This window comes from Macrotis lagotis, chromosome 2 (assembly GCF_037893015.1).
Source record: "Macrotis lagotis isolate mMagLag1 chromosome 2, bilby.v1.9.chrom.fasta, whole genome shotgun sequence".
Classification (NCBI taxonomy): Eukaryota; Metazoa; Chordata; class Mammalia; order Peramelemorphia; family Peramelidae; genus Macrotis; species Macrotis lagotis.
The window spans coordinates 308,830,861-308,975,039 of record NC_133659.1 but is presented as its reverse complement, the minus strand read 5'-3'; the positions used below and the strand labels follow the sequence as shown (position 1 = coordinate 308,975,039).

The 144,179-nt window shown below is 34.9% G+C and overlaps 2 protein-coding genes across 2 annotated transcripts; one reads left to right on the top strand and one right to left on the bottom strand.

The window, feature by feature from the left end:
- Positions 1-21,186: 21,186 nt before the first annotated feature.
- On the bottom strand, positions 21,187-23,199 carry LOC141511768 (dynein axonemal assembly factor 6-like). The gene has a single exon (XM_074220816.1). It carries the CDS (start codon positions 23,071-23,073, stop codon positions 22,483-22,485), a length of 591 nt encoding a protein of 196 aa, XP_074076917.1. The 5' UTR covers positions 23,074-23,199; the 3' UTR covers positions 21,187-22,482.
- A 48,350-nt stretch (positions 23,200-71,549) lies between these two features.
- Positions 71,550-120,448, top strand: DCN (decorin). The gene is made up of 8 exons (XM_074226568.1): positions 71,550-71,961; positions 80,911-81,152; positions 98,590-98,702; positions 107,104-107,317; positions 108,927-109,040; positions 111,601-111,694; positions 115,849-115,987; positions 119,598-120,448. The coding sequence occupies exons 2-8, from the start codon at positions 80,945-80,947 to the stop codon at positions 119,790-119,792; spliced, it is 1,077 nt and encodes a 358-aa protein (XP_074082669.1). The 5' UTR covers positions 71,550-71,961; positions 80,911-80,944; the 3' UTR covers positions 119,793-120,448.
- Positions 120,449-144,179: the final 23,731 nt, after the last annotated feature.

Below are 144,179 nucleotides of genomic sequence, written 5' to 3'. Positions count from 1 at the left end.
ATTGTGGGTGAGTAAGGACAAATAAAGCAGTTACATTATTCCCTCTAAGGTGAGGAAGGGAATAATGGGTAAGAAGACTGGGGAGGAATCAATTGTAAAGAACTTGAAATGCCATATAGAGGAGTTTATATTTGATTAAATAAACATTAAATAAACAAGATTTAATGTCACTCATGCAGTAATGTTTATTTGGCTTTTAATCTTGTACGAACTAAATGTAATAGAAGACAGGGAGGGAAGGCGAGGGCATTGATGCTTCTGGGAAGGGGAGGGCCTGCAGCATCCTTTCTAATATTGACATTCTATGGTTGTGTGAAATCTTATGAATCCAGATGGGAAACTAGAAAATGGGACGACTGGGATGCTATTAGATTAGGGAGCCAGGAAGAATCACCGTAACAGTCACCTAATTTATAGAAATTTAGGATGTTTAGAAAATTTCCTACCCTATTGAGTCATAGATTTGTAGCTTCAAAGAGGGAAAAAGGAAAAAGGAAAAGGAGAAAAGTCAATGGAAAAAAGAGGAGGCAAAGGGGAAGGAGAAGGACTGGGGAAAAGGGAAAGAAAAGGAGAAAGGGAAGGGAATAAGCATTTATTCATCATTGTAGATATTTTTAAGCAATTTATAAATAATATCTTCCAATCATCATGACCACCATGGGAGATAGATACTGATAGCATCTTCATTTTATAGTTGAGAGGAAACTGAGACAAATAGTGATTACTTGACGTACCCAGGGTCATACAACTAGTAAGTGTCTGAGGCTAGATTTAAATTAAAGCCTACTGTACCTATTAGCTGTTTAAGGAACCTCAGAGATCTGGTACCATCTTCTCTCATTTCATGGAAGGGGAAACTAGGCCCAGGACAGTGAAGTGAACTGTACAAGATATGGGAACATAGTTCTAGAGTTAGGGGAGATTCCAAGCCCCTCGTTTTATAGATGGGGTAATGGAAATCCAAGGACTTGGTGAAATCACTTGTTCTAGCATACAATAAGCAGTAGGTAGCAGAGGTGGAATTGTGTATGATGCTGGGTCTTCTTGCTCCAGTTTCTTTGAACTACCCTATTGTCTCATGATAGGGAGGGTCTTTTTGGAGTCCTCTACCCCACCCAAAATGATGTTGGCAGCATGTAAATACATTTCTCTGCCAATATGGTCATAAGTCCCCTCTTTCTTATCAGTCATTAAGAAAGACAACTAAAATATCAAAATATCATTAGACAACTTTCCAAAGGAGCTTCATAACTTTATTTTGGGAAAATATTTGTGGTAATCCATGTCTGCATTCTCAGTTATTTCTATGAGGCAGATAATTAGCTTACAGTCTCAACTAGTTGTCATAGAAATAATCTATTATTTCAGATTTGAGTCTTTGACAATTCTCTATAGATTTAATAATGGATTATAAATGGGAGAGCCCTCCTTGAGTTCTGCAAAATAAGTCAAGCAACAAGCAAAAGTCACTTCTGGGTAATGGGATGGGGAGGTGCCTTACGTGCTGTTCTGTGATGAGTCTCTGAGACACACTGGCTCTTGGAATTACACTCCATAGTAGTCATCAGGAATTACACTCACTGTTCCAGATGTGTGGTCCTTCTCCTAGATGAAAATAAAGTGTCCATAAAATCTGCAGTAGTAAAGCAAATGAAAAAAAATGTGAAAGCCTAATTGATTCACCTAAATAAATATGATTTATCTCAAAAAAATGAAAGTGAGATTTACCTAAAAAATTTAAAATGAATCCCAAACTTGCCAGCATATTGGTTTCTTGAACCCTCATCAAAGAAGCTTGAAACTTTAAGAAATCATCTTTTTTTTTCAGGTTTTTGCAAGGCAAATGGGGTCAAGTGGCTTGCCCAAGTCCACACAGCTAGGTAATTATTATGTCTGAGGTGGGATTTGAACTCAGGTACTCCTGACTCCAGGGTCGGTGCTCTATCCACTGCACCACCTAGCTATCCCACTAAAAATTATCTTGTGGAAAAGCAAATTACCCCCATTACCTTGATTTCATTGTGTATTTTATTAGAAAATTCATTAGTGCATTTTGTTTATTTTTAGATTGAATGTCTTTTTTTACAATTTTATATTTTCAATGAATGATATTTTTTTTCTCCTTCTTTATCTTCACAACACTCCCAAAAGGAAGAAAAACAACAGTGATCAACAACACAGCACACTGGTAATAAATATGAATAGTCAAGTAAAACATATCCCCTCCCCTCCCTCCCCCTCAAAATTATTTCGTTCCACATCCTGAGACTATCCATCCTTTTTAGCCCTCTGGAATTGTAGTTGGTCATTGTATTGATCAGAGTTCTTAAGTCTTTCAAAGCTGGTTTTATTGAAGAGTACTATTGTGATTTTATGAATTGTTCTTCTAATTCGGTCTTCTTTCACCCAGTTGCCTTGAAACCACCTCTCTCAACCTATTTCAGTGAGGAATAATATTCCACTTCATTCTTATGGTATAATTTGTTCAATCAGGTTAGGGGATGGTATAGTGTACAGAGTCCTAGGCTAGGAGTCAGGAAGACCTCAGTTCAAATTTTGCTTCAGGTGTGAACCCTTCTTGCCTCATTGTCCTCATCTGTGAAATATGAATAATAAAAGCACTTGCTTCCCAGGATTGTTGTGAAGATCAAATGAAAGAATAATTTTAAAATGTTTAGTGCAGCATAGCGAGTATCTTTTACAGATTAGTTGCTATTATTATTATCTCTACCAAAAATCATAATTGATCTGGGAAGGATATGAGAAAAATATGAAATAATACATATATAGCACTTTACATTTTACAACACATTTTACAAATTTTAATTTTCATCTTACAACCACTCTAGGAAGTGGGAGTTGTTATTCCCAATTTAATGACAGGGAAACTGAGGCATACAAAAAGGGTCAATGACTTGCTTAGTTCCCAGAGACCTAATTTCTCAGACTGTATGTGCAATGAGGTCTTCCTGGTGACAAGTTCAGTGTTCTATCCATTGTGCATCCCAGGTACCTCCTTAAAAACTTTCTCTGAAAATAAATAAGAGATCACTGAGAGAATTTAGTTGACTTTGATGAAGTCAGGTCTTTTGGTCCAGATGAAATAAATTTAAACCAACTGAAAAAAAAAAACCTGGTATTTCTGTATCTCTGCATGAAAATATAAGTCCAATATATTATCAATTCATATAGCAATACATTGTGCTATTGCTAAATAATATAAATTTTTTATATAATATAAATTGCCACATCAAGAACAATAATTATAACATGCAATAAGAGATGCATTAGTTAATACACACACACACACACACACACATATATATATATGTATTTATTAATATTGATACATATGTTTTTCTTTTGGGGGCATAATAGATATGCAAATTCTTTAAAGAACTAGCAATTAAAAAATCTGTTTAGAAGTAAATTGAATTCAGTGTGGTTTGATTCCAGAGAATCCCTTGAATTACTATAGCAATTTTTGTCTCTAAGCAACATTTATTTACCATTTTGTGGAATTTACAGTGTGGAACAAGAGAAGGGTCACTGGACAAAGAGATTAGTTCTGGTCCTGGTTTTGCTACTAACTAGATATGTTAACTTGGGTAAATCATTTTTCTTGTCCTTGGTTTCCCCATCTATAAAATAAAAATAAGATAGGGATACTTGATTTCTAAGATCCTCATCTAGTTTTAAACTGTCATCCTTCCTTACTGTCACCCACTGACCTAGATGCTGAGTCACCAATAAAATCTTTCTTTCTCAAAGGGCATTGTCACAGAACCCACCTCTACCATAATGCCAAAATTATAATTTTGTGAAGAAATAGACCTTGCAAAAGAATAGCTTTTTAGACCACAACTATGTAGCCACGGACAAGTCTAAGAACTGCTGACGTTGAAAGAGGAAAGTCCTGGCTTTGAGTTTGTATCAACATAGGGTGTGAAATCATCGCCAAGCTGCCCACAGCCCATCATAAGAGAATTTTGAAAGCCAAGCAATCTAAACTTCAAAGATGTCATTTCAATGAGACCCAAAATGGCACAAGAGTCTGGACACGTCAGACCTTGAAAGATGGGCAGAATATTTTAAAATGTGCCTTAACAGGATGAGTTTATTTGTGATTAGTCTGACAGCTAAAGTGGATTACAAGATTGAATAAATGCAAAGATATGATCAGGGAAATGCAACTAGTCAAATTTCAGGAACTGCCATGGATGTCATTGCTTTTAAAAATGAAGATAATGGTCCTGAGATTGATATAAATGATAAAATGAATTGAATATAGATTTCCTTTCCTCTCTGTTTATAGCTATAGTATATATATATATATATATATATATATATATATATATATATATATAGAGAGAGAGAGAGAGAGAGAGAGAGAGAGAGACAGAGACAGAGACAGAGACAGAGATAGATAGAGACAAAGAGAGAGACGAATGCACGTATCTACTTGTAGACTTCTTCATATCCATACCCATTTCTTTGAATGTGTTGATGGAAAAAATGTTCCTGATGGTGTACAAGCAATAGACTAGATCTATGAGTTTTGAAAGATCAGAGGAAAAAAACAAACAAAAACAAAGAGTCCAGCTCATCCAGCAACAAATATCCCTAAAAGAAACTGCTGATAGCCTCAACCTTCAAGCCAGCCCTAAGGAGTGACCTTGGTGACAGTGAATGAAACTAGCCTTTGAGATAATGTATCTACCATGTAAGACACTGTTCACTGGTTATGTTGCTTCCAGAAGTGAATCTGGTGTAAGGAATGTTCAGTAGAACTGGATGAAATGTACTTTTGGGGTATATTGCTCCAATTTCATTTCACTCTCCCTAGGACTCTAAGTAATAGAGGAGGGTATCCTCCAAATGTTGTAGACTTGTATATTTTGGATCTTCTCTATATCTTATCAACAAATGTCTTTTTTGTAAAAGTTAATGTATATTTAGTGGTTATTAACAATAATTAATTTAGTGGTATATTTAGTGGTTATTCATATTAAAGTGATATCAACTGATCAGAATGATATTGGAACAATAATCATTAGCAATTGATGTTAAGGAGAATGGACTAGATAGGGGTCTTAGAAAAACTCCACAGCCATTCAAGAATAACCCTAGAACCTTGAGGAGAGATGAAGTAGATGTACTATGGGAGTATGAATTAAAAGTACTATTGGTGGGTAGGAGCGTTAGCTCCAGAGAAAATATATGCTACATATAGTAAGGGAAATTTGATCATATTTATGGAGAGTCTCAAAGAACTGAAGATGAGAAAGGAAAATGAGAGAGCAATTGAGAGAGAACAAGAGACGGTAATCCATTATATAAACACAATTAATTGATTGTAAGTTGCATTTATAGTAAAAACTTGCTTTACAAAAGTTTAGATTTCAATTATTCATATCGAATGTTCCAATGAATCACTTAAGCAATCAATCAACAATTATTCAGTTAGGCATTGAGTACATGAAGAGAGAAAAAATTCCCTGCCCTCAAGGAGTTTACATTCTATCAATTCCAAAATATTTACAGAGACCACAACAACTAACACACATACAAAAAAGAAAAAAAAAGAAATAAAAAACTCTGACAATACGTCCTATTTAGAGAAAAAGTAGGCAATGTCCAAACAATGGCAAAATGGAAACCAAAACTGAAGGTGGTCACCATAGTCAAAGTCTTTGATCTTACTTTTAACATTCCAGAAACAGAGTTATATAGCATCTTGACTTTAGGTTTTGCCCGTCCCTCTGATATTCATAACCTTGAACTTTTCTTTCCTCTCTTAACTTTTGTTTGTGACTATCAGAGACAGAGACACATAGAGAAAACTCTGGTTTCAAAAGACTTACTGCTTTAGTCAAAGTTGAGAGTTTTGAAGGAGTGAAGAAAGGATGGCCCATTCCTCCCCTTCAAAAAATGAAGGGGGAAGAATGTGTTTAAGACATATGACTCAGATTTTAGATGATCAAAATTATTATGGGGTTTAAATCATTGTAGAGGAACGTTTGGTGCAATTTGGAAGATGATGAGGGATGAGAGGGAAATGTATGGAAAGAGAAGCACAATGTCCAAGGGGGAAAAAAAAAAAAAAAAGATGTTCTTTGGCATTAGAAAGAACTGGGCTCAATTTTCATTGTGGTTTCTTACTATCTGTGTGATTGTGGGCAAGTCTCTTAATCTCTTTAGGCCTCAGTTTACTCCTCTTTAAAGAGAGAGTATTGGAAAAAAATCATCTTTAAGTTTCCTTCCAGCTCTAAATCCTGTGATCCAAAGTCTGGCAGAGGGCCTGATAAGTTGGAAATGCAGAAGTCCAGACCCACAAAATCCAACTTACCCCAGCAATTTTCTGTTGTCACACAGCTGAATTTGCTCATCACCTCCTTGTCTATTTCCATATGGTGTATAGTTCTCGGGATAACTAGTGTTCTGTGAAAAAATTCTGAAGCAAAGGAGCCTTAGACACATTTTCCTATGATAATCAAGAGTAGCTAAAGACCTCTACTCAAAACTGTTCGAAGTCTGAAAGCCATTGGTCATTAAACATGGAAGATATTGGCTGAACCCACATCATTTATATCAGTTCATAAAACATTTGTGTATATAAACACATGCTTGAGAAATATAGCTGTGGATGGATATTTACCTACTAATGTATTTCAAGAAATCAATAATAAAAAATTAATAATAGTCTTGATCCATAAAGCATTTATATTGCTACATATACAAAACAGTAATATTTTGTACATACTATGTATTATATAAATAATAATATATAGTATAAATCTATGCATTTATACTTAAATTATATATTATATGTATATATATATATATATAATATTCACATATCTACATACCTCTATCTATCTATCTATGAGAGAAAGGGAGAGAGAGGAGCAAGAATTTGGATTTGTGATTTTATTGTTATAGGAAAGTTTTAATGTAGACATTCCCTCCACCAATACAGATCAGTTCCTCATCTTGGAACTTAGATAGTCTCAGATAGTTGCCTGGGCCAACAAGCCCTTAACTGACATGCTCAAAGGCACACAAGGAGCTTTTTAAGAGAAACTCAGATTTTCCTGACTGTGGAGCCTACTAGATAAAGGATTGGTTTTGAATCTGGAAGGTCTGGTATAAGTCTTCTCTCTGACTTTTACTGCTTTGAGATCTTGGGAAATTGACTTAAACTCTGACTATCCCAGATAACTTTCTCAGACTGTCAATATCAGGAATGTTCTGGTTAGCCTTGATAAAGGTAATTTCCATACCAAGAGTTCTTTGCATTGATAAAATAGCGGGTTTGTATCATATATAAGAACATGCATGTACACATGTATATATGCATATATATTATACATGTGCATTATGAGTAAATGTATTATGTATATTATACAAGTATATACATAATAGAAACAAAAAATATAAATTACTACTACTACTATGATGATGACGACTACTACTACTACTACTACTACTACTACTACTACTACTACTACTACTACTACTGATATTTGTCCTTTATTCTATAAGAAGACCATGGCATCAGAGAGGTGATGCCATGACAAGCACGTGAAATGGATGTGAGGAAAGGATGTTGTATTAAATCACCAGCCTCATCTGGGCTCAGTGGCCAGATAGGAATCAGGATGACTGGAGATGGCTCTGGATGTGAGGCAATTAGGGTAAATTGAGTCGCCCAAGGTCACATAGCTAGTAAGTGTCAAGTATCAGAAACTGGATTCGAACTCCCATCTTACTGATTCCCAAACCAGTGCTTTATCCACTGTGCCATCAAACTGCCACACACACACAGACACACACATACACACACACACACAAACACATTTTTTTCTGTTCTATCATTTAGTGGTATCTAACTGTTCAAGATCATGGCATGTCAATATTGTTCATGGTGTTTTCTTGGCAAAAATACTGGAGTGGTTTACCATTTCTTTCTCCAGTGGATCACCTCTAGTCAGATCTTTTCAATACTCCCTACCTGCCTTGGGTAACTTGTATGCCATAGGTTATAGCTTCACTGAGCTACACAAGTCCTTTTGCCATGATAAGAGAGCAATCTACAGGGGATATGTATATATGTATGTATACACAAACACACACACACACACACACACACACACACACATATATATATATTATATATATTTGCCACAATAATAGAGCAATCTACAGGGGATATGTATGTATGTATGTACACACATACACACAGATATATATACACACACACATACACACACACACAGATATAAATATAAACAACATTAAATATATTCTTTGTAAGTCCAGAGCTTTATTAAGAATAAAATTACATATAAGAAATTAGTAAAATGACCAATTTAGTTTAACAGCTTGATGTCATCTCCCTTTTCAGTGTTATTATTATAAACTCTATGTTCATTGCTGTTACAGTCATCTTGAACTTCAACCATGGTGAGTCACACAATCCAAGCATAAGTCTGAGGTATTGAAATGTTGACAATTTGCATAAATAAAGAGTAAAATGCATTGTTTATTTCCATTTGACATTTGGACTTCATTAAAATACTAGCCAAAAAAATTCAGGGGATTAAGGCATGCTCAGAATACATTTTCTTTGGCAACAGATATTCATAAAATATGCACACGTAGGCAAATTCATCAAGCATATACTAAGTACCAACTATATGCAATGTAAGGAGCTCTCCTAATCCCAGGAGAGATGAAAAATTATTAATCACTTGACCTAGAAAGGAAATAAACAGGCAATGGGAATATGAGTCAATGAATATGTGAGCCTGGGTGTAGAGTGAAGCTGTCTATAGCTGAGACCTCCAGAAGTAGGGGATTGGTACCTAGATTTCTGGAGGCATGAAAAACTATGACTGGTAGGATCTAGGACATGCCAATAGGTCCTCCCACCTTGACAGTATGAGTAGACTTTGTATTCCAGTGTTCTTCCAAGGTTCAAGATTAGAATTCTGGGAATGATCAACCCTTAAAGTTGATGTAGAAAGCTTGTTGAAAATTCTTAGCTCTGAGGATTCTTCTCATTAAAAAAAGAGCACTAGAAGAGAAACCAGTGGGGCAAAGTCAAGATATAAGTTGTAGTAATAATAAACAATCATTAAGTGCCTAATATGAATCTAGTGCTATTCTAAGAGCTGGAGAAGCAGAATAATGAGCATGATGTATAACTATGATTTAAAACTCATTGGGAGAGGGAACATCTTTGATTTATCCCTGTGTGAAGGGAGGATTGTAGTTTTTCAGCTGACTTTCCTCAGTCTCAGTTTCCTTATCGAAAAAAATGAAGGAGATGGACCGGATGACTTCTCTGTTCTGTTTAAGCTCAAATTTGTGTTTATTACCAAAGAAAAACCATGTGGTAAATGTTTGTTTGTAGGTTTCTACCACTACCATATTTCATGATATTATAATTCCTAAAAGAATATCTTTTCTAACAAAAATTAAGTTATTTTCTATCAAAGTAGAGAAAACACACATATTTTGGAACTTTAAAAGATCATGCCAATTGAGGTCTTCTTATGGAAAATAAACTTAAAGCAAAAGATTTTAGAATGCAGAAAATATTATTTATCCCTATTTGCTTTTTTTTAACTGAATGATTGAATAGCAATAGCAAGTAATTATCTCTACATATAAAGATCTGTGTTTGTTATGTGAAATTCAATTTTATAAAATTGCTTAGGAATCAGTGAAAGGTTAAAGTGATTGACCAATGGTCACATAATCAACATATGCCAGAAGAGGTGGGCAAATTGTCCCTGTCTAAAAATCCAGCTTTTTGTGTTGAACCAGAATTCCACATTACTACAGGATTTGTCTAGTCTTCCCCTCCCTTCTGTTCCTTTCTCCTCTTCCATATACATCTTTTTTTTTAGGTTTTTGCAAGGCAATGGGGTTAAGTGGCTTGCCCAAGGCCACACAGCTAGGTAATTATTAAGTGTCTGAGATCGGATTTGAACCCAGGTACTCCTGACTCCAAGGCCAGTGCTTTATCCACTACACCACCTAGCTGCCCCATTATGCCACCTAGCCGCCCCCATATACATCTTTAGATACACATGCATTGATGATGTGGACTCTAGAGCTGTCTCGTCTGTCTAATCAGCTAACTTAATCCTGACAATAGATACTTTAATATTTACTTGTTTTTTTTCTTGCATGAATGTTTAGAACAAATTTTTCTTCAAAGATCTCTTGTTAATTGTTTTTTTTCCAATATTCACATTCAAACAATTCTATTTGTATGAACAGGAGTCAACTAATTCTAGATTAAATGAATATTACATAAAGGAAAATGGAAAATTATATGATGAGTGAACAGGTAGAATCATATAATTAATAAAATGTTCTGGTGAAGTGGATGAATTCATAGAAATGTATGGCCAAAAAAGAAAAAGAAAATGAATGATAATGTGAAAACAAAAGTAACATATTCATACTCCTACCCCCATCCCCACCCCTGTATCCTTTTTTGAGTCAAAAAAATGGAAGGTCATAGAGGGGACCCTTGTGGTAAAAAGATGAAAGGATATAGACAAATATTGAACAGAATGAACAGGCCCGAATGGTTTGGGATCTGCCTTGTTGGAAGAAGCTTTTACATCGATGAGATCACAGAGACATGTGAGAATTGCATAGGCAGAGAAGAATTATTGTTTGATCCACTTTCTGGCTCTTTTGAGTCCTTGGGAGGCAGAACTAAAAAAAGTGATGCCAGATGTCTATAGAGGAGAGGTTTCTATTGATTATCCTGTTGTCAAGTGAATTTGGGATGCACGCTTTCGTAACTAATTCCACGGTGATCAGGTCCCATCATCTCTTGGGGACTGTACCTTTTTCATCCTGCATTTCTTATGATCATCATTATTGTGGCGAGAACAAAATTGTATCAAGTTACGTTCCATCATTTCTTGAAAAGATTGATGGGGGAAATGAGTAAAGATTATAATTGATGAAGAATCAATCAATAAATCAATTTAAATTATCTGTCATGTGTTGGTTACTTAAGATAAAAAGAAAATAGAAATAAAATCTCTTCTTCCTCCTCCAGTTATTAAAAATGTTATACTTATAAATCTACTTTAAAATTAATTTTTCAATAATCAAGAATTTTTCTTTTTTTTCAACCCCCGGGGGGGGAAACAACAAACCAAACTTTTATAACTTATATGCACACACCAGCAAAATTAATTCTTATGATTAGCTATGTCCAAAAATGTATCTCATTCTTCACATTAGCCCATTGTCTTTCTATTAGAAAAAGGATAACAGATCTCTGGAATCACATTGTTGATAACTTCAAATATTAGCATTATTATCTTGTTTCAGAAATTTTTATTTTTATGGGGTGACAATACAAACAATATAGCTATATGAAAATCACATGCAAAAAAGTAGAATTCAGAATAATGTTTTTCACTGGTCCTTAACTAACTATGAATAGAGGAGGTTAAGATATGACCTAAAGGATCACCATTTTTAGCACTGCAGAAGACTTAGTGTCTCCTTTCATTAAGCCGTTTCATATTGAGTGATTCCTGTAACTGAATGGACCTCTCATAGCTCCAGTTAATATAATGTAAAGATATTAGAAGGATTTTTGTTGTTGCTGTTGTTCAGTATCAATTTCAGCATATACAAATTTAACCATTGTTTCAGGTATAAACCATACCTCTGCCTGAAGAAATACTTCATGGAAGTGACCCTTTTCCTCTTAAAATGCTAGTTCCACACTAATTATGTAAATCAATGTAGGATTCATTTTAGTGATGATTAATAATAATATTTTTTCCAACATTCACTCCTCCAACTTCATTTTTCAATTTTTGGACCTATTATAGATCTATGTCACTCAAAAAGAAAAGCATTAGGGTAGGTTTTATTTGCATATGTACTCCACATATGACCTCTATCACCCATACTTACCTTTTAAATATCCTTTTATATTTAAATTATATTTAGCATAAATGAAAATTTATATTTTATTTTGTGATTCTGAATTATTCTAGAAGAGTTCAGGTGAAAATAACCTGGGATTATCTATCTATCCATCCATCTCTCTATCTCTATCTGTCTATCTATCTATCTATCTATCTATCTCTCTGATTAAGATTATTCTAAAGGTCTTAGGTTGCCCAGTTATTTTGTTCTATACATGCAGAATCATGAAGGATACTGAGTTTATCAATGTATGTGGGATCTGTGGTCATTGCTAAGGTACTACCACAGTTTAATGAGTGATTATGAGAGTATATTCATTATTTTTACTCCTGATTTTCCCTTAGAGTTATATCTAGTAAAAGAAGAATCTATCTATGAGAAATATAGTACCTTCATAGTTAATCTCTTTCCAACAAACCAGTCCAAGAAATCCTGAACAGTATCAGAAAGTATGATGGTAATATTCTGATCCAAAGTTCGGATAATCTTTTCATACAAACAGATCCCTAAACTTTTGCAAGCATTATCCTCAAAAAAATACAATAACCTTCCTTAAATAATAATAATAATCACAATAATATCCATTTTAATAATATATTTTTATTATTTAAAGCATTCCTTTTTGGAAGATTTTATCAGTTTGTAAATACCTTGTTTTATATCCAGTTTCTTTGCTGGACACCCCTACCACATCAAGTTTGAGAAGGATTAATCTGTATTCCCAAACCATTAATGGAATAAAGTGATTTGTTAAGTCTTGAGTGGTGGATCATGGAGGTCTTGAAGTATCCAAATATTCAGTGGAAATGGCATATTTCTAATTATGGATAGCTCCGTATACGGCTACACATTATTGTTCTGCTCTATAAGGAAAAAACGTATATAGAGAAATCCTAAAGAAAAGTTCCAGTGTTGTAAATATGATAACATGTTTGTTCAGGCATTTTTGAGTCATATCTTACTGTGATACCAGTTGGAATTTTCTTGGCAAAGATACTGGAGTTATTTACCATTTTCTTCTCTGACTCATTTGATAGCTGAGGAAACTGAGGTACATAAGATTAAATGACTTGTTCTGAGTCACACAGCTAGCAAATGTCTAAAGCCATATTTGAATTCAGGTCTTCTTGACCCAAGGCCTGGGATGCTATCCGCCATGTTACCTAGAAGCAAGCTGATCTCTAGGAAAGAGTCCCAAAAGAGTCTTTGTGATCAACACAAATGTTAATGAAAGAACCATCGAAGATATTATGGATCTCCTTGCTTTCTACTTTTAGAGTATTTTTGCTCATCCATGTGCAATCTGGAATAATTAGTGACTTTGATTTTAGGCATGTCAGGGCTTCTGGAAAACCAAGGGTCATGAACTTTTAAAAATTTTACTAAATATATTTCCCTATAACTAGCTTTCTTTTTAACCCTAGATATTAATTTTTTGTGTTTACAACATGATTCAGAGAAAGGGTCTATTGACTTCAAAAGATGACCAAAGATAATCAAAACAATAATAAAATAATAATCCATAATAATAATATTTATATCAAGCAACTAGGTGGCACAGTGAAGAGATCAATGGATCTGGAGTTGGAAAGATCTAAGTTCAAATTTGGTCTCAGCTATTTACTATCTGTATGATCTTGGGCAAATTAATTAATCCTGTTTGTCTCAGTTTTCTCATCTGCAAAATGAGTTTGAGATAGAAATAGCAAACAATTCCCATATCTTTGCCAAGAAAACTCTAAAGAAATCAAAGTCAGATATGTATTAGCACTATGCTAAATGCTTTGTAAATATCCTGTTGGATCCTCACAATGATCCTGGGAGATAGGTGCTATTATTATTTCCATTTTACAGATGAGGAAATTGAGGCCAACAGAGGCAAACTGACTTGTACAAGTTTCCACAACTGGTAAATGTCTGGGCTCAAGTGTGTACTCTGGTCTTCCTGACACAAGACTCGGTGCTCTGCACACTGTGCCACCCAATTGCTCTCTACATCTCATCTTCCTCACTGAACATCAACTCTGTTTCCTTAGCTACAAAATGAAATAATATCCCATGACATCTAAGGTTCCAGCTTAGCTCTCGATCAGATGACTACTTATGAAAGCTATTGGCAATCCATCTTTCATGGTTGCTTTGTATGAGTTGTCTGTCTATGACCCAAGCTTAAGGTTTTAGTTACTAGACAAGAATTAGATTAAAATGTCCCATTGTGAAACCTTTGCTTAAAATGATGGCCTTTGTGGGAAATCTTGTGTTAGTAAGAATCAAATTCTTCAAGTCATCCATGATGAGCATCAGCTCCCACACCGAGAAAAAATTAATTGGAAACAACCATGTCTCACAGCAAGGGAGTGTTATAAGAATGGGGAACCATGAGCAATTGATGGCACCGTGCTGAGTGATATTTCGTGTAGCTAAAGTGTTTGATTTGATCAAGATGGTAGATGGGTGTAGATATGCTGGTGTGATCCCTAGTAAATCCCTTAGGCTCTCAGTTCTCCTCAAATAAGTCTCCAACACTATAAAGGAGTTGGTTATTATTTGTATAAAGATTTTCCCATTTTTGAAAAAACTTAAACCAATAAAATAAACTGAGTTCCAGTTTATCTAAATCACACATTGGCTGCATAATCCTGGGTAAATCACAATTTCTCATGGACTCAAATAAATCTATATAACACCATAAATTATGGAGGTGGTGAGAGTCTGGGTAAAGGGTAAAGGGCATTTTTTCCCTCCATCAGAAGTTCCCTAAATCAATAATATCACAAATCCATTTCATTGTTCATAACATTAATAACAAAACCAATCATTAGCAAGGGATTGTAATGACATTCCAGACTGAGGGGTGAATTTGTTTTTTGTTTGTTTGTCTTTTTAGGTTTTAGGCAAACAGGGATTAAGTGGCTTGCCCAAGGCTACACAGCTAGGTAATTATTAAGCCTCTGAGACTGGATTTGAACCCAGGTACTCCTGACTCCAGGGCAGCTGCTTTATCCACTATGCCACCTAACAGCCCCTGAGGGGTGACTTTGAATGAAGAAGAGTTAGGTTCAAACCTTATCTTGATATCCATCAGCTGGGACATGAGATTCTCACAGGATTACAGATTTAGACCTGGAGTTTAGAAGCCACGTGGCCAAACTTCTTTATTTTGAAATTGAGGGATCTGAGGTCAAGTGGCATGTCCAAGGAAAACAGGTGAAAAATGTCATGCGTGGGATTTGAATCCAGTATCAATGGGCAAATCAGTCAAATTCTCAGCACCCTAAGTAACTTTCTAAGTCCATTAAATTCACTTCCCAAAAAGAGGTTGGGCTAGATGGTTTTAGCTCTAAAGTTATAGACCTCATTTACAGATGAGTTGACAATACTGGTGGGTGAAATTTTCACACTGGGATTCCTCCTCATCAAATAACAGGGATATAACAACACCAGACAGACAGACACACTCCCAAAATAACATTTTCGTATTGTTTTGGTTTGCTTTGTCACCCAGATGTTTTCCTTCATTATCACTATAATTCTTAATCAACTCTCCCTTGTTCAGATATTGGAGAGGTTAAAGGTTGGATGTCAGAATGTTCTTCCAGCTCTTTAAGGAGGGGTGCCAGGGCACTATTTTAGCACTGACCATCTGGTTTCAGATATTAACTGTGCTCCTCCTCCACTTTTCTTGGAGTTCAGCTTCTTTCTGTGTTGTGTTTCATTATTAAAATGTTACCTCCTTAAGAGCAAGCATTATCTTTTCTCTTCTCCCTTCCTTCCCTCTTTGCTTCCTTTCTCCCTTCCTCCTTTCCTCCCTTCCTCCCTCCCTTCTTCCTTTCCTTGCTCCCTTCTTTCTTTCTTTCTTTCTTTCTTTCTTTCTTTCTTTCTTTCTTTCTTTCTTTCTTTCTTTCTTTCTTTCTTTCTTTCTTTCTTTCTTTCTTTCTTTCTTTCCTTCCTTCCTTCCTTCTTCCCTTTTCCTGTACTCAACATAGAGTCTGAAACATAGTGGAGATTTATTAAATGTTTGTTGACTGATTGCAAAATAGATTACATAAGTTAATTCTCTAGGTCTCTTTTGTGAAAGAAAAACATAGAAATTAGTTAGCTCCAGAGATTTTATTTAATGTATTCCTATATGTATTAAGCAAATCCCTATACATTCTGCAAGGATGCACAAATGAAAAAATGAGATGCTAACTTTTTTCCTAAGATGTTCATAATTCAATAGTATGAATGAACATAAGCCAAATTAAAATGAGAAACGAAATACAGAGGTCAATGAGTTATGAGGAACTGAGGGTTGAGGGGTCCTAATTCTCAAACCTATGATCCTAGAATCTTCTCTAATTGGCAGCAAAGACCTGGAACTTTGTTTTATATATTTTGGCATGGAATTAAAAAAAAAACTTCTATTAAAGTTTGAGATTCAAAATAAAAACAGAAAGTTCTTTTCCAAAAGAAACTCACATTTTAGCTGAAAGAGACAGCATAAAAAGAATCTTTATGTTCTTTTCTTAGCTGAGGAAACGATGAAATAGTAGTTGATCAGGGAAAGTAGCAGGGGAAATGGTGAAGACTTGCCTTCAAAATATATTCATCAGCGGGTCACCTAGGTGGTGTAGTGGATAAAGCACCGGCCTTGGAGTCAGGAGTACCTGGGTTCAAATCCGGTCTCAGACACTTAATAATTACCTAGCTGTGTGGCCTTGGGCAAACCACTTAACCCCATTTGCCTTGCAAAAACTAAAAGAAACAAACAAAAAAATATATATTCATCAGGATATGACCTATTGGGGAACAAATAGTTGGATAGTTGTAGCATTAAGAACGTGAGGTAAAAAATTCTTATATCCTGCATCTCTGCCTCTCCCTTCTTTCTTTCTTTAATTTTTTTAAAATTTACTTAAGGTAGTGGGGTTAAGTGACTTGCCCAAGGTCACACAAGCTAGGCAATTATTAAGTATCTGAGGCCGGAGGTGAACTCAGGACCTCCTGACTCCAGGGCCGGTGCTCTATCCACTGTAACACCTAGCTGCCTCCTCTGCCTTCTTTCTTAACCTCTCTTTGTTGATCTCTGTCTCTCTCTGTCTATCTCTTTCTCTGTTTCTTTCTTACTCCTATCTTCCCTCTTTCTCTTATTTTCCTCTTTCTTACCCTCTTCTTTCTCTTCTCTCTTTCTCCCCTCTGTAGGGCATTCAAAACTATATTTGTCTGATTAGCCACAGTTAGACATGGTGTAATTCATCTGTAACATAGTGATGTTTTGGTCTTCTTCCATAACAAAGGATGAGAACTAACCAACCATCTTTCTCTCCATCTTTCTCTCTTCCTTTCTCTTCCTTTCGGTTTTGTCTTTGTTTCATTCTATCCATCCAGCTATTTAAATGTCTCTCTCTCTTTGATGTTTTTTCAGTGAAAAATTAAAGCAAAAAAAAGACAAAGAAAAAAATCTATTTTAAAAAAACAGAATACAAGAAGTTAAAAGAAATAAAACAATAACAAAAATCAAAACCTTAATACAGACCCTTTACCTAGCCATCTATGTGACATTCTTTTGCTATAAAACCATCTTCTGTTGGGAGTTAGGGTGGGGATAGTTTCACTAGGACATAAGGATTTGCAGGAAAGAGGACAATAAGAAGAAAAGAAGAGAAGATAACAAAGCTGATATCTAGTACTTAAAGTTTGCAAATTCATTAATTCATTCATTAACTCAACTGATCATTCCAACAATCCTAGGAGAAATTTGCTATTTAGAGTTGCTGACTTGTCTATAACCAGACAAAGAAGAGGTGAGAGAAGAAAGGACAAAAGGAAGGGAAAATAGAGGTTGCAAAAGGAGTTAAGAACTGGAAAATTCAGGGATAAAACTATTAAGATGATACAGATTCATAGAATTCTCTCATCTTGAAAAGATGTAGTTGGCACAATGGCATTGGGTTCTTGGTTTATTACATAAGGAAAGAATGCTGGGATAGGGAAAGGGATCCAGATTTAACTTTATTAATTGCACTCCTGGGATTGTCCTTCATTGTTCTTCATTTCTCATGTTTTTCCATATATGTGATTATTTGTTTATATATGATTAATCCTACTGCTCTGGGGGACAGGATCAGTTTTCCAGGACATATTTTCTGTCTGAATTTGAAGAAGAGCAGACTGTTTTAAAACTATAATAGACAAACTATGATATGAGAAGGAGAAAAAGATCTGAGATTTCCGCAGCATGGCATGGAAACAGAATGATGTACCATTGCACATCACAAAACTCATCTATGAGTTTATGGCTAAGTCTCACTTAGGAAGTTTCAAAATCTACTTTAAAATTAAGTGACTTGCCCAGAGTCACATAACTGATAAAGCATTTGTTTTGTTTTGTTTTTATCTTTCACTGAACAAATACCAAAGAGAGAAAGAATATACCTAGAAGGATGGACAGACTGAAACAAAGAAAGAAAGAAAGAAAAATCAGAGGGCAAGAGAAAGGAAGAGAGAAAGACTGAGAGAAAGATTGCTTGATTCTTGTCCTTTTTTTTTATCAAAGAAGACCAAAACAATAATACTGTGTTAAAGATGAATTACAGTGTGTCTGTCCGTAGTTGATCAGACAAATAGAAGCTTGGTATGCCCTACACAGGGTACAAAGATAGAATAGAAAGAAGGTAATGTGAGAGAGAGGAAAAAAGAGAGAGAGAGAGAGAGAGGGGGAGAGAGAGAGAGAGAGAGAGAGAGAGAGAGAGAGAGAGAGAGAGAGAGAGAGAGAGAGAGAGAGAAGAGAAAGGAGTAAGAAAGAGATAGAGAAAGAGAGAGGTAAATGTTTGAATACACATTTTTCTGACCCCACATTTTCTACTACACTAAGTTGTCTCTGTGGTTATATACAATAACTAAGCATGATTTTTTCTAACATAATGTTTTCCTTTTGAAGTATGTCTTTCTTTTTCTAATATAATCATCTGGATATGTTTTGCTTTCTCTTCATTTGCTCCCCCACAAATCCCCTGCCTTTATTCTCTGGAAGCTCAGGATTTGTCTTTGTGAAGAATGCCAGTGGTGTCATTAGACAACAACCTTTAAACATATAGTTGTGAATCATACTGAGATGTCAAATATGCGTATTCAGGATGCTCCAAAAGTCTTAGGGAAGTTTTAAGTTTATAAAATGAAGTAGCTTAAAATGGCCTTGAGACATTTGGGACATTCCATGTCTTTATTGTATGTATTTGTGCAAATATGTATGTATTTTGTATGTAGTATGCATATGCACATTTATGGATAGATATTTTATATATTCTTATGCCATATCCTTGAAAAAATGAGGGAGTATAGAAGCAGAGAAAAAAATCCTCATGAATCATATGTAGACATCTGTAGACGTCAGGGCAAACTAGCCCAACCCTCCCATCATGAGACACTTGAGACTAAAGAGCTCTGCAGATGTCCTTTATCTTGGGACAATAATTGGCCAGACAAGCTCGTATTTCTTTTCCAACCATCTGTAGCCACAGCACCAGGAGGTCTTTGCAGACCCAGGATTATTTCACGATGAAGAAATTGAATTACAACTTGCTGATCCAACCTGAAATGTAATGTTCAAAAAATAATATTTTTTTTTCAAAATTGTTGGAGAATCATTATTTAGGGCAGTAATAGTAAAATATAAATATCTGGGTTGGTTGGAAAGTAGCATGAATATCTTCATATATTCACACACACATATTCAAATATACATACAAACTATATTAGCTTGCTGCCTCATACAGTTATTAAATTTTAAAACTGACTTCAAAGTTTGAATTCATGACATAGACAGACACACAGACACAGAGACACAGAAATACCAAGATCGATAGATAGATTAAATAGATATGATAGATTTGCATATATATCTGTAAGTATATAATATATAAAGGGTAAATAAAAATTGTGAAATATGACTATATGACTGTATTTGTATTTATAAATAAAATTATGTCTATATATTTAGTGAAAATATAAACAAATATGCATGTACATATGTGTATGTGTATACATATGTATCAATATAATAGTTACAATATATGTAAGATATATGTCTATCCATCCATATCTATATTCACTAAATTTCATGATTGGCATTTAAGTCTTAAGTATAGGATAGAAGTAAGACACAGAGAAATTCCTGAGATGCTTTGGAAGAAACCTTCCTCCAAGGATAATTTGATAATTGGTCACTGGACTGAAGTTGAATGCTCCTAGACTTAGTATTGTTGAGTCTAAGTCTCTCCATCTTATTCCTAAGGATGTCATATGAGACTATGCAATACTATACTGAAATCCAGGTGGCAGAGCTATCAGAAGAGAAGCAAGAAGTAGACCCTCAATGGATAAAAAGTAATTCTCCCTTCATGAGAATCAATCCACAAAACCAAAATGTTGACACCAAATAGGAAGATCCACACACTGATTCTAGAATAATCAAATCAGAATGCATTAAAATAGAGCAAAGCAAACCCTGGGGAGTAGAGTGGCATTTAATATGCTAATGAACCCAATTAATATCTCATTAATATCTTGGAGAGAATACAAGTCATGAGAATTGACAATAGTTATTTTTTATGCATCGTGAGGTTCTGTAATTAACATGAGATTTTATAATAGCACAGATTCTAAGGACTACATAAATCAAAGGCCAAGTTGATCTGTTTCTCTGCATAAATTTTCCTATAGATTGCTATGATGCTTTAGGATAGGTAGCCAGACCTAAAACTCTAGCTGAGATTTATTTCAGAACTTAGTTAATGCCTCTTTTTTAAAATCTCCAATGGTTCCTTACTATCTACTGAGCAAAATTTAAATTTATTTGGTTGGCGATCAAGATCCTCCACAATAGGAAAATCCATTTCACTTTTCCTGATCATTCTCTTTTTTCATGTCCTTACACATTCTATTCTCTCTGATTCTCCTTTGTGAGTCTAGGTTTTAGATCTATCTATTACCATAGTGCATACATTTTACTGATGAAGGGTGGTTGGTGAATTTGTACAGCTCCCTCTCATTTATATCCAATTCACTTGCATATCATGGTATCAGCTCTCTGATGTCATGATTATCTTTGAGAACAAAGTACAAACAACAATGAATAAGACTTAGGAAAACAGGGAATCAAAACTAGGACTTGTGTCTCTAAATCAAATGTTTATTAATTGTATCACTTCTTCATCCATTAATTCCTATCATTTAGAGTTCAAGTGAAATGTCACCTTCATCATGATGACATTCTTGTTTTGATTGTGCCTTGCATTCCATAATAAACTTTACACATCGAACCTCACAATGTGAGATTTATTGTATACCTCTGGAAAATGCTACTTTTACTGTCACATATATTTATATACAGATATGTATCTATAGTTATAATCTAAAAATAGCCATCCCCCATAAGTAGAATAGTAAAAATAGCCTATCCTCCACAGTAGATTATCAGATTTTTTTTTGAAAAATAGAGATAATGCAGACCCAGAACAAGTCAATCCTTTGTACTAAGGGCAATGGGGAATTCAGACTGTCCATCCTTTGCTTCTTATCACTCCAATCGATTCTCCATTCTGATGACATAGTGATATTCTTCTTTTTTTTTTAAGACAAAATTTATTTTATTGCCAACTTGTAAATGGAGGAACTGGTTGAGGGTGGTACATTTTTAATTATGGGTAGACTATACTGGAACAGTTAACAAGAGCAGGAACAAAAGATTATCACTTATTACCAATTAAGAAGAAAGATTGGAAATGAGGTAGACCTAGCCAATTAGGAAAAAATATCATCTATTTCTGTAAATGCCTTTCACAATCTAAGGTTTTAAGTTGTAACAATAAAACTCTGAGTACCCCCCAAAAAGGGGCATTGATAATAAATATAAGACTACATAGGGTAAAAAGTTCTAAAAATATGTTTAAATGTAACTAATAACAAAGACTTCAAACAGGCCTGAACTGCCCAAAGAATACCGCATCCCCTCATTTCCTTTTCCACTCAAACATGTATGATGAAAACACTAATACCTATGGAGTGCTCCCAAAGATCTACTGAACTTATAAATATTTAAGTTGAATCTACACTATGACTTTGGGAACAAGCTGCATTCTAACTATAAGGATATTTCAACTACTTCATCTTAAGTCAAATCTACATAATTTAACCAAAATTAATCAAATAAGAGAGGAAAATAGGTTTTTTGGCTTGGTTTTGCCATTCCAATGGCCGATTGTGAGCAATAGATTATATCACTGCATCTTTCATTAGTTTGACTCTTTAAGAAGGTTTGACACAAAAGGACTAACTATTCTAAGGTCTAAATATTTCCATTTTTCTACCTACCAAATTGAGTGTGCAGACATTTAATCAATTCTTTAGTAATAACCCTATAAATGGATGAACCATTCAGCATCCAGAAGTTTCCCTTAGACTCTGATGATGTTTCTAGTCTTACCAGACAATATCTTATCTTACCCCTATTATTAAATTTCAGAAAAAATTAATGAAATCAAACTCTCTTTTCATGTTCAAGATGACTTCAAGGATCTCCGTTTCGGTGATAAAACTTGCTTTTCCAGTCTTGCTGTCCACGGGATGGGGAAGGTGCAGAAGCAGCTTATGCTTGGGGGTTCGAAGATCAAGAACTTTCTCATGGATATCCAAAGCGATGTCAGAAGACTTGATACCTGGCAATTTAATTTTAACCAAGAGATCCTCACAACAGGCTGTGGAAGGGTCTTTTCTGGTCATTCCCAGGAAAACATCCTCAGGTCCCATTTGCTGTTTGAATATAATGTCATATTCTGGCTGCTCCCGGGGGTCCCACATGTCATCAAACTCCGATCCTTCTGGTACTTCCTCAGGATCCCAGATGTCCTTTCTATTTCCAGTGTTGTTTGGAGGGTTGACTTTGGATCCTTCTTTCTTTGCTGGTCCAATAGTCCCAGGGCTCAGGGCTCCAACAGCGGATGATGGGCATAACCCTCGCTCCACATCCTCGTTCTCTTCCTCTTCTGGAAAGCTCAGCAGCTTGGAGAGAGCCTGCAGAGCACAAGCTGAATTCATATTCTCTAGATCCATGTCTCTTGATTTCTTGCCGTCCGCAACTTTATGTGATCGCCTCCCTCGCCTTTTCCGAAGGGTCTCCCCTGAAGTCGCTTCGCGGGATGCGGGATCCCGAACCCTTCCAGAGCCTTCGAATGGGTCCTCAAGCGAAGAAGTCCGAGAGAGCAGTTTCTGCTGGTTGTCAAGGCAACTGCCAGGCTCTTTTTTTCCCGCGCAGTCACCAACTTTTTTTTTTTTTAACCAATGCAAGGAGAGCATCCTCTAAGAGTGACGCAATAGGATGCCGGGGCCAATCAGAAGCCTTCCCCGCTCCCCCTCTCCACTGAGCTGCCTCAGCTTCCCTCTGATTTTCTTCTTTTTTTTAAGAAAGATTTTAATTATTTTGAATTTTACAGTTTTTTTCCCCTAATCTTGCTTCCCTCCCCCAACCCCCACAGAAGGCAATCTATTAGTCTTTACTGATTTTCTTAATAGCAGAAATCTGAAGATGGCACTCTCCTACTCAAAACTTCAGTGGCTCCTGATTGCCTCTAGGTTTGGTTTTCTAAAGTCCTGCCTAAATGTGGTTGCAACCATCTTTCAAGTTTCATGGTACATTCCTGCCCATCTCACACTTTGTGGATTCAGTCAACCTGACTCTGTCTGTTAATCAAAAGATGTGCTGCTCCGTCTCCTGTATTCATGTCTTTGCATGACCTCCTCCACTCAGATTTGTAAGATCTTTATTCCTTCAGAATTCAATGAAAACAGTATTTTCTGTATGAAATCCTTCAAATTTATTTCCAAAAAATTTTATTCTTATGTGTATTTATTCTCTTTATATCCTGCACATAATTATATTTGTTTGTATGAATATATATATATGAATACATTTATTTGTTTACATTTATGTGTATATGCATATTGTGTAGACAAGACAAATACCCTATTCTCTATATCTCTTTGTCTCTATCTATGTCTATACTTTCATTTTCATCTATAGATAGGTCGATGTCTATCTATATAAATAATTATATCCTTGTCTATATCTATATCCATATCTATCTACCTTTATATCTATTTTCTCATTTTCTCCACCTTTAAAAAATAAGAGTAGTGATTGCTTCTCTACTCTTTTCCTTCCAGCATCTTGCAGAATGCCTCATATATATTTTGGATCAATATTTTTGGCTTATTAATCTTTCCCACTTGATAGCGTTCAAGATATAACTTTTTTCCAGTCTTTCTGATTACTAATAAGCTCCTGAACACCTATTTATTTCTTCATCTATTTACTTATCCATTGATTTGTTCATTCATTCATATATTATTTTTTGTCATTTATTCATCTAGTTACTTGTTGTTTATTTCCATGATTTGTAGTCTTACTGAAACACTATAAGAATATTGCTGTTTTAAAAATGCATCTATAGGGGCAGCTAAGTGGCATAGTGGATGGAGCACCAGCCCTGGAGTCAGGAGGACTTGATTTCAAATCCGGCCTCAGGTACTTAATCATTACCTAGCTGTTTGGCCTTGGGAAAGCCACTTAACCCCATTGCCTTGGGAAAAAAAAGTAAAAAAATGCATCTATGGGTCACTTTGAAACTTTGAAGCCATTTCAAGCGCAGCACAGTTTCCCAAAGGTAAACATATATACCCCCATTAAATTATAGGTCTAGTTCATCACCCATATCTAATGTTTTGTCAAAGTATATGCAGTAGTGAGCCAGTTTTATGGGTTGTATATATAACTGTGTAACTTGATCTATGCAATGGACATTTTTCATCCACTTCTATTTTCCTCTTTGGATAGTTAGACAAACATGTTTTAAGCGACTCATGGGGTCTTGACAAAATCTTGCCAGACTAGAAATATCAAACAGCATCAGGAAAACAAGTTTCTTAGTCAAATGTTTTCAAGAGTGCAATAGAGTCCATAACTGAGAAGAAAAGATGCCTTAAATATTTCAAAGCAATATAAATAAACATTTTGTAGATAGCCCTATTAACGTTAATGAACTTTGACATTTATTAATATGGTATTCCACCTTTAAAACAAGCTTTTCCATTTAGGAAGAGTGGATTAAATATTGCTCCCAGGAAAGGGTTGTGTTTAAATATACTATTGGGATATAAAAGGTGAGATGATTATTTTTTTTAAAAAGCAGACTGTTAAGATTTATTAAGCATATGCTATTTACTAGAAATGAAAAGAAAGGCAAAACAAATCTTTAAAAAATAGTTCCTGCTGTCAGAAATACAATCTAAGGTGGGGGGGAAGACAACATAGAAACAACTATGCAAAAATTGGAGATAACAAATGAGATAATTAGTTTGCATATATAAATCAGTTAAAACTTATAAATCCATTTATAATTAGCAGTTCTATAATCTTCCTCTCCCAACATACACACACAAATACATAGTTATAGATCTATATATCTATGTGTAGCTACATAGATATAGTCATGATTTATACAGACTTGAGATTTTATTACTGATAGAAATTCCCTTTACTGATGCAGATGAGCAATTCACCAAGAATTTATAATCCTTATAATCTTAAAAATTTCCCTAGGGCATCGAGAGGTTAAGTGAGTTGTCCTAACTCCTAGTTGTTGGAGACTGGACTTTATATGTTCTCTACTTTAAGGTCAACCCCTTGTCCATCACAATTCAGTGACTCTCTCTTAAATTCCTTTAAACAAATGCTTCATGGAAATGAGGGAAGACACTGTTTAATTTTTGTCTTTATGTGTCTCTCCACAGACAGAGTCTGACTCATAGGCATTTCATAAATTCTCTTTGAGTTGGATCTTTGGAGGTTCATGTCCCAAAAACATCTCAATGGAGTGAATTCCACAATAAGAAAATTAAAATTAATTTAGGGGTTAAAACAAGCAGAAAATTTCAGTGATCTAAAATAATGAACAGGGTCAAAAATAGGTCTCTGAGGCTAGGAGACCAAGTATGAATATTTATTTTTTGCTTATTGAGTTGTTTTCAAATGTGTTTGACTTTTTATGACCCCATTTGGGGTTTTCTTGAAGTCATTTACCATTTCCTTCTTCCATTCATTTTACACATGAAGAAACTCAGGCTAACAGGGTTAAATGATTTACCCTGAGTAACACAGGATGTGTCTGTGTCACATTTGAAAAACAATCAAATCCTTATATTCTACCATATGTATACTACTGTGAAAGACATTTCTATAATTCATTTCATTATTTTTAATTGCTTATTGTGAGAAGGAAATAGATCAGATACTGCTAAAGATTTCATTTCTTTGCATGTGAGTTAGAACTTAAATGAATTTATTGGGGGGGAAGCAAAGAGAAAAAAAATCAAACAAAACTTGATAGGATTTTAGGGCTTAGCCTGGTTTGTTTGTTTGGCTGACAAATTGGAGAGTGATACTTGGTTTTTCTGCTTACCAGACTTGAGTTTTCCCTAACTTGTACAATTCCTGTTTTTAAGGCTGAAATCTATCTTGTGGATGACTTTTGGTAACTTCTGCACATATGGTCTCTCTGCTAAACAGCCAGGCCAGAGAAATGCAGTACAAAAACCCCTGTTTGCATACCATTGAAACCAGGGCCTTTGCTAACCACAGAAAGCCAGCTGAACTGTGTTATGTGACGTGACTATGTTATTTCCATTCCTGACTCCTGGGGAATGAGCTATTCCTCATACTATCTAAACCATATATAGGCTTTTGAAATGTGTTTTTAATTTTTTAATTAGCAAATTCATTTACTTTTATAATAGAACATTCTAGTTTATCAGTCCAACAAAAACTTATTGATGTTCAACAAGTCTAAATTTTGTTCAATTCAACAAGCAAATTATTATTAATTAGGCACTCGGGAGATTCAAAGACAGAATGGGAAATGGTTCTTGCTCTCAAGGAGGTAATATTTTCATGGAGAAGATAATAAATTAATATGTCAATATAAAGTTATTTGAGGAAGGCAAAAACACTAAAAACTAGGAGGAGGAAGAGGATGAAGCAGGAACCTGAATTGAATCTTGAGGGGAAGCAGCGATTCTAAGAGGTCAAATGAGGAAGACGAATACACTTCAGGAATGGGGGATGGAGTAAGGACATGGAATTTGGTTGGAATGTAGTGCTGAAGAGGAGACATAAGTAAATCAGGGAAGGTGGATTCACATAATGAATGAGGTTTCTTTTATGTTTTTTTTGATTTTATTTTTTGCAAGGCAGATGGTGTTAAGTGGCTTGCCCAAGGCCACACAGCTAGGTAATTATTAAGTGTCTGAGACTGGATTTGAACCCAGGTACTCCTGACTCCAGGGCCGGTGCTTTATCCACTGCACCACCTAGCTGCCCTGAGTTTTTTTTTTTTTAAACTAATGGCAACAGGATGACATTGAAGTCTTTTTAGCAAGGAAGTGATGGGTCAGAACTGTGCTTTAAGATTAGTTACCAATAATGCAGAAGATAGTTTGGAAAAGAAATAGACTGTTTATAAGAACACCAGTTCGGAGCCTATTGCAGAAGTGATGAGGGTCTGGTTATTTTGGAAATTGCATAAATGCAGATGAAGGAAGAGATGTGTCAGATTTCTTGGAAATTCAATAATCTCTTTTCTATGTTTCAGGCTTGTTGATTTATTAGACATGTCCTCTAGAATTCCCCATCATCATATCAAATTTAGAATTTCCAAAAATACAGTATAGCTCCTTTTATTTCTATCACCTTAATTCATAATTGTACTAGAGTATTAACATCTTCCAGTGACAAGATTCTCAATTTTGGGTCTCATCTTCAACTTTTCTTTCTCCTTCAGCTCGCTCCAAAATCATTTGCTACACACATATTTTCATTACATTTCCCTTATTCTTGCTATTTAAAGAGTAACTACTTTTTTTAATGCCCTTATCACATTCCTTTCCTCTAATAATAGAATTCTCATTTGAATCTCTGCCTCAATTCTCTACCCACTTTAATCCACTTCTTTTTCTTGCCAATGAAAAGATAAAGAAATAAAAGAGGGGCAAAGATAGAGTACTTTGGTAGATATTCAAAGTTAGGTAAGAGGAAATGGATGGTAATCCAGTAATGAACAATGAGAAAGAATCATCAAATAGGTGGGAAACCAGAACAGGATTTCCAGGAAAATTAAAGGAAAGGAGCAACCAGGAAGAGAGTTCTAATATAGCAAAAAAAATAAAAAAACTTAGGAAAGAACTGCTGATTGTCATTGGTACAGATCATTGGTAAGCTTGGAGTAAGATCTAGCTGTACTTGTGATGTCCTCGGGATGGAAAACTCCCAAGATGAGGAAGTTCCAATTAGTGAAACAGGTCAATACCTTCTCTATAACTCAAAGCCTTAGAGAACTATCTGGAAAAATACTGAGAGACTGAGATTTTCCTAGAGTTACACAGACATGAGCATCAATCAGCACCAGAACCCAGATCTTCCTAACTTCAAAATCAGCCTTTCCTCTACCTGCTAAGCCATGCTGCATTTCTCAGCATTAACAACAATAATCATAATATGAGTGGTTGAATCAGAAGTCTAATAAAAAAGATTTGAAAATTAATTGAGAGGTGAGAATTCTGAGGCAGTGATTGTACATGATTCCCCTCCTAACTTCTCCACCTCTCAGAGTTTAACTATGAAACAAAGGCAAAAATGAGGCAATAAGAGCATAAAGGGAGGACAGGATTAAGTTAAAGATGTTTTCTATGTTTGCTTTGGGATGGGAAAGCACTGGATTATGTTTGTAGATAGCAAAAGAGTCACTAGATAGAGAGCAGATTACAAAGAAAGATATATGTCAGATAAATATTTAGATAGATATGCATATGTGTGTTTATGCTCGTGTGTGTGTTTGGATTTATGTGTGCATTGTTGCATGTGTGCATGTTTGTTCTGGGATCTGGAAGAAATCTGATTATGTTTCTATGTAACAAAAGATCCATTATATCAAGAGGAAAATAGACAGACAGACAGATAGATAGAGATACATAGATAGATACATAGATAAAGAGACAGGATAGATAGACAAGATAGATAGATAGATAGACAAGATAGATAGATACATAGATAGATAGATGATAGATAAAAGAGACAAGATAGATAGATAGATAGATAGATAGATAGATAGATAGATAGATAGATGGATAGATAGATAGATAGATAGATAGATAGATAGATAGATAAAGAGACAGGATAGATAGATAGATAGATAGATAGATAAAGAGACAAGATAGATAGATATACATATAAATGTATTGTTTTTCATTTAAATGTGTTTGTGTGTTTATATGTGTATTATCTCATACACAATCTCATTTTATTCAATTTCCTGCAACAAATTGCTCCTCTGTCATACCTACTCTAATTTAATTTCAATATCTCCCTTTTTATTGATTCATTCCCTATTCCCTTGTTAAGATGCCTCTACCCCCTTTATCATTCTAAATATCTTCTCATCTTTGTTGTTAAACTCCTTGTAAAAGCTGCCTATAATGCATGCCTCCACTTTCTCTCCTCTTCAGTTCTTACAATTTGAATTCTCACCTTATATTACAGGGAAACAGTTTATCCAAAGTTACTATTAGTCTCTTATTTGCCAAATGCAATGACTTTTTCTCACTCCTCAGTCTCCTTAACCTCTCTGAAGGTGGTGATCACTGTCTCCTCCTTCACACTCTTTTCTCTATAGATATTTGGGTTCAACATTCTCTCCTGGTTCTCCTTCTACCTATCTGATTGTTCTCACCCCCCTTTACTGGATCCTCTTCCAGATCACTTTTTGTAATTACAGGGATTCCCCAAGGATTCTGTTTTAGACCCTCTTCTCTTCTTCCTCTACACTGCTTCCCTTGTTGATATCATCTCCCATGGATTTTAGGACCATTTCTATGCTGACGATTCTCAAATTTACTTTTTCTGACACATCCTCTCTATTGACCTCTAATCTTGTATCTCCAACTACCTTTCAAACATCTCAAATTGCATGTATTGGTAGACATCTTTAAGCTTAATATGTCTGAAACATAATTCATTATGTTTCTACCTAAACCTTCCCGCTCCCTTACCTTACATATTATTGTCAAATGAGACATCATCCTCCCAGTACTTCAAGTTTGCTATCTAAAGACATCTTTGAGTCCTCATTTCCTCTCACCTCCCATATCCAATTTCATCCTAAGGGCTATTGATTTTACAAAGTAATATCTCTCCAACTTATCTCCTCTCCTCTGACACTTTCAAGACTCTGGTGAAGGACTTCGCCCCATGCCTAAACTCACAATAACCTGCTTGTGGGTTTGCCTACTTAATTCTCCCCCCACTCCTATCCCTTCTCTATTTTGTTACCAAAGTGATTTTTCCTAAAACACAGATCTGTTCTTATCACCTTTCAACTCAATAAATTCTAGTAGCTCCCTATTGCCACTAGGATCAAATATAAAATTCTCTGACATTCACAAGTATTTATAATAAGGATGATGATTATAATAATGACAGTAGTAGTAATAATAATATCCTTTATTTTCAGTCTTCTTAGATTTTGCTTTCTGATACATATATATATATATATATATATATATAAATATATATATTTATATATATATATATATATGTTTTGATCCAGGGACACTGGACTCCAGGTAATTTCATCTCTCATCTCAAGGCATTTTCTCTAACTCTATGTACTTCCTTCCTGGAATACTCTCCTTCATCTCTGCATACTAATCTCACTGACTTCCATTAAGTTCCAACTAAAATTCCACTTTCTAAAAGTCTTCCCCAACCCTTCTTCATCTCAGTGCCTTTCTTCTCTTCATTACTTCATTATTTATCCTGTATATAGCATATTGGTACATAATTGTTTACTTTTTATCTCCTCCTTTTGATTGTGAGCTCATTGGGAATTTTCTTATTTCTTTTTACATCAAAGAATTTACTCAATGTTTGGAATATAGTAAGAGCTTAATAAATTATATTGACAGACTGATAAAAGTATATGCACATATGTGTAATATACACATGTCCATACATATATATGCTATCTATCTATCTATCTATCTATCTATCTATCTATCTATCTATATATTTATATATACCCTATGTATATACTGCACATACAATTTCTCTAACACATCTAGATATGGGTATGTGTCTATGTCTCACAACTATCCTTTGACTTAAGTGCGATGATTATCTCCATTTGACAGTTGAAGAAACTATATTTGATCCTAGAGGCAATAGGGAGCTCTTGGAGTTTATAAAATTGGGGAGATGGGGGGGCATAGTCAAGATGGCTCCAAGAAAGGATTGAGTCTTAGGTGCTCTCTGATAAAACTTATAAGCTAAGGACTGTAACTAAACTTTCGAGAGACAGAACCCCCAAAGGTACGCAGCTAGGCAGTTCTCCTACCCAAGGTAACCTGGAAAAGAGCAGAAAGGCTATGCTCCCTGGGGTCAGAGGGGCAGCCACCCAGAGCCGCCAGAGCAAAAGAACTTCAGCCTCCTAGAGGCAGCCCCAGGGTGCTGGGAGCCCCAGCTCACAGCAGCGGGGGAGTGTCCTGAGCTGCACCCCAGGGAGCACCGGCACAAAGTGCGGGAACAGCAGGGGACCTCTGCCAGAGCGAGCACGTGGAGCCCAGCCCTCAGGGCACACAGGGAGCAGCATGGTCTTTCCCCAGCCCAGACCAGGAAACAGAAGCAGGCAGAGCCAGTAAGCAGGAGCCCCCAGGGCATGAGCCCATTGAGCTGAGGGAGGGGAGTGAAGAGAGAGAGACTGCAGAGCTCTGTCCTCTGCCCCTGAAACAGGACTCTGGGGCTCTGACCACATTCAGATCCTGATCCCAGTCTAGGGCCCCCCATAGAATAGCAGGGCCCCCTGACCTCAGCCCCGGGGCAGAGGGGGCACATATGGTCATTCACAGACCAGGAGGGAGGACAGAGCCTCACACACTAAGACCCTTGTGGGAGTGTCCCAAAAGCTCAGGAAGCACCCCAAAACCAGGCCCAGGCTGGGAAAATGAGCAAGCAGAGAAATAAGAGGAACACCATTGAGAAATATTTTTCAAATGAACATAAGGAAGATCAAAACACTCAGTCTGAAGATGAGGAAGCACAAGCTCCTGCATCTAAAGACTCCAAGAAAAAACAGAAATTGGGCTCAGGCTATGACAGAGCTCAAAAAAGACTTTGAAAATCAAATGAAGGAGTTAGAAGAAAAACTGGGAAAAGAAAGGAGAGAGATGCAGGAAAGACATGAAAATGAAGTCAGCAGCTTAGTCAAGGAAATCCAAAAAAAATGCTGAAGAAAATAGCATGCTAAAAACCAGCTTAAGTCAAATGGATAAAACAGTTCTAAAAGTTATTGAGGAGAAGAATGCTTTAAAAAGCAAAATGGGCCAGATGGAAAAAGAGATAAGAAAACTCTCTGAGGAGAACAAATCCTTCAGACAAAGAATAGAATTCAGGGAGATTGATGAATTTACCAGAAATCAGGAATCAATACTTCAAAAGCAAAAAAATGAAAAATTAGAAGAAAATGTGAAATATCTCATCGAAAAAACAACTGATATGGAAAACAGACTTAGGAAAGATAATTTAAAAATTATTGGAATACCTGAAAGTCATGATCAAGAAAAGAGCCTTGACATCATTTTCAAAGAATTACTACAGGAAAATTGCCCTGATATTCTAGAAACAGAGGGCAAAATAGAAATGGAGAGAATCCACAGATGTTCCCGAGAAAGAGATCCCAAAAACCCAACCCCTAGGAATATTATAGCCAAGTTCCAGAGCTCCCAAGTCAAAGAGAAAATATTACAAGCAGCCAGAAGGACACAGTTCAAATATCGTGGAGCTGCAATCAGGATCACACAGGACTTAGCAGCAACTACATTGGAAGCTCATAGGGCTTGGAATATAATATACCAGAAGGCAAAAGAGCTTAGAATGCAGCCAAGAATCAACTACCCAGCAAACCTGAATGTCCTCTTCCAGGGAAAAAGATGGACTTTCAATGAACAAGGGGAATTTCAAATGTTCCTTTTGGAATGGCCAGAGCTGAACAGAAGGTTTGATCTTCAGATACAGGACTCAGGTGAAGCATGGAGATTGGAGGAGAGGGGGGAAATATGAGGGACTTAATGATGATGAACTGCATGTATTCCTGCATAGAAAAATGACACTGATAATACTCATATGAACCTTCTCAGCTAATAGAGCAGGTAGAAGGAGCTTTTATAGATGAAGCACAGGAGAAAGCTGAATTTGAAGATAAAATATGGTGTAAAAATGGAGTCAATAGAAAAAAGGGAAAATGTAATGGGAGAAAGAAAAAGGAGAGGGGGAATAGGCCAAGATATTTTATATAATAAGATTTTTCTTTATTACAATGAGCTATTGCAATGTTATGGAAGGGGGCAAGGCAAGGGGGAATCAGGGAACCTTTGCTCTCATCAGAGGTGGCTAGGAGAGGAAACAGCATATATGCTCAATGGGGTATAGGCATCTGGAGTAAGAAGGAGGAGGGAGCAGAGGGAAGGGGTGGGGATGTGAATAAAGGAGGAGAGGATGGACCATGGGGGAAGAGTGGTCAGATATAACACATTTTCTTTTTTACTTCTTGCAAGGGGCTGGGATTGGAAGGCCTGTCCATGACCATAGGGCCAAGTAGATGTTAGGCCTAGTTGTATGGGGGCTCAGGGCCTCTTGGTCCTAGGACCAGGGATCTGTCTGCTGCACCACTCAGCTACCCTACAGCAGAGTCGGACTGAAAGGAGAGAGAAAATGTAGTACATGGTAGTGGAGAAATAAGAAAGGAGGGAGTTGTGATCAACTATGGCAACATTGGAAAAATATGGAAGTAACTTTTTTGATGGACTTATCATAAAGAATGTGATCCACCCATGACAGAGTTGTTGGTGTTGGAACAAAGTCTGAAGCACATTTTTTATTATTATTATTATTATTATTTGGGGGAGGGTGCAGGGCAAATGGGGCTGGGTGGCCTGCCTGGAGACGCATAGCAGGTTGATCATTGGTTGTCTGAGGCCGGATTTGGACCCGGGTGCTCCTGACTCAAGGGCCACCCAGACACCCCTACTATTATTACTATTCTATTTTATTTTGAGTCTTTTTTTTTTCTTCTTTTTGGTTTTTGCAGGGCAGTGGGGATCCAGTGGCTTGCATGTCACACGGCTGGGTGATTGTTGGGTCTATGGGGCTGGATATGAACTCTGGTGCTCGTGACTCCAGGGCTGGTGCTTCATCCATTGCGCCACCTGGCCATACCTACAATTATTACTATTATTTTTTTTATTTTAATTTTTTTCTCTCTCCTGTACTTTATCGCTCAAGCAAGTCTTATATTTATGGGGGAGGGGTATTTTGTTTTCTCTTAAACAAGAATATTTTATTAATGTAAAAAAAACATTTGTACAAAATGAGAATAAAAAAATAAAATAAAATTGGGGAGATGGCATAACATGATTAGACTTGTGCTTAAGGAAAATCACTTTGGTGTCTAAGTGGAAGATGGATTCAAATGGAGAGATAGTTATCAATAGACCTATCATTAGAGATTAAGTCACTAGTCCTGGCTCACACATCTAAAATCCGAGCCTGGATTTGAAATCAAGTCCTTCTGTTAGTTGTACTTGAGTTGGTTCCCTTGTACCATCAGATGCCTTAAATGAGTAACCTGAGACACCAAATGTTGGGGGAATCTCCTGAATATCTTAGCTCATGAGGTCAGAACAAAAAAACAGAACTAGCAAAAATAAACTTTCTTGTCTCACCATTTCATAATCTTTTCATAATATCATACTGCCTCTTGGAAGAAATATATTTCTACCAGTAATTAATTTATAAACTGAAGTGTCTTTCTTCCCCAAAGTATGAATAAGCAGCATACTGTGGTCTGTATTAAATTAGATAACCCTAGATGAAGTATGACACCATAACAACTGTACCCTGGATCTTCACAATGATTGTTTATACTTTCAACAGAAAATTCTGAGAAGGAACATTTTATTAAAGGAAGGGAGAAAATGACAAAAGTATAGAATTTCCAACCTCAGGGCTTTCTTGATGAATCTCATGCCCACTAGGTCAGGGTGACAGGGCCAGAGGGGAATAATGTGGTTCAAACTTCATTTCCTAACTTATTGAATCAAACTAGATGAGTCTGTAAATAGGGTTTCACATAGGAGAGACTAGTGTGTGACTGGTCCTTTCACCCCTTCAGATTCCCCCTTATTCAACACTGAAATGGTCTAGGCTAAAGGCCATTCTGGTTTGCTTTTTTTTTTCACAAAATGAAAACATTTAAATGTAGAATATATAAGTTTTTAATTTTGAAAACCCATGGTTCATTCATTGCTTGGGGTCATCAAAACAGTTTTTAAGCAAATTGCTCTAACCTTCACTCAAAATTGGTCTCAAGATGAAATTAACAACAGATTACCAGGATTTCATTCTGTTCTTTGAATTTAGAAAAGATGGAGGAAGAATAGACAAATTTTACAAAGTAAATAGGCTAGGTAAGATAGTGCACTGTAAAGAACAATTGCCAAGAGACTTGGTTTCCAGATTTACATAGTAGCCAATTCTGAGAAGTTTGGCAAATCACTCTTAATTTCTCAACATCTTCTTCCATAAAATGGGTAAATAGATTGAAATTATTTTCATTGTCCCTTTGTGCTTGAATATATATTTTTGATTCTTTGAGAAGAAAAGTTCTAAATGATGTTTTCACCAATAGTCATGAGCTGCTTACAGGTGGAAAAAAATGAACTCTTTGATCCAACTACTAATGTAATAATCATCCTTAAATTTCATCAACTTTGACACCTTATAGTTGAATATAAAAATAATTTTCCAATATCCACTAGACAACTCTGGAATTTCTCTGCATATGCAATTATATGAAAAAGAATTATAGTGTTAGCACACTCACTGTACATGGAGAACTAATCAACTGCTTTCATGACAACAATTTTTTTAAAAAGTGAACTTGAAAGCTCTTGAAAGTTATTTCTCCCACAAGTTAAACCTTTAGAATGCATGCTTTGACTCCCATAAATATTTTTAAATAAAAATCCATAAAATTCCAATTTATTTTGCATCTGTCTTCTCCCTAGAAATATTTCATTTATAGCTATTTATAAATGATGTCCATATGGATTTGGCTGACTAAAGTTCAAAGAATTTAAGGTATTAGATTAAGGCGTACCTAACTGATGAAAACCTTGCAATGTCATTTTTATTTGTTCCTTAGATTCAGAATTTTTTAAGATTCCATTTGTATGATAAGAATGAATCGATGAACCAAACTTTCTGTAGTCAAATTTAATATAATAGAATTGGAGTCAGGAAGACCTGACCCATCTTACCTTCGATGGGAGACACTGGATAAATCACTTAATCCCTTGTTTCCTCTTCTAAAAAATGAAGGAGTTGAACTTGATGACCTTTAAGGTCTTTTCTAGCTCTCAACCTTAGCTTTCAGGTCTTAGTCTAGTGTGGATTATCTGGCCATGGGAGAATGAAGAAGAGCATACCTGTGAAACAGGTATTTAGTTTTAGTATAAATGACACCATGGATACTTGAGGTAGCTATTGTTTCAATTATGCTTGACTCCTGAAGGTCTGTTACTTGGTGATGATGAAAAAAAATCTTCTCATTGACTTTAACACTCCAATAACTAAATGACTAATGGTTGCTAAGGCAAAAGTGAGTGGATATAAAAAGGGTATAAAAAGGATATAAAAAAAACTGTCCTTCTTTGTTGCCTTTTCAGCTGTGTGAGGAATACATTCTTTGAGCTATAGTCTTGAGAAACATGTAAAATAGTGGAAGTAACAGCTTCCTTCTCTCCCATGTAATAGTGGAAGCTATGAACTTGGCCATCTATGCTTCTCTTGTTTATAACTTCTTATTATGGAAGACTGAAGGATGGAAATATCTAGGTACCCACTGAATTTGAGGGATCCAGAGTGTCTATCAGAGATCCCATCAACAACCAGATGCTAAAGTTGTGTGCAATGGAGATGATAGGTTTGTTTTCTAGAGCAGTAATGACCAAAAGATAGTGGAAGCACCTATAAATGGATCAAGAAAGAGAGTCATTCCAAGGATAGGAGCAGCTTTAGAGAGTTTGGGCTTTTGTGGGAGAGAAAATCATTTGCTATATATTTTTGAAAGGTACAGATTCTGGGAGTTTGTCCCATTAGCTTGTCTAACAGAGAGCAATAGAAACTTCATAAGGATTCCATGCTTGGAACAAAAGCTTCCAAGTTCAATTATTTTGAGTTATCACTTTGTTACTTGCATTCTTTTTACATATTCCTCACTAACATTGTACTTTATACTGGTACTCTCTTTTCCCATGAGTTTTATTATTTCAAGAATAATTTTTGCAGAATACTTTGTACCTACTGTTTTTGTAATACATGATATATAGTTATAAAGGTGAGACTTTAAAGGATCTAGATTAAATGCTGACATTGGGATATAACCTCACCACTTTGACCTCAATTTTTATCACTAAAATGAGGGGATTGGACTAGATGGCCTGCAATGTTCCTTCCTCTTCTAGATCTGTGTTCCTATAGGTATGACTTAAGACAAATAACCTGAATGTGGCAAGTAAGTATCCATGACCCATCTTGAATCCAAGGCTTCCTCATAGTGAGGCTGACTTTCTAGTTCCAACTCCCCCATAACTCTCACTTTATGTATTTGTTTATCTTTGCACATATCCTATCTCTCCAATAGAATGTAAGTTCTTTAAGGAAAGGGTAGTTTTGATTTTGTCTTTTCATGTATAACCTTAGTATTTGATATATAGAAAATAATTGATAAAAGATTGTGAAATGGAATGGATTGGAATGAGAGAGCTTGGACCCAATAATCCCTTTTTTTTTCCTATTTTCATTGCTCTTATGGGCATTTCATCCAATGTTCAAATTCATGGTCACTCTTAGAAAAGTAGCTCAGAATGCCTGCTCTATAATGAGAGCTAAAAACATAATTACAGTAAGACCCCCTCTTATCCAAAGGGTAGATTTCTGGCAACCACAGTTCCTCTATGAGAGCCACAACCCAGAAAAGAACTCTGATGTTGCTACCACAGAGACCTTGCCACTGAAACCATGACCTTCTGGATTCTGACCTCATGAGAACCATTATCCAATGTGACTGTCTGTTTGGTGAGAATCGAAACAACCCGACAGTCTACTGGCCCCATTGGAATAACAAGTGACAACTTGTCAGGAAAAAAAGGAGATACCCCCTCCCCCAACAAAATCCAAAACCCCCCATAAAATGTAAATGTAAGAATGTTAACAGAGGAAAATAGATGTTCTCAGAGTACTTTATTAGGTAAAATTAGCAATGTGTAGGAAGGCAAAAGGCATGCATTTGACACTTTAGAAATATTTAGACACTCCCCATCCCACCAAGACCCCCCCAAAAAAAAGAAAAAGAAAAGAAATGATTTTATTTCAATTTATTTATATTTTATTATATATTTATTTTTATAATACACACAAGCATATATATATATATATTCATGCATGCAAGACACACATATACATGTATTTTTGCTGTGTAAGTGCATGTATTTATGTGGGTGAATTCACATATAGATATGTGTATGTCTATATACCCACTGAGTGGGCATATAAAAGGGATGACTTTCTAAAGAACATTATGACAGGAAGACTCACTAATGCTGAGGTCAGATTTTTGGCAAACAAATTCACACATATGTGTATGTATATATACATACACATATGTGTCTCTCTCTCTGTGTAAATATTGTCAAAAACCCAGAAACAACCTAGTTTCTCACACTGGGGAATCGTTGAATAAACTGTGGGTCATGAATGGAATGGAATGTTCTAATGTCGGGATTTTTAACCTTTTTTCGTGTCATGGACCACAAGGACAGTCTGGTCTCAGAAAAATGTTTAAAAGTATAAAATCAAATGCAGAGGATTATAGAAGAGGAAAGTTATTTTAAAATATATATATTTTTAGAGTAGTTCATAGATTCCATGAAATGTTAGATCCCAAGGCAAGTCACAAGCATTGATTGATACCATAGAATACTCATTGTGCTAAGTACTGGCTATATAGAGAATGGAAAATAAATAAACAAACAAGCAAAGAAACAAAAATCCTTCCTCTGGAAGAGCTACAGTTTAAGGAAAGAGACAAAATTTAAACAACTAAGTACAAACACATGATATATAGAATACATGAGACAATTAATGAAGGGAAGGAACAAACATTAAGGGAATTGAGAAAGTCTTTGAAAAAAGGTAGAATTTTAGTGGGACAAACTATAGAAAGCTAATAGGTAGAAAAGAGGAAGGAGAGATAAACTTATGTGAAAATGCTGACAGTCAAGAGATGGAGAGTTTTGAAGGAAGAATATCAGGATGGTGGCTGGGGGGGGTCACTCAAACACATAGGAATATGACATTATAGAAAGAATTTCATGAAATAATTCAGAGACAGGAAAAAAGAAGTCATAACCAAAAAAACAGAGCACACACACACACACACGAAAGAGAGCAATTTAATGGAAGTGATTATAGAAAGAAAATGCTAAGTGATATTTAGAGGAAGTAACTGAAAAAAAGGACAGTTTATTGAATTAAATTATTTAAATATGAATCATTATACATCAAGCTTAATTGTCTATTTCCATGTACAACATTACTAAGAATAATTACTTTATTCCATTTTTTAAATAGCTTTGGAAAATGAAGGTGGGCTTTCAAAGTCCCTTAAATGGAGCAATAAATTCTCTCTGCAGTGAAGATAATTTAGTTTTGACCCTGATATGATACTATCAATCCACTTCAGCAAAGTATACATTTCAAGGTTTGTTTTTGATTTTGCTTTTTCCAATAGGAGAAAGCATAGTGTAAGCAATCAATTGGTGAGTCCACAAACATTTATTTAGTGATGGGAATACAAAGACAAATAAGTAAACAGATTCTAGTGGAGGAAACAACTTAAAGACAATTATGTATAAACAAGATATAGACAGGCTAAGTTGAAGATCATCGATAGAGTAAATCCACCTGGTATTTTGGGGAATCAGGAAAGACATCTTGAAGAAGCTGAGATCTTAGCTGAGACTTGAAGGAAGCCATGGAAGCCTGAAGATGGAGATGAGGAGAGAAAGCATACCAACCAGGGGGGCAGTTTTGGAAAATGTGGATTGGACACAGCTTAGTCGGAGTTGAATATATTGTAATACATTGCAAAAGTTGCAGGGAGAAGTGATGGAAGCTTCTTTCTTCAGTTAGGTCACATGTTACTTAGAGCCTGGACTGGTTCCCATCTTTGTGCAGTAGCTAACATTGAGTTTTTTGGTCAGGTTGTGTAGGAAGAAGAAGAAACAAATGACTTCAAATATGGTCTAGCAATGAATGTAACATTATGCCTACTAAAAATATTGTGAGTTGTACTATGGAAGATGAAATCACATCATTTTTAGCAAAGGGAGAACTTTCTGGAAAGTTTCATGAGGTGATGTTCTGGTGCTCCAAGGTATGAAGGAACTTTTGGGAATAAGAATAGAATATCTTGATGTCCTAGTTACTCATCAATCAACATTTATTCAGTGCCTATAATGTGTTACATATATACATGTATACAAAGAAAAATGGGAAATAGTTCCTGCCCTTATGGAACTTATATCTGATGAGGGGTGAGGAGGAATGGGACTATATTTAATTAGTAGTACAAGATACGTACCTGAGAGATGGAAAGTAACCTTGGAGGGAAAAGATCTGTCTGCTGGGAAACCTGGGAAAGTTTTCCTTGAAAAGTGGTGTATAAATTAATTTGTTTTTCTTTGTTTGGCAATCAGGATTAAGTGACTTGCCCAGGATCACATAGCTAATAAGTACCCACTAAAGACAAATTTGAACTCAGGTCCTCCAGATTCCAGGACTAATCTTCTATCCACTAAAACACCTAGTTAATCAGATTTGGACCAGTTCTTGCAGGAAGCCAGGGATTCTAATAAAGCCAAGTGAGGAGAGGGACCATAATATATAATATATAGTATACAATGCAAATGGGTGAGTCAAAGATCAAATACAATTATTGTGGGGCATAAAAAACTCACATTTGATGATGTTTGTCCTTCATCCTGGGAGACGACCATGACATCATGGAATGTCAATTAACATGCATTGGATTTGAGTGATGGGGGCTATGCTAAGTCACCAGCCTCACTTTCTCCTCTAGAGCCCTCTGGGTACAGTGGACAAAGATGGATCAGAATGACTGGGTATGGAAGGCAATCAGGGTTAAGTGACTTTTCCAAGATCTCCCAGCTAGTAAGTCAAGTATCTGAGACTTTTCAAAGGGTGCACCTTATAACCACTTTGTGAGGTAAGCCATAAGCAAACTGCTAGCCTTTGTTTTCTGATTAGGAAATTAAAACCCAAAGAGGTATTAATAATTCCTGGTTAATATCTAAGATAAGACCTAACCCCAGAACTCAGGGTTTCAAATTCATGCCATTTTTCACAGAATTGAAATGTAAAGCAAGTAGTGTTCCTTAAACATGATGATGATGATGATGATGATGATGATGATGATGATACCAGGGCATAAAGGGTCTTAAGCAATGGTAAGATTCAGCCAGTTCACACTGGTTCAGCAGAATTCGTACCTAAAATTCATGTTGAGTTAGGTGAACCTGTTGTTAAAATGGCACTTGTAATCAGGGTTCTCGCTTAGGTAGGTTCCACCTTCCTCTTTTCTTAACATTCATCTGTGCACCAGCATTTTCTAAAAGCCCATAGTAATGTTCATTCTGTCCACAGGAGAAAAAAAAATGATGAAACTATATTTGCAATATTTACTTATTTATTTCTTAAAACTCATTATACCTTTGATGAAATACATTTTTATTTCCTCATTTATCTTATATCAGTAAACAAATAAAAGTGTAAAGAGAAAAAGTATCAAATGACCCAGGGCAAGTTGTCATTTGTTTCCTCTTTATACTAAGCCCTAAATTCCCCCGGGGATATTACGATTACTTTGGTGTTCCCTGAACAGTGAAAACCAATATAAAGGTGGGGCATAATGAATCAGATTTCAAGAGCTATCTCATTTCCTTAAGAAGGAAAAAAAAAAGAGAATAGGTAGGATGACTTCTGGTTCTGTCTATATTCCAATGTTGGCTGCTGTAGCTCCATAAGGATATGCTTGCTTCCTGTGAGTAATATGACATAATCTAATTTTGTGTACCTCTGTCATTGTTCTTTTTTGAGCATTCAAGGCACAAGCTATTAAATTACCTTTCAGTATATCTTTTTGTATACTTAAAACAATCATTAGGGCAGAGAACCGCTTCTTAATTTATTTGAATCCCACCATTGTCTTAAGGACAGCAAATAGAGCATATGGGAAGTTAGCACCAACCAAGTCTTTGGTTCTTATAGCAACAGGGGAGTTTAGAGAGGGTTGCTTGCATATAGGATGATTAGATTGCATGAAGAGATTTGGAGAGATGGGGGGGTGGGAGAATAGGACTCAGCCAGGTGGAGATGGAAGGAACTCTGGAAAACAGAATCAATTTGGGGCCAAGAGCTGATGTGGCAGCTGTGCTGACCTGGTCTGCTACCATCTGCATCCATTATGAATGAACACAGTTGGGCCTACAAACCCAAGTTTTCACTAGTCATTTATTTCACATTCTTATATGAGCCATCTGAGGCCCCACATCAAAGATCTTGGGCAATGGGGTTTAAGATGACTAAAACTTAGTGGAAAAATCCATCTCCACTGGGTTTCAAAATCATTTTTCCCCAAAAGGCAAATTCCCATTATATTTCCATGCAGACCACAGACTGTCATGATAAAGACTGAAGATCATGTATACTGCTTCAAAAAATGAGTTGTGCATATTCTTATATGCAGAATGTCTGGTTTTGCCATCAACCTTTTGGCTTCGTGGCACCCATATAAATCTGCGTGACTGAGTCTAACTACTCTAACATCTGTCACTGTTGGTCCTAAGGCTCCAATTTTTGAAGAGGAGGAAGGTGGGGAGGGAGTGTCTTGAAAGGTCCATTGGCTCTTGAGTACATTTGATGCTCTTTCAATCACTTTACCAGTCATTGAATGGTCTGATCCCTAAATCGGAATATGAATGGTCAAAATTTAGGTCAAAGGGGATAATGGTAAATATTGGGGGGAATTCTAATTCTGAATAATAAATAATACATATATTCTTATTTTTTTATAGATTTGCAGATTATCTAAAATTTATAGATTGTCTAAAATCTGATCGAGTCCGTAAAAGACTTCTTTCCCATTATTTTGCCAGCTTCACTGACAACAAGAAAGAGATCAGCAAAGAGAATTCCATCTTTGGAGTCAGGGGATGATGACTTAACTCTCAGTTTCTTCATCCCTAAAATAATGGAGTTGAGCTAGTTACCTTTCCAACTCTATTCCTCTGAATTAATATTTGTATTTTTCTTTGTTTTTTAGGTTACCATAGTGAAAGAATTTATCACCCTGTATCCACCTTGCTAGTGATGGGACTGTCTATGCTTACTTAAGCAACCTTCAGATAGTAGAGAAGGAAGGGCAACTTTATTTTTCAGCTAAGGGCCATTTGGATGTTTATGACATCCCTCATGAGACATATAAAATTATCAACTTAAAAATTAACTTACAATATTTGGCCAAACATTTAATTAATTCCCCATAAAATGTTCCTATATTTATTGTATTTTGAGTCTCATCTGTGAGTGCCCTGGCAGCATCAGACCAAATGATTTGGGGCCGGATATTCTCAATATATCATGGGTTCCATTTTTATTGCCATTTGGCAGATGAGGAAACTGAGGGAAACAGCTACCAAAGAAGGTAGAAGAGTAAATAAGTGTCCAAAGATTTCACTTGGCCTGAAGTCTTCTGAAGAGACTACATTTGAAACTTTCTAAATCCAGATCCCAGGCTCATAGATTTAAAACTGGAATCCTCTAGCCATCATCCAATCCAGTGCCATCTTTTTATAGATGAAACTAAGTCATGATATTAAATGACTTATCCATGGGTTTACAAATAATGAGTGAGAGAAGAACCTAAAGATATCCAATATGGAGAAAAGAAGGGGAGAGGACAAAAAAGAAATTATATATATATATATATATATATATATATATACATATATATATATATAATATATATAACAAATACCAGTACAACAAAAAATAGTGAATTTACTGAAAATGAAATTTAAAAAAATCAAAAATTGATAAATGAGTAAAGCCAAAATAAACACAGAAGAGGAAATCTTTAATGTGTGTGTGTGAATTGGAAATTTAAAAAGAGTAGAAGATATAAAAATATCTTGAAAATACTAACAAAACTCATGATTACAAATAAAATAAATTAATTAATTTAAAAATTAATTAAATATAAAAATACAAGATTAAGGAAAATGAAATTATCAACATAAAAACGAAATCATAACAGATATTTTTGGTTACCACAGTTTCATTTTTTTATTTTTTTAAATTTATTTCTTTTTTATACATCACTACAATAATTTTGTTGTAAAGTAAATCTAATCTCCTATGCCCTCACAAAGATAGAGAAACTTCATGAAAAACAAAATGAGAGAAAAAGAAAAAAAAGGACTTCAATCTGCGTTCAGATACCATCAACTCTGTCTCTGGGATGGATTGCATTCTTTATCATAAGTCTACAACTGAGATTTTAATATAAGAATGATCAAAACCTAATATGCAAAATTTTATAGCCCTAATTAGTGAATTAAAAGAAAATAGATCTATATCTTAAAAATATCTTAACTACTCTAAATTAACATAACATAAAAAGAGTGATCTTAAACTATGTTCTTTCAGAAAAATAAATCACTATCTGTGAAAGAGAAACCAATGGGAAAGAGCAGTTGAGCTGAATTTATATAATTCTATCCAACTTTGAAAGCACAACTACTTCTGATATAGCACAAATTATTCTAAAAATGAATTTTAAAAAGTCACTTTACCAGCATTCTGCAACTTTGTATCTGCTCTGTGCATTTTTCTCTTCTCGGCTATAAGGGGATTGGATTTGATTGCCTCCATGATCCTTTCCAACTTTTAATCAATGATCTTGTACTGATTTTAAAAAGAAAACCATTTAACTATATTAATCAAACCAAAGAAAGATATGAAGGGGAAAGAAAATAGTCTATAGATCAATATCTCTAATGAACTTGTATTCTAAAATTAAACAAACAAATTAATAAACAAACAAACAAAATGCTAACAAAAACGCTATGGGGATATATTGCTCCTCTCTGGCCTCTCCCCCAAATCACTATAGTCAAGTTAGATTTAATATAAGCATGTAGAAATGGTTGAACAGTAGGAAAATATATATGGACATATATGCATGTATATGTATGCATATATATGTATATATTAAACCTACATAAATAGTTTTTTATTATAAAGTCTTTAGGGGAAAATAGGTAATACTTTCAAGTTCATATAAGTTCCATCCTCCCAACTCTTTGAAATCTTAGGTAGTATAAATTTTATTATTCCTATTTTATAGATAAAGCATATTGGAACTTGCCCAGGCTTAGAAAGCTAATAACTGTCAGAGGCAGGAATCAGTCTGAGTCTTCCGTCTCTACAATCATTATCCTTACTTTTCTTCCTACTCTCAGGCTATAATTTCCTCACCAACCATGTTCTGCCTTACAGCTCCATTTTCCTGAATTGTGCCACATTCTCCTGGATCACTTTACTTCATATACTTGTTAATAATTTATAAATCTTTTGAAACTTTTTTATTGATATCCTTTAATCAATTATGAATTGAGGAATGACTATTTTATTCAGATTCTATTTAAATTTGAATTATTTTAATTTTTCAAGTGACCTTTATTGATTATAATTTTTTGTCATTTTTATTGCTTCATCTAATCCTTGTGTCTAAGCCATTCTTTTCTCTGAGAGTCTACTTCTAGCTAATACCATGACTTCTGGCTCCTCTGGTATGAACACCCATAGATTTCAGGCTATCCTCTTGAAAAATCCTGAACTGTATATGGAAACTGATAAGAGTTGGTCTTCAGTTTTCTCAATAATTTTTTTCATCTGGTGACCATTTCGCTTTATTAGGATGTTTGTGGAAAAATTGGTCTCTTTTTAGGATCTTTTACATTGGCCTCTTACACCCATGTCCTCAATCAGTTTTTAAAAATAGTTAACAGCAATTAACCTAATGGGATTTTATATGTTTAATAACTGTCATTCAATTGTATAAGGGCAAAGATGTGGCCTGATGTTTGATATCATTATTAGAGGCCTAACTTCTCCCTTTTAACATCAAGAATGTCCTCAATTAGTGTGCAGATTGATCACAATAAATAGATAGAAAGAAAGAAAGATATAAAGATGGATGAATGATGGTTAGATGGTTAGATGGATGATAGTTAAATGTATAGATGATCGAATGGACGGACAGACAGATTAATAGATAGATAGATAGATAGATAGATAGATAGATAGATAGATAGATAAATGGATGGATGGATGATGAATAATGGATAGATAGACACTATGTATGTAGATGCACAGGTGATCAAATGGATAGATTGAGAGACAGATTAATAGATAGATAGATAGATAGATAGATAGACAGACAGACACGTGGATGGATGGATGGATGAAGAATGATGGATAGATATACACTATGTAGATGAAAAATTGATCAAATGGACAAATGAACAGACAGATTAACAGATAGATTGGATAGATAGATCGATAGATAGATAGATAGATAGATAGATAGATAGATAGATAGACAGACACATGGATGGATGGATGATGAATGATGGACAGATAAACATTATGTAGATTAAAAAATGATCAAATGGACAAATGTACAGACAGATTAACAGATAGATTAGATAGATAGATAGATAGATAGATAGATAGATAGATTAGATAGATAGATAGATTAGATAGATAGATGATAAAAAAATGGAAGGACAATGGATAGATGGATAGCTAGACAATATCTAGATGGACAAATGATCAGATGGATGGATGGACAGATTAACATACAGACAGAGAAATGGATAGATGATGAATATAGATAGACAATAGCTAGATGCACAGGTGATCAAATGGACAGATTAATAGATAGATAGATAGATAGATAGATAGATAGATAGATAGATAGGAAAGTAGTTAAAAGACTTGGTAGTTATGGGCAGGGATGAAGTCAATTGGCCGTAGTTTCATTGGTTATTAGGATTAGTACCATGCTAGAAAAGGTTACTACACTCTATAACAGTGTCATTTAGTCTTCCCTGTCAGCCTTGAATGAAGGATAGAAAGGATTGTACAGTTTATTTTGTCTACCATTGGCAACAAGGAAGACTAGAGGACTTCAGCATCCAAGGCTCCTACCCTATCATTACAGAAAATATTTCCTACATCCTCTGGGTATCCTTCCTTAGGTACTGGCCACATACTCAGAAGACTCAGTTCATATACAATCATTTGTACATCAACATTTTCTTTGCAACCTTCTGCTTCAGTTTTCTTCAATCTCCTTTGCAATCATGTTCATTCCCCAACTGTTTCCAGAAGAGTATTTATATAATCTACTGTGGAAGAGGCTACAAAAGATCTCCTAATGTTTGTAGGCCAACTCACTCATCTTGCCTACTGGGAAAGATAAACAAATGAAGATAGAAAAATGTGGCAAAAGATGCTAGGATACATTCATTTCAGAAACTAAACATTCAGTTTCCTTGGTGACATGCCCATCATGAAGTTTCAAAGCTAGAATTAGTCATTAATATTTCTTACATTTTTCTTTTTGTTTGCTTTCTAGAGATACTTGACGATGTAAACATTTACAAATAATGTTTCTCTGAAAACTGTGAAATGATGACTTTGTTTCTTCTACTTGAAACTATTCTAAATTTTTTCCCCTAAGAAAATTTAAGGGAATTGCCTTTTTCTCCTTCCACCCCTTCTGAGTATACTCAGTAACAAGTAAGTGCTAGTAATTTGAAACAAGATCTGTTGTCTGGCACCAGCAATTTGTATGTGACCTGCCTCTCTGACTGATACTTTGCCAAACTAAATTCTCAAAATAAACTACAATGATTTCTGAATATTAAAAAAAAAGACTTGGTAGTTATCATTGTTGTAATTCGTGGATTTTTTGGGGGGGTATAACATCTGAAATCCCCCCCCAGTGGTTTTAGTATTTTCCATGTATATAAATAATAAGAGAATTATATTTCAACTTCAACAGATCTTATTCAAAAGGCAAATGCTTATTGACCTTCTATTATGTGCAAAGCACTGTTCCAGATGCTGGAGATGCAAATAAAATAAAAGAAAAAAATCACACTCTTAAAGAATTTTCAGACTTACCAGAGAGAAACATGCATATATATAAATAGTCTTATACCTATTAGATGAAAAAGAAATTCAAAACATAAAACCTTTCTGCCCAGGGAACATGCCTAGGCAATTTGTATCTAGGGCATATGCAAAGAATGGAACACATGGTCGTTCAGTGCTAGACTCCACTCAGTCGGCATAATTTTAGAGGAGAGGTTCTTCACTTTTGTTGTGTGATGGGTCCCTTTGAAAATCTGGTGAAACTTATAGACCATTCTCAGAATTGTTTTTTTCTATTTGTTTATTTCTTAATACTTAAAGGATTTGCTAAATTTCAGGGGAAATTTAGTGAAATTATTTGTTTTCTCTCATCCAATCCCATAGACTAGCAGAAATCTATCCAATCACTAAAAGAAACTCAATTTTTGGCAATTTTTACCCTACCTCTACTCTTAACCCTTCCTCTCTCCCTTTTTTCAATGCTTTTTTGGTCTCCCAAGGAGATGAAAGGCAGAAAGAAAATAGAAAGGATAAAACTCTGAGGTGGAACTGCTTCAAGCATCACTCTTCACCTAAACAAGTTTTGTTTAAAATCCCTGCCTTTATGATATATGTATGGTCTGTTTCTCTTCTGTTTCAGGCTTTGGACCACACCCTACATATAAAATTACTCAAAAGAAATACAAGGTGCAACCAACTGTGGTTGGCACATCTGTAAGACATAATGATTTACCTGGTGGTCTTTGGTAAATACTTACCATGAGCAGTGTAATACAGCATTATCAAAGGTTCATTCATAGATTAGCGACAACATTTAAACTCATTTAAACTCTGTGGCCTCTTGCCAACCCCAGATTTTAGGTGAGAGTATTGGATTTGTGTGAAGCAGCTTGGAGTTGTGGATAGAATGTTAGATTTAGGGTGAAGAATAACTAGATTCCTAATTCTACCTCATGTGCTTATAGCAAGTGGAACCTCCAGAAAGTGCCTTAATATTTCTTTGACTCAGTTTTCTCACTCCTTGATTGATGAATAGTCAAAGGATATGAACAGTCAATTTTTTTATGGAGAAATAGAAACAAGTCATGTAAAATGCTATAAAACTTTATTGATTGGAGAAATGGAAATTAAAACAGCCTTGAGATAGCATTTTACACTCACCAGATTGACTGAAATGATAGAGGGGGCGGGTGATGAGAACTGGCTGGGAAGATGTGGAAAAATTGGGACACTTGGTCATTGTTGGTGGAATGGTTGGACCGATACAACCATTTTGGAGAACAATCTGGAATTATGTCCAAAGAGTTATTAAAATACCTGAGAAATGCCACTACTTGGTCTATTTCTGAAGATAATAAGGAGGAAAGGAAAAGAAGGAAAAAAATATATATATATGGGAAAAAATGGAAAGACTTGCACAAAATGAGTAGAACCAAGAGAACATGGTAATCAGTAATAGCAATCTCATTTGATGGAAAATTTAGAAGGAATAAGTTATTATATTAAAAATGTTCAAATTATTTGCAAAAGAAATATGAAGAAAATCTCTATTTGCCTCCAGAGAAAGAACTGATAATTTACATATACATACAAACACACATACACATATCTGTACCTTCATACATGCCTATCCATATATTTGAGACTAATGGTGGCCATCTCTAGAGAGGAGGGTACATATAGGAAAAAAAATTATGTGATCATATTGTTGAATATTCAAAAGTAATAGCAAGTTCTGAAGAGTAGATTTGCAGTTTTAGGTGCAATTATTACTTTATTGTATTGTTTTATGATATGTTTGTTTTATTCCTTTAATTTAAAATAACATAAAATAGAGATTTCAGTTTCATGGTCTTTAAGGTCCCTTCTGACTCTAAACCTCTGATGGCAATGGCCGAATTTAATTTAATTCTAATTTCTAATCTTAATAAAAACATGCCTGTCTCCCAAATTTGGTCCTCTTGTTTACGTTAGCAAGTCACTCATATCTTCTGACCTCAGTTTTTTAAACCATAAAATCAGAAGATTGAATAGATAACTTCAACGTTCCCTTCCTATGCTAAATCTATGATCCTATAACTGTACATGACAACTTTGAAATAGTCATGGCATCAACATAGAAATGTTGTTGTTTGTTGACCGACTCCAACTCTCATTTGGAAGTTCCAAGAAAATCCCATCTTGAAGTAGAAACTGCTTCTGACAGCTGTTACCCCATTTTCCCCTCTCCTATCTAAGGAGGAAGAAGGAAGCCGGGAAAACTTCAGAAGCTACAGGTCCTAAGACGACCTCAGTCAGCCCTTGTTAGCCTCATGTTGGTGCCTGCCTTGTAATTGCTAACTGAGAACATCCAATCTTTTCAATTATAGGGAATTAAAACACATTCCACAATAGGTCTTGCCATCTCTACATCTCACCCACTCTATTTTCTGCCTCTCTTTAGAAGGCAATGATAGTACACTTACTGGAATGGTTCCCCAATAATCTTCCCAGAAGATTGGCCAAGGTAACTGTTTGAATAAAGGCTTGGCCTTTGTGGGGAATTAAGGACTTTGTCTCTTGTAATTTTTGCTGTTTCAAAGCATCAACCCAATAAAAAAAACATTTGGCAACAGATTGAATGAAAATCTGGTCTTTTGATGAGGAATACCTTAGAGAGATTTAAACTGTGAAAGCAAAATGCCCCAACTTCCTAGTCTTCATCTATTAGCCCTGTAGGCTCTTTTATTTTCTTAACTTTTTTTAATAGGCTTTTAATTATAAAGTAAGCTCATGTAGCAGTGATTCAAAGATTTTAATGATGTTTATCTTTAGTTCTTGAAGAAAATCATGATATTAGGGAGATGATGGCATTTCAAGCACATGAATTGGATTTGAATGGGGGGGCTGTGATAAGTCACCAGCCTCAGTTTCTCCTCCAGAACCATCTGGATCCAGTAACCAGATATGAATCAGGACAACTGGAGATGGCCCTGACTGGGAGGCAGTCTGGGTTAAGTGACTTGCTCAAGGTCACACAACTAGTAAGGGTTAAGTAGCTGAGGTCAGTTTTGAACTCAGATCTTGACTCCAGGGCTGGTGTTCTCTATCCATGGCATCATGTAGTTGCCCCCAAAATAGTATAAAATGACCAAAATAGACCTTCCAAATCATAGTGTTTTAGATATTCGATTTGGGTGTGTTTAAAGATGAGGTGAGAAAGGAGAGGGCAAGGAGCGAGAAAAACAGATAAGGAGAGGTAGACAAAGACAGACAGAGAGAGAAACAGAGACGTAGAGACAGTGACTCAACACCAAGAGCATAGGAGAAGAGGAGAGAGAGAGAGAGGAAGAAAGGGAGGAAGAAGAGGAAGGAGAGGGAACTCAAATTGATGAGAAATGTCTTCAATAAGTGGATGAAATTTTAGGTTGAAAACAGGAAGAACTAGGTTTTCATCTCACCTTTGACACTTATTAGTTGTCTGATCCTGGGCAAGTCATGCAACCTCTGTATGACTTAGAGAAAACACTGGCACTTATATATTATTGTTGCTGCTGTGTGTGTGTTGTGTGTGTGTGTGTGTGTGTGTGTGTGTGTGTGTGTGTGTGTGTATGAGAGAGAGAGAGAGAGAGAGAGAGAGAGAGAGACAGACAGACAGACAGACAGACAGAGAGACAGAGACAGAAAGACAGGCAGAGACAGAGAGGAAAACTAATATCTAAAGTCCTTCATAGTAACAAGATCACAGAGCTTTGATATACATATATTCTATCTACCTATCTATCTATCTATCTATCTATCTATCTATCTATCTATATCTAATCTGTCTATCTATCTTCACAGATATATATCTATATGGACAATTTTAGAAGCAATATAGAATATGCATTTTAATGTCAAATATATATATATATAAAGTAATATGTTTATATTTGTCATGTTTGTATATGTGTATACACATATGTGTATATCTACATATATATATCGCTACATGTATATCTATCCACCTATCTCTATTTATCCATCCATCCATCCATCCATCCATCCATCCATCCATCCATCCATCCATCCATCCATCCATCTTTCTGTCTCTCCATCCATCTGCCTGTCTGTCTGTCTGTCATCACAGATATATGTGTAACTATATGGACAATCTTAAAAGTAATATAGAATATGCATCTTAAAGTCAAATATATATATGTATATATATGCATATATTTGCCATGTTTGTATATGTGTATACATATATGTGCATATATCCATAAATATATCCACATATATTTCTACATCTATATCTATTTCCCTATCTATCTATCTCTATTTAGTTATCCATCCATCCATCCATCCGTCTGTCTGTCCATCCGTCCAACCACTATCTATCTATCTATCTATCTATCTATCTATCTATCTATCTATCTATCTGTCTATCTATCATCTACCTCTCATAGTATTCCAGACAGTCCTTTTTGCCTATGATATTATGTTGATTGCACCAAGTGCCATATGTATATAACATATGCTATATATATGCATAGAGAAGAATGCATAATTTTTCAATATAAAATGTAACATTAATAAAAATTGAGTATATATCACTCTATTGGTTTTTTTTAACTCCTAAAATATTTGAGCTATTTGCAGAAATTGCCCTGAGAACAGCTGACAGTCTTTCTATCTGACTCTTGTGACTGTTGGGAGATCATTTGTGGTCCATGGGTAGAATAGATTCCCAAACTCCAATTAGGCTAGTCCCTGCTTTTCAGCAGCAGAGTTCAGATGGAGAGATACCGAAAATATTCTGGACCTTGGGTGAGTTATTTTTTGTAGACTTATGACCAAATGCAAAGCAGAATCTTTGCAGACTAAATAGACACTTGCTTTCAGGGTAAGTACACACTGTGCAGACATGACCTGCATCTTGAATACTCCAAATTAAACAGCCCGGAATTTTCAGACAACAGTATAAACAAAATGGCAGGTCTTCATGGAAAGTAGAGGAACAAATCACCCTCTCCCCCAAAACTGTCTTGAGTCACTTGATGATTTAAGGAAAAAAGGCATAATTGTTGAAGGAAAATATAATCTCAGTGTTTCCTACCCTAGTAGTAATTAATATCATCTCTCTCTCTTGTAATATATGTTTGGACTCAGAAATTAACAGCACTCAAGTATTTTTATTGGGTTTTGCTTTGTAGACACTAAAAATGGCAAAAATGATCTCTGGCAGTGTTGGGAAAAATTTCGACTACATTGTTCCCATCTTCCCTCTTCTATCTACTCAATTAGCTAATTGAGGCCCCTATTATCTCCTTCCTCGACTATTGGAGCTCATAGTCCTTCCACTTAAATGACAAAGTGAAGTCCAAGTCTGACCATATTATCCAACTACTACTCAATCAACCTCAATGGCTCCCTATTGCCCATAGTTTGAAATTTAAACAAGCCTTCTATTTAGCTTTGAAATTACTTTCATAAGCTGGTTCCATATACCTTTCCTTCTCATTTCATATTACTCCCATTCATGTACAGTGCATTCCAATCAAACTGGTATTTTTTACTTTTCTCGTGCTCCACAGTCCAATCTCAGTGTCTTTGGACTAGCAATCACCAAGCCTGGTATGTGTTGAATCCTTAACCTCCACCAGTAAAGAGATTTATCAGTGTTCCCTTTTTCCTTCAGTTCTCAGTTCAAACAACATCTTCTGTACAAAGATTTTTTCTTTTCCCTGATCCCCTCAATTTCTAGGGGTCTCTATTATATATTTAACTATGTTGTCCATATATCTTGTGTTTGTTTTATTTTTCTTCTGCACAGTCTTATTGTGTAATTACATTTCCTTCAATAGAACATAAACCCCATCAGGGCCAATGTTATTTCATATTTTGTTGCTGTTTGGTTTTGTAACCCTAACTTTAGCAGAGGGCAGCTAGATGCATTGGATAAAGTCTGCGGCTTGGATAAAATCTGGCCTTAGATACTTACTAGCTGTGTGACCCTGGGAAAATCACTTAACCATGTTTGCCATAGTTTCCTCATCTAAAAAAAAGCTGGAATAAGAAATGACAAATCACTCCAATAGCATTGCCAAATCTGTTTTATATAAAGTAAGTTCCCCAAGTGTTTGGATTCAGTTAGAAAAAGAAAGAATAAGGGGAAAACATAATCCTCACCTAAAACCATTCCTTTCTTCCATGTACACAAACATACATATAGAAACACAAACACATATATACATAACAGACACACATATATAAACACACTCAGAATGAGAGACAAGAGATGCTTTGAAGATACCTCATCTAATTTTGTAATTAACCTAATAAACTATCCATATATAAACTGGTTCAATTACTTAATACCTTTTGACAAAATTCTTATACATAGAGATGCTAATTGAACATAATATATTGACTTTTCAATTCACTTTTGTTGTTTTATTTCCCCTCCCATACATCAATTTTCTCATTTGTTTATGAAATGGCCCTTGAGTCTTTAATATACCTTTTAAAATACATTTAAATATTTTAAAATGCATTTTAATATTTATGGAAAATATTTAAAAATGTTTAAACATATGTTTCAATATATTTAATATATGCTCAGGCTCATATTTATATGTATGTACATGTTCTTGTATGGCAATAGTTTTCAAACTTCTGTGTCTCAGAACCCTTTTACAGTCCTGGATATTATTGAGGACCACTCCCCAAAAGTGTGTGTTTATATAGTTTATATAATTATTGATATTCATCATTTTAACAATTATAACATCTTAGAATTTTTTTATGAAAATGGCTTTTCTGAAGGGATATCAGGGACTTCTGGGATACCTGGACCACACTTTGAGAATCATTCATATAGGGCAGTAGATTCTGAGATCTAGTAACCTCTATTTTTTTTAATATGAAGAAGTTAGACTAACTAGTCTTTAAGCATCTTTTCAGCTCTGTATCTATGACTTTATGATTATACATATATGAACCTGAACAGGTGTTTTAACCATACTGGCCTAAGTTTTTTGATCTGTAAAATGAAGAGGTTGCACCAGATGGTCTCCAAGATTCCCTTCTATGCAATGATCAATGATGATTTGACTTTTATGATGTAGGTAATTTGTTATTCATAGCCAGAAAAATTCCTCAATGAAATGGGAGAGCTCTCACTCCAATTTAGCATCACCCAATAGCCATGAGATCATACCCAGACAAATGTAGACCTTTGCAGAGAAAATAATTCAACAGGAAAATGATTGTCATTTACTTCTTTTTTTTTCTCTTTTTTTTTTCCCCACGGAAAATGGGGTTAAGTGGCTTGCCCAAGGCCACACAGCTAGGTAATTATTAAGTGTCTGAGACTGGATTTGAACCCAGGTACTCCTGACTCCAGGGCTGGTGCTTTTCCCACTGTGCCACTTAGCCGCCCCCATTTACTTCTGTCAAATGTAATAGGAGGACTTTATCTTGAATTTTTTTAAAAAAACTAATCTAAACAGGCATCCATTTTGGGAGGTTTGGCAGACATCTTTTTCTCAGAAACTTAATCAAACTCTTTATCAATTTCTCTAGGAATTAGGCAGTGTGAGGAATTAGTTTAAATGCTACAAAAACAAACCTCTCACCATATACATTCACATACACATGCACATACATATTAATATACATCATATACATATGCCCACACACATACACACATGTTTACATATGCATTATTAGATATGTATTGCATATGTATTATTAACATCTATAGCCATACCCTTTTTCCATATTTATATCCATACACACACACACACACACACACACACACACACACACACACACACACATATATATATATATATCTGCACTCATAAGTATAAGTATAAATTTATTTAGTCCATGAAAGTTTGCTACCATCTTCATCTCCTTGAAGGAGTGTGGTCAATTGAAAAAGCACAGACAGAGACAGTTGATTACTTTTTGTTTTTGTTTTGTTTTTGTTTTTTCAAGGCAATGGGGTTAAGTGACTTGCCCAAGGTCACACAGCTAGGTAATTATTAAATGTCTGAGGTCAGATTTCAACTCGCATCCTCCTGACTCCAGGACCAGCGCTCTATCTAATGCTCCACCTAGCTGCCCCAGTTGATCACTTTTGAAGGCAGAAAGAGACATATCTTTCTTGTTCTCTTTGATTTTTATTTTATTTTATTTTATTTTATTTTATTACCAAAGATTTTATTTATTTTGAGTTTTACAATTTTTCCCCAGTCTTACGTCCCTCCCCCACATCCCTCACAGAAGGCAATTTGCCAGTCTTTACATTGTTTCCATGGTATACACTGATCCAAATTGAGTGTGATGATAGGGAAATCATATCCTTAAGGAAGAAACATAAAGTATAAGAGATAACAAGATCAGACAATAAGATATCATGTTTTTTTAATTAAAGGAAATAGTCCTTGGACATTGTTCAAATTCCAGTTCTTTCTCTGGATACAGATGGTATTCTCCATTGCAGACAGCCCCAAATTGTCCCGGATTGTTGCATTGATGGAATGAGTGAGTCCATCAAGGTTGATCATTGCCCCTGTGTTGCTGTTAGGGTGGACGGTGATTTTCTGGTTCAGCTCATCTCACTCAGCATCAGTTCATGCAAATCCTTCCAAGCTTCCCTGAATTCCCATTTCTCCTGGTTTCCTAACTGAAGAATAGTGTTCCATGACATACATATAACCACAGTTTGCTAAGCCATTCTCCAATTGAAGGACATTTACTTGATTTCCAATTCTTTTCCACCACAAACAGGGCTACTATTAATATTTTTGCACAAGTGATGTTTTTACCCTTTTTCATCATTTCTTCAGGGTATAGAACCAGGAGTGGTATTGCTGGATCAAAGGGTATGCACATTTTTGTTGCCCTTTGGGTGTAGTTCCAAATTTCTCTCCAGAAAGGATGAATGAGTTCACAGCTCCGCCAACAATGTAATAGTGTCCTAGATTTCCCACAACCCTTCCAACAATGATCATTATCCTTTCTGGGCTTGATTGTTACTTTAAAAGACTGTCTTTCTTATTTTCTTTTTTTTTCTTTCCTTTTTTTTGTTTTTTGGAAGACAATGGGGTTAAGTGACTTGTTCAAGGCCACACAGCTAATTAATCATTGAGTGTCTGAGGGCATATTTGAATTCAGGTCCTCCTGAATACAGGACCAGTGCTCTATCCACTGTACTACCTAGCTGCCCCTGTCTTTAGTATTTTCAAAAAAAATCTATTTAGATTAAGCTTTCTTCAAAAGTTTATTTTTTTCCTGTCTTATATTAATCATTAGACTTTTGATTCATTGGATGTTTTCCCATTTCCCTATATATCTCAAATTATGGTTCACAAAATGGGATTCATTAATCCAGTTAGAATCTAGAAGTTGCATTCTTTTACAAAAAATGATTTTATTTATGATCCAACATGGTAATACAAATCATAATAATTATGTAGGAAATGAGGATGAAAGAATTGGGGGAGAGGAAGCCACAAGCAATGAGAGATGAACATCAATGCTTTGAGTTTTTAAAAAATACTTTAGGGACAGAAAAAAAGGAAATATTGATATTGACTACCAAATTTCTGTCTTGAGTATTATTCCAACATAGGAAATAATAGCAATTCTGACTCCTTGGATTAATGCATTTTAAGTTATTTAAAATGTTTTCAAGCAGCTCTGAAGTTTAGAATTGAAAAATTTTGATATCTCTACTTTCCAGATGTGGAAATCAAATCTTAGAATAATTAAATATTTTTCACCAAATGTTTACTATGACATTAAAATGGCCACAAATGAGATACATGAAAATGCACCTGTCTACCTTCTTTTTTTATTTACTCTTTTTATTTAGTATTTCATTTCCCCCAATTACATGCAAAACAATCTTTTAACATTTTTTTAAAACTCTGAGTTCCAAATTCTCTCCCTTCCTACCTCCCCACACCCCTTCATTGAGAATGCTAGCAATTCAAACGGGACATGTGTAACTATGCAAAATATTTCTGTATTAGTCAAATTGTGAAAGAAAACAGCAAAAAAAAAACCCTTAAGGAAACCTAAGAAAGTGAAAAAATTATGCTTCAAACTGTATTGAGACACCATCAGTTCTTTCTTTCTCTGGGGAGGGATAGAATTTTTCATCTTAAATCCTACAGAATTATCTTGGATCATTGTATTAATAAGCTAAGTCATTGCTGATCATCTTATAGTATTGCATTTACTTTATACATAATATATTTCATTTTTCATCAATTCATGTAAGGTTTTTAGGTTTTCTAGGGGCATCCTACTTATCATTTCTTATAGAATAATAGTATTCCAGTCATTTTCCAGTTAATGGGCATTCCCTTAATTTCCAGTCCTTTGCCACATACTTATTTTAAGTATTTTTGTAAATGTAGCTCCTTTTCCTTTTTAAAAATTTATTTTAGGATACAGATCTGGTAGTGGTATTGTTAAGTCAAAGCTTATGTGTGGTTTTATGTCCCTTTGGATATAGTTCCAAATTGCTCAACAACATAATTGAAGCATTTCACAACTCCATCAACAATGCATTGATGTCCCATTCTTCCCACATTCTTTAAAAATTTTGTCATTTCCCTTTTCTGTTTTATTATTTGAGCTTATAACTATTGTTTTAATTTGTTTTAATTTGCATTTCATTCATCAATATTGGATTAGAACAGTTTTTCATATGGCTATAGATGGCTTTGATTACATCATCTGAAAACTATTCATATGTTTTGTTCATTTAGGAAATGACACTTATTTTATTAATTTGTCTTGAATATTTGAGAAATGAGGCATTTATCAGAGAAATTTCTTTCTAATTTTTCTCAGAGTTGCTATTGCTAACTGTATTTCTTTCTAGTGTATTCCCTCATTTATTCCACTTTTTCTTTCTTTTCACCCTGTTTCTCAAGAATGCTTTGCTTCTGATTACCTTCTCATTCAATCTGCCTTCCCCTCCATCACCCCCCCCCCCCAGTTCTTCTCTTATTCCTTTCTCCTCCTACTTTTGTGGAGGGTAAGATAGATTTCCATACCTATTTGAGTTTCTATGATATACCCTCTTTGAGTCAATTCTAATGACAATACCCCTCTAATATCCCCCTCTTTCCTTACACTATAAAATGTTTTAGTTGCTTTATGTGAGATATTTTACCCCATTCCACCTCTCCCTTTCCCTTTCCCCCAATTCATTTTTCTCTCAAGTCCTAATTTTATTTTTTTTGGTATTATCCTTTCATATTCAACTCACACCTGTGCCCTCTGTGAATATATATATATATACACACACACACACACACACACACACACACACACACACACACACTCCTTGTAACTACACTAATAAAGAGAAAGTTCTGAGTTACAAGTAAAATTTCCCCATATAGGAATATATACAGTTTAGCCTTATTAAGACTCTTATGATTTCCTTTTTCTGTTTACCTTTTTAATCTTCTCATGAGTCTTGTAACTGAAAGTCATATTTGATATTCAGTTTTGGCCTATTCATCAAGAATGCTTGAAAATCCTTTATTTCCCCTTTTGAATGAGTATTCATTTTCTCCTGAAGGATTATATTGTGTGCTGGGCAGGGAAATCTTGGTTGTAATACTGGCTCCTTTGCCCTTTGAGATACCATATTCCAAATCTTCTAAACTTTTAATGAAGAAGCTGCTAACTCTGGTGCTATCCTGACTGTAGCTCCATGATACTTGAGTTGTTTCTGGTTGCTTGCAATCTTTTCTTCTTGACCTGAGAGTTCTGGAATTTGATTATATTATTTCTGGGAGTTATCATTTTGGAATTACTTTCAGGTTATAATCAAAGAATTATCACAATTATTATTTTAAACTCTTGTTCCAGAATATCAGAACAGTTTTGCTTGAAAATTTCCTGAAAAAAATGATGTCTAAGGCACTTTTTTCAATCTTGATTTTTTTAGTAGTTCAGTAATTTTAAAATTATCTTTCCTGAATCTATTTTCAAGGTCAGTTGTTTGCAAATGAGATTTTCATATTTCCTTCTAGTTTTTCATTCTTTTGGTTTTGTTTTATTGTTTTTGATTTCTCATAAAGTCACTGGCCTCCATTTGCTCAATTCAAATTTTTAAGAGATTATTTTCTTAAGTGAATTTTTATACCTCCTTTTCTATTTGGCCAATTCTATTTTTAAGTACTTTTTATTTTTCTTCAGTGAATTTTTGTGCCTCTTTTTTACATTACACCAATTTTTTAATACATCCTTACCCCCACTGGCTTTTTAACAGTTATTTTCTTCATTTGTGTGTGTATGTGTGTTTCTTTTACCAAACTACTAATTTATGATTTCCCTACATCACTTTCATTTCTCTTCCCAATTGGTCTTCTATCTCTTTTATTTGATTTTTAAATTCCATTTTGAGCTTTTCTATGCCCTGAACCAATTCATATTTTTCTTTGATGCTTTGGATGTAGGAACCTTTATTCTGTTCTTCCTGAGTGTGTTTTGGTCTTCCTTGTCACTTTGATAACTCTAAGGCTAAATTTTTTTCTGTTGTTTGCTCATTTTCCCAGCTTACTTCTTGACTTTTAATGCTTTATTAGAGTAGAGCTCTGCTTCCAGTGTGGAGAGTGAACTATGCCAAGTTTCAGAAGTTTTGTGCAGCTATTTTCAAAGATAGTTCTAGGAATTCCTAAGATTTCAGTTCTTTCAAGGTGATATGATCTAAGGACAGGTGTGTTTATAATTCCTCTGGTCTGTGCTCTTCTATGAGTGACCAAAAGCATTCTTTTCTGTCCTGGAATTGTGACAAGGGTCCCTGCTCCACTGGGACCACAACCTCTGGTATGTTGGCATTCCTCCTTGTCCTGAGTCTGCCACCTAGATCTGGTTTTGGGCAAAGTGCTAGCAACGAGACTCCTGTAATCTCCTTCTGACTGGTTATTCAACTAACAGAGGTGAACTGAGAGCTCTGCAAGTAGTTGCTTCTACTAATGATTCATTGGCTCCCAAAGCCTTCTCCTGGTTTTCTAGGGCCGGGTCTATACTATGGCCACCTGTAATGGACGGTGCTCCCATCTCACCCATGTGCTGCAGAACTTTCAGGCCAATCTTCTGGATTCTTGTTGACTGGAAAATTATTTCACTCCCATACTTTTGTGGGTTGCTGATCCAGGAATTGCTTTATGATATTATTTTAAAATCTTTAAAATAGTTTTGTGGAGAACTCAAGTGAGTTGCTACCTCTTCTCTGCCATCTTGGCTCCACCTCCCATTCTATCTGCCATTTTTATAGAGAATTGTGTATACGGAATGATGGACTTAGTGAACTATTTTGTAATTTGTATTTTATTGTAAGGGATGATGGTTTGGGAGAGAAAGAAGAGAGTAGATGAAGGTGATTTCAGAATATAACATTTTTAAACTAAAAAAATTCTAAAGTTGGGTTGACTTTGCTTGTTGGATTTTCAAGAAAACATGTTCAAACTTTCCAAAAGATGAGAAGTCTTGAAAGTACCTCTTTTAGGGTTTAATAATATCAATGATAACTTTCTTTTCTTATCCTATAGTTCTTTCTTATTGTCTTTTATTTCACAATCTCTGAAGGGATAAATTTTAGTCCAATGAAGAGAATTCTGTTGAGTTTCAATATGCTGTTCCATTTTATCACCAAAACAATGTCCTGCAAAAGAATGCGGTATATAAAAAGAATCTCTGGTATTGGTCAAGTGGCAGGTATTCAAATGAACTTCTTGAGCACCATTTGGGAACATCTACAGAGTAGATGGACTAGAATTCTAGTTCATTACTTTAGGAAAAAACCTTTGAACAAATTCTCTTTTTCAATGGAGACAAGGAACTGCTTTGTACAAAAGATATAAGAAAATGACGATGATGATGATGATAACTAATATTTATATAACTTGAAGTTTTGCAGCATTCTTTCCAAATATTTTCTTGTTTAGCTTTATAACTACATTGGGTAAATGTACTATTATGTAATGCATTATTATCACAATTTTATCAATATGGAAACTGAAGCAGATAGAGGTTAAGTAATATACCCAGAGAGAGCTAATAAGTATCTGAGACTGTATTTGAACTCATGTCTTCCAGACTCTGTGTCTTGGAGAGTTGCCCAGAATCACATGCTCAGTCTATGTCAGAAGTGAAATATCCTAATTCTGAGACCATGTCTCTATTCACTATGCCATAGTTGGCCCTCACTGAGGCATATACTGACTAAGAGGCACTTCATTAGCAAATAATAATAAATCTTGTTACGACTGATGGAAGAACATGTCTGGAATATCTTAGAAAACATCAGACATCTATCATAGACTATATCCTATCTCTATTCCTTCTTTAGTCCTCTCATTTCATTCCTCATCTATCTCTGTCTCTACCCTCTCCTTTCAACTACACCCTTAATTTACCTTTGTCCTTTTCTTTTTTCATTTTCTCCCTTCAGACTTAGTTCCTCAGCAATCTATTTCTGTTTCTGAGTCACTATTTTCCTGTCAACCATTAACCTTGTCTGGAGAATGCAATTTTCTCCAGAAATCATTTATCTATCTATCTATCTATCTATCTATCTATCTATCTATCTATCTATCTATCTATCTATTTGTTTTTATTTATTGCTTATTGCTTTAGAGAATATTGTCTCATTTCTTCTCTCATATTAATGACTAATTCTTCTTTGCAGTGTACCTTGTGTTAGGGAAGGTTAGTATTGATATCCTGGCATTGTATTGTGTTTTATATAAGAGAGCCATATATATTTTGGACAGGTTTAAAGAAATCCTGCTGACGTTGTTGCTGTTAAGCCATTTTAAGAAGTGTTTGACTCTTCGTGATACCCTTTTGGGGTATTTGGAGTGATTACCATTTCCTTCTCCAGCTCATTGTACAGCTGAGGAAACTGAGGCAAATAGAGTTGAGTGACTTGTCCAGGGTCACTCAGCTAGCAAGTATTTGAGGGCTGATTTATGAAGAATTGAGGAAGATGAATCTTTTTTGATTCCAGGCCTGGGACACCATGCTATATGGCTGCCCCTTGCTGCCCCTAGCTGCTCCATTGTGAAACTTTTTTGACTGTGTCCCTTTCTTGTTGAAAAAATGGTAACAGGCTAAATGGATTGCCAGCTTCTTGAGGACAGTGTTTTCAAGGTACAGTGCCTGAGGTAACATTGAATGTTTAAAATCTTGCACACCCTGGAAAAGTCACCCAACCTCAATTTCCTCATCTGCAAAATGTGGACAATAACTCTTATAGGGTTATTATTAGGATTCAATGGAATAATACGTTCACAACACTTCACAGGTCTTTCACAAATCTTTTTCAACAACAAATTGATTAATATAAGAATATTCATAACCTCAGAAATAATATTTTCCATGACTCTCTTATAATCAATATTACATTGTTCTAATATTGGTAGACAGGATTGCTCATGTTAGCCCTCATTGCTATTGGAGACACCCAATGTAAAGAATTAAAAATGTCCTCTAAGTGTTGAGGTCCTCAAAATGTTGTCATTGGTGATGTTTCCATTGGAGAATGATACAGAGCTTCTTTATGAAATTGTTTATTATGGAATAATATTTTTCTTAAAGTACAACAGAGTTGACATTAGTACAATAAGATTAATGATGTAAATACAACTAATATGAATATCAAATTTTAAGTCTGAGATCACCTATATTTGTTTTTGTCAAGGTGGTCTATTGTGATTTTTCAGCCCCTGACCTTTCTTTGCACATCCTATGGGAAAGGGAATAGTTCAGAAGGTATCAACATATTGACAAGACTGTAGTTTGGATGAACTTGTGTCATCATGCCCAAATTCTCTGGGTGCTATTACCAAGAATACCAGCAACTCTGAAGCAGCATCATGGGTCATACAATATCTTCCTCATTAGGAAAAAAATTCCAAAGTCAGAGCGGAAAAGATTTCTAGGGATGCTCAATCATAGGATCCTATCTATTTCTAAGGATCATCATTTTTTCACATTTATGTTCCAAACGAGTCTTACAAACATCACAAGAGCAAAATCTATTTTCATATTCTATTTGTAGAACATCATTGCCTAACATTTTGCCTTCATGTTTTAGCTATACTAACTCCCTTAATAATGCTACTATTTCTATGATTAATATGGATATATTTAACATAGTTTTACATGTATAACTTTTATTAGATTGTTTTCTGTCAGGGGCCTGGGGAGGAGAGAGAGGGAGAAAAATGTGAAACTCAGCATCTTACCAAAAATGATTGTTGAAACTTTTCATTGGATTAGAAAAATAAATGAATAAAATTTCATTTAAAATATATTATTATTTCTATGTTTATATCTGACCACAGTGTTAAATATAATTGACAATTGGATGATAGTAAAATCTTGACTGCCTCATATTTTAGTAAATGCTTTATTATTGTTTATTAAATTTGATTGAAAATTAAAAGGCAAAGTATAAATTTCTCTGATCTTTCTTTCAATCTCTTTGTCTCTGTCTCTGTCTTTCTCTAACTTTACTTCTATAGTTATATTCTCATTTATGGTATTAAAGGCTATGTGCCTCCTCACAGAGAATCCTGAGATGAAATGAAAAATGAGATATACTTTTGAACAAGTCCAATGAAGGATTCTCTTTTGCTTAAGCCTACATATTTTTACAATGGTTTTCTTTTTTCTTTAAGGACGTTGAAGAGAGAAAAACAAATGCTTGGTAATTTAGGAAAAAAATATAAAGATGCCATTAAGAACTCTGTAAAGTGGTACAGCTAGGTGGCACAGTGCATAGAGCACTGGCCCTGGAGTCAGGAGGACCTGAGTTCAATTGTGACCTCAGACACTTAATTATTACCTAGCTGGAGGACTTGGGCAAGTCATTCACCCCATTGTCTTAAATAAATAAAATTTTAAAAAAGAGAACTCTGTAAGGGCAGCAATGATTCCCCTGTCCCAGACAATAACTCACAGGACTGATTAGAGCCAGCAGATGATAGGGTATTGACTGTTCAACTGCCACTGAATAAACAAATGATTTTTGTTGGAGAAGGGAAAAATATAATAGAATAGTAGTGGGAATGTATGTGGACTGTTGGGAATGCTCTTAGATCAGTACAAATCTGTAAATCCATTTTTAAATGATTTTTTAAAATAGAAGCAAAGATATTTAATAGATGTTGTTCAGTTATTTTAGTCATATCTGACTCTTTCAGACTCCATTTTTGGATTTTCTTGGAAAAGATCCTGGAGTCATTTGCCATTTTCTTTTCTTGTGTATTTTACAGTTGAGAAACTGAGACAAACAGGGTTAAATGACTTGCCCAAAGTCACAAAGTTTAGGAAGTGTCTGGAGTCAAATATAAACTCAGCATGAAAAGTCTTCCTGACTCTAAGTCCATTGTGCCTACTTTAAAAGGAGAAAGACTGAATTAATTATAATATATACATTGTGATAGATTATTATTGTGTTTTTAAGAAATTTAAGATTTCAAGGAAACCTGATAAAAATTGGGTGAATTGCAGCAGATCAGAATCAGCAGAATATTCACACAAAAAATGTAAAAATACTCTGTTCAATGCAATGACATTATAATTTCATAGTAACTGTTGATGGATGATTATATGAGTGATTGGTTAATGTTTTTTCTCAAAGAAGACCATGGCATCAGGGAGGTGATGCCATTACAAGCGTATGAATTGGATTTGAGTGGGGGGGGCTGTGCTAAGTTACTGGTCTCATTTTTCTCATCAAGAGACATCTGAATCCAGTGACCAGATAAGAATCAGTATAAATGGAGATAGCCCTGGATGCAAAGTAATCAGGGTTAAGTGACTTGCCCAAGGTCAAACAGCTAGTAAGTGTCTGAAGCAGAATTTGAACTCAGGTCCTCTTGACTCCAAGGTTGGCACTATACCCATAGCCTGTTATTCATTTCTTGACAGAAGAGTAGTGGTTTCAAGGTGCTGAGTGAGAAACATCTTTGTTTTGCTTGACTATTCTAATTAAGAATAATTTTTATATTTTTGTTTTGGGACAATAATTGGTGGCAAAGAAGTTTGAAAGAAATTGATCCATTTTAATGGAAAACCAAATCCAATTTCCATAAATTTATACTATTATTCTCAATAATCTCAACCCTAAAACTCGACTTCATAATAAACTTTACAACTACCATTCTAAGTTCAGAATAATTTGTGATCACAGGACATATAATTTAATATATCTGAGACATGCTTTTTAATACCTCTGTAAATCTGGTTTCTGAAATTCTGCCCTTAAATATCTGTTCATCTTGACATTAAACACAGTTGTTGCCATGTTCAAAGGTATATATCCATCTTTAGTTTGAATCAGATCACCAAATTATATAGGTAGGCCTCTAAGATAATAAAATGAAGGAAAAATTAACTTTTGTTAGCAAAGTAAAGTAGTTTTAGAGGGACAACGAAGACCAAAATATTACAAATACTATCAGTTGCTTCTTGATTACTTTTTTGGGATGGAGTTGTTTTGGAAAGGGAGGAAATAGTGGCAAAGAAATAAGGCCAAGGAGACTTTTTTTTCATATTTTTAGAGTTTTTGTCTTGATTTCATCATGCCCATCTAATGATACATCTATGTCTGAAAAACTATTTATGGGGCAGCTAGGTGGTTCAGTGGATAGAGTACTGGCCCTGGTGTCAGGAAGTCCTGAGTTCAAATTCAGTGTCAGACACTTAATACTCAGCTGTGTGACCTTGGTAGGTCACTTAACCCCATTGCCTTGCAAAGGAAAAAAAAAAAAAAACAACTATTTTTGGTGAGGGAAGCAACAATTCAGCACCAGGTAGTTCAGTGACATTTACCTGGTCTGCATATTTAATTCTGGTCTTTGAATTTCACATCAAGTATGTGAAGAAAATCACTTGACCTCTAAGGAAATGGAAGAATCCTTTTCAAACTCTGGCATTCTTCCTCCTGCTAATAAATAATTGTCACTTAAATCAATTGCTTTACTAATGAAAATGGACAGCCCTCAAACAAACTCTGACAAAGCACAGAATCCAGTCATCCTGCTCACCGAAGAACTGTCAGGAGAAATTACCTTACAGGCATTTTGTTTAAGAGTGAATGGGGGTATGTGATTCGAATTTAAATATTTCACATTTCTATATGTCAGCCAAGATTTCTGGAAAGACAAGGCTGACATTCCAGAGATGGATTAGTTTGAGTGACTTGAGTACAGTATTATCCTGAAAATCTTTGGGTTTCAAAACTGTTCACTTTCAAATTGATCTTTGAGAGACCTGGGTTTGGGTTCCTTCTCAACATCCAATCCATTGGACTTGGACAAATGACTTAAAGTCAGTCACAAGTCCATTTACAATCTCACAGTGATTAAGATTCATTCAACCACAAAATGGGCATCACTGCATAAACAGTCCCATTTTCCAAAATCACAGGAATGTTGCAAAGTAGAAATAGTGATGCAGTTAATGTTTTATTTAGAAATAAAACAACAGTAGCGGCAGTGACTTCAAGATTTTAGAAAGATATTTTGTAAATCGAAATGGGGATGATTTATGCATAGATAGAGATAGAGATAGACATAGACATAGATTAGATATAGATTTATAGATGTAGATATGGCTATGGCTATGAATATCAATCAGTACTAATACAAATTGATGTGTCAAGAATTTAGGCTTTGTTTTGAATATAGACTTCTTATTAGTTGAGAAATATGAATGAGAAGTTATTTAAAGCATATTAACTGTCTCTCTGTCTCTCTGTCTCTGTCTCCCTGTCTCTCTGTCTCTGTCTCTCTGTCTCTCTGTCTCTCTGTCTCTCTCTCTCTCTCTCTCTCTCTCTCTCTCTCTCTCTCTCTCTCTCTCCTGTCTTCTTACCTTTCTATTTTTCAGAAGGAGAACTAGCTACGGAAGGTGGCTCTTGCCAATAATCCTAGCCACTAGGGAAGCTGAAGCTGGTATATCTCGAGCTCAAATATTCTCAACTGCAGGGGACTAACATCAGTTTCCCTAAAGAAAGCCCAAACCAGTTCTGATCAGAAGTGAATCAGGTCAAAGTTGCCGTGTGAGAGAATAGTAGGGCTGGTTCAATGAATAATTTTTGCACTTCTGGACTAGAGAGATGGGAAGACAATGAAATGAGAGAGAGAGAGAGAGAGAGAGAGAGAGAGAGAGAGAGAGAGAGAGAGAGAGAGAGAGAGAGAGCCAGAGAAGGGGAAAAGAGGAGATAAATGAATAGATAGGTAGGAAGACATAGATAGATATATAGTTACAGACAAATTAATAGAATGATGAATAAAGAGAAAGATAAATAATTAGAAAGTAGAGAAAGAGAAAATAGAGAGATAGATAATGGTTGATGAATAAATAGAGGTAGATAGGGAGATGAATTGATAAAGACAGAGCAAGAGATAGAGATAGACAGATATGAGACACTGAGAGATAGGCAGAAATAGAGAGACAAATGCAGATAGATAGATAAAGAAATAAGTAAACAAAGAGATAAATGAATAGCTACATTATTTGAGACCTCTAGTTTTTCATGGCCTTGAGTGGCACCTGTGTGAACCAGAAAGACCTGGACTCAATCTCTATATTTAACATAGACTGTTGTATGATCCTGGGCAAGTCACTCAACCTCTTGGTTTTCTCAGCGAATTGTGTAAGAAAATAAATTTAATATGGGGTATGGGTCTGTACATTATTGCTCTTATTGCAACACTCTAAATTGAAAATTATCTGACTCTCCAGAACTAGATTTGTCCATAGACATAGAATGCAAATATCTAACAAAAGAGAGTAGTTTAATTCAAGGGGAATTTATTCATCTCCATCTTCATATGAAATAACCTTTGTATAGCATTTTAAAAAATCTTAAAATACTAGCTCTGGTTGACCATATGCCTGGAAACTTTTTCCTTCTCCTCTTGTCTTACTGGCTTCAGTGGTTTCCTTTAAGGCACCATAAAAATCTCTTTTCTAGAAAACCTTCCTCAAACCCTCTTTATTCCAATACCTTCTCTTAATTATGTCCCATTGATCCTGTATAGTATGTACTTAATAATTGTTTATTATTATTATTATTATTATCATTTCTGTAATGTTATTTTATTTATAGAAATATTTTCCATATGCAAATAATTCCATGCTCTCCTACAGTTGGGTATTTCTTCCACCCTTCCCATCCCTACTGGGCCATTCTGTGGTCACTGTCCAAATCTCCTTATAGATCCACTATAAAGGATCCACCCAAAGTGCTCGGGGACCTTACTCATATTCTTTGGAAATCTAATAGGCACCAAATGGATACCAAATGTGGATTATTGCTATGTGGCAAACCCATCTGATTGTTCTACTCCACCCCTTCCCTCCCAGTACAACTTTTCTCTGATTCTCTCTGAATCAGATGGCATTATGTGAGGGTGCTAATTCTATTATCTTTTTACTTGTTGGCCTTGGTTAGACCATTCAGCCTCTATATTCTTCAGTTTTATGTTGAAGGTGCTGGTTTGGATGGTCTCTAAATTCTTTCAAAGGACTTTCCTATACTATCATTCATTTTCTTTCCTTTCTTGACAGCATTTTTTTTTAGTGATGAATTGTGACATGACAAATTCACAGAGAAGTGAATATGAGGACCCAGGGATGAGACTAGACAACCCTGAAGCTGAGGTGCTAATATTTTAATTCAGTCTTCAGTTTTGCCTCAAGTCAATGAAACCCTATTCCATTCTAGGCAAAGGATGAGTATGTCGGTCACAGAAAATAGGCTTCCAGACCTAACCACACCAACCCAAATACATGATTGGATGTTGAAAATATTCAAGAAGGAGGGTTAGAATAGGTAGGGAGGTGGGCTGTGCTACTTTCTTCTGGGTGAGATTTACCCAGAAACTTAGGAAGAAAGAATATAAATATAAAATGCTAGACACCCCCCCATCTCCTCCCCATATGAGTTTAATTCTACCATATTTATGGAGATTGAAGAACCCCCTTCCCTCCCATTTTCTCTATCTCCTTTTCTCCATTTATGTCTCTGTCTCTTTAGTGGGGGGGTATCACAAAGGAAAAGGGGGTGCATCCTCTCACATTTTAAAGAAATTTACTTCAGGTTTGCACCTGGTCACAGCCTAGGGGCAGGCAGAAAGATACAAGTCAAAACACAGAGACATGAACTTTTCAAACTTTAAAGAGAAAACTCAAAGCATTTGGAAATAGGGAGTTGTTACTGATGATCTTATGCTTCTCAGGGGCTAAGTAAACATCTTCTTGGAGATCTGGATTCTTTTCTCCCTTTTCTGATGTTTGGAAAGCTCCTGGATATCTGTACTTAAGTCACTGAGCAAAGTTCTGGATTCATTTAAAAAAAATAATAGTTCCATTCTCTTTGAACCCCCTCCCCAGACACTGAGCACAATGTGAACATCATCTAGAATATGCATGTCCTATAACAATCCTCGTGTTTATAGATAATTTTTTTGAAAAACGGTGTTATTAGATCTATTGTGCTTTTTTTTTACATTTGGGAGGCAAGGGCTGGGGGTGGGGTGGAGGGGGATGCACTTTTAAGGCTGTGATGGTTTATACGAAACATTTCTGGTCATAAATGTCAGAATAATTTGAGTAATGAAAATAATAAATGACAGGCTTTTCATATAAAACTCTGGCTTCCTTCCAAGATTCTTTAGGTAACCATTCAAAATATATAAAAATACCCCCACAGCATTCAGGATGTATGTAGTATGCACTACTTAACTTTCTGTTATAAAAATAAACAAAAAAATGGCAGAGAAAGGCAGGAGAAGATTGAATTTTTTTTAACTGAAGGTTACTCACAGATTTGAAGCAGAACACTTTTAGGATAACCCCAAGATGAATGTTAGACTATTTATTTGCTTGGTTTCCAGTTATTGTGAATAAGGGAGGGTGGAGAAAGTCCTCTTTTCAGACTGATAAATGTTATTTATAAACCAGGATAGAAGGAAAAGATGGGGGGGGAATAGGCAGCTAAAATCTTAGAAAAAAAAGGAAATGAATTTTCTAAGTAAGATGAATCACAAGTCAAGTTGCTAGCTTTTCAGCCCAAGCAGTTTGAGATGCTAAACAGATGAAAAAGAAATAAAGCAAATGAAAAAAAAGAAAAAAGCCCGATAAAGTTTTTGGCTACAATACAGGAGACATATCATTACCATATGATCTAATGTGGGTGTCAGCCTGGATTGTGTTCATTGAGGGAAACCTTTTTTTTTTCCCTTTCCTTCTAACTGGGCTATGGAATAGTAAGAAGCAAGAAGGTTTTTCACCAAGTGACAGTCACTGAGCAGTAACCTGCCCCCCTCCTCCTCATCTTCCTCCTCCTCTCCACACCTGCAAACTTTTTTTTTTTTTCCCTGACTGGGCTGAATATTTAGTGTAATTACATCTCAGCTTTTGAGGGCTCCTGTGGCAAAGCCCTGGATGAAAAGGTATGGTTTTCAGTAATTGTACCGCTTGCTCCTGTAGACTAATAAACTTTCAGTCGGTTGGAAGCAAAAAGCATGAGCTGGGGGGAGAACTGGGGGGGGGTAGAAGAAGTAGGAAACTTGGAGGTATTTTAAAGCTATTTTTTCTTCCTAGCTTGAGAACAGATCTTGGGGGAGAGCTTGAATACTTTGTCTTAGTATTTGTATGATTTTTTCCCTAAGTTTCGTGGATGTTTTTAAACATAGATAACTTAATTTTTTCCTTACAATGAATATTTGCCTTTCTGCATGAATATTGGTAATGAAATGTTTTGATTCTTTCACTCATGTTTAAAGGGGAAATATTTCTGATTTCTGCATTCAGGGTTCTTTCGGTTGTTGTTTCTGTTTTTTGCTTAATTCTCTTGCAGACTTTTAACACTTCTTAAACCTCCTAATAAAGTTACGTTGGAGGGGAGGGGATGTAGTTGTAAAGATTTAATGCAAAGATATGAAACCCTAGCAGACAAAGGGCAGATCATCAGTAAGGGAGGTTGATTTTTTGAGGAATGATAGCAAACTTCACAGAACACCAAGCTTCTGGACTTCTAATATCCCCAATTTGCATGGCTGGAAGTAGGATTCTGTAGACAAGATATGCCATAATGATTTATATTTTAAATAAGAACATGGCTATTTTATAAGAGAAATTCACTATGAAATCAAAGTTTGCGGTTTATTTTTCCCCATCATTTTTTTAGAAATGGTAACATGATGACCCCCCAGTACAGTGAAATCCCAGGACTGTGGATGCCTGTGGTTTTTTCTTCCCCTTACTACTTTGAGCTAAATCATGGCAAAAAGACTTCTACAGCTAAGCTACTTATGGATGAGTGTTTTGATTTCCTTGATTTTAATTGCTTTTCTTTATTTCTGATCTTGTGAATTGATCCAAGACTGGAGGTTTTTATTCCTCTTCCCCAACCCCCTTCTCTCCATGTGTTTATTGTTTCACTTATCTCCTTCTGAGTATTAAGTTCTTTGGTCAAGCCCACTTTGATATCGATACCATAGGCATAAATGACATCACAGAGACCTCCTTCTCACCGAAGCACATAGAACAGAATTTCTGTAGCAACTTGGGACAACAGGAGTTATTTTGATGAAATAAAACTAATTTAATTTGGTCCCTGGAAATCAGTGGAAAAAGAAGAATTTTACTAGTATATTCAATTTTCATATACATCACCTATTTAATTGGCAGGTTAGAAAGAGGGAGAAGACTAAAGAAAGCATCTCAAAATGTTTCTTAGAATAATTTCTGGTTTTTAAATAGGCATAACTCCTTTTATGCTTCAAAAATACAGCGGCTCAATTTGCCTTTGTTAATTTCATAATATTAAGTCTATATGAAGGAAATATAAACACATAGGACATGATTTTTTCTTTTTCTATTTTTCTTCTTAATTGTACATTCTTAAGACCCACAAAGCTTATGAACCCCCAAGTAGCTTTGAATAATGACTGGGAATATATAATACAATATAATGAGCCTTTGTTCCAAGATGCTGTACCTATGGGTATCCAAATGCCACTAGTAAGGTAAAATGATTTTAGCAAGAAATATGAAGATGTTTTTAGCACTTCTAGGATATTCATTCCAACCTCCACCTTGTATCCTCAATTGAGCACTCTTTAAATTCAATTAGCACAAGGCACAGGTATACACTATTTGGAAGGGATCATTGGAGGCATTTGGAGTAAGTAAATAATCAGTCCATGGAAGGTTCAGCCAAAAAACCCCAAAGATTCTTTGCAAAATGATAGAGATTAAAAGTCAAATGAGATTTTTCCAGTGCTGAATCGTGGGAAAATGGTCATAAGAATACTTCAGAATAGGAAAAAAAATTCCCTTTGCTGGTTTCATAGACCTAAGATCATAAGATCCACAGTGAGAAGGGACTATGAGATCATCAACTCCAATGTCCTTATTTGATATAGGTGCAAATTTAAGGAGGCCAGGAAACATTCAATGACTTGCCCAAGGTAACAGAGGTAGGAAGCGGGAGCCAACATTGCTATGAAATCATGTAACTACAAATCTCTTATTCTTTCCAATGTTCTGCATTGCTTTTGGGGAAGATAAACATCTATGAATATTTGTCCCTGAAATTAATAAATGCAATATATAATATTTATAATGTACTATATTCCTAATAATATAATATAATATAATATAATATAATATAATATAATATAATATAATATAATAATATAATATAATAATATAATATAATATAATATAATATAATATAATATAATATAATATAATATAATATAATATAATATAATATAATATAATATATATAACATTAATATAATAATTTTAAAAAATAAATATGGTTTGATGATATTTATCTGGGCTGTTAATGCAGTTTATTAAAATTGCAAGTTCTTAGTTTAAATTTTCTTCCAAAGTTATGGAGGATTAAAATATTCAGACCCAACAAATTTGGGGTAAAACTGGGTTCTGAGTTCTAATGTGTCTCAGACTAAAAAACACTATAATTTTGTCTTGGAGAAAGTTGCCAAACAATAGAATAGGTTTTTAAAGACAACACTGTAACTGAAGAGAAATGGACCTTAAAGAGGATTTATATCAATATGGAATTGATCAATAATATATTACTTAACCATCCAAAATTGTGGCTTGAAAAAGAGCAGTGATGGATAGTTATTTGTATATTGAATTATAATACAATAATCAGTAGAAACAAAGAATCAAAGTATAAGAAATTAGCAGACTTGTGCCATTAGTTTTAAGGTAAATATTTCCAGAAAGACAAACAATATTAAGAAAGCAATAGGTTTAGCATAGGAAGAAAGTCACTGGTCAACCCAGTAACCAAAGTAACTCTTTAGCTAAAGATAAGAGTTTTCAATCCTCAGGCAAATCTTTGGAATGTAAAGTAAGAGCCAGATGAGACAAACAGATGTTTTTACAATATATGACACTAGTTCTGAGGGACTAGTGGGGGGAAGCTCCAGTTCCTAACCCAAAAGCTCAAGTTTCAAAATTAAGTATTATTTAATTTATAAAAATAATTTGGTTGGTTGTTAGTAAATAATTAAATCAATTCAGTCAACTTAGCCTTACTTACTTGTGGGGAACAACAAACCCTCTATATTGTAGCTCTCCATTTTCACAATAGCTAAACCAGTATAACAAATACAGATATAACAAATACATGGTTCAGGTTCAAGATTAGCAAAGAATGTGCCTGGTTGTGTAACAGCGTATACTCAATTAATTAACCAGCAAATATATCAATTTATTTTAAAAAATAGGACAAATATCACTAATAATCACTAATGTCACTTTTATTGTTGAAATATACTTCCCTCAGAACCTAGATATTGAAAAAAAGAAGCAGGTGCAAGGGCAGTCATAAGGGTCTTAGAGAATTAGTTGATTGTATAGCTGAGGAAAATGAACCACCAAGAACTTTGCCCAAGGTCATAAGTAGCAGATACAGGATAAAAAATCAGATTCTGTAATTTGAAATCTGCCACTTTTTTGTACATCACCACTTTTTTAACTTTAATCATTTTGCAGATTTTTATTAAGTGGATAAAATATAATATAATCTATAGATATATTTATCTATCCTCTTCTTTCTCTATCTTTCTGTCTCTGTCTCTGTGTCTGTGTCTGTGTCTCTCTGTCTCTCTCTGTCTCTGTCACTCTGTATCTATCTATCTATCACCTATCTATCTATCTATCTATCTATCTATCTATCTATCTATCTATCTATCTCTCTTTCTCCCTGTTTCTCTCATAATTTATCTAGCCCATCAACTTCATTTAGTACTAATATCTAGAAAGTTTATGCAATTTTTCCAAAGTCACAAGAGTAATGAGTGACAGAATAAAGTTTTTTTTGGTTTTTTTAGGTTTGTTTTTTGCAAGGCAAATGGGGTTAAGTGGCTTACCCAAGGCCACACAGCTAGGTAATTATTAAGTGTCTGAGACCAGATTTGAACCCAGGTACTCCTGACTCCAGGACCAGTTCGTTATCCACTGTGCCACCTAGCTGCCCCAGAATAAAGTTTTTGAACCCAGGTCATTTGACTCTAAAACTACCAATCCTTCTACTAGACCATATTTCTATCACACCAACTCTATATACTTATTTTTCTGTTATTTATCTATCTATTTTCTATTTGTCTAATCTATGTCTATGTTTATATATACATGTAGATTAATCAATCTAATAAACAATCTAATCAATTACCAGTCACTAAGCATGTAACTTTTAAATTGAATTCATTATCTACTGAGTCAAAATATGATTTGAATGAGTTGCAACTTCAATTTAATAAATACATGCTTAAATTTGCTTTTTATTAGTCACCAAAACTCTCTGGACCTTAGTGGGAAAGAATGGTCAGTTTGGGGAAAAAATGATCAATTTTAAATAAAAGTCCATACGTTCAAATCATGACTGATTTTTACTATTTGTATGACTTTGTGTAAGCTAATTTGCCTCCCTTGGCATCAGTTTGCTTTTGTGTAGAAAAAAGAGAGGGTTGTACTATTTACATTTTCCAATTTTCTTTACACTTCACTTTTCTGTCATTTTGTGACTTTGGTATGATTTATATAGTTTGAATACTAGAATTTGCCCCCCCATGACTCATTAAGTAAAGACCTTTTTTCATATCTTAATGATATTTTAAATTTGTCTATCATCTTCACTTCTGAATATGTGATTCATCATCTCCTACTTAGAGAGAAATATCTATATAAAAGAGGGAAAACAAAGTATTTCTGTAACATTAACTGAATCTCATAGTATATGTAATGTTCCAGCTTTGAAAAGATGGAAGGGAGGTTCATTTTTTCCTGATCTCCTTGGGATCAATATTGGTAATTATAATAAAAAGCCCTTAGTTTTTATCATTATTTTGTCATTGTTTCAATTCTATTGTGCTATCTATTTTGTATTTTCCCCTGAATTTGTTTTCCTATCCTTTGCATCAGTTTATATAAATCTTCCTATGATTCTCTAAATTTTTATACTTATCATTTTGCATAATAATATCCCATTATCTCCATGTACCACAACTTGTTCCGTTATTCAATTAGTGGTCACCTATTTTATTTCCATTTCTTTTTTATGGTATTGTAACTTTTACATGTGAGCAGTTTAAATGCAGAAAATGTCAAGAAAAGACCATATATGCATTAAAAACAGTTAAAAATCCATAATCTCTCAGATAAATGTGGAGGTAAGACACACATTCTGAAGAATACATAGGGAACTACCTCTCAGAGGAATAGTCTAAGAGAATCTGTTTGAAGGCAAAACAGATGGAAGTGTTCATAGGACATTGTGGCCAATTTACTCATTTCCATGATTTGGAATCCTAAACTTTTTAATAGACAAAATTTTGAAACTGTTTGGAGATAATGGAAAGGTCATATAAGGATCACAGAAGGATGCATTTCTTGATCTTCCTTCCTTCTTTCCTTCCTTCCTTCCTTCCTTCCTTCCTTCCTTCCTTCCTTTCTTTCTTTCTTTCTTTCTTTCTTTCTTTCTTTCTTTCTTTCTTTTAAGTTGAGTCTCTATCAGCAATTTCTGATTTCAGGCATTAGACTCTGGTCAAGACGGCAACTGGACTAGAAGCAGGCAGATTAGACCCCACACATAAGCCCCCCAAAGAAAACTCACTAGAACAAATAATGATCAGGGAATTCAATGAAAGACAATAGTATGTGGTTTCTTCTACCCCAGATTAAAAAGAAGAAAAAGAGTCATCCAGTAGACTAGTCCCAGTAGCTACTGAGAAACAAAAACATCCCTGATAATGTCTTTCAAGATGAGCAGAGATAAGTCAGAGAGACACATACAGAACATGGGCAATCAGAATAGAAGAGATCCCAAGAAAACACCAGAGTAGTTGAATGCTCACTTTAGGGACTTTAGAATAATCAGGATACCAGGAACCAATGTTGTGTACCTTAGTTGATGGCAGAACCCAGATCAAGAGATCCCAGTTCTTTTGGATGTGAGCTCCCTGGTACTGCATTATGAGATGCTATAAAGACTCCTGAAGATAGAATGGTCTGACTCTTCAAGATTCAGACTTTGAGAAAAACCATCAGGTGGTGATCAGATGATTTAAGTTGAGATAAAGCAGAGCCAACTGCCCCACTCAGGTGGAGTCTGATTGTAACACAAAACTAGAACAAACTACTGCATAATTAAGTTCAGAAATGCTCCTAATTTAGCCTAGAAGAAGAGAGTGACATCATAAAAACTGCCAAGAAAAGTTCAAAGAAAAATAATAGGAAGAAATAATGCAAAAAAAATTTTTTTTGATGAAATGAACATTCTGGAGGAAATGGGAGACTAAGTATCCTAGAAAAAAAATGTTGTTATTCTTACACATTATAGATTCTCTGAAAAATAGAATATATAAAATGTGATTTTATAAGACAAAAAAAGGAAAAAATAGAAATGAAAGATTTACAAAATAGAAAGAAACTATAAGATATTTGAGATCAAAATAAAAAACATATTAAGAAGGTTTGATTTGAAAATTACTGTATTGAAAAATTTAAAAGATCAATTGTGACTCAAAAGAAGATAAATAAGGAGACACTTCCAACCCACCCTTTCAAGGAGATGGTATGTCCACAGATGTTGAACATAGAACATATTTTTGCACTTTTTGAACAGTTGAAAAGCCATGTTGATTAAGTTTTTTTCATCTTAATAATAATAATAATAATTCTTATTATTATTTTTAATATAGGATATTCCTTCTGGGAGGGTAAAAAAGGATGGATACTGGGGAAAACTATGATGATGCAAAAGATAGAAAATATTAATAAAAACTTATTAACAAAAAAGAATTAATGGGCTTCCTTAAAAAACATAAGAAACAGCACTCCAACTCTCCAGATAAATTAGAAAAAGTAGACAAAATAAAGATTTAAAAAAATCTACCTGTAATCTCATGAAATAAAGGAAAAGTCTCAGGAATGCCAAGGAACTTCAATTAGAATTGCACAAGATCTGGCAGCTTTTACAAAAGTGAAAGGAGAGTTTGGAATTAAATGTTCCAAAAAGCAGATGATTTTGGATCACAACCAAAATAAAGAATATAAATATAAAAAGACTATAAATAAAAGAATATATAAAGATATAAATATAAAAAATACTGAATATAATCTTACAGAGGGAAAATGAAATAAACCCAAAATGTCATAAATCTTAGTGCAGCAGAAGACTTTTAAGCATTTAAAATAAAAAGATCAGAATTAAGTAGGAACTTTGAATACTAAAACAAGGGTCAAGAGAAAATTGGAAAAGTTCCTTTTGTTGACTTTTTAGAGAGTAATAAAGGAAAAATATTTTCTAGGCTATTGAAGCGATCAGATCAAATGTTGTAAATGTTATAAGACATCTACTAATCCTCAGAGTTAAAGAATGGGAAGGCATCATTACTATCCAATTTAAATATGAATTATATTTCAAGAAGAAATGAATATATGTGGAAAGTTGCATTGTTTTTTTTTTCTAATAGGAGTACATTTTAAATGTCATTTAACTAGTTTTAACCTTTGTAAAGGAATTATGCAATTAACAACTGACAAGTGCAATTTTATTTTTCTAAAGTTGATATAACTTTTGGTACCTCTTATCAGAGGGAAGTTTAAGAGGGAGAAAGTTCACATTTATTTTAGGAGCTGAAGTTTACTGTGAGAAGAAAATTGGAATTGATTGAATAGAGCAGTATCTTCTTCTATATTATGATTTGAGGAGTGTGTCCCCTGACAAAAAGCATAACTTCTTTGTTCTTATTGTCCTGTTAAGGGTGGTAGAGAGGGAAAAGAGTTTGTTACTGATTCCTTATCTTGTGAACAAAAGAGGAGTGCCTTTGCTTTATAAAAAAATTGGTTAGGATCAGAAAGGAAGTAGCTTTTATAGAAGTAGCTTTAAGCAGGGAAGATTGTTGCTAAAGAAACCAAAAAAGTTGTGGCCTATAGACCAAGTTTTGAGTTGCCCAGATCAATATAGTTCCCTATTTATGTGCCTCTTTGCTAAGCTTCTGTAGAGTAATATATATGCTGATGAGGGAGTTTGACCTAGTTTTATGGGACGACCTTAATACTATTCATTTTCTATTATTCATTTGAATGAATTTTATTATTTTTCCTTCTTTGAAATTCTATTATTACTTATTTCTTTTGTCTTATTATTTAGTGTATATTTTATGTTTGAGTGAATGTACAATGGTGACTAGTATTGTATAAATAGTAAACATACCAGTAGGGGCTTAGCAATTACAGTGGTAAGAAAAATATCTTCCAGCAGGATAATTAACCTTAAGTCTGAGACCTGCCAACATAAATGCTAGTGAGGTAAGAGAGTTGCACAGGGAACAAGAATGAGGATTAATGCCCATAACTGGACTGCATTTCTCCAGCAGGAGAGCATTATTATTTATACTGATGAACATGAAGACTTTCTTTCAGCCTCCTTTGTGTGTCAGTGGAATTTCTGGGTCAAAAGGTATGGAAGGTATCAGATTTTACTTCACACCTAAACTTCAAACAAGCAATTTCAAATTGTATTTCCATTCTAGTTTCCCTTATCCAATTGAAAGATATGGAAGCGTTCCTATAATTTCCTTGTTCTTTTAGTGTAAACTTTTTGCAAATAGGATTTAAATTCATTAGATATATAGTTACAAGTCTGTAGTATGATGTCTGATTCATAAAAGATATTTAACAAGTATCCCTTGAATGATCCATGAACAAAATTTTTAATTTTCTGTTAGCAATTGCAAAAACAGATGTTTGTCTTAAAACATTTTGCATCTATGTTAGAATACTGCAGATGAAACTATCTTGTCATGATGTTGTTCTGTCTTGTTCTAACCCTTTTATTTGGTTTTTAGGTTCTCTGCTCCTGAAAAGTCAATGAAATAAATCATGAAATCTACTATCATCTTCCTTCTTCTTGTACCAGTTTTCTGGGCCAAACCATTTCAAACAGGCTTATTTGACTTTATGCTTGAGGATGAAGCCTCTGGGGTAGATCCCTTTTATGACCCCCGTGCAGAAGAAGAAATACCACTGGGGCCAATTTGTCCCTTTCGCTGCCAATGCCATCTTCGAGTTGTTCAGTGTTCTGATTTGGGTAAGTTCATCCAAAATACTTCTATTTTATGTTGTTTATTAGCTTTCAGCATCCCTTTATATCAATTTAGCATTAGTCAAATGGATTATGACCTGGGAAGAAGCAGATGTGGAGTAGAGAGAAGAGGATAAACCCTGGAGTCATAATTGTTCGAGTCATGGCCAACTCTTCATGACCCCATCTGTGGCTTTCTTGCCATGAATACTGAATTGGTTTGCCTTTCTCTTCTCCAACTTTGACAGATGAGGAAATTGAGGCAAACAGTGACTTGCCCAGGATCAAACAGCTAAGTCTTCTGATTCCAAACCCAGTGTTCTATCCGTTGGACAGGATTTGGTTCAAATCCTGATTCTGATGCTCATTTAGCTTTCAGTTTTCTCATTTTCAAAACCGACGAGTTAGATGGCCTCTAGAATTCATTTCAGTTTTCAGTATGTAACAATAATAATAGCTGGGTATTAGATATCATTTTAAGTTTTGCCAAGCAAGTTGGAAAAAAGTTCTATCCTTACAGATCCAATAACCTAGGTTTGAATTCTTCCTTTGTCTTTTTAAACTTATGTTCTCTCTAGAGCAAGTCCCTTTTTGGGTCTCTGTTTCCTCATTTGTAAAATTAAAACCCTCTAAGTTTCATTTAATCCTTAAGGACAGGGTCTTTGGATATTTGTTACCTGCATGGAGAACATCTAAGTCAGTAACTATAAATTAAAATTTAAAAAAATACTTATAACAATGATCTTTTCTCAAACTATAAGTTCAATAGAACAAGAAATTCAGGATTTGTTTAATCCCAGGAAATCAGTAGTGAAAAAAGTCATTGATATAATGTTAAAAATACATCATAAAATTATATTTGAATAGTTGAAGCATCAAAATATGAGCTTATATTTGAGGTGCATAATTACGAATACCTAATGTTTCCATAGTGTTTTAAGGTTTACAAATCACTTTACAACTAGCATTTCATTTGATCTTCACAGTGACCCTATGAGGTAGTTGCCATTATTCTCCTCTATTTTATAGATGAATAAACTAAGACTGAGAGAAGTTAAGCCAACAGGAATATTTTTCATGATTAATTAATTTATTAGGAAGTCTGAGGGCCCCTAATTAATTGGGTCCAAGATCTTTCTCCTGAGCAGAGATACTTCCCCTTGGGTTCTAGCTTTTGGGAGAGCACTAAGAATCAAATGAATAGAACAATTTAATGATTGATTAACAACAACAAAAGTGGGAAAAACTCTATAATGATTGCCCATTAATATTGCCATCGGACTTTTAAATTATTGATCAGGAAATCTCTGGAAAGACATTACATCTAACACCTTAACAGAAGTGGTATTTGGTGTTTTGGGAAGCAGTTTCTTAAGAAATAGGGAAATGGTAGGTAAAAAGAAAGTTCACAGTGAAACAGTGATAGGGATTATAGGGGTGAGGAGAATTGGTGCTGTGATAACCAACTGCAGGGTTAATGGAATATAATTCATTATACCAGGTTGCCATAAAGATTTAACTCTATAATGATATACATAATAATGTCACTAATCTATAATACCAATATCACTAGTACAGAAGAGGCTATATGTCTAACAAAAGAAGGAAAAAATATTAAGTGACTTTCTCAAGGTAACATGGGTTTTGGTGGCTGAACTAAGACTCAGATCCAGGACACAGGACCATATATTTAAAACTGGAATGCATCTTAAAGATCTGCTAGTACAAGCCTTTCATTTTACAAATAAAGAAACTGAGGTTCGGAAAGAATGAGTAGTAAAACCAGGATTTCAACTAATGTCCTTTTACTCTAGAGTTTACTACTGAAGCTGCTTTTTACATAGAATCTTCTCGACCATTTCTGAATGTTGATGATTTTAGGGTGACATCTGGTAAGAAATGTTCAATATTCCCACAAAATTCTCCAATTTTCCTTTAATAAAAGATTTATTTTTTCCTAAGGCTCAAAGTGAAAGTATAAAGACATGAATTACTTCCATGACCCCACACACTGGCTCCAAGAGAGCTCTGGTCAGTCATTTGTGAACTTCAGGGGGAAAAAATATTGCCCTGAACTAAGTCTGAATGTTTACATGACAAATATTTTCAAAACTTAGAACCTGATAAAAAGCATTCTGGAATGGTCTTTCAATTCCACATCATTAAAAAACACCAAGTCATTCACAGGAACACATAATAAAAATGTTGTTGCAGGATGGCACTCAGTTCAAGGTTTGGGAAAGCCATGGCAGTGTTTATAAAGATGAGTTATTTTCCCACATTTCATCTGTTGCCTGGAAGTTTGTTTAAAAGAAATAAAAAAGACTTCTGAATTTTCTTTTCCTTTGGAATTAAGGAGGGGAGACATTGTAACATTTGGGAAACATCCTGGGGAAGTGGATGCTCCCCTCAATAATGAAGACTGGACAATCATCTGTAATATTATGGTTGCAAGATATTTACCCAGTGATCACTAACATAGTGTTTGGCTTAGGAGGAATTTAATAAATGCTTGTTAATTGATGTTAGAGGTGGGACTTGAACCCAAAATTTATCTGTCTCCATCTGTTTTACCATTCTGTTTCTTACTTGTACTGCACAGACTCTTATATAGAAAAAAGGAAGTAGAAATTGGGATGATTGATTCTCTGTGTCTGCAAAAAGAGAGAGAGAGAGAGAGAGAGAGAGAGAGAGAGAGAGAGAGAGAGAGAGAGAGATTTAATAGTGTACAATTCCTTCCAGATGTAACTCTATTATCCCAAGTGGGTTGGTACTTACTGCAATTCTCATTTAGATAATACTCCTCCCCCACCCCACCCCAGTCTTTGCATAGAAGAAATAAGATAATTTTCTTCTTGGAAAAAGATGGTGGAGGGGAAATATGATATAATGAAAAGGATGCCATCCTTTGAGACTGAAAGACGAATGTTCAAGTTTTGTTCTGAAACACATTTTCCATGTGACTCCAGGCAAGACATATAATTTCTTGTGTTCTATTTTTTGACCATAAGTTGAAGAGAATACCCTGTATTTAACTTTTTAGTGTTTTCTTATTTGACCATAAGTTGAAGAGACAATCCATACTCTGAAATAGTGGAAGGACTTTCTTAACTCAGGAGTGCCTAATTCTAATGCAATGCCTAATCCAGTCCCAATCCCTAACCCTATAAAAATGGTATGATTAATTCATTTTTACCAACTTTGAATTATTTGTTTTTAGTAATAGAGATATTGATATTTAAATGCTTTTCCAGTTCAACATTTAAATGCATCTATTGGGTGGGTTTAAAAGATGCATTAGGGATTCACCAAATTTTGAAATCAACTGACTCATAGAAGGAATGAAACCTTGTCATTGGTTTGAATTATTGCAGTCAATTCATCTCTTGTTCCTCCAGCCAAAAATAACATCAGGAAAAGACAACTATAGAAAAAGAAGAAAAAATGTAATAGTATGCCATATTTTATAGATCAATGTTTTTAAAAAGAAAAAAAAACAATTGAAAGAAAATAACTCAAGAATAAATGGACATAAATGGGAAAAAAGAGATTTGAAAAAGGAGACAATTATGAAAAGGGAAGAGTAGAACAGGTTAGTTAGCTTCTTATTGAGTGAAATGGGAAAAAAAAAACTCAAAGATCATTTTGTCTTCATTTTCCTAGTGAAGAAACTTAGACCTCTTTTAAGTGAATTGCCCTAAATGCCACAATTACTAAAGAACAGATCTAGAATTTTCATTCAGATTCTGTGTTTGCAAATTCAGTACTCTTTCCATTATACTAGAGTGTATTGCAGGGAAAAAAAATAATGGCTTATTGAAATCCATTTTTTTGAAATTGTTATTTGGAGCAATAAACTTTCAATATTCAAGATTAGAATATTTGTTCCAAAGGGGAGAAGATAAATATATAAATATAAATGTAAACATAAAAATCTCCTGATCTATCTAAATGCATGTACACACACACACACACACACACACACACACACACACACACATACACACACACACATATATATTTATGATATGGCCCACCATCACAAGTCTAATATATAGTTCATTAAAAATCCATCATTTTGTAGAGCATAATATTTTCCAGTTTCACTGGATGAATTTCAAAAGGAGCTACCCTGTCAGTATGATTATAATATATGGACATTATTCTCTTAGTAATTCCAGGAATAGAGACTAGACATGTAAATTCATTGATTTAGAGATGCCTCCAAATGAGAAAATCCCCTCTACAAATTCAGGATAGCGCCTCTTCTGTAACCTCTAGCTTGGAGGAAATACTATTTTATTTTTTGTTTTTGTTGCTTTTGTTTGCAAGGCAATGGGGTTAAGTGACTTGCCAAGGTCACACAGATGGGCAATTATTAAATGTCTGAAGCCAGATTTGACCTCAGATACTCCTGACTCCAGGGCCAGTGCTCTATCCACTGCACCACCTAGCCACCCCAGGAAATACTATTTTAGTTGAAGTCCTGCACCATTTTTTCTCATGAAAAATACCAAAATATTCACTTTAAAATATAATTTATAAATAAAAAAAATTCTTTCAAACTTCAGAACATATTAAAGGTTTAGATGGTTGGGAACAGTCCAAGTATCAAATTGTTGCCACAATACAGAAAGAGATGTTACTGTAATTTTGGTTCTAGAGAAAGGCAGGATGGAGTTGTGAGTAGAGGGTCTGATTTTAGGGTCAAGATGACCTGGGCTAAATCTGCATTATCTAGAATATTTTGGCTTGTGATGTTGAGTAATTCACTAAATTTCCAATGCCTCAGGAAGCTCTCAAAGGTTTGTTTGAATATTAGGAAATAAATTTTAGAAGTTCCCAGGAGTAGTAATGAAAAACTTACCCTCTGAAAGGAAAAAAAAAACCCTAAAATTTAAAACAAAAATTTAAATTTGTAGGAAAGTTTTGAAACTATATTTAAAACCTGAATGACAAAATCAATTCGCAAAGACATTAAATTATAGACGATTTCAAAATTCCATGGATAGAGGGAGCTTCCATTCTGATGAAATCCTAGGTCTGGATTCTACCCTGTCTCTTCCTCAAAAAAAAAAAACCTAAGAAGACTGGGATCATGCTTAGAAAGGATAATTATGTATTGTCCCAGGGTTTCTAGGTCTAATCTTCAGGAATTCACATTGAATGATAATATCTCAAGATTGATTTTAGAGCAAATACATCAAAGAACACTGTCGGTTTGTATAAATAAATGAATGGGATGTCCAAGAGACATAAGAAATGACAATTTTTCCCACTGTGAATCATTTTAAAAGTGTGTTAACAGGATATGACATGTTTCCTCTTTTTTATTAAAGTTGTTTTAAAGTGTTTTGATGGCTCAGCTCTGTGAGAGTGGCATTGTATCCTGGCTAAACTTCAGAACTACTCTATTGCTTAGTCCAACATAAGTGCTTAATAGCTATGGACTGAATTCAATTCAAGTATTCCAGATGGTATCTTAGAGGTCCTGTAAAGAGAAATGAGATCAAATTGGGATTCCTTCACATAGTTCTGGGATTTAAAACTGTCAGATCAACCCCGGGGCACGGAATAGGCAGGGAGCCTTGAAACTAGAAATAATGAGGTTCATACCTCTCCTCTCTATAATCCTGGGAAACTCAGCTAAACTTTCCTGCTTCTAGACAACTCTCTAAGAGTCTAAGTCTTAGAAACCTACAACAGCAGAAAGTTTTTGCTTAACTGGGAATTTTATTATAACAATGGAATTATAGATGTAATAACTATCCTTCTCTCCTATAGAATGAAAATAAGAGAATAATTGAAGACCTTGAAAGATAAGAAGGTTCCATTTTTGTTTAGAAAGACAGTCGGGTTAAGTGACTTGCCCAGGGTCACACAGCTATTAAGTTTCAAGTGGTTAAGTTTGGATTTGAACTCAGGTCTTCCTGACTCCAGGGCTTCTATCCACTGCACCACTTAGTTGTTCTGAGGTTCTTGATTTTGAGTGAGACTCGGAATGCCATAGAAAGAATTTGGAACAAATGAAAATTTTGGAGAAGGGGAGTGATGTGATCATATAGTTTCAAAAAATATTAATTATTCTAGTAAAAATGTAATAATGATGTTTGCCTTTCAATCTCGAAAAAGAATATGGAATCAGGGCGATGATACCATGATATGCACATGAATTGGATTTGAGTAAGGGGAGGCTGTGCTAAGTCACTAACCTCACTTTCTCTTCCATAACCTTCTAGATCTAGTGGCCAGATATGAACTAGGAAAATTGAAAAGGTCCCTAGGTGTCAGATGCTCAGTATCAAGTGACTTCCCCAAGGTCATATAACCAATAAATGTTAAGTATCTGAGGCCAGATTAAACTTGGATCCTTATGATTCCAGGGCTGTCCTGGTAAAAGCTACATGTGTCTATGTATATGGAGGGATGGAAGAATGGATAGATGGATGGATGGAAGGATGCAAGGATGGATAGAGGGAGGGATAGATGGATGATGGATGGATGGATAAATAGATTAATAAATGAATGGATGGGGTGGCTAGGTGGCACAGTGGATAGAGCACCAGCCCTGGAGTCAGGAGTACCTGAGTTCAAATCCAGCCTCAAACACTTAATAATTACCTAGCTGTGTGGCCTTGGGCAAGCCACTTAACCCCATTGCCATGCAAAAGAAAGAATAAATGAATGGATAAATAAATGAAAAAAAATTATTAAATATTTAGCCTGTTCCTGACATTGTATTAGTATTGTGAACAGAAAAAAGATTAAGAAAGATTTTTTTTTGTCCTTTGATGAATTTATATCTTAATGGGAAAAAACCACACTCAGCCAATTAACAAACATTCATTGAGCACTTAAGAGCCAGGAACTAAGAGCTGAGGATATGGCCAGGAAGTGCTGTAGAGGCCTAATTCTAGTCTAGAAAAAATGAAAATAGCTGACTTTGTTAAAGTTGTCTTAAAATCCATGTTCCAGAGGGAAAGATTAAGGAAGATGACCAAAGTACAGATGGCATAGATTGGAAATGTCCAGGAAATGATATGGAATCCTGAAGAAAGGAGAAAGAGAGAATTTAGGAGGAACATGGGTTGGAATACTACATAACAGGAGGAGGTTGGGTTAGATAACCTCTATAGGGTTTTAATGTTTCATGTTGCTTTTCAGATGTTATCTCATTTGATCCTTACTATCCTCCTGTAAGGGAGATGCTATTATATTCATTTTACAGATTAGGAAACTGAGGCTGAGAAAGCTCCCTTCAAGGCTCAACTCAAGAGTTATCTCTTACATATCTTGCATGTTTGTTTTTCAGTACTTAGCACCCCTGCATCATGGTAGGCTTTTAGACAGATATATTTATTATTTATATTATTAAATCTATAAATTTGTAAGTAGGCTGTTTTCCCTTGTAAAAATATAACCTCTTTGGGACTCAGTACTAGGTTATCTAGTCCAACCCCCTCCTTTAATAGTAGAATCTTTGGTATTCCAACCCATGTTCCTCCTAAACTCTCGCTTTTGTACCTAGAGCATGGTAGATGTTCATCATCGTTTGTTAGAATGGAACAGTGTAGCTTGAGCACCACATTGGAACTTTAGCTCTGTTATGAAAAATCCTTTTTAAAGCCATGGATAAAAATTATCAGAAAGGACTTGAGGGGGTTACGATCTGTGCCAATAGAATTGGAAGTTCTGGGTGGATAGGGATCTGCATTATTAGATTGTATTCTCACTGAGATTAGGAATGTTTTTGCTTCTTTTTATTTCCCAAGTACTTAGCATAGCTCCTGGTCCATAGTAGATGCTTTTGAATATTTTTGATTGTATGGATGACATAAGGATATAAGATTCTGTTTGTAAGTTTAGCCTTATTTGTTCAAAAACCAGATAATTATGGAGTCAGTCCTGCACCAGGCAACACATATAGTGAAAGAGATTTTGGAAATCCTCCTTTGCTATCCTTTTCCAGGTTGAAAGAATCTTACGGCAACTTTGGAAGATTTTCAGGTCGACAAAAACATAAACATACTTAACAGAATGTCTGGAGTATGTCGAGTTTTATTAGGTTAACAATATGTCAATCCACAAACATTTATTAGCTGCCTACTGTGTTCCACAGGTTTTACCAGGCTTTAGCAATATAGAAGTAAAAGACAGCCAGTTGCTGCTCAAAAATAAATGAATTATTCAAATAATTTTAACCTAATTTTCTCCCTTTGGTTTTTGGAGGAAAATAAAACAAATACATAGTAAGGAAGAGAAAAATATGAGTATAAACATACTGATAACAGACAAGGCTTTGGATTGATGTGATATATGGGGTGCCTCATTTTGAGAAACTCAAAGGAATTATGGTTCAAGGACTTCTCATTTCTCAGAAATATGTACCTCATATATCAATTGAAAACTAAATGCATTTTGAATATCCCTATAAAGATAATTTGAAGAATATTTAGATGCATAAAACTCAAAAAGCATCAATTTCATTATTCTCAGTTCAAATTCCAGATGTAGTTGAAGAAAATAAGATTGAACAGCAAGTCCTTGCATAAATCTTGTCATTTGGAAACAAGCCATTGAAAAATGCAAGAAATTTTGAGATGACCTGGCCTTTCTCCACCCTGATGTTCACCAGATTTCTTACAGTTGTTAAAAGAACAAAGCTATTTATCACTGGGACAACCATGAGAAAGAGTAGTTATTTATTAGCCTTCATTTCAGAAAATACTTTTTTTGTTGACAGATTTTTTAAAAAAGAATAAATCTTAAAAAAGAAACTTTAGATGCATTAAAACAATTCAGATTCATTTATATATTTATAGACACACGTATATGTATACTTACATACATTATACACATAGGAATAAATATATACATCACACACAAAGGTACAGGTAGTTTTATATATGTTTAAAAATAATAGTAGAATATTTCGGAAAGTGTTTATCATTCAATCTCTGACATTTTATGAGTGAATTCTTTAAAGTAACCATTTTAGATTTAGAGAATAGCTTAATTAGATTTGTGGATTTACCTTTATGACATTATATAACCTAAAAGTGTTGAAATTCTACAACTGATAAAGTAAGAAAGGACAAGTGTATTCAGAAATTTGCAAAGCCATTAAAAAAATCTAAAAAGCAATTCGATTTATCTATACATTTATTTTACATTGGTTTTAGCCTAGCCTAATCACCAAAACAATCAACCTAAAATAATTTTGAGGTCATTAGATTCTATTATGGTATTGTTTCTGAAATTCTATTACTACTTCTAAGAAGAAAATTGTAGGCTTTTAATTGCCATCTAATTTAATGGACAAAACTATCTCACAGTCACATTTTAAGGATACCTATAAAATTCATTACTTTCAATGTAAATGTCCTAAGGATTTATAATTAGAAGACTTTTTTTAAAAAATTTTATTTCTCTAATAACTTTTTAACTGTAAAACAATAGATTACACAGAAATTAATTATCTGGAAAGTGGATGTACATAATTTGAAATTCCAAGTAAATCAGGCTTCCTTGATAATTGAATCATCAATCACTGACTAAATCATCAGTTTTCCAGGACCATTTCTCTATTAGGCAGAAAAGAAGAATAAAGTTAAATCTCATCCATTAATAAATGAGGAAGGAATGAGAGTCACCAATATAGCAAAGGCATGGATGGCATTTTCCCTCATTTATATATGAGTCTATATATACACATATGTGTGTGTGTGTGTGTATTGATCTATCTATCTATCTATCTATCTATCCATTTGAATGACTCTTCTTTCTCCCAGTCTAACTGTGATGTGGAACATGGAGAAAATTCCTTGAAGAGTAATAACCTTGATGTTTTCTACTACTAAAATAGAGGTGAATTAACTAATCAAGACCTCTGCAGGCTGGTTGCTTCAAAGATTTTATTCCTGTAATTCAGAGTAGTTGTCACATAAGACAATAGTCCTTCATTACATTATGCAACAAGTAAAGTCTCTCTAGTATTGTTACTAATACTTAGCTTAAAAGTATGATCTAAGTTTTTTAATATGACACTATCTTCACTAAAAACAAATCATCAATTCATTGTTAGAAATAGAATTTAACTTAATTTGACCAAGGTTCCACTTAAAAAAATAATTCATGTAGACTTTTAACATTAGAAAGACCAGGTGTGTCACCTGATGCAAAAAATTTTCTTGGTCCTTTAAAATATTTAACAACTCTAATATTTCTAATGAATATTTTGAATAGAATCAATCATTCATAGCAAATTTTTAAAATACATAAATGCAGTAAATATGAAAACCTTTTATTTAAATAACTATAATCAAATTTCCATTTCCTCAAAATCATAGAATCTCAAAAATCCCAGGGTAGAAAGATATTCCCCATGGCAATCTAGTTGAACCTACTTTCATATAGTAATCTGATCTATATTATATTTTTTTCAATACCTATTGTAGTCAGCAAATTGTGGTTATTGAGTCCTTTCAGTTGTGTCTGACTCTTTCTGACCTCATTTGGATTTACTTGGCAAAGATACGGAATGGTTTGTTCTTTTCTTCTCCAAATCACTTTACAGACGAGGAAATGAGGCAAACAGGATTAAGTGACTTTCTCAGGGTCACACAGCTAGTAAGTTTCAAGGTCAAATTTGAACACAGGGCCTCTTGACTCCAGAATTGTTCCTCTATCCACTGTGTCACCTGACTGCCCTTGTTTGACAAATAGTAGGCTCTTAATAAATAACTAATATTAATATAGTACTTTAAGGTTTGCAAACCACTTTCCACATATTGTTTAATTAACAACCTAGGAAGTTGGTGCTACTATCATCATATCACAATTTTACAGAGAAAGAAACTGAGGTTAAGAGACTTGTCCAGAATCACACCACTTGTATGTATCAAAGACAAGACTAGAAGTTCTATTTTCCAGGTTATGTTACATTTTCTATCTATTACACTATATTGTCTCTCCAGTAAACATATATATATATATATATATATAATATATATATATATATATATATATTATATATATATATATATTGCACATTCCATTCTTAAGTTGGGAGATTGGGGAGAATTCAGGGGGAAGAGATCACTGAAGATAATAATGCTCCTAGGAGACTTTCTAAAGAGAAAGCGAATTTAAATGGATTTTGATGGATAGCTAGGATTTGAGCCAATAAAATACAGGGAAAGAGGAGAAGACAATTCAAACAAAAGTTACAATTCAAACAATAAGATTGGGGATAATGATTTTTAAGAAAAATAAGCATAATGCTGTTCTACACAGTTCATGGGTATAGAACTTGGAGGTCATCTTGTACAACTCCTTCTCATTTTACATTTGGAACAATGGAGACCAAGAAAGATTTGCCCAAGTCAAGCAGCTAGAACAAAGGAAAGCCTAGATAGGAACCCTAGTCTGACTCTGAATATTAGGAACTTTCTGCTTCTCCACACTGCTTCTCTACCAACATATAAGTGGGGAACCATGTAGGGATAGTAAAACAAACATTAGCCCAGGAGTTAAAGTTGAACTTTTGTCCTGATTATACTTCTTTCTTCTTAATTTTAATATGAAATTAATCATTTGAGACTTCAAAGAATCTGTAATCTCATTAATGTATGTTCCTCTTCCAACAATATAGATAGGGATCAATCTCATTCTTTTCCTGCCCATGTGCTATTCCAGTCTGCTGGAAACCTGTCTGTAACCTCCCGTGAACCCTTCAAAGGAATTCATCCATTGAGAAAATTATAAACTTTATAATCCACATAATATTCTCATAAATGTACAGAATAAGGAAAATGATCTTACATGACAACCCTAGTATTTCTTTGGGACCAAGAAAAGTAATTAACCACAAGCCAAACAAACAAGCTTCTCTTTTGTGTTCTTTGCCTTTTTTTGAAGTTCACATTGCAGTGTGTTAATTCTCTTCTTTCATTCTCTCTCCCTCTACATTCCTTCCTCTCTATTCATCTTTCTCTTTCCCTCCCCATGTCTTCAATTCTCTATCCTGTAGGTATCTCAAACTCAACATATCCAAACTGAAAGTCACTTTCTTTTTCCTTAAACCTGCCCCTCTCCTAATGTCCAAAGCTCCATGAATGTCAATACCAATCTTTTATTTACCCAATCTAATCCAATCCAGCAAAGAATTATTGAACATTTACTATGTTGTAATGATGTCATAATTGGCATCACCAATTTCAGTCATTCCCTTCTCTAGCTTTTCCCCTGCCACAGCTTCAAAATAATTATCTTAATGCAAAATATTAAATATGATCTTCCACATGATGTCTGAAAAATAAGGAGATACATAAAAATCACTTAGACATGGAGATCCCTAGTGTATTGCATATATCAACCAATCAATCAATTCTCAAGCATTTATTAGATGCCTTCCAAGAGCCAGCCATCTTGTTAACCACTGAGGATACTTGTACAGTGTCCCATGTAATCAATTTTTTTTTCTCAAAGAACTCATAATTTCATGGGAGGTATCCAGAATTAATATAGAGAATAAATAGAAATCAGCACAAAGAAGTTAAACACAAGGATATTTTTATTGAGAAGTTCAGAAGATGCTTCCTATAGAAGATGATAACTGAGTTTTCTTTTTTAATTTTTTCTGAATTTTTTTTTCTTAAAGAAAAAGGGGGGATATCTGCAAGATAGATATGAGGAGGGAGGGCATTGCAGAAAAAAAATTGTAAATGTCCAAAGATGGAGATTGAGTATGATATGCAGAAAAATTTGGTTGGATTACAGATTGCAAGAAGTTAGATAATGTAAAATGAGATAGGAGAGATAGTTTGGGGAAAGTTTGAAGTAAAGGGGAAGATGGAATGGGAGAGTGACATAGTCAGATCTTCCCTTAAGGGAAGTAGTTTACCTGGAGGATGAACTGGAAAGGGAAGAGAGACTTAAGAAAGGGAGATCAATGAGTAATCTCTGGTTATAATTTGGACAAGAGGTGATGAGAACCTGACCCAGGTGGCTATGGGAAAAGAGACAAGGGTCATATGGGAGAGATGCTATGGAATGCAGTTCAGTAGGCAGTGAACCAGATGAAGATGTGAAGGAAGCAGATCCAGACTTGGAGAGCAAGCTAAGAAATGCGGAAGGACACAGGAAAAAACTGGCCAACCAAAAATGCTGGGTCCTTTCAAATCTCTCTTCAAGAGTTAACTACTAGGGGCGGCTAGGTGGCGTACTGGATAAAGCACCAGCCTTGCAGTCAGGAGTACCTGGGTTCAAATCCGGTCTCAGACACTTAATAATGACCTAGCTGTGTGGCCTTGGGCAAGCCACTTAACCCCATTTGCCTTGCAAAAACCTAAAAAAAAAGGAGTTAACTACTACATGAAGCCTTTGCTCGTCCTCCAAACTTATAGTGTCACCCAAAAACCATATTAAAAATAGTTTGTACATATACTTAGCTATATATGGATGCAGATAAAACATGTTCAAATGTAGACATACAAGCATACACACCTACATACTAACATATATCTCAGCTAGATGAATAGAGAACTGGACCTGGAGCTAGTTAGAAAGACCTGAATTCAAATCTGGCCTCAAACACTTAGTATCTGTGTGTGAGAGCCTGAGCAAGTCACTTAAACCTCTTTGTTTCAGTTTTTTATCTGTTAAATAAGTTAGAGAAGGAAATGGCAAAGCACTCCAGTATTTTGGCCAAGTAAAGTCTGAAGCATAGAATGACTGAAGGATATACACATTATATATATATTATATATATATATATATATATATATATAATATATATAATATGTATATATGTATATACGTACATATAGATAGACAGATAGAGATAGATAGAAATAGATAACAAGCATAGGTACTTACATATGAATTGGTACATCTAATATAAATATAAATATATATATATGTATATACACACACACAGAGAGAGAGAGAGAGAGAGAGAGAGAGAGAGAGAGAGAGAGAGATGTTAGCCCTTCTTTAGACTGTAAGTTCCTTGAAGGCAGGGGAAGTTTCTTTTCTGTCTTTGAATCCTCACTATCTAACACAATTGTTGAAATTTAATAAATGTTTTTGGTTGATTGTATTGGGGATGGGTAATAGGAAATAAGCCTAGAATGGTATGTTGGAAGAAGACAGTAGAAGCAGACATTGGTCAGCCTTAAATGTAAGGCTATGGAATTTTTATCTTATTTATGACTTATATGAATAATTTATATTTTATTCTATAGGCAATAGGAAACCACTGAAAATATTTGAGAAGTGCATTTATAATTTCATATCTTTATATATTAATCAGGTGAATGAGCGAAAATACTGCTATTTGGTAATATTTTGCTGATCTATCAAATGAGGGCATTGTTTTCAATCGTTTCTTTCATGAGTCTATAAATTAGAGGTAATCGATCTGTAGCTGGATGAGAGATAGAATCTCCCAACATCTTTACTTGCCCTAGAACCATGTGATATATCACAAGGAATGCTTGCCAACACTGCTAAGATTAACTGCTTCCTTGGACAGCTAAAATCTACAAGGTCTCTGGCAACATTCATCTTGATAATGTACCAGTCAGCACTGTAGGTCTGCCATGAAGTTCATCAGGGAAAGGAACTGGGTGAACTCCAGTAAATAGGATCTATCCTCTGTTGCCCACATTCTAAATTCAATCTTTTTTCATGATTTTGCTGACGGTGAGATTCTTCCCAAGCTATGAAGTGTGGAAATGCATGAATCTCATCCCAAGTAGCTTCCTGTTGAACACAAATTCAGGAATGTTACCATAATGATCTTTGTTGCATAGCCAGATATACTGAGCTTTAACATCCTTCTAACCTCATGTTTCACCTGGAGTTTCATTTTTCCAGTTTGATCGGAATCCAATGTTAAGTCAGACATTGAAGTTAACTCGGATGCATAGAAAGAAACTCCATTAAAAATGAAGACATTGGAAAGACATTACAAGAAACAAAGACATGAAAGTATTTGCCTAAATTCCCTCCTTTCAAGGAAAGACATATTGCCCTCTTTGTGTACTTTCTGTTCAAGTATCTAATTAGCAAAAATTTGGCAGAAGTTTCTACTTCCCAAATGGCATGCAATTAGTAAATTATCATTTCCTAAAATGGCAACCATTGCTATTACAAACCTCAATTGAATTCGAGCTTTCAAGACTGACTACTTTAGTGATTTTCTACCAGTTGTTGAAAATGTTGTGTTCATTATTTCTCCATGAATGGTTTCTGTAAGTTATCTTAAGGGAAAATATTCCTGTTGTCAGTCACATCATTTTTTCTTTTTAAATGTTTCCTGACTGAGAAAGACATTGACTATTGATATGGGACTAAGAACAACTTTGAATAAAATGATCAGATTAGTGAAGACTTGTAAACAAAGCTTAGGGGGAAAAAAACTGAGACTTAGATGATTAAAGGGTGAAAAGGGGGTTCTTTAGCCTAAGCCCATCTCAATTAAGCAGTATTAAAGAGGTAATTTTCTCAGTCTTTTGATGTACAGTAGTAGTAGTTAGCTATAGAATGACCATGTTTGTTAAACATTCAAACATTCAAATTAAGTGTTTTAACTACTCTAAGTCTGAAGAACTGGAATGATAACCTTGTAAAGTGACTGGTTAAAGGGAATGGAAAAGAATATTATCATTCCAATGAAATATTCTTCTTTTTTTCTTCAAAATGCATTTGGATTTTTTAAATTATTTATTTAAGGCAATGGGGTTAAGTGACTTGCCCAAGGTCACACAGTTAGGCAATTATTAAGTGTCTGAGGCTGCATTTGAATTTGGTAACTCCTGACTCCAGGGCCAGTGCTCTATCCACTACACCACCCAACTGCCCCAGCCAAAATGCATTTGTTGAATGAATGAATGAATCCATGTGTGGAAGAATGAACAATGAAATGTACTTAAAGGTGATAAGGCAGTTATGTGTACTTCCAAAAATTGATCTGTAATTTTATTAGAATGGTGGAATGCTACGAAAGCTATATCTGCTAATTAATTAATCAATTGGTAATAAGCATTTACTAAGTGCCCTCTATGGACTAGTCATCAAAGGATACAGTCGCTGGTGTTCCTGAGCTTCTTTCTACACTTATACAATTCACCAATTCATTGGTAATTGATTGTCTTGGGAAGCTGCCTGAAGAACTAAGAGTCTGTGATGTGTTCATGGTCACAGAGATAATATGGATCAGAAGTACAACTTGAATTGGTGTCTTCCTACTGTAAGACTAGTTCTGTTTATTCCCCCATGCTGTCTTTCATTTTACACATGGCTGAAATTAATTGTAGAATGGAGTCAAAATTATCAGTTCATGTTTCTGTTGAATAAAAATATGACAATATAGGGTAAATTACTACAGGAAAGCTGGATAAAATAGTTTATAGCCCTTTTCCTAGCTATTAAATTAATTGCTATGTCACCATACAATCATTCCAAATATGGTTCATTCCCATTGATCCTGTAGATTGTGAATTTTTTGACCTTTGTAGACCATTCAATAACCATTGCTAAAATCCATAAACAAGTCCTCCTGTTCCCCAGTCAAACGACCAGAAAGAAAGATGAGAACAATCAGCATGATCCAACAGCTTTGCATGATCATTTTGTTTCCATGACTTCATTTTAGCTACATAATAACTATTCAGAAAATGGTCCCAAGGAGAGACTTAGGTTGAGACTATCCAATGCTCCTTTGGCATATGAAACAAAAATGAAAAGATTTCTCTTCCAGAAACTTGTGAGAATGGTTCACTTCATTTATTCCAGGGTAAGACTTTGTTTGACATATTCACCTTGGAAAAAATTCTTTATCTTTAAAACTGATGATCCGGATATTGTAAAAATTTTCTTATGGGAGTGTTCAGCAAAGAAATGGAAATCTTGACATTTTACTCATACAGATAGCCTTATCAAATAAAAGCATTTAAAACAAAATAAACAACGAAGGGGAAAAAGTGATGATAAATGTACTCTCTAGGGAAACATAGATTTGTTCATCATGCAAGAGATCTGACTTCTGGGAAGGAAGATCCAGCTCAGTTTATCATTAAATGAAGAAAAAGAATGCTGAGTTTTAGTGGAAACAGATAAAGCTCATATTTTTTAAGCCATTTTAAAGGGTTTTTTTGGCAAGGCAAATGGGGTTAAGTGGCTTACCCAAGCCACACGGCTAGATAATTATTAAATGTCTGAGGCTAGATTTGAACTGACTCCAGGGCCGGTGCTCTATCCACTATGCCACTTAGCTGCCCCATTTTTTAATCCATTTTCCAAGTAAATCCCTGAAGAAGAAAGGGAGGTTTCTGGGAAAACACATTTTTGTAATATGAAAAGACGTTTTTCTTTTGAAATCACAATTTGTGATTAGGTAGTCTTTTGTACTGACCACTTACCTTGCTGTTCTTCACAGGCCTGGAATCAGTTCCAAAAGACCTTCCTCCAGATACATCTCTGTTGGATTTACAGAACAACAAAATTACTGAAATAAAAGATGGGGATTTTAAGAACCTGAAGGATCTCCATGTAAGTAAATAAAGCACACACACACACACACACACACACACACACACACACACACAAACACAAATTCATCTGAACCCAAAGTTGCCCCAAAGTCAAAGTAAAATAACATAATGTGATTAAAACATAAAAACCTAATTCTTTCCTCTACTAATTTCAATAAATTTTCTGTCTCTCTTTTTCTATCTCTATCTCTGTCTCTGTCTTTTTTCTCTCTGTCTCTCTTTGTCTATGTGTTTGTCTCTTTGTCTCTCTCTCTCTCTCTCTCTCTCTCTCTCTCTCTCTCTCTCTCTCTCTCTCTCTCTCTCTCCCTCCCTCCCTCTCCATTCCTTCCTCTATCTCTCTTTTTCTAGTTCAGGATTTTGCTCTATCATAATCTTCCTAGTTTTAGGATGGGTATAATTATTTCACATTTTGCAAAATGGCACAAGGAACATGATTCCAAAGTCAGTCTTAGAGTCAAAAACTCCTGGTTGTAAGTCCTGCCTCTGATACATTCTGGCAATATGACCTTAGACAAAGTAATTTCAGGAAATCCTTCAAGACTAGAACATGGAACGAGTTGCCTGCATGTTCTGAATAGGCAGCTTGCTAACTGAGAGATCTTAACACACACATCTCTCTCCCTTCCTTTCAAAAGAAAGTGAAGACTGAAAATGTTTTAGAAATGATCAGATTAATCTTCCTTTTGTATATTTTTTCTTTTGACACGGTTAATGACAAAATTTCAATGATGCAGGGACCATTGTAAAATTCATCATACCTCATGCAAGTCCCGGCTTTATATTTCCAAGGTTAATTGCTTGTTGAGGAGCTTGCTGACTATTTTAAAGCCTTGGAAGTGAATTTGCTGACTCTGGCATCTTATCATCTAATGAAAGATAAGAAATACAAATTCTCTTTCATAGACTGAGCACTTTAATTTGGGGAAGGATTTGGGAAAGAAAGGATAAGGTGTTGGACAAAGAGATATTAGAACCAGAAGAATTGGGATCTTGGATTTCAGTTCTGATACTACTGATAAGGTCTTGGACAAGGAATTTCTCTCTGGATTGCAGTCTTCTTATCTGTAAGAAGAATGTTGGATGAGATGACCTTTAAGAATCCTTCCAGCCCCAAATCTATGATCCTGTGACAATCTTAATCTTTTGCTGTTCCCTCTACAAATGTGGCTCTTCCCCAAGGTTCGGTTTTTGGCACTCTCTTTTTCTTTATGCATCACAAATATTTTGAAAGAAATATTAAATCTTTGTAACATGGAAATTTTATTTCAGGGCTCTTTCTCCCAATACTATGTTAAATACCTATATGGATACGACTTGGACATATAATTTCATTAATATAGGGAATTCTTGGGTGAGCAAACTCCCTCAGTCCAAAGAGGTTGAACCCCCATTTTGAAGCTTTTATTCTCAGAGAGTTTTCTAGGACACTGAGAGGTTAAGAAGACCTACCCAGAGTCATACTGCCTGTATATAACAGAAATGAATTTTGAATAGAGGTATTCCGGAACCTATTCTTTATGTACTGTGCTATTCTGCTTCTCTAAAAGACTATAATGAAATAAACCCCTAACACATTGGTGTCATTTAAATGCCCTTCCCATTCTGACCTCAGACTATTGTAGTTGCTGTGGATGATGATGATATGTTTGTGACCCTATTAGGGTTTTCTTGGCAAATATCCTGGAGTGGTTCACCATTTCCTTCTCCTGTTTGTTTTATAGACAAGGAAGCTGAGGCAAACAAGGATAACTGACTTACATAAGGTCATACAGCTAGGAAGGGTCTGAGGCCATATTTAAATTCAGGTCTTCCTGACTCTAGGCCCATTTCCCTACCAAATAACTACCCTCTCTCCACAAACTACTATTTTTAATTTAATCTCCTATGACACCTCAAGCTGAATCCATTATTCCTCCAATCTTAATTTCTAGTCCCCAAATATATCTTGTACTTTTTCTATATCTTTCTTCATATCATTCCCCCATTTAAAATACCTTCTTCATGGTTTTGCAGATCAAAATTTACCCAGCTAAATTTCAAGGTCAACTGAAGTCCCATATAATGGGTAAAGACTTTTCTAATCATCCCAGGTCACAATGATTTTGCCGTCCAATAAATCCCAATAGGATTTAGAACATTGAATTGTATGTCTTTTCCTTTCTCTTTGAATTATGTCCCTAAATAAATAAGGTACTTCCTTTCTAACTCGTATTTTTTCTACAGCTTGCTTAAATATTGAGAGTGATATTCAATAAACACTTGTTGATTACAACTTTGTAACAACAAAAGAAGCTTTTATTTTTTTAAAGTTTCTCAGAATGTTTATTTCTCATCTCAAGGATCCAATTATGTTCTCCATGGGAATCTTTCCCGGACATTCAGCTGAGACCTATAACTCTTGTTTATTTGTCTAGTGGAAGTCACAAAGAGCTTAGGTAATTTAAATCAATCGATAATTGCCCCATACTTCATTCTAGAATTGAATTACAACCTCATTCTGTCTTTAAACTAGGTTTCTAACAAGAATCAGGATTGGGTAGCAGTCACATTTTTGGAAGGGAATTATACTTAATGAGCTCTAATTTCCATTCCAGTTATATATTTATGGTCTTATGAAATTGAAACTTGTGGTCAATCTTAAAGAATAGACCCATCGTTATCCAATAAATTTTCATTTAATTGTTGAAAAAGCATTTGCTAGGCAACAACTATTTGGTAGGCACTGGGAATTCAAAAAATTAATAAGTTCTAAACTCAATTGTCCTAGAATTAACTGGAAGGGTCCTTGGAGATCCCAGAGACTGACCACCTCTTTTTTACAGATGAAGAGAGTCACAAAGGAATAAAGTAACTTGAAAAAGATCACACATCTAGTAAATGCTTAAATCAGAATTTAAAACCAAATCTTTCTGACTCATACTATCTCTAGGCCATTGAAGAATCAATGAACCCAAGGAGGGAAATGCAAGAAGTCTGTTGTCCAATCATTTCAGTCATATCCAATTGACATCTGTTTGGTGCTGCAATAAGAAACCTATGTTTAAATTCGATCTCTGATATTTGCTGTCTCATGACTGCACAAAGCACTTAACCTATATGGGTCCCTTTTTTGTCTTTTACAAAATGAATTAGATAGAATGTTCCCCTTCTAGCTTCAAATCTATGGCCTTATGATCCCATACACTCTTTAAGTGTTGGAGATCAGAAGATAAAAAAAAAATAGTCCTTGTCTAAAAGAAACTTTTGGGAGTAAAGTGGTGTAGTGGATAAAATGGGGACTGAAGTCAGGAAGACCTGAATTCAAATCTGACCTCAGAAACTTCTGAGCTCTGTGATCCTGGTCAAGTGCCTCAGTCTTCTCATTTGGAAAATTAGCTGGGGAAGGAGATGGCAAAATACTGCAGTATTTTTGCCAAGAAAATTTCAAATACCATTATGAAGAGTCAGACTCATCTGAAAGTATTGAATAATAACCACAATGATGGGTTCATACATTTAAAACTTATTATGTCATTCTTTTCATAAAAACTACTTTTTATTATTAAGGGTCCTGTATTATTGGAAGAGCATGAGATTTAGGAATTAATCAAGTCACATAATAAAGTCTTTGTTCCCTCCAATAAAAAAATTAAAAAAAAATCAAACCAGATGAGCTCTGAGGTCTCCTCTAGTTCTCAATCAATGCTTCTATGGTCTCATGAGTCAAGACACTTGAGTTCGAACTTTGCCTTCCCACTTACTGGCTTTGGTTGGATTACTTAGCCTCTTAGTCTAGTTCCTTTGTCCATGATTTTGGCTTACTTTACAAAAGCACCAGTGTAGGTTATGAAGCGTAGTTTAGAAGGGTTATGATGTAGCTGGTTAACAGGATGACCATTGATGGCATTGACATAAAATTTAGAGATGACACAAAGCTGTGAGGGATAACTAACAAAGATCCTGGGTGACAAGAGGCAGGATTGAAAAGGAATCTGGGCAGGCAAGAGCAATGAGGCTGAATCTAATAAGGACACTTAATAAGGATGATTGTATTAAGTCATCCTTGGATATGAAAAAAGAAATAACTACAACTTTACAGATGCATGACAAGAAAGGCATGGTTAGACAGAGGTTCTGGAAAATATCAGCAGTTTTTCATGATATAAACTTTATCTGAGATGACAAGACCCCCCAAATCAACAACGATACCAACAAATGAATGTGATCTTGGACTTTATCAAAAAAGGACAAACTTCCAGGAATAAGGAGGTGAAAGTGCCACTGTATTCTGTCCTCAGACTTTTTCTGTGATCAGTTCTGAGTATGTCATCAGAAGAGGATGACCAGGAAGGTCATCAATGAGTTGGAAAGGACTTTAGGGAGTCATCAATTCAGTCATTTCTTTTTACCTTTGAGGAAACTGAGGCCCATAGAAGTGAAGAAACTTGTCCATGGTAAAAAAAGTTAGCAAATATGTACAGCAGAATTACATCTCATATTTTCCTGACTTCCAACTAGATCATCTTACATGCTAGTGGTAAGGGACATATTATCTCTGTCACATGAGGATTGATTGAAAAAAAAACTACATTTGTCGCAAAGAAGAGAAAACTGAGAAGAGAACTGAATAACCCTCTACAAGGATTTAAAAGGATGATGTGGTCAAGGATCAAACTTGTTTGTTTGACTTCAAATGGCAGACCTAAAAGCAGTGAATGGAAATTAGAAGAGGTTAATTCAGAGGAGTAGAAGGAGGAAGAAATGGATGATGAGGAGGAGGAGGAGGAGAGAAAGAAGAGGAAGAGGAAGAAGGAGGAGGAGGAGGAGGAGAAGTAGAAGAAGGAGAAGGAAGGAAAAAGAAATTCTTTACAACTAAAACTCACTACAAGGAAAGGCCTTCCTTGAAAGATGGAGTCTTTCACGTCGAAGGTCTCTAAGTCATCTGGTGCTGAAATTTTTCTCTTTTGTCCCAGAGCTGAATTTGTTATTCAAATTTGGGCCAAAATATGAATTTCAAAAGGATCAGTTATAGTTGCTGTTTGTTAGTTTCTGAACCTAAAACAACTTCATTACAAATAAAACTTGCAGAAAACATGTCTTTTTCCTCAACATAACATGCTCCTTCACCAAGAGCTAAGTGGAGCTTGGGAAACATCATCTCAGATATATTATAATGAAGATTCCATTTGTAAATGCTTTGAACTTGACCATTTCTGTTTCATCCAACTCTGTGATTCTGTAAGTCACTTAAGTGAATTGGCAGCTCACCTCTGTCACTTATGGGTTGTGTAACGTTGTATGAATCACTTAACCTCCTTGAATCTCATATTCCTCCCCTATAATGGGGAAACAATTGAAAATACTAATGTTTTTCCTCCCCACCTAAGTATAATGGAAAGATATTTTTTGTTTTGCAAACTCTTAATTATTATAAGAGAGAGAAGCTATAGATAAACTTGCCTCCCTTTGAGATCGCATTAAAAGAACTAAGAAAATAGGATTTTTTTTCCTATTCTAAAGTTCTATATAATGGAGCAAACACTGAATTTGATGCCAGGAGACCTTGAATTATGATTTTTACCACCCTTATGACTTTAGTTAAAATACTTTAATCAGCTTTGTACCTCAATTTCTATTCTGTAATAGAAGGATATTAGACCCAAAGACCTCTGAGGACTTTTCTTTTCCTAAATCTGTGATCCCAGCAATGCAGAAATCCTGAAAAACATTTTATATTTTCTCTAGGTTTCTTGCTATGGCAAGTTTCTAATGGGTGGAAAATGCCCATACCCTAATACCATGTTGTTATGTTTAAGTATAATTTGAATAATTTGTTTAAATTGCATACATCCAATTTTATAATATGAGGGTTATTCCACTTGGTTGCTGTTCTCTTTAAAGTGGAAGTCTCTAATGACATGTCTTTTTGTTTCCAAGCATGCTTTCAAATAGTTTTTTGTTAGTTTTTAGCAGCTATCATTTCTGTGATCTATCCTTTTTTCTTGGTTCATCAAAGTTTCTATCAGAAAAAGGGGACAGTTTTGACCATTCATAAAGTGAGAAGGAATTCTTTCATTCTTGAACTCTTCTATTCCTAGTGACTACACACATGTGTTCCATAGTTTCACTGCAAAAAACAAAATTTAAACAGATGTAAAAATAAACCCAACTGAGACCTAGTTTAAAAAAATAATTTGATGAAAATAGCATGTTCTATGTCTTCTAGTAAATGGACTAATATGTAATCCATTGAAAGCATGTTCATTTGGCGTCGTTATTGTTTAATATTTAGAACTGAAATCCAATCTAATCCAGTCAAAGCCAACCCAATCTGATGAATAATAAATTTATTTGTTGATTTATTTCAAATATATTTTCCTCAAGGAACTGTACTAGGTAAGGAAGACTAAGGAAAATATAGTCATTGATTCTAATAGGTTTACAGAATATTAAGCATGGAGTTTTGGCATATAGACAGGCCAGCATAGGAAGGACAGGGTTCTAAGAACTAATGTGAACAGGAAAGACTTTTATTAGGAGAATACACAAGTTGAGCCAGAAGTCCAATATTCTAAGTGCTTCAGTTGAGAAGGGATCATATTCTAGTTATGGAGAAAGGCAACAGAACTAGGTGAGAGAAAAGTCTGGGAGATAGATAGTTGGCCAGTTTGGCTGGAAAATAGAATTTTATTAAGGGATGTTATATTCATTAAGCCTCTAAAGATATGCTGAAACAAGACCTTTTTGAGTTACAAATTCTAAAGTGAGGAGTCTTGTATCTTGCCCAAAAGAGGAGGAGCCCGTTGATGGTTTGACAAAGATGCTAGCATGTCATGCTTTAGATAGACTAACTACCTTTTCAACTAGAAGGAAATGAACCAGAAGTTTCTGATCCTTACGGAGTTTATAATCTGATTTAAGGATGGTGGTATTCAGAAGGGAATTTCATGGATTCAAAAGTAAGGAGTTGTTTGTACTCTAGAGAGCCCAATACCCTTACTTTATAGGTGAAGGAACTGAGGCCCAGGAAAAGTTCAGTGAATTGTGCAAGGTAACAAGTGATGGAAACAAGATTATGATGAGTGTGATAAAGGGAAGGAATTATCTAGAAAATTGCTCTAAGAGAGTTGAGCATTTGACTCCTACCTCTGTCAGTACCAGTGTAGTTTGGGAGCAAGTCACTTAATCAATGTAGGCCTCTGTTTTCTCATTTGTAAAATGAGGTAAGAATCTACCTGTATGTGTAGAGGGAAGGAATTCATGATCCTTAAGCTCCTTTGTGACTCTAGATAATATAATCTGTTCATAACTTAATGGGTCAAGGAAAGAACAAAACAGAATGACTATACAGAGTAATCTTAAAAATGAGTATGAATGGCAGTGGTAAGATAGTGGAGTCAAGAGTACTGAGTTCATATCCCAATTCTGATCCTGAATTAGTCATTTCACTTTCATGGGTCGATTCTTCATCAGTAAAATGAAGATGACCATTGATTTGGCTTGTAATCCGCACACTTAAGGAAGGGTCTTAATTGTGACCCTTGCATTTGCTAGTGGAATGAATTTTGGTTATTTCATTTTCTTTTGAGGCCCTGAGTTTTCTGAGATGGTGATGTATAGTGGTTAGTTGTGGGATGTGGAATATGAAAACATGGGCTAAAAAGCTGCCACAGATTTTTATTAGCTATATGACCTTCCAACCTCCCTCCCTCCTTCCCTCCTTTCCTCCCTCCCTCCCTCCCTCCCTCCCTCCCTCCCTCCCTCCCTTCCTTCCTTCCTTCCTTCCTTCCATGCTTCTTTCCAAGACTTGTGATTTCATCAGGAAAGGAGTTCACAGTAAGAAATTCCTCTACCAAATGCAGGTTGGCATTCACTGGGCTCATTCTCACTTTAGAGATTTACACAGAGGGTGATGAAAAGTAAAACCACTTGCCCAGGTCATGGAGTCAGTATTTGCGAGAATCAAGACTTTAACTGAACTTTTCCTGAGTCTTAGGACAATTTATATAATGCTGATTCTTGCCTAGGCAGCTAGGTAGCACAGTGGATAGTGTCCTGGCCCTGGAGTCAAGAGAACCTGAGTTCAAATCCGACCTTAGACACTTTACTTCCTAACTGTGTGACCCTGGGCAAGTCATTTAACTCAGTTTGCCTCTGTTTCCTCATCTGTAAAATAACCTGGAGAAGGAAATAGCAAACACCTCCAATTTCTCTGTCAAGAAAACCCCAATGAATCATGGAGAGTAAGATACAACTGAAATGGCTCAACAGCAATAATAGCAAACTCTTCCCTGGTATATATTGATACAGGCACTTAACAAATGTTTGTTGAATTGAACTGAATGAGATGTACAGCATTTCTGCTCAATCTGGGAGATGGTACTGGATTGGTTTTTTCTTGCTTTTCTTTCTTTATACAGGCTTTAATTCTGGTTAATAATAAAATCAGTAAAATCAGCGCTGGGGCCTTTACTCATCTGGGAAAACTAGAGAGACTGTATTTGTCCAAGAATCAGTTGAAGGAGCTGCCCATCAACATGCCCAAGAGCCTCCAGGAACTGCGGGCCCATGAGAATGAGATCTCCAAGCTGAAACCTTCTGTCTTCAACGGGCTCAACCAGATGATCGTCATAGGTATGGGAGGCACAGATCCTGTAACCTAGATTCTTAGGGGCCTCAACGGCCTCAAGTGAGAAATGGTTAGGGTGGTGGAAAGTGGGTACACAAGAGAAAATAGACTAGGAGCTTGGTTTAATACTAGCGAGTTGGACCTGAAGTCAAAGCACCTGAGTTTTAGAAATTGGTTCTGATGCTTTCTAGCCAAGTGATGGGGACCAGACAGCTTCTCCAAGGAGAGTCTAGATTTCTTTACCTGTAAAATAGGGGTAATATTTGCAGTGTTTGTCCCCTATGGAAGTACTTTGTAAATAGGAAGTTTTATAAGCATATCGGAAGAAGGGACATAGACAGAGTTAGAGAAGAGATATAGATAGAAAGAATGATAGATAGATAGATAGATGGATAGATAGATAGATAGATAGATAGATAAATAGATAGATGATATGGAGAAAGAAAGATAATCATGAATAATAAAGGAAGAGTGACAGAGATAGAAAAAGAACAAAAGAGAGAGAGGAAAGAGAGTCAGAGGCAGAGAAAGAGAAGAGACGGGGAGGGTAATAGGATGAGACAGAAAGAGACAGAGAGAAAGAGAGATGAGAGATGAGAGAGAGAGAGAGAGAGAGAGAGAGAGAGAGAGAGAGAGAGAGAGAGAGAGAGAGAGAGAGAGAGATTAGACATCATCAAATCATGGTACTAAGGTTTGAAGGAACCATCTAGTCTCATTGACTCATATTACATTTGAGAAAAACAAGTCTAGAGATGTGAAATATCTTGCCTGTGGTCCACAAGTTAATAGCAAACACCAGGTTTGAACCAAGAGCCTAAGATTCTGTAGCCACCATCCTTTCCCTTGGGCTGCTTCTGAACATAGATTGAAAACATGAAAATGAGCCATGGCCCATCAGTCTGTGGCCTCTAATGAATTAGTCAGTCCTCAGAAGAAAATGGGCAACAGTTTCTGTTTCCTTTCTGTTTTTATGGGAATCTGATTCAGAGAAACTCTGAAGCCAAGGCTATATTTTAGCAACATCGAAGAAAGGAATTCAATCATCGCAAAGATGGGATTATTTGTTTAACATGGACCTGGTTTGGTGCACTGTAAAATGTGTTAGGCATTTATTAAAGCTAGCCTCCTCTGCTATGAGGTTGGGGGGTCTTTTCAAGCATACCCCTTTTCCACAGTACTGGTTAATCTTCAGGTCAGTTTTTACCCAGACTTCTATTTTTTATGGCTTTTGATACCTACCTCCCAAGTTGTGATGAGATTGTATACTTGAAGACCATGGAAAACTGCCAAATTACACAACTGTTAATTCAATTGGCCTCACCATAAGGTGTGCTTGGAGAGCACTTGCCTCTTGTGGGCAAAGATTTAGAGAATTTTCTGGGAGGTCCATGAACATGGATTGCCAAGTGCAGAGAATTCCAGTTCTTTTATTTGATAGCTCAAGGGAGGAGAAACAATGGGCAGTTAACTTCCTCAGGCTTTTATTTGTTTTGGCCAACAAGGTTTTGGTGGTAGTAATTTTGAGTTTCTTTTCTTTGGGATTTTGAAATATAGGAGATTTGCCATTTAATATCCACAAACCATCAATTAAAATCTTCCCTGTTATCTACACAGAATTGGGTACCAACCCCCTCAAGAGCACAGGAATAGAAGCTGGGACCTTTAGTGGAATGAAGAGACTCTCCTATATCAGAATTTCCGACACTAATATAACTTCTATCCCCCGAGGTAAGATATTCACATTGAATAACTGACTGAATTGTTTTGAGAGTTGTATAATTATGAGATCTCTTTGATAATACAAGGATATATAATTTCATCAGGCTGGGTCCTCCTTCCAATGATACAGATTAAAATCCCACACTAAATTAGAGGATGGTCTTCAAGAGTTCTTATAAGGCCAATTTGCATCATCCTATGGCAAACCTGGCAAATTTAGTTATTTGGCTACAATAAACAGAAAAGAACCCTCCAAGTCTTTCTAGCTTTCTAAAACCTATGTGAGATATACTGGTATAATCTTTGTCAGCTCAGAGTCACTTCAAAGCCATCAAACAGTTAACTAGTTAGCATTTGTTCTGTGCCTATTATCTAATCAAATATTTTTCTGGGTTTTTAGAAATAAAAACAAACAAAAAAATAGAGTCCCTACTCAAGGGATACTAAAAGGAAGACTTTTTTCTCCTTTTTATTTTTATTTTTCCCTGCATGGGCCCCTATTGATAGAAAACTGGGTTCTGAACTATGAAGACTTGGGTGTAAGATATTATTTTACTCAACTGAAGATGGTATCCATGAGACCTGAAACAAGTCACTTAACATATCAGTTATCTAGTCAATTCTTTGACTCTAATTTAGAAGGTGCTGACCTTGTTGGAAGAAGGAATTTCTTCATTGACAGATACAGTACCTCCCTCTACTCCCTGTTCATCAACTTTGGAATTTCTTAAAAAAAAAGACATTTGGAGGGGAAAAAGTTACTTTCTGTAGTGGTTACTGATAAAATTGCTTGCATTATAGACTTTCTTTTCCAATAATATCCATTAGAGGAAAGGAAGCTCACTCTGGCATCTCTTTTATATTTTTGGCCCTATGAATGAACTGAATGAACTATCTCATTAGTGGTAGGATTCAAAAATCATCCAAGCTGAACTCAGGAAAATAGGTATCATTAGAAGTAAATTTAGAATTTTCAGAAGCAACTAAAAACCTCCTAAATTATCTTGGGTACCAAGCGGTCACAATGACTGCAGAGAGATTGACAGGAATTGATGCAATTTAATAAAGTTTCCAGACCAAAGCAATCTTGCAATTTTCCAATTTTGAACTTTTATGGACATTGGCTAAGCAAGAATTCGAGCCAATCAGGGTGTTACTCCTGCAGTGTAACTTCCCAGCTATTTCCTTTCTAGATGACGTTATTAGAGTAACTGGAACAATATGAGGTTGGAAGAACAGTGCTTTCAGATAGGCAAAGGGAATAGAAACAATAACCCTCACAACTGTGTTACTTTTATGAAGAAATCCTTCACTATTACAGTCATAGGGGAAAATAGCAAAAAATTTTAATTAACTTTCCCATTATAGGTTGCTAGATTCATTTTATTTAAGTGGATTTATTTATTTATTTATTTATTTAATTCCACTTCTTCAATTTCCTGACACCTTTCAAGCAAAACTAAGATGCAATCACCTAAACATTGCCTATTCTGATAATACTCCCTATTTTCAGAAAAGTATTTATGTGTGTGAATGTCTATTTGTTTGAGTGGCTATACACACAAATATATATATATATATATATATGTTATATATATACAGATATCAATTTTACATGCATATATCTATATGTGTCCATATTATATATATATGTAAATATATATATGTATGTATGTATTTTAAATACATGTATGGGTGTACACACAGAGTATCTACTGATTATATACATCCCCAGACCATAAGAGGAGATAAGCAACCTGAAGTTAATATTTCAATCAGTCAACTGAACAATTATTAAATGCCTCAACTTATGTGACAAACTAGAGGTACAAATACAAAGGATGACATAACCCTAACTCTCAAAAAGCTTATGTTCTAATATTTTCTTTTTTAAATCTCCAGGGACTGGCATATAGTAGGCATTTAATAAATACTAAGTAAATTGTTGCTTCAGATTGCTCTATTTTCCATGTGTCCACCTTGCAAAGTCATTCTACCTTTTACTTAGGTCATCCAAACCAATCAATGAAATATACCTTTATTGGTAATTACTCTCCTCAATGAATTTTCTCCGTTTTTATAATTGGTGTACCCAACAGCAGAATAATTTGCTTCAAAATCCTTCTTAAATCATGGGCTCACTATGGATGAACATTTTCGGTGGTTTTCTTCTTTTTCCAAAGAGCAACCTCAATGAGCCATGAGACCATAGCTCAGGCTATTAGTCAATTCAGGTCTTATGTCTCTCTTGTGCATTTGTAGCTCCATAATAATTTCCAGGACAAGAGTCAAGGACACCATAAACATAGGTTCTTGATTTTGCTAACAGGCAATTCTGGGGGAAAGTTCTGAGAAGAAAAACTGAGTTCCAAATCAGCAAAGCATCAATTAGAGATGGGGAGAAAGGAGAGGGGAAGATTAAAGAGCAAGTCTATTACAATATTTTCCATGTAAATCCTAGACAAGCATACATTTTAGAAAATTGGCAGCATACCTCCTCATTATGTTTGTCCATTTATAATTAGAATGTTTATCTGCTATTTTAGTATCCTCTGTTTTCATGTTGCAGGTCTCCCAGTCTCTCTTACTGAGCTCCATCTTGATGGCAACAAAATCACAAAAGTCGAGGCATCCAGTCTAAAAGGACTCAACAGCTTGACTAAGTAATAATATAACTGTTCAGTTTCTTATAAATTTGATGTGTGTGTCTATATATAACCATATACATAAAATAGAATGGATATGCATGAATGAATACACAAATGTGTCTTTATACATATATGTCATTTGTGGATTAAATTTTTTAGATTATTTTAAATATCATAGAGCACAGATTCAGAGAGATAAAGGATCATCTCTCATTCGGTGGACCTTGGAACAGTTGTTAACTTTCCTGAGTCTCAATTTCCTCATCTGTAAAATAGAAGAATTGAATTAGATGACCTCCAATTTTTTTTCCAAATCTTGAGATTTCCTTTATCTGGAGAAGGTAAAACTATTAATAGGGAGTACGCAATGAAGAATATATAAATTTCCAAGAAAAGTCAAAAACAAATTTGGGGACCATAAGACTACCAAACTGTTATTTTTTACTTCATCCAGATGCACATGTTTTGGGTAAAGCTATATTATTGAATCCAGATAATGGAAAGGGTACAAGTTACGATTCTAGGAATTTAGCGTAAAGTCTATAATGCCACTATCTGTGTTTTTGGATAAGCCAATCATACTCCATCTATAAAAATGGCCTACCTCATCCTTCTTGTTACTTCTATCTCTAACAAGCTATGAATCTATAAACTGATCATGACCTTCCTCCAAAAAGAGAAAACTTCAAACATTTAGTCAGTATGTTGCACAGAGAATCCTTTATTTTTATTTCTTTAATGTGTGGTTTTGATCTGATGGGCACAGAGATCCCTTCCTTTTCTCAGTTTTTGCTGGTTATTCAGTCATACCTGACTCTAAGTGATCCCCTCTGGGGTTTTCTTGGCAAAGATATTGAGTCGCAATTTCCTTTTCTTCATTTTACAATTGAGGAAACTGAGACAAACAGGGTTAAGTGATTTGCTGAAGGTCATACAACTACTAAGTGTCTGAGGCCATTCTGAACTCATAAAGAAGGGATTTTGCCAATCTAAGTCTGACATTGTACTGCCTAGCTACCCTCTTCTAATTCTTACATACAGTGAATAAATGTACAGTATAGCAAATTGCCATCTAAAGTTTACTATGTAGTCATATGACATTCTGGACCCAAATTATTTTTTTTATCCTTTCAAACCTGATTTTTAAAAATCAAAATTAGAGGCCAATGGGAAAGGAGAATGAGAAAATAACAATTTTTAATATTAACAAATTAGTAAAAAAAATCTAAAGAGTTTTAGAGGAGGGGAAAAATTCTTACTATTTAAAATGTCTATAGTTATTTCATGAGGGAGAGAGGCTTCTATCTTTGGAATCAGGTCCAAAATTAATTATGGAGAAATGACCAAGACATCTTGTTTGACTTTCATTCAAGGAACCCTTCATTCTCTGATCCTTCGAGGAGTCTAACTAAACATCTTCAATGAGAAGAAAATATGCATGACACCAATTGACTATTTTTTCTTATTTTAGCATATAAATCTCAACCAACTTTGAAGCATGTGCTAATCCTCCAGTCACATGCTTCAGATGAGTTGAATAATATTGAAACTTTTACTACCTTTGCATCAAGGATAGTAGCCAATGAAGACTGGAGCTCCAGATCAGCACATTGTAGTGATAACCACGTCCACTAGTAGTACCAGTTCTCAGAACCCATCCATTTTGTACTGCTCCGAGCATACTCAAAAAACATTTTTCAGAACCATTCTGTTTCTCTGAGTTTTCATAGTTAACTAGGTCCCTCTAGCTGTGAGAAAAAAGTAGACAGATGAATTGAATCGCTTTAGATTTATAGAATTATCCTTGAGAGAACAACAATTTTATGTTTTTTACAATAGATAAATAAATAATAACATATCACAGCTTCTAATAGGGTAAAATTATATATGATATAACTATAGCTTCTTTTAAAATGATTTCATTCATTAACAAATTCAATAAAAAAAAGACAAGGTTTTCTTTGTTCTTCAAAGTCTTTCATTATGGAGATTCTTTTAAAGATTTACTACTTAAGCATTGATATTTTCTAATTAGTATAACACAGAAGAGGTTGACTAAAACTAGTGGGGCAAGTTAGAATCCAAAGGAAGTTGACTTGATCCTTCATGATCTCCAATTAGATTTGCAAATAAGACTTCCCTTAAGCTAACCATGTGGTCCACAGCAAGCCAATTCAGCTTTTAATTCTCCTAGTTTGTAAAAGAAAGGGTTTGAATTAGGGGTATAGCTCTGGAGTAGGGGTTCTTAAGCTACTGTCCATCATTAATGTGTGGATTAAATATATATATATATATATATATATACATATATATATACACACATGTTTACACATACATAGAAATACACATATGCATATTCACACATGCAAACATTAATATGTGTATGATGTGTATGAATATATATTTTAATATATTACTTTGCTTTGTAATTCTAATTATTTGATTTTCTACATTTAAAAAACATTTTTTTCCTTTCTGAGAAGAGTTCTTAAAGTTTTACCACATTACCAAAAGGGTCACTCACACTAAATCAATTAAAATTTTTAAGTCCCTACTACGTGCCAGACAAATTGTACTAAGCTCTGGGGATACAAAAAGAGGCAAAAGACAGGCCCTCCTTTCGTGGAGCTCATTGTCTAATGGTGTTTGAGAAGATTGAGAACTCATCATGTAGACCAAACTTTAGGTGTCTAACATAGTCTTCTGGGCTACATCACTCAACACAAACTTGTTAATGGTCACATACAGAATTAGATTTTTGTTAGGCCATGTGGTCCAGCAGAACTGAAACCTTGGCTACCCCTAATTTTTAGGTAGAAGGGACATCAGTCATTTAAGTCAATCCCCATACTTTATAAATAAGGAAACCGGGGAAGAGAGATTTATAGACCTAGAATTAGAAGAGCCTTCGATGCCATCATGTTCAACTCTCATTTTACACAAGAAAAAGAGTCTTAGAGAGGACAAAGATTAAGAAATTGATGGGACCTCAGAGGCCATTATTCCAACCCTCAGATTTTATAAATAAGGAAACTAAGGAAGAGGAAGCTCTGAATTACAATTAAGACCTAAAATAGAAGGGACCCTCTGAGATCATCAGATTGAACAATTTGCTTGTAATGAGGTCCAGGAAAGTTGAATTACGTTGAAGCCAAATATGCAGGATGGCAGAAGCAAGCACAAGTATAACCCTTTTCCTTTCAAAGGAAAACAGAGGCAGATATAAGAGGGTTCAAAGCAGAAATGGGCTCTTAGCTTTATTGACAAGGAAACCGAAGAGCAAAGCAGAGAACTAATTTGTAGTTTTCCTGATACAAATCTGGCCACTGAACCCAGATGGCTCTGGCGGAGAAAGTGAGGCTGGTGACTTTGCACAGCACCCCCCCCCCCAATACAATTCCGTGGCATTTCATGGCATTTCCTGATGTCATGGTCTTCTTTGAGAATGAAAGGCAACAACAACAACAACCAGCCAGCATTTGATCTCAGATCTTCCATTCAAAAATGCACAGATTTGTCCCTTTACCATAATTACTTCATCCCATTGGGGTTTCTTAACTTAGGGACCATGGACACTAAGGAGTCTGTAAAAAGATTTCAGAAGATCTTTGAACATGCGGGAAAAAATAAACATTTGTAATAATTTAGACTTTCTTTAATAGTAGACTTCTTTAATAATAGACTTTCTTTTTCACCCTATGTATTTTATTTTATATATTTCAAGACATTATTCTAAGAATGAATCCGTAGGTTTCACCAGGCTGCCATGACACAGAAACATTCATAGATTGGAAACTAAACCAAAAGAAGTGAGGGATTTTGTTCCAAACAACTAACATAGTCATTAGGAACAAAGCTAAAAAGACTGTCAAATTCTGAAAATTGGTGATGCTCCATGAAGGTCATCCTTTCCACAGTGCTCACCATGCTAACTCTTGCTACGTTAGAACATTAACTCTCATTTTTCCTCCCTAGAAGTGATGTTAAATAAATGTATCATGCCAATTTCCAGAGATAGAAGCAGCAAATGAGGGAATGAGATGCCTCTCACTGATTGCATTCTATCTTGAAATATTACTATTCCTTTCATTTATATAAATTTTGATTGAACAAGTGATAACGACGATAAAGGCTCTGGTATATGTCATTCGTGTCATTTCTTCTTGCAGATTGGGTCTTAGTTTCAACAGCATTTCTTCAATGGACAATGGATCTCTGGCCAATACACCCCGTCTGAGAGAGCTTCACCTGGACAACAACAAGCTCCTCAAAGTGCCCGGAGGACTGGCAGAGCATAAATATATTCAGGTACCATGGCTAGACCCAGATTCAGCTGTACAATGTTGCATAAGGATAAACTTCCTTATGAGAGGATTCTGAGGACAAAGATTAGCTAAATTCTTATAGTTAAAGGAATTGTTCTCAATATTTTTTGTCAATGGTATTTTGAACATAAATCACAAAGATTTGAGAGGGTATCTTAGTGTACCATGGACTGATCTTGAAATCAAGAAACAAATCTGCAGCTTAAAATTCACACGCAGGATTTTGCTTGGAGACTTAAAGCTAGGGGGCTAGTAAATAGTTTAAAGCTGGGAAAAATACTTTAAATTTTACAATCTGCATTATGAAGAGTTTTTCCATTATCTCCTTTTGTCCAGACAATCAACAAAACAATAAATCGTCTTTATGTGTGGCATTTATCAATTTCAGTAGTATACGTGCTTGTAATCATTTTAAAAAGAATCATTTTTCAATTTAAAACAATTATTTAAAAATGATTACAAGCACTTATTAAAGCATTTATTTAAAATGTATTGTTTGTGGAGCACTTTGCTAAGTGCTTCATCTGATTTGATATTTCATCTGATTTGATCCTTACAAAAGCCCTGGAAAGCAGGAACTATTTATTAACAAGTGGTTCCCCTGATCCAATTTGAGTGGGCTCTAATGCACCCCTTAAAGCTCATTAACCCCTCAGAGGTTAATTTTAAGTGAAAAGTCAAGACACTAATGGCATTTTAGTCATTTTAATAGACAGATCTAATAATAGACCCTGGAACAAAATATCAATGAACATTTTTTAGCTTCTCCACTATTTAAATAGAAAAATGTTGAATTAGAAATAGATTCATGGGGGCGGCTAGGTGGCACAGTGGATAAAGCACTGGCCTTGGAGTCAGGAATACCTAGTTCAAATCTGGTCTCAAACGCTTAATAATTACCTAGCTGTATGGCCTTGGGCAAGCCACTTAACCCCATTTGCCTTGCAACAACCTAAAAAAAAAAGAAATAGATTCATGCACTGAATATGATAACGACTCATTACTATAAAATCTCAAATTGTACCTGCCCAAAATGATGGGAAGATAAAACTTAAAATTTAGTGGTTCAGTGGTGTTGGAACAAAGTAAGAAAACAAAGGTAATAGTTCCCAATAAAACATGTACTTTATTTGGAGTTAAGGATGTTGTTCTGTAGGATCCATTGCTGGTTCTGCTATTATTCATATGCCCTTGGATCTCCTTCTTTCAGGATCCACAATTGTAAAATGAGGGATCTGGACTAGATGACCTTAATGGTCTCTTTCAGTTCTAGATCTATGATCCTAGTATTTCTAGAGTCTATCAAAAAACGAGCCTTGTTCCATCGTTCTCATCATTGTTTTTAATATTGAATTGGCAAATTCTAATTTAATTTCATTTAAAAATAAAATGTAAAATTTGGACTGCTTTTAGGTTTTATATTGACATAAATTCATTTTGGTAGTTAGTTAACCCGTGAAACATTCCTATTATATCATCTTTAGAGTCTATGATCTCAGATTGCCTAACAATTGAATCTTCATTATAAAACAATCCTTCACAACTTCAGTAAGGTACAAGAAACAGTCATATCATATGAATCCCAGTGTCATAGATGTAAAGCTGCGAGGGACTGAATAACAAAGGGTCACACAACTAATACAGATTGTGGCAGGATTTAAACCCAGTCTGTTCCTCTGGACAGAGTTGTGTGGCTAGAGACACCTGTCTCCATATTAAAGTTGAAACAAAACTACCGGACTTGTCCCATCTTTTTTTATTTTAAACTTCTCTTTGGATCATTTTAAGTAGTTTCATTTCAAGTTTCCAGTCAAAATAGTGAAATGAGATAATGAGTATAAGTTGTTTAATAGCAAAAGTGTGCAAAATGTCAGTCACAATTACAGATATCATTGTCATTGATCAACTTTCAATGACATTATTATTTTTTCCAGGAGTAAGGGGAGGGATGTGTAAAAGTAAGAATTTTCAAAAGAACAAAGGAAGATATCTGAAATTAAAATAAACAACACTCTATGAAACATCACCTAATATTGGAGCAAAATGTTCCAAAAGAATTAACACATTTCATGCTCTTATACTTTACATTAAGACAAATTATTTCAGAGCCGAAACTGTATCCTCTCTGGCTCAAAATTGAGTCCAGGGTCTCAATTTCCTCATCTATATAATTGAGAAAATAATACTATCTTCCTCACTGGACTATCAGGGGAATGAAATGGAATAGTATCTCTAAAGTACTTTGGAAATCTTAAAATACTAAGTGAATGTGAATTATTATTATATTTATTCATTCATTAGTAGAATGTTTATACCATTAACTTTTGTGTTATAATAATACAAATTACTTAACATAATGCCTTAAGATTTGCAAATAACTTTATGTATTAACTTTTTATCATAATTATTTTATTTTTATTTTTTATCCTTATAATCTATATTGGGTTTATCTATATTATATTTTGCTTCTCATAACAACCCTATGGGTGAGTATTCTTATTATCTCCATTTTTCAGATAAAGAGAGATTTAAGGGACTTGGCCAGGGTTACATAGCAAGTATCTGAAACAGGATTTGAAAAAAGGTCCTTTTTGACTAAAAGTAGAACATACTATTCATTAATTCACTTAATAATTCCATTGATTTCTTAGGATGTTTCTCCTAAACCTTGTGATTGTGATCTTTTTTAAGGTTTGATAGCTTTTATGATACTTCATATTATACAAGTTCTCTTTTTCCTCTTTCCTATATAGTGGTGCCTCATACCCATCTTTCCATCAGGTTATGGGTTATGACTTTTGCCCATAAAAAGAGCATACTATTAAATAATGATTTATGTAAATATCAAGCAAAAGTTTGTACACATCTCATAGTAATGTAATTTCTAGCCTATAGCTACATTTTTAATTGTAAAAAATCAGAACTTATGATTTGGTTTTCATATAGCCTACATGTAGCATAATGGGAAAAGCAGTCACTTATCTGCTCAAGAAGATATAATTGCTTCCTGTTGCCCATAGGATTAAAAAAAACACAAATTCCTCTATTTGGCAATTAAAATTGATTCAAATCTGGTTCCAATATCTTTTTTAGGGCTGGTTACTTACCTACTTTATGAATGAATGAAAAAGATATTTATTAAAAACCTATGATAGGTAAAGTACATTAGTACCATTGGTACAAATAGAAACTATCTGGATTCCATCCTCTATGAAACAATCCTTCTGAACTCCATCTTTGTGAAATAACAAACACATATTCAAATTACTGGAATGAAAAAACTCAATAAAGAGGGTCAAATCAATTTCTTTATAAAGATTTCCTGTTGTAATGAAAAAGCATAAAGAAAATGGTTTTTAAAGGAAATTTGTTACGTTTTAAAATTTCTTTTTTTATTTATTTAAGACAATGGGGTTATTTCCCAAGGTCATACAGCCAGGCAATTATTATGTCTGAGGTCACATTTGAACTCAGGTCCTCCTGACTCCCGGGCCATTGCTCTATCCATTTTGCCACCTAGCCACCCCCTTGGAATTTGTTACTTTTAATGACTTTCGAGGTTGTTTACTAATTCCCATAATTCTATGTTACAGGTGGTCTACCTCCATAACAACAACATTTCCAATGTAGGAACCAATGACTTCTGCCCCCCAGGCTACAACACCAAAAAGGCTTCTTATTCGGGCGTGAGCCTCTTCAGCAACCCAGTTCGATACTGGGAGATCCAGCCCTCGACTTTCCGATGTGTCTATGAACGTTCTGCCATCCAGCTGGGGAACTATAAATAGATCGAGAGAGAGAGTGTGTAAGCTAAAGAGGGGGTTCAGTTGTGTACCAGCTAAAAATAATGTGGCACAGGCCTGTTAGTGTAAAGCTAGATACTGGAAACCTAACTGTCAAGTGGACTTTCCATTAACAATTATGCATTTAGACCAAATATGCAGTTGAAATTATTGCCTACCGTGATTTAAAAAAATATGTTGCCTGCAATTTCCAGCCTACTTTCTGAAACATCTTTTGAGTTCCTCCAAATTTCTAAAAATTGTTGTATATGAGATTTGGAGTAGACATTTGTCTAACAGTTTTGGTCATTAAACTTTTCATTTGAAATCTTGGGACTGGATCAAGTTTAAAAGGAACGTTTTTTTTTTTCTTTTTTGCTAATTCCTGAAGCAATCATTGTCTTTGGCTTTAACTCAAACCCTGGAGGTTTACTAATTAATATCCACTATCATCTTATAAGCATCATTTGAATGTATCTATTTACACAGGCTATGTAAAAAGCACTATCATCATTGTGTTGGCAAAAATACTCATAATGTATTCATATTTACATTTTTTTTAAAAAAAAAGTGTTGGTTTACAAACCTTCCCTGAATTGAATCTTTTAAAGAAAGCACAAATCACTTTGGTTACCAAAATAATAAATCATTTTCAAGTTCCAGGCATTCTCATCTGTGTCCTCTACTTTACGCTCTGGATGGATGGGTACATTACATAACTGAGAAACAAACTGAGGCTTTTTAAAGGTAGAAAACATAATAGAATAATGATTACTGACTGATTGCTGTAGTGGAAACAACAGTCGCTTCTCTACTCAAATAATCATTCCATGAATGTCAGTAATTCTATGCTACAGGTTGAGTGCCCTACAATCCATCTCTTTGATATTGCATAGGTTGCCTAACATGCTCTGCCTCGTGGACCCCCAAGTTTTTAGAGTAACATCACATAAATTTTGTATGTACTTATCTATGTACTAGAGAGGAAAATGTAAAACCACTTTAGTATATTTATCAAGAACATTTCAAATGGTTGCATGACAAGTTGGATACAAATTCAAAAATGACTGGGCAACAACAAAATCATGTACATGTTCCATAACCTCCCATCAACCACCTATCACTCCCGATAGAATGTAGGGTCCTTGAAGGCAAGGACTTCTTCCTTTCTGTCCTTGTTCCCCAATCCAGGACTTAGCATAGTATCTGGGGCATATTGTGCATTTAAATGCATTGTTGATGAATTTGATATCTTCATTATTTGTCTCTATCATTGGGTCCTCACTTTATGAAGACTATGTTTTCTAGCTAACTAGTGTACTTTCTATTCCCAGGACATATCATTTTATGTCCGCTCTCTATGCTTTTGCATCTCTCTCTTCTTAGGTTTCCTAGCTCTCTCTAAAGTTCAACTTGTGCCACTCCCAATAAGAAGCCTATCCTAATTCTTGAAATTTCTGCTGGATTATTCCAACCAGAAATTATATTGTACTTAAGGTTATGTCAATTATTATGTCAAGGCCTCATACGATATTAAGTCCTCAGTAGATGCTTGAGAATTATTTCTTGATTTGAATTGAATTTGGATTAGGAAAATATGGTTCCCAAATCCTACTCTATCATTATTTCCTCTATGTCTTGAGACAAGTGTGCTCCTCAGTTTCTGAACTTGCAAAATGAAAGAAATGGATAAATTGGGCTTCAACTGGTTTTTCTGGTTCTAAATCTATAATTCCACCGAAAGTTGGAAAAGATCTTAGGGGCAATATAATCTAACCTTATTTTACAGATGAAGAAATTGAGACCATGAGAAATTAAGTTAATTGTCTAAGTTCACATTGGGAGAAAAACCTTATTTTTGGTTAAAATTCCAAGGAATTCCATTTTTATTTGTGTGTACACACTCTATCCACCAGAGAAAATGACTGCCTTTCCATGTCATTAAAAAAAATCAAACCAGTAGTGAGGGATGTCTACCAGAATGGCAGAATCTCATAATGTAAGATGAGGGAGAGTTATCTGAGATCAGTTAGTTCAAATCATATGCAAACAAGAATGAAGAATGAACAAGAATCTGAAGAATATCCAACTTTGACCCTATTTGACTCTGTAGGCGGCCTGTTGAGTTTTTGCTTTGCACTATTCATATTTTTTCCATATCTTGAACCAAAAAAGTACTTCTCCATACCTTCCACCTATTGCTTCTCATCATCTATATAACAAGTGGGTCACATCCCAGACAACCAATACCCTTATCTAGTAAATGCATCATGATCGGGTAAGTAACGAGAAGAAATACGTTAATATATAATTGGCAGTGGGGGATTCCAACGGGGGATTCCACTGAATGTATTTCCCTGTAAATAGGTATTTCAGGAAATTATGACAGTGGGGAATGAAATTTTAACTACAGGACCTAGAATTTAGGGAAAGGACTCACATTCCCAGGAAGATTTGAGTAAATCCAAGACCCTGGTACAACAAAGCTGGAACCTGGTTGGGAAAAGACAAAAATTTGGTTATTGAGACTAGGATAAAAGTGAAGGGCTTGGGCCCAGGAAACCAAATAAGGGGTCACTCTTAGAATGGACTTTATCATGTTAAGCAAGACCACAACAAAATTTTGAAAGCAAAAGACCGTCCATTTTCACTTTTCTTTTTGAGGCTGAATTGACTGAGATTAACGTAGTATTGGGTCTTCAAGTGGGCATTAAATCTCTCTAGCTATGTACATTGAAGAGGTACTGGAACAAAAAAGCCAGGCCATCCCTGTAAGGACTACAGAACAGCAGATTTGTTTTTTTTTTTAACATTCATTATTTTTATAAAATTTTGAGTTTCAAGTTTTCTCCTCACTTTTCCCTTACCCCTTCTACTTTTTCCTTCCCCTCCCTAAAATCGTAAATAATTTGCTATAGTTACATATGTACAATCATAGAAAACATAATTCCATTTTATTTGTGTTATAAAAGAAGAAACAGGACAAAAGGAAAAAAAACACATACAAAAAAAGTGAAACTAGTATATTTATCTCTGTGTTCAGACTCTATCAGTTCTTTTTCTAGATGTGAATAGCATTTCCTATCATGAGTCTTGAATTGCAGAGAAAAGCTACATCAGTCATCATTGATCATCACATAATGTTGCTGTTACTATGTACAGTGTTCTTCTGGTCCTGATCACTTCACTTTCATCAGTTCTTGTATGTCTTTCCAGGTTTTCTGAAATCAGACTGTTTGCCATTTCTTATACAACAATAGTACTCCATTACATTCATATAACTCAACTTGGCTAGCTATTCCCTGGGGGATAATTTTCAATTCTTTGCCATCACAAAAAACCACTATAAATATTTCTGTACATATAGGTACTTTTTCCCTTCTTTATAATCACTTTGGGATATAGATATTGTAATAGTACTGCTAGATCAAAAAGATCCAGTTTCATTTCCCTTTGGGCTTAAGAATAGCAGATTGTTATAAACCAAAGAGAGCATCTACCCTATTCTCCCTAATCTTTTAAATGACAGAATCATAATGATGTAGATTTAGAACTTGGAGGAACTTTAGAGGTAATCATGTTTAACTAATTCATATTGCTAATAAAGAAACCAAGATATAGAGAAATGATTTGCTCAGAGAGTATGCTGGTAGAAGTTTTGAACCAACATCTTTATTATTTCGAATCCACTATTCATTGTGTCCCACTGCTTCAGGAAACAAATACCTTAAAGGAGAATTGGAATTGTGGTACCCAGGGAGAGTAGGCTCCAACTCAATGAAAAAGGTTGTGAGGTACACATTGGGGAACATATGGAATCATCAAGAACTATGTTATTCAAATTCCTGGCTTAATAATAAAATATACATAATTTGGTGTCCTCAACTATAAAATGACTAGATGACTTCTAGGATCACTCTCAGCTCTGAATTCATGAGTTCATGAAGCCTTGAGCTATTTCTCAAATATCATGCTGCCCCTACTAGGTTTGAGACCAAAAGTGTAAGCATAAAGACAACTTACTAATTGCTGCTGTATTATGGGGCTGTATCTATCATATATAAACACATAACAAGTAGTAAAGTATAGGAATAATATGTTCATGGAAAAATCACATAGATTCTTTTTAATGTTCAAGTTTGGAATTTGGGGGGGGGGGAGGGGATGTAGATAGACCAAAACAGAGAGACTAATTAGGAATCTCCTGCAGTAATCCAAATGAGATAAGGTCATGAGACCCTTGGATTTGAATGACTATGTGAGTGGAACAAAGAGGACACAGCCAAAAGATGTCTTGGAAGTAGGTTCAATAAAACAATCTATTGGATGTGTGGGATGAAGGAGAGTGAGGAGAGTTTTAGGATGTGGTGAGATTTAGTAACTTGTATTGGAGTCAGAGGGAAGTGGGAAGGAGGAAGGATGTGGACCTGGAAGGTTATCTCTCCCTATTAAATTGTAAGTTTTTTGAGAGTACAAAAAGGTTTTTTTTCCTTTTTTGTGTGTGTCTCTGGGGCTTAGCACAGTACTAAACACATAGAAGAGCTTTCATAAATATTTATTGACTGAAATGTAATAAATTCTAGTATTTTAAAGTCTGATAATAAACTTCACAAATAACACAAAAATTCTAATAATTTGGTATTTGCCAAAATAATTATAGAACTATATACGATGTATTTGCATATATATAAATACATATAAAATTATATATATATATATACATATAAAGCATATGAAAGTCTTCTTATAAAGAAAAATTTAGATGGATAATTTTTTTAAGTTTTTAAAAATATGTAAATTTTTTATATTTGACCTTAAATTATCATCTTCTTTCTTACTGCCCCTCCTCATTTTGTCAAAATGACTCATTTGCACACTGAAGAACCATTCATACCTCCTACTGGTTTATTTTTGAAGCTTCCCCCAGAAAATTTCACTACTTTCAATTATTAAATAAAAAATTAATAACGAGGCCCTTATTGATCAATTGTGAATTTCTAACTCGAATCTTTACATCAAACTATAATCCTTTGTTTTCTGGATAACTGCTACAATCTCTCTGATATTAGTTCCTCTATTCTCCAATTTCTTTCTGACTAAATCCCTAAATCATCCCACTTAAAATATATCAGCACCTTTCTTAAATATAGATATACCCACATAATACCTATGAATATGGGGACATATATATGTAAGCATGCATATATTATATAGGTCTGTGCATGGACCCACACATGTATGTGGCAATCAAATCAAAAGACAAATACAAATCAGAATGAAACTTCTTATGGACTGTTTTATGTTTCTTCATCAAATTATCCTAGCAGTCTTACCTTTTTCATATTCTCTTGGGTATCAGACAAATATCTTCAGCATTCTAAAATCAAAGTATCTGAAGAGTAGATTAAGAGACATGAGATATTAGAATCAGAAGGAATTTTAGAGATTGAAACTTTTACTCCTTCTATATTATAAATGAGGAAAACAGCACAGGGAAACACACCGAATCATCCCAAATCACACAGATTGAGAATGATGGAGCTAAGATTCAAAGGTAAATTTCTAAGTTCATGTGTTATTTTGTCCAAATTTGTCAAGAGTTTGTCTAAGATTCCATACTGCCATCACTCCTTAGCAATTATTTCTACATACTCTATTCCCTTGGACTTTCCAGGTCAGCCAAGTATTTCCTTGCTCAGTATGGTACCACCCTCAAATGTTTATCTTAGATATGAGCTAGTGAATCTTGGGGAAACCAGCTCTTTCACTTAAAGAAAGGTTTCCTGCCTAGCAGAGGAAACCTGATTCCTCTCGATTGATTGCTATAAATAAATTATTACTTATCAGAGAATTAGAGACAAAAAATAGTACCTGAACTATAAGAGGAGTTGAAAAAAGAAGGTAGGGATGTAATTTGACTTGAAGTTGATTAATCTTAAAGTTTTTCTTTTTTGTTTTGCAGCTAATGGAAATTATTGTTCACTTTATGGTATTATGGAAATATATTAGAACCCAAATCCTCAGTATATGGAAATGGAACAAAAATCCTCAACTACCAGGGAATTAAAATTCAAGAAACAGAGATATAGCAAAAAAGTAGCTAATTCCTCTCAATAAGCTCAAATGACTAGGTCCAGGTAAATAAAATCATTCAATAGTAAAGAGTCATTGAAATGAGGTCATTTAATAGGCAGTTAATGAATTCTGAAAATATAGGGTGAATGTACAATCACTCAAAGAGTAAAGAGAAAATATTGCCAATTTTTTTTTAAAAATGGAAAGGTTTCTTTTAGGATGTTGACCCATAACTTATTGTGGAATTCTTTTGTTGTTGTTCATGTTCAGCTCTTCATGACCTCATTTAGGTTTTTTGTTTTTGTTTCACAAAAATACTAGACTTTTCCATCTCCTTCTCCAACTCATTTTACAGATGAGAAAACTGAGGCAAACAGGGTTAAGTGACTTTTCCAGTTTCATACATCTAGAAAGAGTCTAGGTCCAGATTTTAATTCAGGATGATCAGTCATTTCTTGCAATTCATTCCTCAATTCCTTGCAAGTTGGTTTCTGGACTCACAAAATGATTGGGAGATCTAAAGGGCCATTAATAGATCTTTCAGCATCAGTAAACTAACATAAGGAGGAATCAGTTCGGTAGTGCTACCATGCTCACCAACATTGAATAGAGAGAAATATATTAAACTTGGTTTTAATTCATCATGCAATCAAACGTCTTAGCAACATCAACGAGTAAATGGGAATCAGAAAATAGTTGTGCATGGTCTAAATAAGAGAGAAGAAAGACCGCTCTGTTACACATTTCCAGAAGCAAACTTGCTAAGTCAAGACAAAGATTGGCAGCTGACTGAGAATATTGTACCATATACTAAGGAGAGGCTATTTTCCTCATTCCATTTTGTTTTGACTTACTTGTGTACTAACTCTAACCCAACCAATCACAGTCCACAAGGAATTGCACACTTTTGGGTGGGAGTAACAGATTATAGATTTAGAGGTAAGGTTTTTTTTAACTTAATTTGAACTAATATAGAAGACATAAATCTGGAAGCTATAGCTAATATGTTAAATGATAGATTCAGTGTAAAAATATCTATGCAGGTAATTATGATAAAGATAAAATTTAATAGGAATAAAATGTGAAATCCAACTTTTGATTAAAAATAAATCAACTATCTATACCAGATGAATACATAAGTAGACAACAGGGAAGAGAACTGTATAATTTAGTGTCTTGTAAGCTCCTATAGAAAATCTGCACTAGTGAAATCATGAGTTTCATTAAGAGAGGTGTAGTGCTCAGGGAAAGGGGGGTTCATGGACTCATAGATCTAAAACTGGAAGTTCTTCAGAGACTACAAAGTATAACTTCTGCTTTTCACAAAGGAGGAAACTGAGATCCATAAAGGATAAGGGAGTCACCCAATGTATGACGAGAGGAGGAATTTAAAGTCAAATCTTCTAACTCCAACATCAGTATTCTCTTCAAATCTCTACCATGATCAGCTCACCACTGAGATCCTGTATTTATTACTGGGTACCAGATTTCAAGAATTGTTTTGACAAGCTGAAGAGATCCCAGAAGGGATAATGAGACTCACAATCATTTGAAGGGTCAAATGATAGTATTAGAGTAATTATCCTGAAAATAGGAAAACTTAAAAGGAACGTTTATTGTGTATCTAAGTATTAGATGGACTATCATGTAAAAGGGGAATCCGATGTGTATTTGGGCTAGAGAATTGAAGACTACTGTGGGGAGAAAAGGAGACCAGGGAAAAGGGAATTTTCATCTTTAATCTCCTCTCTACACATTTGAAAAGAATAAAAGCTAGACTTAGGATTTCAAAGGTCCAGGGAAAATCTGGGGAGGAATTTGTACCTGCTTTTAGGGAGATGGCCTAAGTGACTTAACCTGTCTTCACACAGTCATTATGCACCAGTTGCGACTTGAATGCAGAATTTTCTGGTTTCAAAATCATTTTTTTTTCAGTCAAGCCATGATGCTTAGTTAGCTGGCCAACTTACTGAGAGAAGAAATAATTGAGTATGACCTAAACTGAAAGTAAATCTACTGTAGGCATTCTCAAGCTTAAAGTGAGAAGGAAGAACAAATATATTTTGAATATTTACACATATGTATGTTTTGAAAACTATGTCTATATGATTGGTTTTCTTTGTAATACTATTTTTTTTTATTTTAAACATTTAAAAACAGAGATTCATGAGTTTCACCATACTTTCAGAGAGGTCCTCAGTACCAAAAAGGTTAAGAATCCTTGTTTTATCATATTAACTGATACAGAATGAAGCTAACAGAACCAAATAAAAATTTATGCAATAGACAGCATTGTGAAACCAAGGAACTTTAAAAAATTTAAGAACTCTGATCAATACAATGACAACCAAGATTCAGGAAGACACATAATGAGACAGGCTACCCACCTTCAGATGGAGAAGTGATAGATTCAGGATGTAGATGTATAGATTGAGTTCATCACCCCCTCTATTTGGAGGTAGGTAGGTTGTACAGGATGCAGATGTATTGACTGAGTTCATCATCCCTCTCTTTATTTGGAAGTAGTTAGTACATATCTGCACAGGGTGCAGATATATAGGACTGATATCACCCCTCTTTTGGGAGGTGGGTAGGTTGTACAGGATACAGATATATATAGAACGAGTTCATCACCCCTCTTTTTGGAGGTGGGGAAGTTGTACAGGATGCAGATGTATAGAATAAGTTCATCACCCCTTTATTGGGAGGTGGATGAATTGTACAGGATGGAGATATATGGAATGAGTTCATCACCTCTCTATTGGGAGATGGGTACAATGTATAGGACACAAACATGGATAAATTGAGATATTTTTGGGACCTCGTCAATGTGAGAATTTGTTTTGCTTGACTATTCATTTTTATTATATAAGGGTTTGTATTCACTTTTTTCATTCTTTTCTCTATTTTTCCATGGGAAAGAGAGAAAATAACTTTTGTGAATTAAAAAAATAAATTTAATTTTTAAAAAGAACCTTTCGTTTGGTGGTCCTTGTTATTTGCTAGATTTCTAGGTTTGAATCTAGTTTTTAAACAGAATTTTTTCCCCAGAGAAGCAAGGCAGGAAATGGGTGTTGGTTGCTTTTGAGACAGCAGGAGGTCTATTGGTCCTTTTTTTTAAAAACATGGTCTTAATTATGACTTTAGTAGACAACACTCTCTCAGGGTTGATTATAAGTCAGATGATTAGAGATTGAAACACTCATTCTCCCAAAGCTTTCCTGTCCGAATTGTCTTTCTGTGTCAAGGTCATTTGTATCTCCCAACAAACAAAGCTCTGTGTGTCCATCAGAGAGCTTAACTGGACTTTGGACAAGTATCCTCAAAGAAAACAAAGTCCCACCTGTCAGACCAGGATGTGGGAAGAATAGGGGGATGTGCAGAGCAACATCTGGCTGCATAAACCTTTTATTTACTATTTCCTGAAGTACAAGAAAGTGCTTTTGTTCTCTGAAGTGTAGGCATATCTCATTACTTGTAGAACTCCAGATGTTCTCTCATATTTGGGGACAGTCACAGGAAATTTCTTTTTCATTAGAATTTTCATTTTTTATGAACTCTAGCTGAATTGTCCTTCCTCTTTTTATTTCCTCCCTAAGGTCTCTTAGATATTGCCTTTTGTGTATTTTTAAAGTTTTACAGACCATTTTAGTTCAAAAGCCAACACTTTTCACACAGGTACACATTGGGATAATTAAAAGGAGATATTCATGCTTTAGTCTGTGATTATAAAGTAAAGCAGATTCTCTCTTTCCCAGTGATTTTGCAAGCATTGTATTATAATGCTAAACATATCATACAGAAATTCTCAGGGGTTCTTAATCTGAGGCCCACAGACCTGCATTTAAAAAAAATGACAATTGCCTTTAAAAAAATTGTCTCCTGGGACAGCTGAGTGGCACAGTGGATAGAACACCAGCCCTGGAGTCAGGAGCACCTGAGTTCAAATCCGACCTCAGACACTTAATAATTGCCTAGCTGTGTGACCTTGGGCAAGTCACTTAACCCCATTGTCTTAAATACAAAAAAGAAAAAAAATCTCCTTTGGATTTTACTTGATGAATTTACAACAATGAATCTAAGGAGGGATTCATAGGTTTCCCCATGCTTCTAAGAGTCTCAAGGGCATAGTAAAGCTTCATTCAGAAGCCCCGTTCTAGAGATTTTGAGCTTACCTCTTTTATTTCCTTTCTAATTTCTTGCTGTTTTGACATTTCAGTTGTATAAAACTCTTTGTGACCTGTTGGGGTTTTCTTACTGGAGATATTGGAGTGGTTTACAATTTTTTTACAGATGAAGAAACTGAGACAAAGAAGGTTAAGTCACTTGTTCAGTATTTCAAACTGTTCCAACTCGTTTTACAGATGAGGAAACTGAGGCAAACAGGATAAATTGACTTGTCCAGTGTCTTTGTTAGTGTTAGTAAGTGACAGAATTAAATTCAAATATTCCTGATTTCTAGGCCTTATGCTCTATTCACTGACCCACCTAATTTTCAGTGTTGAATTTTTTCTTTCATTCCAATGCTGAATATTTTGAACCAAATTTGGACCAAAATATGAATTTCATAAGGGATCAATTATAGTCACAATTTATGTTAGTTTCTTCCTAACTACTCCATAATGAACCCCAAACAACTAAATAACAAGCAAAACTTATAGAAATGCTTGCAGGTCATATAAGGTCTATATAATCATTTGTTCTGGTACTGTCAAGGTAACTACAGATGGGACTCAAAATTCAGTAAATATGGGAAATTTTGTTTACTCATATATTGCAGGTGAATTTTTAATTTGATAATATTGTATGATCCATGAATGATGGCTATTGTCAGAATAGAGAATTTAAAGAATATATTATTTTTATTTCATAAAGAGTTTTCAGGTACTTTAGTAAAATTTCAAATGGATCATAGACACATCAGGAGCTAGAGTAATATTCAATTATTTTGGTGTTTGGGATTAAGGCTATTCTACGAGATTGTAAGCTTCTTGCCTCTTTTTGTCTCCAGCACATTGCACAGTGCCTGACAAACAGTAGGTACTAAATAAATGTTGATTGATTGAATGTCGATTGTTTGAAGTAGTAGGAAGATAGAGAAGCCCAATTCATACACCACATGATTTACATGCAATTTGGAAATAGGGAGGATCATATGATTTATGGTCCAAGGTGAGGAAGCCTTTTTAAAGATACCATGGGTATCTTGCATCATCAGTAAATAAGAGGATCCTCCTGAAGCTGAAGATGCAGTTACTAATTTGAGAATGTTGTTCATACTTTATTTTCAAAAAGACCAAATCACATTTCAGATGGTGTTAACTTGTGTGTGAATCAGATTTTATCAAGGCATAGTTGGCCCTTCCATTATCACCTAAGTCCAGTGGCAAGACAAAAGTCAAGACGCCTGGCAATGGTCCAGGATGCAGGATGACCTTGACGTCTAAGCATTCTGCAATGGCAGCTTCAGTTACCTTCAAGCTTGTTGGGAGAAATTGTTTTCAACTGACCATTCTGCCCAAGGAAGTCTCCACATGCTTGATTGAAACGTTCTGGAATAAAAGTAGAACACAAAAAATCTAAGCAGTGCCCGTTCAATTCACTAGAATTGTAGGGCAGCTAGGTGGTATAGTGGATAGAGCCCTGACCTTGGAGTCAAGGAGACAGGACTTGGAATCCTGCAACAGACACTTGACGCTAGCTGTGTGACCTTTGGCAAATCACTTAACATTAGTTGCTTCACATACAGGGCCATCTGCAGTCATCCTGATTTATAATTGTTCACTGGACCCTGATGGCTCTGGAGAAGTGAGGCTGTTGACTTAGCACTACCTCCCCTCACTCAAATCCAATTCACGTGCTTGTCCTGGCATCACCTCCATGATGTTGTGGCCTTCTTCAAGAATGAATGACAAGGGGCAGCTAGGTGGCACAGTGGATAAAGCACCAGCCCTGGAGTCCAGAGTACCTGGGTTCAAATCCGGTCTCAGACACTTAATGATTACCTAGCTGTGTGGCCTTGGGCAAGCCACTTTAACCCCATTTGCCTTGCAAAAAAAAAAAAGAATGAAGGACAAATATCACTAGAATGATATAAAGTCTGTATACTTACTCTAGTTATGACTTTGCATAGAGATGGGAATCTTAATCATATTTTTTGTGGATCATGGACACTTTTATCAATGTAGTGATGAATCTCTTTTCAGAATACTATATAAATATATTGAAGGAAATGCTAAATTTCAGTTAGAAGTTAGTGGGGAAAAATGTATTTTTCCCCATCCAAATTTTCCTACTGCCTGAAACTTTGACACAGACTGAAGAATCCCTTTCTAAATCCCTTTTCTGAAGGGTCAGTAATTGAAGTGTTTGGGTTTTCTGGGTTATTAGTTTAAAAAACGTCTTATGAATGATATTTAGGTCCTAAATCATAGAATGTTCAAATCGGTAGAGATCTTAACTATTTACCCAGTCTAATCCCCACAATTGACAAGAAGTAAATCAAGGCATCAGAAATATAAAAGCCCAGGCATACAGCAAGAAATAGCAGCCTTGCGGAATCCTGAACTCAGAGGTCCTGCCTCCAATTTAGTTCTCTTTGGATCAATGCAACCAACCCTGCAGTCTTGTCCCCAGGAGATCTGTTTGAACTTTTCAGCAGAATATCTTTGCTACTATTCTACTTGCTCTACACTCTGGCTTATGCTTTTCTTACCACACAGAACTGCCTTTTTACAATTGTTGAAAATCAATTTTCAACTCATTATTAAGTCAGTCTCAGAGATACTTTTTGAATAAATGAATGAATGAAAAATCATTTTTCTTTATGTTCACTGAAGGCAACATTCATCATTGGTCAAACTTTTTCTTTGAAAAATTGAGAAAAATCTGACTTTCTAAGTTATAACATTGTTCTCTCTCTCTCTCTCTCTCTCTCTCTCTCTCTCTCTCTCTCTCTCTCTCTCTCTCTCTCTCTCTCTCTCCCTCTCTCTCAAACACACACACACACATACACACAAAACATCTCCTCCTCCTCCTTCTTCTCCTTTTGCTAATTCTCTTCTCCTTTCTCTAAACCTTCTTTTTCTAATTATTCTTCTCCTTTTCCTTTTTCTTCTCCTCCTTTCTCTTCTCACCTTCCCCCTTTCTCTTCTTACTGTCTTTTGTTTCTCTATGTTTCATTCTTTGTTTCTTCTTCTTCTTCTTCTTCTTCTTCTTCTTCTTCTTCTTCTTCTTCTTCTTCTTCTTCTTCTTCTTCTTCTCCTTCTTCTTCTTCTTCTTCTTCTCCCCTACCCTCCTCCTCTCCATTTTCTTTCACCTTCTCTTTCTCCTTCTCCTCCCCTTTCCTCCTCTTCTTCCTTCTCCTCATTCTCCTCTTCAAATAGACTTTTTCTCTCACACAGAATTTCTTTTGGAATTACTGAAAGGACTTTGATGAGAGGAGCACCCATGGGGGCTTTATAATTACTTACATCTTTTCTCTCTTAGAAATCACGAAGTTAAAGCCAAACATAGCTGCAAAAATTGGCTCAATAAAATATGTTTCTCAAGAAAACAGCATGACTATCTCATTTGACTAATGTCAGATGATTCCTACATGTATGAAGTATAACAGAGAAAGCATCACATCAGTTCATAATTATAAAATTCCCAAGGGAGAAAAACACCTATATAGTTCTATTAACTCTACTTCTGTCTCTCTGAACTTTGCCACCCTGCTTCTCTCTCTCTCTCTCTCTTCTCTCATGCTATCTGCTCTCTCTTCTCTTCCTCACAATTCAGCTCCTTTTATTTTTTATCTTTTCCCATTAGAATTTAAAGTACATAATAGGTCAAGGGTTGATTTTTTCCTGCTTAGATTGTCATCCCCAGTATCTGACACAAATACTTATTAACTAAAAATATTAAAGTATTTGGCATTATATTTTTGACTGAAACTGTGATTTCTTTGGAATAGGAGATTCCTGATGAGATCAACTTTAATAAAAATAACTCACATTTATATATCACTTTAAGTTTTATTAAGTACTTTTCTCATATATCACCAATAACACCATTATGAGGAAGAGAATGCTCTTATTAATATTTATATTTTCTACCAAAGCAAATCATCACCTTTTCTGCCATTTGGGGTTTAGGCAACATAATGTAAGGAGCTTGTTTTTGTCACATAACTAGTATAAGTTGGAACTTGAGTCCAAATATTCCTATTTCTGGGACTGGCTTTGTGATTCATGTTTCCTTGTAGCTTCTCTTCATTTAATGGCAGTTAATTAAATTAAATTGTGAGATATCCGATGGATGAACTAGGCTTTCTCTGATCTAAAATCATAGAACCACAGAGTTGGAAAGGAATTTATGTTGTTCAACTCCTACCTAGAAGATGAAGTCTTTCAAAAGTATTCTCTGGAAGATTATCATCAACACCTCTAGGGACAGGGAATTTACTGAAGCTGTCCCTTGCCTTGTCATCCATTTCTAACTGATAAGAAGCGGCTTTTGTCTCTAACTTCCAGTCTTTATTCTGTGTACTTAGGGATAGCAGAATCTGTCTGCTTCTTTCACACAATCACCCTCAAAATATTTGAAGACAGTACTTATTTTGCTCCTTAAGCTTTACCTTCCTTTTTCTATAGTCTAGGTCCTTCTAGTAAAACATATGCTACCTGGTTGCTCTGTCACTGTCTTCAGATACTTGATTCATAGAACAGTATCTGATAAAGAGTGGGTACCAGTAAGGCAGTCAATAAATGCTTCTTTTTGTTATGGTTGTAGCTTTTTCATTATCTATTTTGTTTGTCTCTTCATGACCCCATTTGGTATGTTCTTGGCAAAGATACTGAAGTGTTTTGACTTTACTGCTCTAGCTCATTTTACAAATGAGGAAACTGAGGAAAATTGATGTAAATGTTTGAGTGTGGATTTGAACTCACAATGGTTAGGCTTCCTGAATCTAGACCTAGCGCCCATCTATTGAGTCTTCTAGTTTTCCCAAAGCTTTAATGGGTTGGCATTGTACTAAGACTGCACATACAAAGGAAGGCAAAAGATGTCTAATCTCAAGGAATTCACAACTGAATGTGGGAAACAAGAAATAAATAAGTTATGAAATAGCTATGAAAAGGATTAATAGGAAATAATTAACCAAAAGGAGATATAAAAATTGAGTGTGTTTGGAAAAACTTCTTTCTAATATAAAAAAATGACAATGCTACTCATATTATATTACTTATTCAGGGCCATACCATTCAAACTACTGAACTATTTTACCAAGCTTGAAAAAATAGTCATAAAATTCATCTGGAGCATCAAAAGTTCAAGAATATCAAGGGAATTGATGAAAAAGCAGCAATCATCAAAACTGTCTGGTACTGGTTAAGAAATAGAGTAATGGATCAGTGGATTAGGACAGGTTCAAAAAAAACTGCAATAAATGTCTCCAGTAAACTGTTGTTTGACAAACCCAAAGACATTAGCTTCTGGGATAAGAACTCACCATTTGACAAAAAATTGTTGCGAGTACTGGAAAATTGTTTGTCAAAAATTAGGCATAGACTCACATCTCACACCCTATAGCAAAATAAGGTCAAAATAGCTACAGGATTTAGACAAAAAGGGTGATACCATAAATAAATTAATAATCCAATAAATACTCCTATCTATCAGATTGATGGAAAGGGTACAAATTTATGATCAAACAAGAAGTGTAGTACTTTGTAAACAGAAAGAGGAATGATTTTGATTATATTAAATTAAAAAGGTTTTGCACTAATAAAATCAATGCTGCTAAAATTAAAAGGAAAGCAGAAAGGTGGGAAACAAACTTCACAGCTAGAAGTTCTGATAAAGGTCTCATTTCTAAAATATATAGAGCATTACATCAAATTTTTAAGATTACAAGTCATTCCCCAATTGATAAAGGGTCAAAGGATATGAATAGACTATTGTCAATTGAAGAAATTAAAACTAAATTAAAGAAATTAAAACTTGATCAAAGAAATTCAAATTAAAAGAACTCTGAGGTAGTACCTCACACCTATCAGATTGCCTAAGATGAGAAAAAAAAGGGAAAAGAGTCAATGTTGGAGAGGTTGTGGAAGGATTAGGACATTAATGCATTGTGAGTAGAGTTGTAAAAGGATTCAATCTTTCTGGAGAGCAATATGGAATTATGCTCAAAGAGCAATAAAACTGTTCATACCCTTTGACCCAGCAATTCCAATTCTAAGCTATATCCAGAAGAAATCATAAAAATGAGAAAAGTCCCACATGTTCCAAAATATTCATAGCAGCTCTTTTTGTAATGGCAAAGAATTGGAAATTGAGGGAATGCCCATAAATTGGGGAAGTTATGGTACATGAATATTATGGAATAATAGTGTTTTATTTTCCTATAAGAAACCATAAATTGTCAGACTATAGAGAAACACGGAGTGAATTACAGGATCTGATGCTGACTGATGGAGCAGAAGCAAAAGAACAATGTATATATATCATCAACAATATTATGAGATGATGAACCTTGATGGATGCGGCTCCTCTCAGCAGTTCAGAGAGCTAGGACAACCCTATTAGACCAGCTATGGACCATCTTATTCTGATCCAGAGGAAGAAAAACAAAACAAAACAAAATATAACAAAACCAAAAATCCCTTCAGAATCTGATGATCACTTTATAAAAATATCTATTTTGTATCTCTTTCCCTTAATCCTAATTCCTCATAAAGAAAATGACTAATCTGTAAACATGTCTATCACAAATACATATGTATAAATATGTATACATATAACTGTTCACTGCTGAAAAGAAGGGAGTGGGAAGGGAGGGTGGAAGGAAAATTTTTAACTTAAAAATATACATGTGCATATGGGTGAATGTTGGAGAAACTTTCATAACATGTATTTGTAAAAATAAAATATCAATAAAAAAGGAAAGACTTCTTGTGGAAGGTTGGATTTTAGTTGGGAGATAAAGGAAGCCAAAGAAGTTGGGAGACAGATGATGGGGAGCATTCTGTGCATGGGAGTCACTCATGGGAAGTACCCTGAGCAGAGTTCGTTTTGAAAGAATGAGATCAGCATCACTGAAATGAAGAGTATGAAGGAGTAGTGTAAGTTGTAAGAACATTGGAAAGGTCAAGAGACATAGACTAGTAATGGATTTGAATGACAAAGAATGTTGTAATTAATACTATAGAACAGAGGTAGTCACTAGAATTTACTGAGGGGGAAGAGGAGGTGACAAGTTTGGACCTGTGCTTTAAAGAAAAAAAGACACTGGTGCTTGAAGAGAGAACGAACTGGGAGAGGGAGAGGCTTGTAATTGTCAGGGTAATCAGTAGGTAATTGGAATTGCCTAGCTATGAGATGATGAGTACCCACATTGCCATATGGTGGCAGTGTCAACAAGAAGAGATGAAGGCACTTTTGAGAGATATTGCAAAAGACCTTGGCAACAGATTGGTTATGGAGGTGAAAGATGCTGAGGAGCTGAAGATGCTATCTGGGTTGTGAATCTGGAAAACTGGAAGGATGGTGGTGCCTCTGGAAATAATAAGGAAGCTTCAAAAGAAGAGAATTTAGGGAAGAAGATATGGGATTCAGTTGTGGATGTGCTGAGTTTAAGATGTCCATCCATTTAAAAGTATCAGAAAGACACCTGGAGATTTGAGACTGATGGTCAGTAGAGAGATTAAAGTTGGATAGGGAGATTTGAGAATCATCAGAATTGAGATGAAAATTAAAATCACAGGGACTGAATTAATACATATTAAATTAAATTTCATTAGTCTCATTTTCTAGAAGAGAAGAAGGAATTTAGGCAGAGTGATTAACAGACCAGTAAATCAAGAATCAATAATATTAAAAGGAAATAATAAAAATTTCAAAACCTTCCCCTTTCTATTTCCCTATTTCTCTGGTGGGAAATTCGTCCTGAAATAGATTCAAAATAAATGAATATATTCAAGTTTAATGGAAGGACCACTGAAGTTGGGGTGGGGACCTAACTTAACAAATCTCTGTGACCTTGAATAAGCTATCTCTCGGGATCTCATCTGTAAAGAGAGGATGAACTATCTGACTTCGGCTAATATCTTTCCTAGCTCCAGATCTAGGATCCCATTTCCATTAAGAAAGATTCATTTAGAGATCATTAATATAAAATTCAGTTCTAATCAGTCAATACAAATAATGGAGGGAATTGTTTTCAGTGTCTACTAGCTCCCAAACCTATCAGACATATCAATGTTTTCTTTTTATTTTTCTATCTCCCATACCCCTACCATCTGTCCTACCCCTTGAAATTCCTATTGTAAACTTTATTTCATTCGAATCTTTTTGCTGCAACAAAATATTCAGTTAATTGATGGTTTGGGGTTAGTTGGATTCTGGTTAATCAAGGGTTTATGATACTGAGAAGGAACTTGGGCACTGAGAACAAAAGAATCCATAAAAAGTATATATTTAAGAATACAGTGGATCTCATTGCTTGTAACTGACCACAGATCTTTGTTTAGTGAAATAATTTAGGCCTAGACCTTATAATAGGATCCATTGAACTAGATTATCTTGAATTTATAAGCTATTGCTGAAAATTCAGTCTTTTTAAACAGTTTAACTTCCATGTGCTAGAAAGATCAATGGAACAGCCACTCTTCTTCTTATCATTTTCAAAAAACTGCAATTTCGTTTAAATTACTGAGTGAAATTATAGAAACCCAATGGAATTCTGGGGTTTGAATTCTGGAACCAGAAAATGCCACTGTGATTGAAACCATCTTTCCATGTGGGAAGGCAAATACTGAATTTTGAAGGTGTGTCCCATCTTTACTGAATGAATTCCAATGAATTTGGTTGAAGTTGCCAGATACCTTTGGGTACAAGCACTTGAGAATTATGGGAAGGATGGAAAAAGTAAGAGTTTAATGAATTTTAAAATTATCACTTTCTTGGCTAATCTATTCAAAGCAACCATGGCCTGTTCATTGACATTTGACATAATGTCTCAAGAGACATCTTTGGGCATCAAAATCAATGGTTTAAAAAAAACACAGACATATTTTTCTGAAGTGAGGTAATGTATAAATGAAAACAATATTCCTTTTAAAGTAAATATTATTATAAAACTAAAAGAAGGCATACTTACTAAAATAAATCTAGGTTATTGTTTTGTCAAAACTATATGAAAGATTTCTGGAGTCTGCAGTGTCTAAAATTTTACATTTTTGAACAAAAAAAATGATGCTACTGTTCAGTGAAGTGTGGAGAACCATAGTTTTGTGTTTTTAAATTTTTTTAACTGTAGAAGTGAGTAAAAATGAATAGAGATTAGATCTTTTCCATATCCAGGAAATAACACAAATGACATTTTGGTGGTTTGACTTCAGTATCCCATAGTGGGATGGGGGGATGATGCTAATTTCTCCAAGGTTAAACCAATAAGGCACATTTTTTTGATCCTTCCAGAGTAGAAAGGCTTAAGTGTACATCTTGTCACTTGTGACATTTATGTAGTCAAGTCTTATCCTGGAATATCTACTTCATCATTCGCCATGGCCCTTGATGTTCAATCATTGGTGATCATTCTTTCTTCAGTGGAAATAATACGGGGTCAGGAAGATTCAAATTCTTGAGTTCAAATCCCACTTCAGACATTTACTAGCTATGTGACTCTGGGCAAGTCACTTAACCCTGTTTGCCTCAGTTTCTTCATCTGTAAAATGAGTTGGAGAAAGAAATGGTCAGCTACCACAGCATCTTTACCAAGAAAACCCCATATGGAGTCAGAGAGAGTTAGGCAGAACTAAAATGAATGAATAACACAAAAGGAGATAGAACCCTGAGCTCTCTACGAGAAAAATAAAGCTACTTCTCAGTCAACTTCTACAATTGGAAAACAGTGATTTAGAATCTCTTTTACAATGTATATATTATGAAATTGCTGATGTCTTTACTACATACCTCAGCAGGTTTTATACTAATATTAGCTAGCTTTTAAATAATAGTTTAAAATTATTATTTCATTTTATCCTCATGGCAACACCAGGGGGTGGACATTGTTATTACCATTTTAAAGATGAGATATTTGTGCAAGTATCTGTAAGTATTTTACAGATGACCCCCCCTTTTTAGGTTTTTTTTTTCAAGGCAATGGGGTTAAGTGGCTTGCCCAAGGCCACACAACTAGGTCATTACTAAGTGTCTAAGGTCGGATTTGAACTCAGGTACTCCTGACTCCAGGGCTGATGCTCTATCCACTGCACTGCCTAGAAGAAGCCCCCTAGCATTTTACAGATGAGATATCTCAGAGGTACCTTACCTTATCTGAGGTAAGTATCTCAGCCTAGTTTTGAACGTGTGTCTTCCTGATTTTAGATAATCAAATGAAACATGTGTCTGTCATTTGCTGAGAGGAAAGAGTTCTGTAAATCTTTAAATACTAGACAAATGTGAACCGTTATTTTCATTTAAGTTACTTTCATGTAATTCAGGAACCACATTCTTCTTAGACACCATATTTTTACCTCTTTAAATTTGCAACTCAATCTTTATTTGGACACTCTTTTGTTTTATCCCAATATACTATATTATGGTACAATAGATTTGGATCTGTAAGGGCCTCAGAGACCATCTACTTAATTCAATTCCCTCATTTTACAAATTAGGAAACTGAGACCCATAGCAGTTTAGTATATCCATCTAGATTTTTAGATATTGACAGAGACAGAATTCAAAGTTATATACTTTAACCCTAAACCAATCACTCTTTGTTTATACAGTTCTACAATCTAGGCAATAATTCCAGGTTTCAAGTCAATCCAACTCATATGTGTGAGAATAAATGCATAAATCATGTATATATGATATATTTTAAAAACATTATCCATGTATAAAACACTGCCTGTAAGAATAACAATTAAATATTAGGACATCAATTAATAAAAAACAGTTGATATTTGGCAAAAGATATATTAGGGTAGAATGATACTCAATAAGATAGACAATACTCTTTAAAAGAGTAAGGGGACTTAACAATAAAATAGATTTTGATGGAAATTTCTATTAACATTTATAAACCAAAAAAATAACTGCAAAAATAATGGAATGTTTATTATAAATAATTACCAACCCAATAACTTATGAGGAGTTACTTAAATGAGAGTTCACCCAGAATACTATTTTCAGATCCTACACCCAAGGACAAAAAGGAGAGGAAAGGGAGAAAACAGAGAGAGACATTGAGATGTGGTTGAGTCTTTGGTTTGGCAGAGAAAAGGAGAAAGAAATGTGGCTCCAGGCCACAGGCCATTGATTGACCTGCCAGAAAGAGAGAAATTGAGAAACAGCCAGGCCACTTGAAGGAGAGTGAGTGAGTAAGGAATTGAGAGGTTGGTCCAGGTTTGCCAAGGACCATTAGCCAAAGAAAGCCCAAGGCCTGGGTTCATTTTCTCTGTTATTTCAAGAACTTCCAGTCCAGAGCCTTATGTCTAAGAGGCCTCAGAGGTCAATGAGTTCAGCTCCTTCAAATGCAATAATTTCCAACTACTAAGAAAGGCTCCAGGGTGAGACTACAACTGAAAAGTGAGGTTGGAGTTGAGAAATCCAGAAGCATAGTCAGAAAGGAACTCTTCCCTATTAGTGATGGTCTTAAGTGGAGCTAGCACTTGGTGGGAAGGGAGGCAACTCGAGTGATATGCCACAGGCTATTGAGGTAGTAAGTATCAGAGGTGAAAATTGAACCCAGTTTCTTTGATTCTAGAACCAGTGATTTATCTAATGTTCCATCATTTTCCAATATACCTTTTAGTCTAGTCTAGTCTAATTAAATAATGTATAAACCCATGAGGACTGGAGCCAAAGTTTTCAAGTTCAAGTCGTTCTTAATATTGGGGTAGGCTGCTCAGGAGGAACTTGTCTCACTGATAACAGAAAATTGTATTTTCTATCCAGACACCCCCTTTTCTGATCCTTTAAGAACTGCTCCCTTTACTTCCTTCCTTCATTATTTTCCTTAACCACATACAAAACAGAGAATTCCCTTCTTTGCAATTATTTATTGTTCAGGTTTAAGAATCAGAAGAAACATAATATTCCCTACCTTGCTCAGTTATTTATTATAAAACATTGACCTGGAGTCAGGAAGACCTCAGATCTTTCAAACTTATTTCCTTATCTGTAAAAATAAGCTGGAGAAGGAAATAATAATCTACTCCAATATCTTTGGGAAAAACTCAAATGGGGGTCACAAAGAAGCAAACACAACTAAAATGAATGAAAAAAACCTTTATTTTGTTAAGGCCCTGGATTCATAAGAGACCTAATATTTCCTACCTTGAACAGCTCTTTATACTTTAGGTGTTAGAATCAAAGAGTTGGGAGGAACAATCATTAAATGTCCATCCTTTCCTTTATTTTGCAGATGAGAAACTGCAAGCCAGAGAGGTTTAGATACTTCCCCAAAGGTCAAATATTGCCAGTTTCTGAACTCAGACCTTCAGATCCTGAATATAATATTCTTTCCATTCTTTTTAAGACCATTTCTCTCAACTTTATAGATGATGAAACATGCATAAACTTATACTTATCAAATCCCAGTATCTAATGCATAGGAGGCCGTTATCCTATCTTTCATAGTATTTATAATAAATTTTTGTATGTATATTTCATTTAAAGTTTAATTTATTTCCTCAAGTTATTCAAGGAAGAGAGGTATTGCAAAGTGTGTTAAAAGATAACGTGAATAAGAGTTGGATAGTATCTTTGAGACTGTCTTATTCTTGTAAGGATGGTATCCATATGATTTTCTTAACATATATAAAGTGAATGTACTGTATCAATATCTTACTAATTAAACTCCAGGACAAATATAAATTCATTTATTTTTGTTTTAAGCTTAAATTTTAAAATCCCCCCCCCACAATCTTGCTTCCCCCCCACCCCCACAGAAGGCAGTCTGATAGTCTTTACCTTACTTCCATGCTATACATTGATCAAAATTGAATGTGTTGAGAGAGAAATAATATCCTTAAGGGAAAAGCAATATATAAGACATAGCAAAATTACATAAAGTAGCTTTTTTAAAAAAAATTAAATTAAAGGTAATATTCATTGGTCTTTGTTTAAATTCCACAATTCTTTCTTTAGATCTAGATGGTATTCTCCATTACAGATACGCTAAATTGTCCCTGATTGTTGTGTTGGTGGAATAAGCAAGTCCATCAAGACTGATCATCACCCCCATGAAGCTGTTAGGGTATGCAGTGTTCTTCTGCTTCTGCTCATCTCTCTCAGCATCAATTCATGCAAATCCTTCCAGGCTTCTTTGAAGTCCCATCCCTCCTGCTTTATAATAGAACAATAGTGTTCCATAACATACATAGACCACAGTTTGTTCAGCCATTCCCCAATTCATGGATATTCACTCAATTTCCATTTTTTTTACCACCACAAACAGGGCTACTATGAATATTTTTGAACAAGTGATGTTTTTATGCTTTTCATGATCTCTTCAGGGTATAGACCCAGTAGTGGTATTGCTAGATCAAAGGGCATGCACATTTTTATTGCCCTTTGGGCATAATTCCAAATTCCTCTCCAAAAAGGCTAGATGAGTTCACAGCTCCACCAACAAAGTATTAGTGTCCCAGATTTCCCACAACCCTTCCAACATGGATCATTGTCCTTTCTGGTTATATTGGCCAGTCAGAGAGGTGTGAGGTGGTACTTCAGAGATGCTTAATTTGCATTTCTCTCATCAGTAATGATTTAGAGCAATTTTTCATATGACTATGAATAGCTTTGATTTCCTAATCTGTAAATTGTTTCTGCATATCCTTTCATCATTTGTCAATTGGGGAATAACATTTTCTTTTATAAATTTGCCTCAGTTGTATGTATATTTTATAAATGAGTCCTTTGTCAGAAATACTGGCTGTTAGTGATGCCTCTTGATTCTCACAAAATGTACTTCATCTCCCATCTCTTTGTTTTTCTCATCCTCACCTCATGGAATTCCTAACTTTACCCAAGATTAAAATGCTACCTTTCACTACTAGTATTTTTTCTAACTATCTTTAACTATAATGGATTTAAGTTATATTGAGTATTTATATATCAATATTCATTTCTCATTGTTTTTGAGCATATACATTGTGTCTGTTGATTTTTATATGCACCACATTTAGCACAGTGTTGGATGCATTTTAAAAAATGGTCATTAATTGATTGATTGATCCTTTGATGATAATGGTATTGAGAGACCTGGTTAGGATGGTAGATAGAATACTGGATTTGAAATGAAAAAGTCTGCATTCAGAA

Coding starts and splice junctions, on each gene's coding strand:
- DCN (XM_074226568.1), top strand. CDS start 80,945: ATGAAATCTACTATCATCTTCCTTCTTCTTGTACCAGTTTTCTGGGCC. Junction 109,041..111,600: donor TATAACTTCTATCCCCCGAG/GTAAGATATTCA, acceptor TTCATGTTGCAG/GTCTCCCAGTCTCTCTTACT. Junction 115,988..119,597: donor CAGAGCATAAATATATTCAG/GTACCATGGCTA, acceptor TCTATGTTACAG/GTGGTCTACCTCCATAACAA.
- LOC141511768 (XM_074220816.1), bottom strand. CDS start 23,073: ATGGATCTAGAGAATATGAATTCAGCTTGTGCTCTGCAGGCTCTCTCC.